The sequence below is a fragment of the Paramormyrops kingsleyae genome, chromosome 24, assembly GCF_048594095.1.
Source record: "Paramormyrops kingsleyae isolate MSU_618 chromosome 24, PKINGS_0.4, whole genome shotgun sequence".
In the NCBI taxonomy this organism is placed as follows: Eukaryota; Metazoa; Chordata; class Actinopteri; order Osteoglossiformes; family Mormyridae; genus Paramormyrops; species Paramormyrops kingsleyae.
The window spans coordinates 14,784,006-14,913,063 of record NC_132820.1 but is presented as its reverse complement, the minus strand read 5'-3'; the positions used below and the strand labels follow the sequence as shown (position 1 = coordinate 14,913,063).

Below are 129,058 nucleotides of genomic sequence, written 5' to 3'. Positions count from 1 at the left end.
TAATTGTACATTGTATTCTTACATTTTATCACTAAAACTATGTGCCATTCTTAATTTTATACCAAAAATAGAAATAGACCATCATGCCACGGAGTTATAAAAGGAAGACAGGCAGGGCTCCCACTCCTCTAGACGATATGGACAGAGCAGTGAAAGAGGTGGAGAAGGGGAAGTAATGAGGTCTGTGGATGGAAAGCCCATCTTCACCTTCAAAGAAAACGATGAAGGACTCATCCCTATAGAAGATGTGCATAAGAAACTACCCACACCACAAAAACTTGGTGGTACAGCCAGAAGGGAGCAGAAATTTATATTCCCCTATAGCTTCAACAAGTGAGATATCATGTAGTAGGCCAGACCTGTGAAGAGAACTGCAGTCAATTTGGTCTTCAATTTCATTTTATTCTGAACATGTGCTCATGTGGCGCAATAGGCTTGTAGAAAATTGACCTTTGATGTTGTAAAATAACTTTAAATAAACCTTAAATGATCAATTTTGTTTTGAATTTGTCTAGCTTTTATATAGAATTACAGTTTCTGAGATCAAAATATACTGTTTTACTTAAATAATCAATGGCACAATTTACCCCAATGTATTCTCTCCAAAGGCACAACTTACCCCACACCGGGGGCAAGTTGTGCCATGGGACCACTTTTTTTCAGAAACCTATATTTCTTAAATACTGTATTTCAGATCCAAAGTGATTGTTTCCAGGGATGCACCACACCCTGAAATACACTCACCTAAAGGATTATTAGGAACACCTGTTCAATTTCTCATTAATGCAATTATCTAATCAAGCAATCACATGGCAGTTGCTTCAATGCATTTAGGGGTGTGGTCCTGGTCAAGACAATCTCCTGAACTTCAAAATGAATGTCATAATGGGAAAGAAAGGTGATTTAAGCAATTTTGAGCGTGGCATGCTTGTTGGTGCCAGACGGGCTGGTCTGAGTATTTCACAATCTGCTCAGTTACTGGGATTTTCATGCACAACCATTTCTAGGGTTTACAAAGAATGGTGTGCAAAGGGAAAAACATCCAGTATGCGGCAGTCCTGTGGGCGAAAATGCCTTGTAGATGGGCCGACTGATTCAAGCTGATAGAAGAGCAACTTTGACTGAAATAACCACTCGTTACAACCGAGGTATGCAGCAAAGCATTTGTGAAGCCACAACACGCACAACCTTGAGGCGGATGGGCTACAACAGCAGAAGACCCCACCGGGTACCACTCATCTCCACTACAAATAGGAAAAAGAGGCTACAATTTACACGAGCTCACCAAAATTGGACAGTTGAAGACTGGAAAAATGTTGCCTGGTCTGATGAGTCTCGATTTCTGTTGAGACATTCAAATGGTAGAGTCAGAATTTGGCGTAAACAGAATGAGAACATGGATCCATCATGTCTTGTTACCACTGTGCAGGCTGGTGGTGGTGGTGTAATGGTGTGGGGGATGTTTTCTTGGCACACTTTAGGCCCCTTAGTGCCAATTGGGCATCGTTTAAATGCCACGGCCTACCTGAGCATTGTTTCTGACCATGGCCATCCCTTTATGACCACCATGTACCCATCCTCTGATGGCTACTTCCAGCAGAATAATGCACCATGTCACAAAGCTCGAATCATTTCAAATTGGTTTCTTGAACATGACAATGAGTTCACTGTACTACAATGGCCCCCACAGTCACCAGATCTCAACCCAATAGAGCATCTTTGGGATGTGGTGGAACGGGAGCTTCGTGCCCTGGATGTGCATCCCACAAATCTCCATCAACTGCAAGATGCAATCCTATCAATATGGGCCAACATTTCTAAAGAATGCTTTCAGCACCTTGTTGAATCAATGCCACGTAGAATTAAGGCAGTTCTGAAGGCGAAAGGGGGTCAAACACCGTATTAGTATGGTGTTCCTAATAATCCTTTAGGTGAGTGTATATGTACATATTTTAGTTGGAAGTATTACTGTCATGGCCTCGCTTTAAAGTCACTTTAAGTAAAAACTGGCACAACTCACCCCACTCTCCCCTATTTGGTAAGGTGAAATCGATCATGGTCATTTTCCAAGGAGATGAACTCCCTATGTTTTCATTCTCATTTTATCATGAATAAATTGTGTCTTTCTGAAATTAATTCACCACTTAGCCTGTGTGGTTTGTTATTAGGCTAATGTTAATGCACAAGAAGGTGTAACGTCATACTCTGAAAAAACTATAAGGGAAACCTATAGGGCAACGTAAAAAAACTAGCTAGCAAATAATAAGCCATATTATTTGAATTTTAGTAGTATTTATTCTGCATTCCACAATTTCATATTTATAGACATTTTTAGAAGCTTCATCCGATAGCCCAGATACTGTTTTGTTAAATATAGATTCGATTTTATTCACAGACACACTATGAGTAAAAGGAAAGATGGAGACATCAGACACTTTTTTGGTGGTAAAAGAAGAGTAAGTAGGAAATATTAGTGTTAAGAGCTACAGAACATTACACTAAAAGTATAGTGCAGTTTTGCAAACTGTTAATGTGCATGAAGGAAAGTGGTGGTCAGTAGGCTTTCCACGATAGACGGTGTTGACGGTGTTACCGGTTTTAAGACGCAACACCGGTGACATCACTTTTCCACCGTGATACCGTCCCCACATTTTTTTTTTTTTTTTTTAAGTATTCGTTTTTTTATTAAATATTTATTTGAATTAAATGGAAAATATAATTCTAAATAATTTACTTAAGACGAGAGCATGCACTATAATTAAAAACTGAACATAGCTACAATGCGTCATATTTCATTTATTACGTGAGGAGAACGAGAGGAGTCGAATTTACAGAAAGAGAATGGCGGACGATTTAGTGTCAAAACGCAATGCAAAAGCGCCTGTTTGGCAATATTTTGGGTTCAAACCAAATGCAAAAAGGGAACCTGAAAACGTTAATGAGGCAATCTGCAAACTTTGCCTGACAAAGGTGGCAGCTTCTGGAGGAAACACAACTAATTTATACACGCACCTTCAAGCGCGCCACAAGAATGAGGCTGCCAAAATGGGCAATGCTGTAAAAAATCGACCGCAGAAGCCAGACGAACAGGTGCAGCCATCAATTACTGATGCATTTAAGCGATGCACAAAATATAAGAGGGACTGTGTGAGGTGGAACAAATGCACTGATGCAGTGACCAAGTATCTCTGCAAAGAAATGGTGTCTTTCAACACGGTTGAAAAACAGTCTTTCAAAGACCTCGTAACCACACTCAACAGCCAGTATGAATTGCCTGGACGTACATATTTCTCCAAAACAGCTATTCCACGTGCCTACAACCGTATCCGTGGTGAGCTGCAACAGGCCATTTCTACCACAGTGGAGTATTTTTCACTTACAACAGATATGTGGTCGAGTACAAAAATGACACCTTACATGTCGCTGACTTTCCATTTCATTGACACGGAATGGACACTGGTGTCAAAATGCCTCCAAACAAGTTTTTTGCCACAGGACCACACTACTGCTAACTCGGCCGATGCTTTGGATGAGGCTCTGCATGACTGGGGATTAAAAGAGGATAATGTGTCTTGTGTCACGACTGACAGTGGAAGCAACATTAAAGCAGCTGTTTGTAATTTAGGCTGGCCCTGGTTAAGCTGCTTTGGGCACAACCTGAACCTAGCTGTGTCCAACACAATTGAGAAGACGGAGAAAGCCCGCACGGACCGTGCCCTTTCTGTTTGTCGCACAATAAACGGCATGTTCTCTCACAGCTGGAAAAGGAGAAGGGAGCTGCAGAAAGCCCAAGTCCAGCTTGGCCTCCCAGAGCACTCGCTCGTCATGGTAAGTTTACTCTTAGTTCTTATAAAAAGTCTTTAGTATAGTAAATAAAATATTATAAAACATATTGTAAATAAAGTAAAATAAAATAAAAAAAGATTATAATTAAACTGCTTTAAAGTAGTTTACTTTAAAGGATATTCGGCAGAAAACCGTTATGCTTTGTAGAACAGCTTAAGAGAAAGTTTGAGATTTGTTCGTGCATTTTTTCGAAAATTCCGGGTTTAATACCACATCTTATGTTTTTTTTAATTATCATTGGTGGTAATAATAATAATAATAATAATAATAATAATAACAACAATAATAATAATGGATTTATTTTCTCCTTGAGGAGTGTGCAACTCACTGGGGCTCTAAGCAAAAAATGATTGATAGGATGCCAGAGCAGAGGACGGCCATCAATCGAGTTCTTGCTGAAGATCGTAAAGTCAATGTGAGCATCACATGGCAAGAAGAGGATGTGTTGCAATCGCTGAACAAAACGTTAAAGCCAGTAAGTGAGTTTACCGACATTCTGTCTGGAGAGAATTACGTAACCGCGTCATCTCTTCTCCCTGTGCTGCGTCTCATTAAAGAGGACACGTTGGCCCCATCGGATGATGACAGCCAACTGACAGCCAACCTGAAAGCCGGCATCATGTCTATTTTAGACGAGAAATATGAAGCTCTGCCAGAAGCAAGCCAGCAGCTTATGCGCAAGACAACATTCCTGGACCCGCGCTACAGAGGTGACTACGACCCGAATGTCAAAGAGATCAAGAAGATGATAGAGGAAGAATCGGTCATCCTGGGTAGGAAAGCGCAGTCAGTGCACTCCATGAGAGAAGAGGGAGAACAAAATGAGGAGGAAGCCGACATCGTGGTCGACCCACAGCACAAAAGAAAAAAAACGTTGGCCTGTTTATTAAAAAGAAAAGCAGACACTATGACCGCAAATTTGACTATTCCAGAAAAGGTGGTGTCGGAAATCTCCACCTATGCTCAGGAATCCCCCATTCACGCAGAGCAGGATCCTCTGGCCTGGTGGAAAGACAACCAAAGTAGGTTCCCCCTGTTGGCAAAGGTAGCCAAAAAGTATCTTTGCGTGTGCGCAACAAGCTGCGCATCCGAGAGAGTGTTCAGCACGATGGGGAACATAGTGAGCCCCACAAGATCCCATCTTAAGCCAGAGATGGTCAACATGTTGGGTTTCCTGGCAAAGAACATGCATGTAGACTGCACTGTTAATAAATGCCAATTTATAGTGTTTTTGTTTATTTATTTATTTATTTTAAAGACTGCTGACTTGTCATTTTTGTAGCCTAATGTCATTTTGGAAGTTTTTCTTTTATATTCGTTTCTTGTTCATTCGTTTAATCTTATTTAAACGGTATTTATTTATCTTTCTATTTTATTTTCTTATTCGTTTTAAAAATGTTCTAACATAGGCTACGTAATAAACGTTCTATGGTTGTTATTTGTTTGGTTCCAACTTCCACAGTTTTTTCAGCCTGTAGCATTGTTGTGTTTTTTGTTGTGTTATGTTAATAAAAGTTCTGTTTAATATCAGTGATTTTTTTTTGTAGTTTCGTTGTCGTCCATTCAAACAATTGATGCGGAATTGCCAATTCCCGCAAAACTAAAAGTGAAAGTATAATACACATGCATTTATAAGCTATTTAAAAGCAGGAAAAAAAGAGGAAACCCCCACCCCCACGGTGATATCGGTATTACCGGTGTTGTCACATGTCCATTAACCGGTGGGGAAATTTCCTCATCGTCACAACCCTAGTGGTCAGCAGAAGGCAGGAGAGGCACAGGAGCAGGGAGATGGCAGGATGAGGACAGTGTGCAGGACAGTGAGCAGGCAGCAGGGAGATGGCAGGATGAGGACAGTGTGCAGGACAGTGAGCAGGCAGCAGGAAGATGGCAGGATGAGGACAGTGTGCAGGACAGTGAGCAGGCAGCAGGAAGATGGCAGGATGAGGACAGTGTGCAGGCAGCAGGAAGATGGCAGGATGAGGACAGTGTGCAGGCAGCAGGGAGATGGTAGGATCAGGACAGTGAGCAGGCAGCAGGACGATGGCAGGATGAGGACAGTGTGCAGGACAGTGAGCAGGCAGCAGGAAGATGGCAGGATCAGGACAGTGTGCAGGACAGTGAGCAGGCAGCAGGAAGATGGCAGGATGAGGACAGCGCACAGGACCAAGAGGTGAGTTAGAAATTAAGCTGTACTTTAAGATCTACTGTATCATCAAGGCAGATATTAGCCTAAAAGGCAAATATTTATTTCTGAAGGCTGTTGGAGCTGGGGGGACTGAGAGGGCAGGAATAACACCAGACTGCTGGACCAGACCAGGCTGTTTGTAACTGTATAGGCTTATTACTTTTACTAGTAAAAAAAATATATATATATATTTTGGATAGGGATAAGGATAATGAGATCTTCTGTATTGATTCTCATTGTGTCGCATGTCCAGACCATGACTGTGTGTTACATACATGTCAGTAAACACCCCTAGCGCATCTTGCACTCTTAACATTGATCCTGGTGGCGACTATTCGTATTGACGCGGTAGCGGACCATAATGGTCATAGAAGTGTTATGAAGGCAGTACCCCCCAATTATGGAGGGAAAATTCGCACTCTGCTCAACACCGCTTCTCACTCCACTAAAATTTCCTCCCACTCCAGTCAAATTGCTCCATGCTCGCTCCAATTTAAAAGAAGGACAAATAATCTGCATGCCTAACAAATGTCACCTTAAACCGAAGCCTCATATCATCAACAAATATGACCAACGGCAACATTATCACTCAGAACAGAAAATATTTATCTTTAAACAACATATATATAGGCAACAACGGACAGGTTTGGCAATGGCATTCCACACAAAAATAGGCTTAAAAATAAAGGAATCAGTGGGCTTAATAGCCTAAAGAATATACAGGCTAAGCATCCATCCACGTTTTAAATTCCTCATTTTTTTTCTGTTGATGCTGCTGCTGCGTCTCTCTATAAAATAAAATTTCACGCACAGCAAATTTGCCAGTGTTAAATTAACACTGCATGGTGTTTATATAATTCTCACCAAATGAGTGTTACATTTAACACTGCAATTAGTGTTTTTGTATAGTATTACATTTTATTAGCTCTTATAGTGTTCTGTTGACACCATAGAGCACAGGTGTCAAACTCCAGTCCTGGAGGGCCGGAGCCCTGCACATTTTTGGGTTTCCCCTCATTTAACACACCTGATTCAACTCCTTGTGCTAATTACCACACAGTTCTTGAGCTGAATCATTTATGGTGGAACAGGGAAGGGACTAAGCTACACAGGGCTCTGACCCTCCAGGACTGCAGTTTGACACCCTTGCCATAGAGTGTTAAGACAATGTGTCTTAACCTCTTCCTAAATTGCAATCCAAAAATGGGTGGCCCATATCTGCCCCATTTTAATGTGCACTCATTAGAACTTATTTGGGCATTCAGCTGCTGTGTTTTACTAATCCACCATAATAAGAAAGACTCAGACCAACATATCCTTTTCTCATTTAAGCATAACGGAAAAGGTGTTTTCAATCAGGTTAAGAACCAGTCATGCTCACCTGAGAGCTGCATGTGGTGTACTAGTGAGTTGAATCTATGGCACCAAGCAAGGATTACAAAGCTAAACTTTGTTAGACTGCGTATCATAATTATTTAGCAGTACTGAGAAAAGGTGAGAGCTTAATGGTGGAAGGAGTGTGTTTCTGCTAAAGCAGAAATAATGGTTGGTGGCCTTATTGCTTTTAGACCACAACTTGGGATAGAAGAACAAATCAAATCACTTTGCTCATTTAATATTCAGAGTTTCATTTAGAAACCCACCACGATTTAGGATAGTATGGCACTGATATTAGTATTTACCACCTGTTGCTCTCACTTTTTCCGGGTTGCCTGTGTTGGTATATGTTAATTGGTCTGAGTAGTGCATTTTGTTCCTATGTATGTGTATCCACAAAGAAATCTTCTCAATTGTACAGGTCTGGATGCTTCTCCTAGAGAGCCCAAGCTTGGAGAAAGAACAAAAAAAAATGATTTTCCTCTCAGCCGAATTCTATCCTACTTAAACCATAGAAGATAACACACAAGAACCATTTCTGTAGTTTTTGTTTTTTTGCCCTATTCATCACAATCGCGGTAGATAAAAAAAAAAAAAAAAAAAAAAAAAAATCTGTTAAGTCAAAAACAGTACTGTGTCATGCTATGCAAATATACATCCAGCACCATTGGTCTACAGGGGAGTGGGTGGTACCAGGAGCTGCTCAGAAAAGGGTATCACTATTGTCCTAACACCTTTCCGCATATATTAATCATCCAAGGGCAGGACTGGCAATCAAACACAACCCCCACACCATTAAAATATATACCAATCAGGAGAGTCATCCAATATGTTTCCAAGAGTTCTTCTGCCAATTGTTTGATACCAACATACTATAAAAATCAAATGTCAGCAGAAAAACCACCAGGGCTACAGCTCTCGAATTATCAAGATCAGTCAGAATAGCAAAACTTCAAAATAAAATAATAAAAAGCTGTAAGGTCCTTTTTGGTCAGAGTCTTTCTCATGATGGTGGGTAAATCTGGGATGGCTCTTCTGATCTTCATAACTTCTTGTGCGCATATTACAATGGGGCAGATATGTGGAGGTGGAGACTCATTGACTTAACACCCTATGGCAAGGGTGTCAAACTGCAGTCCTGGAGGGTCAGAGCCCTGTGTAGCTTAGTCCCTTCCCTGTTCCACCATAAATGATTCAGCTCAAGAACTGTGTGGTAATTAGCACAAGGAGTTGAATCAGGTGTGTTAAATGAGGGGAAACCCAAAAATGTGCAGGGCTCCGGCCCTCCAGGACTGGAGTTTGACACCTGTGTTAGATCACTGAAACTCCACCTCTTCCCAGATTCCAAGCCCATATAGGTGGCACCCAGGTAAATAATGGGTGGCTTATGTCTGGGGCAGCCAGCCTACTGTGTTTGATTAACCCACCATCATAAGAAAGACTATGACCAACAAGGCCTTGTCACCTGTTATGTAAACTTTACATGTTCAGCTTTGATTTTTCTGAAGACCAGCCTATTGTGTTTTTGCAAGCTGAACACGGTTTTTCTTTCTGACTCTTACTTTGCTTATGCATTAAAGTTGGGATTAAGTTAGAGGAATAATTTTTTCAATTTTCGTTATTTGTTTTTTTTAACATTTAAAATAGTTTTATTGTACCAGTACAAAAGTAAACCAATTGAGCTCTCTCTCGAAATCGCCTGTGGTATGAAACTGAATAAAATGTATGGTACCAGTCTGTGGGAAAACCAGTGAGAGTCCACTGTGAAACAGCACTGTGCAAGTTGTCATGTGTTCCTAATGACAAGGCCATGACGGGCAATCAAACTAGCCTCTCAGCAGGAGTGTTACTGTAAAAGCAGTGCTTATTGACACAGATAATAAAACTTGTTAGAATGCATAATATAATTATTTAGCAGGGCTCAGAGAAGTTGAGCTCCCCTAGTGGCTACAGGAGTGCATTTTCCCTAAAGCAGATATAATGGGTGGTGGCCTTATACTGTAGCTTTTAGACCACGACTTGGGATAGAACAAATCAAATTATTTTGCTCATTTAATATTCATATTTTAATTGGGCTTACATTTTAGAACACACCGTGTTCTAGGATGGTATGTCATGGATATTAGTCTCTATCACATTTTAAAATTATGAATCCAGGCCTTTGCCTATGCTTTAGTTGATATATGCCAGGTGGTTAGTATAGTGACTATGGTAGGTGTGAGATTTGTTTGTTTCTATTTTAAATACAAATGTGACATTTTTCCTGGAAAATAATTTAGCTTTATAGTTTTAGATTCCCCATCTCTTAATATTTGCCTTATCATGGCATTTCTGCACCGGAAGCTGCACCGGAAAGCACCAATCACTCTCAAACAGGCTCCAGGAAGCTACACCGGAAAGCACCAATCACTCTCAAACAGGCTCCAGAAAATTCTATTTCTCTGATTGTTTCGATTCTTAGAGTTTACTAAGGTTTCTTACACTTGCCTTATTCAACACCATCATGGTGAATAAAAAAAACCCAGAAATCTCTTAAAAGGCTGTACAATATCATGGTATGCAAATAAACATCCAATATTATTGGTTTACAGGGAAGTGGGCGGTACCAGGAGCTGCATAGTAGCACATAACACATTTCCATATATAAAACCCATAGAACGGGTAACCAAAATCAGCTTACATCAACAAATATACCACACCCACCATTATAATATACACAAACACAGCTTTTATCTAACTCAAAAATCATATGCAAGAAAAAGCCATGAAAAGCAAAGCTTTGTCTAACAGCGCAACATACAGCTCTTTGATCTTCAAAAAGAAATCAACACTGAACCAAGAAAAAATTTAGCATATAATAAGAAAGGCTGGGTGGTCCTTCTTGGTCAGAGTCTTTCTCATGATGGTTGGTAAATCAGGGTGGCTCTTATGAGTCTCATATGAGTTCTTGTGTGCACATTAAAATTGGGCAGATAGGGGCCACCCATTATGCACCTGTGTGCCACCTATATGGGCTTGGAATCTGGGAAGTGGTGGAGTTTCAGTGATCTAACACTCTATGGTGTCAACTGAACATTATAAGAGCTAATTAAATTTAATACTATACAAAAACACTAATTGCAGTGTTAAATGTAACACTCATTTGGTGAGAATTATATAAACACCATGCAGTGTTAATTTAACACTGGCAAATTTGCTGTGCGTGAAATTTTATTTTATAGAGAGACGCAGCAGCAGCATCAACAGAAAAAACTTTAATTTAAGAATTTAAAACGTGGATGGATGCTTGGCCTGTATATTCTTTAGGCTATTAAGCCCACTGATTCCTTTATTTTTAAGCCTATTTTGTGTGGAATGCCATTGCCAAACCTGTCCGTTGTTGTCTATATGTTGCTTAAAAATAAATATTTTCTGAGTGGCAATGTTGCCGTTGCTCATATTTCTTTATGATATAAGGCTTCGGTTTAAGGTGACATTTGTTAGGCATGCAGAATATTTGTCCCTCTTTTAAATTGAAGCGAGCGTGAAGCGATATGACTGGAGCGGGAGGAAATTTTAGTGGAGTGAGGAGCGGTGTTGAGCGGAGGGGCTTAGTGGGAATTAGAACGGAGAAGCGGGCGGAGCCAACAGCCTCGTGAGCTCCACTCCGCTCACATGCTCTGATACAAAGCCTCATTAATAATTTAGCCATACTAAGCTGCTTATATTGTGGGCGTAAATAAATGTCCATATAGCACAGAAAAGCTGGCGCACTGCCAAATGTTGCGCCTGTCATCTGAAGCCCTAGTGATTATTGCGCATGCGCGACATAATACCGATATGATATCGCCCAGCCCTATTTTATAGGTTTCTACAAAACGTTTTTGGTATGTTTTCACAATACTAATGATCCCTGCACCATTTTCATATACATTGATGAGGCTGGCTTCAACTTGGCCAAAGTAAGGAGATAATCTGATTGGACAGAGAGCTGCTGTTGACATGCCAGGCCAGCATGGTGGGAATATCACAATGGGGTCCACACTCGCATCCCTCTTGTGGGTCCATACAACACCTAATATCTGCTTACCTTCTTGAACACCCTCTACAGGGATCTCATTCCTGAAGAGTAGATTGGTCAAGAAAATGTACCAAAGTATGTGATCATTTGTGATAATGTGAGTTTCCATCATTCCAACCCAATAAGGCAATGGTTTGCCAACCACCCCAGGATGCTAATGGAATTCCTACCACCATTTTCCCCATTCCTCAACCCAATTGAGGAGTTCTTCTCAACTTGGAGGTGGAAGGTATGTGACCGTAACCCACATACACAAATGACACTGCTTGCTGCCATGGAAGCTGTGTGTGGGGATATAGCAGCAGGCACCCGCAGAGGCTGGATAAGACATTCTAGGAGGTTCTTTCCACGCTGCATTGCAAAGGAAGATATCCGTTGTGATGTGGATGAGAACATGTGGCCCAATATACAGGATTGGCTGCAACTGTAGAAAGCATTGAGAGTTTCAGTATGTACAGTATATATTGTTCCCCTTTATGATTTTGAAATTGTTTTTTGTTTCATTTCATATGTTATGCATAAAGCATTGAAGTGCATTTTTTTTGCTAGACTGCAATCGCAGTGCCTGGTATGTCACCATATACCTGTGCAATCAATAAAATATTCTTCTTGAATCAATCTCCTGCAGTCAGTGATTTTTATTTTTGTGTTTCTTGCCCTTGTCATTCAGATGTTTTGTGCATCAGAAAATGTTTAGATTGCGCCAATTTTATATTGATAAGATGACTTTACTGTAATGTCCGTGGACGATGATTCATGGACTTGAGATTTTGATGGCACTGGCATATTCAGTGATGTAAATACTTGCTTTTGAGGCATGGACTAAGGAATTTGAAGAGGTTACCTGCTTTTGTCGGTCATTCATGATGTTTTGCCATTTGCACTTAGTGTTTTGAGAAATGCACTCGCTGTAATGCTGATGTTAAGTCTGTTGTGAGAAATGCACCAAAGCAACCGAGAAAAACTGTAATTTGAAGTGCAGCATATGAATAAGTGGGAGTGTCTTTGATCCCGATACTCTGAGTTACATAGTTGCTACATAGAAAGGAGGCAGCATGTTATGCAGTGTGCTGTGGCCTCATACTGATGAGCTGTTAGTGGGGACAAATCAGTCTGAAGTGCTGAAAGATCTGCAGTCACAGGCTCCCCCTGCTGATACAGACATTGCAGCATATCATGTGTGTCATTCCACTGTATCTCAGCTTCCATAATTAGCTTCATTAAAAGCCAACCCATTTGTTCTTTGGCTTCAGTCACTCCTTCAATATAGTGCTTGTTTTGAAATAACTAACAATTTTCCTTGTTTTTTTTCTAACAGCATTGAGTCCAGGAATATTATGAATTGATTTTTTTTACAGTGAGATTTAGAACATGAGCAATGCAGACAGCATGCCTTTCAATTTATTTGCAGCAGCTATCATATTACACACGCTGATGTCTAAGTTATTGGTAATGGTACATTCTCAGGGTACCAACTCACAATATTCTCACACTTTCGATCGTTTTCTTGACTGGGCCATGAGTGTAACTTTGATGTTCACAAACACACACTGTATCGGCAATATGGGCTGAAAAATGAATCCCATCATCTGGAGTCTCTTTCCCTCATATGATCCCACCAAAATTCAAAGCAAAGCCCCACCTGTTGAAAACAAGCCAAGCCAGTTGAGTAGCTCCCTACCCGACTGAACCTCCTCCCATCAGACTGAACCACTTTGGTGATTCACTGACTGACTGAAACAAACTTCTTCAAATATCGTAGATCACGTGTTTTATTTCCCCGAATGAACCAAGCATTGAAGCAGTCCTTCATTACCAGAACCTAGTGAGTTCGACACACAAAGTCTCGGTATCAGATGTATCGACACTACTCTCTGTTTCTTCTTCATTTCCTCGTATTTGGTTTATTTTTGGCCTAGTTCTTGTTTGCTTTCCTGCCTGTGTTTGGACCCCTCATGGTCATTTTTTCCCCCTGAGTTTAGTTTGTAATAAAAATCCCCTTGTTTTCTGTAAACTGCTCAGAGGATTGTCATTGACCATGCTGAAGCATTACATTCCCCCTCCCCTATTTTCCCCTTGCCCCCTGCCCCCCCCCCCCCAATCACCCCCCAATGCCCCTTCAGAGAAAGTTTTTTTAAATAAACTTGTCAGCAGTTGCCTGCCCTATTTTAACTTTCTCTTTTACTCTCTGCTCTCTATGCACTTCTGAAATCATGGTTTTAGTTTCAGTTTCATTTTGGATTCAGAATTAGAGAAAGCCATTGACCGCATATGTTATTTACATGACAGATCTGCACACCGGAGGATCAAAGCACTTTTGCTTTAGGGGTTGGGGAGGTGGACAAGGGTTGGGGGGGAGCATGCACACATGGTCCCAGGTGGAAACTCTGATGGATTCTCACAGACACGTAAATAATCCATAATGTACTAATAGTGTACATTGTATATTTCACCAGGATCATTCACACCCCACCCCACCCCACCCCCACACTTGTGTACATATCTCTGTACATTTTGTACATATCTCTGTACATCTTTATTTATTTCTAAAACTTTGGTTGTGTGTATAGACAACTGACCTACCTGCTCTTGTTGTTCTACATTACTTTTGTATAAGAGCTTTGTTATACCTAAATTTCTCATTTGTGGGATAATAAAGGTTTATTCTATTCTATTCTATTCTATTCTATAACCACCCCCATGTTTGTCAGCCACAAACTCGATGCCCCTGCAAGGCCCTGCTGCTCCTGCGCTGCTTCACTGTTCTGCTGTGGGGGGGAATTGGATAAAAATGCACTTCGTCTTTGGTTCCGAGAATTGCTGATCGTCTAGTGCCTGATGATTATGGGAAGTCACATGATTTTGCAAAAGGGACGGCATCTCAGCTCAGTATTACTGTGCCTATTACTGTCTGTACCGATATTCTTAAGTGTTTTATGTAAAAATATTCAGCCTTTAGTTCAACAGTGGACTCCAGCCAAAAGTCCATTTATAGGGTTACATGCATTTAGGGCTGCTGTAATCACGATTATTTGGCGCATGCGCAACAATCACCAGGGCTTTAGATGACGGGTGAAACATTTGTCCAGAAGCAAGCTTTTTGGTAGTATATGGACATTTACTTACATCCACAGTTTCATAAGCAAATTAGTAATGTGCCTAAAATATTTAAGAGATGTGTATGTGATACCTAAAAATTAGTAATCTGTATAATTTTGCCGTATCCTGATGGCAACAGGTAGGAAGGACCCATGTATTGCTTTTTAGCTCAGAGGAAATTAAGCTGTACTTTAAGATCTACTGTATCATCAAGGCAGATATTAGCCTAATAGGCAAATATTTATTTCTGAAGGCTGTTGGAGCTGGGGGGACTGAGAGGGCAGGAATAACAGCAGACTGCTGGACCAGACCAGGCTGTTTGTAAATGTATAGGCTTATTACTTTTACTAGTAAAAATATATATATATATATTTTGGATAGGGATAAGGATAATGAGATCTTCTGTATTGATTCTCATTTTGTCGCATGTCCAGACCATGACCGTGTGTTACATACATGTTAGTAAACACCCCTAGTGCATCTTGCACTCTTAACATTGATCCTGGTGACGACTATTCGTATTGACGCGGTAGCGGACCATAATGGTCATAGAAGTGTTATGAAGGCAGTACCCCCCCAATTATGGAGGGAAAATTCGCACTCTGATCTAGACCTAGTTTTAAGTCTAGTGCGAGGAACTGATAGAAGGTGCAGATTGAGAAATGTCACATTTATTGGGCTGAAGATGAAGTGAATTTATTCACACTAACAGAAAAACTCCTGTTATATAGAATTAATGGACGAGGCACAGGTATACAGAGTGGAGTTCTCTGCCGAGTTCATAGCTGTCCAGAGTTATATAGAATTAATGGACGAGGCACAGGTATACAGAGTGGAGTTCTCTGCCGAGTTCATAGCTGTCCAGAGTTATATAGAATTAATAGTCATCTACCAGCCAATCCGAAAATACCATTTGTGGATAATGGTAAATTTCCAAAATGGCTCCAAGTGGGAAGACCACAATGGCCCTTTTGCGATACGCACATCAGGGCAACACTGGCCCCCAAAAAACTGGCCCAATGTGGGTAAACAGGCAGCTGGCCAAAACCTGGTCAGGAAGCACTTCAAGGCCAGTATATACATTTTATTTTCATTTATTTTTTATTTTTAGCTCATTTAAAGATTTGTTAATAAAACATTAAGTTTTCATAACTTCTAAATAAAAATACTAAACTGCCCTTAAAATCATTTATTCTTAAAATTGCAAAACATCATTTATTTAATGGTACTACAGTAAAATCCCATTATAGTGCACTCATAACGGAATATTGTCTATAACGGATGTGGTCCGCTGGTCCCGGCCGTGCACCTTTCAGAACATGCAGAAAAAGCATTGGATATAGTGGACTGGCATATAACGGAATTTCACTTATAAAAGACAAACAATTTGGTCCCCAGGGCCGCCCGCTTTTAGCTGTAGTTTTGTTCGGCTATAATGACATGCAGGCTCTGCCTACAAGGTGCTTGGCGTGCCAGTGATATCCAGCGCAGATACGTAGTCGGTATTATTAATAGTCACGTACTGTATCTGGTCAGGTAAAGTTGGATTACTACATGTACAATATAATAATCCATACAGGGTTCTCGCGGGGTCTTAAAGAGTCTAAAATTCAGAAAGTTAAATTTAAGGCCTTAAAATGTCTTAAAAATGCCCAGATTTTCATCCTAGGTCTTAAATTTAATTTACCCAAGTCTTAAAATTCTTACTTCCGTTCATTCCCAATAAGCGTTGTCCGCAGAAAATAAAATAGTAAAACGCTGTAAAACTAATCCATTGGTTGTGTTTTCTGGTCTGCACCGGTGTCTGCGTGGTAATAAAACTACAAATCCCATTGCGTCATCACTGCAGCTAGGCAAGCAAACAGTTTGAGAGAGAAGGGTCTGGCTGCAGAACATGCACTCTCAGCCACTGACGTCAGGTGCACGCTCAGCCACAACAGGAAGTGCAGGGGAATCAAGCGCTAACTTAGTTCTTGAGGCCAATGTGAACGGTATGTTGTTTTATTATTTGTATTACTGAATGATAGGCGATAGGCGGAGGATCACTATATATTTTAAGGCTTAAACTATAAAAAAGTTTATTTATATGGTCTTTCTATATCGCGGATTTTCACCTATGGCTGATGGGTCTGGATCCCCCGCCTATCGCGGAAGTTACGTTCCAGACCCATCAGCGATAGGTGAAAATTCGCGAGCGCAAAAGTGAAACTCGCGAGCACAGGACGAAGAGCTGCGTTCATCATAATATCACCTTCTCTAATGTATTTTTCTCCTCCCGACATCATGGTTGCGCTCGCGCGCAAAGCGCACTTCCTTCGGCCGCTCTCTGAACTCGAGGAAAATTTCTGCGCTCGCGTTCTGCCGGGGATAGGTTTTGACAGTTTGGGGGCGGAGTCATGCCATTTCTGACAGTGGATGCAGTATGGTTTATCTATGTTATAAGTATAATTTCACCGATTCTCATTGTCCCCTTGCCTGTTTCCCCATCAATATAAAACAGATACAGTTACAGAATGCAGTGACACATGTCATTGGGATGCTGAGGCAGGCATTAGGTTCGGCATTTCCATACAGTAAAGTAACGTTATCATGTGTCATGAGTTTCCATAGACTATACATAATTTCTACACCTCGTTATGCAACCACTTACGATAAGTATTACTAACGTAGTTGTATCATTTTGTATCGAAGCTTTCAGTAGCTATTTGAATGTTGTGGGTTAGTTAAACTACTCTGTTCTATAGTACTTGAATCTGCAATGCCGCCCCCCACGTAGCCTCCCATGTAGCATAGAATTAAAGAAATTAAAGAAATATGTTCATTGTCACCCCTGTTCCTATAATCATTTGGGAAGCTGTGATTGTTCGGCCCCGTTACTCACAGTTTGGCCGAGTACCTCCAACCAACCCCCCAGTAGACATAGATAAGAGGTGATTAAGATATGTATTGATTCTGATCATGTATGGACTAATCATGCCGAGATTCAAATATGTCGTCCATAATTCACCCATAATATTATTGTGCCTTGGTCGAACTGCACAAACATATTTTTTGAGAAGTATTACTTCCTTTTCCAATTGATGCTCACTTATGCGTTTTGTTTACAAGGAAGCAGCATCAAATTGTATAACATATTTCACCATTGAAATTCACGGAATCGATATTCCTGTTATCGACAGTCTGTGCTTTTCTCACATGGAGACTGGGGAGGAGCCAAACAAAGTACTACTTAAAGTTCTTTCATTAATTCGAAGGGTTTCGGGAAACGCATGTAGACTTTACTCGTTCTTTACCTACGTTGTTATTTGCTAAGATCAATCACTTTTGGGAAAGCTATCCCACTTTGACACCTTTCAAAATGCGATGTGCAAAATCATCAGGATTTTGTCTTTACTTGTAAATAAATGTTAAGTATGTGTAAATAACAAACAAATTACTAGAACAAAATACCTTATATTACCTGTGTATAATTTAGTTATTGCCCGCCAATACTCCTCACAAACTCTTTAGAAACATTGTGAGAAAAATGACCATCTCTTATATTCTTAAAGGCACATGCGCGTATGGAAAACTACATTCAATTTAAAAATGTAATGAGTATATTTTAGTGTCAAATTTATTATAGTGTAAACAACTGAATTAAAATTAATTAATAAATTGTAAAATGCTAACCATTTAGAGGCCCATCATTACACTGGCGCAGCATGTCACACCCCCCCAATTCCTTTCCCCCCTCGTGCTCTCCCTCATGTGGCTCTAATGAGCCACACCAGTTGCTTGTTTAATCTTACCTCTCATTACAGCCCTTGCGCGGATCACCCCCAGGTGCCTCTCGTCTGCTCCCTCGTCAGTGGTGTATATAGTGCCTCCCTGTCCTGAGCTCTCCAGTTCAGTTATTGCTGTTACTGCCTGCCCACCCCGTCACCTCCATCCTTGCCTTTGATGTGACACAGCACTACTAATCCAAGACTGGGCCAATGAGGGAACTCCTGACTCTAGGCTGAATTTGCATATGCATAGACTGCCTGCAATTAACCCATTGTGTGCTGCTAGTAGCAGCTCCCATTGTGGGCCACTGCAGGATTTTAATTGGGTTTGTCCACATACAGACCAATTCTTGCTCTCTCTGGGTGTTTCATGTGATATACGACGATATACAGATTTGTGCGTATTTTTTGCGTGAGAACATTTTCACACAAAGTGTGGAATTTACCATCTTGTACTTATACTTAGAAATGTTCTTAAATATAAGAACAGCTCTGACCATGCATATGCACAGAATCTGGTGGTAGAACAGGGGAACTGCAATATTGAAAGTCTCAGTTATCCACGCGTGTTTTTCATTTCAAAATGATATATACTCAATAAGTAATTATGTTTGTTGAGAAACAGCTTTGTCACCTAATTGGTGTTAGAACCTATAAAAGAGACCTGTGACCAACGGGTATTTGAAAATGTAGTATGGCTGATCTGGCTTTATTAGAAGATTTGGCAAACCGTGCACTCTGGTGGAAATGCGTCTTCCGAGAAAAGAGATCCCGAAAAGAGATCCTTATCGGTTTATGTCGTGATTTGGGACCTTTTTTGGAGTGACAGACCAACTGCACAAATCCTATTCCAGTCCAAATTCAATTATCAATTCTGGGATTTTTTGCCACCGGCACTTTCCAACGTGAGATTGGAGACAGATCGGGCATTTCACAGCCAACGCTGAGCCGGATTTTGCCATCTGTGTTGGATGTCATCATTTCCCTGAGCCCAAAATACATACAGTGTCCTTGGACAAATCAACAACAAGCCATAATCAAACAAGAATTTTTCTCAATTGCGGGATTTCCAAATACCATAGAAGCACTGGATTGCACACACATTGCAATAAAAACTCCATCACAATACAAATTTAATTATGTCAGTAGATAAGGGTTTCATTCCATTAATGTACAGATAATTGCTGATGCTCATTTAAGCATTTCAAATTTTGTAGCCCGGTGGCCTGGAGGAATGCACGATTCATTTATTGTGCGAAACAGCTCTGTCGGAGTGCACCTCGAGAGAGGTGATGTTGAGGATGGATGGCTTATTGGTGAGTGTAACAGTTTTTAAAAATGCTATTGCTTGAGTAATTATATCCAACAGTTATTGTAACCTTACTTTTTAGGTGATCAAGGTTATGCATTGACTCCGATACAAAACCCAGCGACCGCTCAGGAGCAAAATTATAAGAGAGGAGATTGACAGTGGAGCACCTGAAAGGTCAGTGGCTGTGTTTGTCGAGCATCAGAGGTACCTTGCAATATCGACCTGAAAAGGTATGCCGCATAATCATGGCTTCTTGTGTACTCCACAACTTGGCCATCAGACAAGGCATCCCTTGTCTGATGCCTTGTCCTGATTCCTTTATTTTTAAGCCTATTTTGTGTGGAATGCCATTGCTAAACCTGTCCGTTGTTGCCTATATGCTGTTTAAAGATAAATATTTTCTGTTCTGAGTGATAATGTTGCCGTTGGTCATATTTGTTGATGATATGAGGCTTCGGTTTAAGGTGACATTTGTTAGGCATGCAGATTATTTGTCCTTCTTTTAAATTGGAGCGAGCGTGGAGCAATGTGACTGGAGCGGGAGGAAATTTTAGTGGAGTGAGAAGCGGTGTTGAGCAGAGTGCGAATTTTCCCTCCATAATTGGGGGGTACTGCCTTCATAACACTTCTATGACCATTATGGTCCGCTACCGCGTCAATACGAATAGTCGTCACCAGGATCAATGTTAAGAGTGCAAGATGCACTAGGGGTGTTTACTAACATGTATGCAACACACGGTCATGGTCTGGACATGCGACAAAATGAGAATCAATACAGAAGATCTCATTATCCTTATCCCTATCCAAAAGAATTTGGTTTTGATAACTCCCAGGAATTATCCTAGAAGAAGTATACTAGTAAAAGTAATAAGCCTATACATTTACACACAGCCTGGTCTGGTCCAGCAGTCTGGTGTTATTCCTGCCCTCTCAGTCCCCCCAGCTCTGACAGCCTTCAGAAATAAATATTTGCCTTTTAGGCTAATATCTGTCTTGATGATACAATAGATCTTAAAGTACAGCCTAATTTCTAACCCACTTCTTGGTCCTGCTCACTGTCCTCATCCTGCCATCTTCCTGCTGCCTGCTCACTGTCCTCATCCTGCCATCTCCCTGCTGCCTGCACACTGTCCTCATCCTGCCATCTTCCTGCTGCCTGCTCACTGTCCTGCACACTGTCCTCATCCTGCCATCTCCCTGCTCCTGTGCCTCTCCTGCCTTCTGCTGACCACTAGGGTTGTGACGATGAGGAAATTTCCCCACCGGTTAATGGACATGTGACAACACTGGTATCACCGTGGGGGTGGGGGTTTTCTCTTTTCTCTCATCCTGCCATCTTCCTGCTGCCTGCTCACTGTCCTGCACACTGTCCTCATCCTGCCATCTCCCTGCTGCCTGCTCACTGTCCTCATCCTGCCATCTCCCTGCTGCCTGCACACTGTCCTGATCCTGCCATCTTCCTGCTGCCTGCACACTGTCCTCATCCTGCCATCTCCCTGCTGCCTGCTCACTGTCCTGATCCTGCCATCTTCCTGCTGCCTGCTCACTGTCCTGCTCACTGTCCTCATCCTGCCATCGTCCTGCTGCCTGCTCACTGTCCTGATCCTGCCATCTTCCTGCTGCCTGCACACTGTCCTCATCCTGCCATCTCCCTGCTGCCTGCACACTGTCCTGATCCTGCCATCTTCCTGCTGCCTGCACACTGTCCTCATCCTGCCATCTCCCTGCTGCCTGCACACTGTCCTGATCCTGCCATCTCCCTGCTGCCTGCTCACTGTCCTGATCCTGCCATCTTCCTGCTGCCTGCTCACTGTCCTGCTCACTGTCCTCATCCTGCCATCGTCCTGCTGCCTGCTCACTGTCCTGATCCTGCCATCTTCCTGCTGCCTGCACACTGTCCTCATCCTGCCATCTTCCTGCTGCCTGCACACTGTCCTCATCCTGCCATCTCCCTGCTGCCTGCTCACTGTCCTCATCCTGCCATCTCCCTGCTGCCTGCACACTGTCCTGATCCTGCCATCTTCCTGCTGCCTGCACACTGTCCTCATCCTGCCATCTCCCTGCTGCCTGCACACTGTCCTGATCCTGCCATCTTCCTGCTGCCTGCTCACTGTCCTCATCCTGCCATCTTCCTGCTGCCTGCTCACTGTCCTCATCCTGCCATCTTCCTGCTGCCTGCTCACTGTCCTGCTCACTGTCCTCATCCTGCCATCTTCCTGCTGCCTGCTCACTGTCCTGCACACTGTCCTCATCCTGCCATCTCCCTGCTCCTGTGCCTCTCCTGCCTTCTGCTGACCACTAGGGTTGTGACGATGAGGAAATTTCCCCACCGGTTAATGGACATGTGACAACACCAGTAATACCGGTATCACCGTGGGGGTGGGGGTTTTCTCTTTTCTTCCTGCTTTTAAATAGCTTATAAATGCATCCGTATTATACTTTCACTTTTAGTTTTGCGGGAATTGACAATTCCGCATCAATTGTTTGAATGGACGACAACGAAACTACAAAAAAAAATCACTGATATTAAACAGAACTTTTATTAACATAACACAACAAAAAACACAACAATGCTACAGGCTGAAAAAACTGTGGAAGTTGGAACCAAACAAATAACAACCATAGAACGTTTATTACGTAGCCTATGTTAGAACGTTTTTAAAACGAATAAGAAAATAAAATAGAAAGATAAATAAATACCGTTTAAATAAGATTAAACGAATGAACAAGAAACAAATATAAAAGAAAAACTTCCAAAATGACATTAGGCTACAAAAATGACAAGTCAGCAGTCTTTAAAATAAATAAATAAATAAACAAAAACACTATAAATTGGCATTTATTAACAGTGCAGTCTACATGCATGTTCTTTGCCACACAGCAAATGTGCCAGTGTTAAATTAACACTGCATGGTGTCTATATGTGACCACAACATTCAGTGTTACCTTTAACACTTTTCAGTGTGCAGTGAGTGTTGTTTTTAAAGTGTTAATATTTATTAACTCTTGTAGTGTTCAATTTACAACCTATAGTGTTGTCAAAGAGTCTCCACATATCTGCCCCATTTTAATATGCGAACAAGACATCATGAGGATCTGAAGAGCCATCCCAGATTTACCCACCATCATGAGAAAGACTCTGACCAAAAAGGACCTTACAACTTTTTCTTTTGTATTAAAGTTTTGCTTTTTTGGTTCTGACAAATCTTGAAGATTAGCGAGCTGGGAGCATGTTGTTGTTGCATCACAGAAAAAACTCTTGAAGAATGTGTCTCCAGATTGGTGTATATATATTAATAGTGTGGGAGTATGTTTGACTGCCAGTCCTGCCTTTGGATGATTAACATATGTGGGAAAAGTGTCAGGACAGTTGTGATACCCTTTTCTGTGCAGCTCCTGGTACCACCCTGTAGACCAATGGTGCTGGATGTATATTTGCATAGCATAACAGTACTGTTTTTGACGTAATAGATTTTTTTTTTAATCCACCACGATTGTGATGAATAAGGCAAGAGAACAAAAACCACCAAAATGGCTCTTGCGTTCCAGCCAAGGACCAGGGGGGGAGATTTAACTAGAGAAGGTATTGGTTGGGAGTAAATTGCTATGGAAAGCCAATCATTTTGTTTCTTTTATAAGTCTGCTCTTTCCAGGAAGACCATTTGGCTCTTCTGTATCTTTACAAATGAGATTACTTCAGGTATGCAAGAAAACACTGCCCACATCATTTAACATACAACAGACACCTCAAAAATACAAGTGATGAAATGTGGTAAAGACTAATATCAGTGCCATACCAACCTCGATCGTGGTGGGATTCTAAAAATTAAGCTTAATGAAAATCTGAATATTGTGATTTGATTTGTTCTTCTATCTCAAGTTGTGGTCTAAACGCAATGAGGCCACCACCCATTATATCTGCTTTAGCAGAAATACACTCCTTCAGCCCTTCTAAATAATTATGTGATGCAGTTTAACAGAGCCTAGCTTTATAACCTGTGTTTGGTGCCATACAGTTCACGCACTTTCATACTACAGAGGATTCTCAGCACAGTTTTTTGATTATTATGAGCTGAATTGAAATAAAACTTGCATAAAAAGAAAAAAGGCTATATTGGTCTAAGTCTTTCTTATTATGGTGGGTTAGTAAAACACAGCAGTTGAATGCCCAAATGAGTTCAAATGAGAGTACATTAAAATAGGGCAGACATGGGCCACCCATTTTATACTTGTGTGCCACCCATATGGGCTTGCAATTTAGGAAGAGGTGGAGACACGTTGTCCTAACATTCTAGGTTGTAAATTGAACACTATAAGAGTTAATAAATATTAACACTGTAAAAACAACACTATGCGCTAGGGCCTACCAGGTCTGACCGGCTTCCTCCCCCGCCACCTGAGCCAACTCATCACCAGGTGGTGATCAGTTGACAGCTCTGCCCCTCTCTTTACCCGAGTGTCCAAGACGGAAGGCCGCAGATCAGATGATACGATTATAAAATCGATCATCGACCTGTAGCCCCGGGCATGTTCGTACCATGTCCACTTATGGACACCCTTATGCTCGAACATGGTGTTCGTTATGGACAAACCATGCATTGCACAGAAGTCCAATAACAGAACACCACTCGGATTCAGATCAGGGAGGCCGTTCCTCCCAATCACCCCCTTCCAGGTCACACTGTCATTGCCCACGTGAGCGTTGAAGTCCCCCAGCAAAACGATGGAATCCCCCCGCGGCACGCCAAATAGCATACCACTAAGGGAATCCAAGAAGGCCGGGTACTCCGATCTGACATTTGGCGCATAAGCGCAGATGACAGTCAGAGACCTATCCCCGACCCGAAGGCGCAGGGAAACAGCCCTCTCGTTCACCGGGGTAAACTCCGTTGTTAATGCACCGAGCTGTGGGGCCACCAATAGCCCCACCCCAGCCCGGCGTTGCTCACCCGCCGCAACTCCAGAGTAAAAGAGCGTCCAGCCCCTCTCCAGGAGATTGGTTCCGGAACCCAAGCTATGTGTTGAGGTGAGCTCGACTATATCTAGTCGATACCTCTCAACCTCACGCACAAGCTCAGGCTCCTTCCCCACCAGAGAGGTGACATTCCATGTCCCGAAAGCCAGTTTTGTCAGCCGGGGATCGGACCGCCAGGGCCTCCCTTGGCCGCCACCCGATCCACAATGCACCGAACCCCTGACATTCCCCTTGCGGGTGGTGGGCCCACCTGGGGACAGTCCCGCGTGCCTCTTTCGGGCTGTGCCCGGCCGGGCCCCACAGGCCAAGGCCCGGCCACCAGGCGCTCGCCAACGGGCCCCTCCCCCAGGCCTGGCTCCAGGGTGGGGCCCTGGTGACCCTAGTCCGGGCGAGGGAAACGGGACTTTGATTTTGTACTTTTTCATGAGGTTCTTTTGGATTGCTCTTTGTCTGGCCCCTCCCCTGGGACCTTTTTGCCTTGAGAGACCCTACCAGGGGCTATTGCCCCCGACAACATAGCCCCCAGGTTCACGGAGGCACGCAAACCCCTCCACCACTATAAGGTGGCAATCCAAGGACACAGTCTAAGTCATAAGATTTGAGTCACAACCGGGGAGCAGGGAGGTGATGACAAGCCAGTGCTGACACTCCTTCAGATCGCCGGGCAACCAGTAGTAAGGCAGCTGGGCATACATGGAGGATGACACAGGCAGAATGGCGAGCAGGGTGCAAGGACGTCATGGGTAGTGGAGATGTTGCATGTAGCTGGATGTGCAGGATATCTTGATAATTTGGGGTCTCCAGGCAGCATACCCCAGTAGGAGAAGGGGAAATATAATGTGCAATTAGTCAAAGTAGGGGAGACTATAGGCAGTGCTAATAGTTAGGTGAGTGCAATATGAAGTGCAATGTGCAAGCTCCGGCAGATATGGTTATGGCAGCATAAGTGGGAATGCAGGCATGGGAAGTCCCTGAAATGTGAAGCTAGAGCGACAGCACTGTCAAATCAGTTTATCCAAAGCCAATGGCACTGATCCCCACCCAGCTCTACACCTCACACTATATGTCTAACTGGGAGTGAACAATTAGCTAAAGCTAGAACTAGAGTCCCTATAAGCTAAACTAAACAGGTGTGATTTTAGTCTAGACTTGAATATTCAGAGTGAGTCTGAATCCCGCACATCCGGTGGAAGACCATTCCACAGCTGAGGAGCTCTATAGGAGAAAGCTCTGCAGCCTGCTGTATACTCTTTCTACCTTACATTAGGTACTAAAAGATATCCCGCGCCTTGAGAACGAAGCAAGCGTGGAGGGTTGTATGAGGTCAGCAGATCAGTAAGGTATTCTGGTGCAAGGCTATTCAGTGCTTTATAGGTTAATAGCAGTATTTTATAGTCAATCTGAGACTTAACTGGTAACCAATGAAGGGAGGATAAGACTGGTGTAATGTGATCAAATTTTTTAGTGTTTGTGAGAACTCTGGCTACCGCATTCTGCACCAGCTGAAGTTTATGTAAATATCCAGGCGGGCAACCAGAAAGGAGGGCATTACAGTAGTCCAGTCTGGAAGTTATAAAGGCATGTATTAATTTTTCTGCATCATGAAGGGAGACATCTTCCAAAGTTTCAAAAGCTTGGCTATGTTCCATAGATGATAAAACGCAGTTCTAATAATACTTCTTATGTGAGCATCAAAACATAAATCTGAATCAACTACTGTAGAAGACCAAGATTTCTAACCACTGTGTTAGGTTGTGTAGGAAGGCCACCGATGTTGAGGTGGTTAAACTTTATTTCGTGGAGCCTTGGGACCAATTACCAGTACTTCTGTTTTTTCTGTGTTTAACATACTGTAAGGACATTTTTTGCCATCCAGCACCGGATATCAAATAGACAGTATGCTGCCGTCGCACTGCGTTGCCAACCAGTCAGCAGGACTAGACAGCTAGCTAACACTTGAATGGGTGGTTGAAATCCCAATAACTCCGCAAGGCATCCTTTTCCTGTGTGATTTTTCAACATCATTATCACCCTCATCATTTTGTAAAACTGCAATACAATACAAAGGTACATAAATTTAACATAAAATACGTAGTACAGGATTAATACATCTGTTACGTATATCTTTGCCATTATCTTTAGCCTACAAACACAATCACGCAAGCTAGCATAACTTAACTGCTAAGAATATAAATCTCAGATATCCTTCAAAAAAAAAAAAGACTACGGAATTTAACGTAATTCAACTAAGGAATAACAATCCAACATAAACGTCAATTTACAGACAAATAATGTCCGGAGCTTAAGCGCTTGAGATGGGAGTTTGCCAGTGTTCAGCTGCGTCCAAAACTTGTGATCAATGCCGTACGTTTCACTAGACTGGGAAGTACGGAGAAATTACATCCACGCAAATGTCCAGAAGGTGGCATTCCCTCCCAAGCCAAGCCAAACTAAATAAAAATCAAACCCAATCCAAAGCTTCCCTAAGAAAGGCAAAATAGACAGTCTGTGAACAGATATATATAACTGTGAAACTGTGTTCGTCCTTTGTTCCCAGAAGGCATGCTTCAGGAGGGGGGGAACTGTCACGTCCGGCCTCTCACGTCTACCTGACCATCCCATCTCCTCCATGATGTGGCCTTAACAAGCCACACCTGTCACTCATTTGTCTTACCTCTCATTTCTACCCTTATGTTAATCACTCCAGCTGCCTCATCAGTTTTGTATAAATGTGCTTCTCAGTCTTGTGTTTCTCAGACCAGTCATTGTTGTCATACCTTATTGTTGCCTGGGTCTTCCTGTTTTTATCCACCGTGATCCCTGTAATTCCCAGTTTGTTCATCCAGTTCAATAAACATTTTGTATCCCCAACCACACCTGCTCCCTGAATCTTTCATCTCGGTGGTCATGACAGTGTAGCTATTTTAAGATTTATTGATTATGTGGTTTCATTTGCAAATGGCAAATGAGACCTAAAGGAAGCTGTTGTAACATATTATTGGGTATGGGATTGTTTATATTCCTAATGAATTTTGACTAATTCCCATTTCCAAGCCCAATGTCTGTTCATTTAGCACACAAACCTGTCAGGGTCAGCCCCTGTTGTCTCACTCTGTGTCCCTTCCCCGTTTGACCAGCAGGCATTGCTGGTCATCCTGTCCTTCATGTTAGTCTTTGTGTTTTCCCCTGTTCTCTGTTGGCCTCATGGCTCAACAAATTTGAGCATCCAATTGTCTGTGTGCCTTTCTGTCCTGTGTTTGAATTCCACCTCCTTTGTTTTTGTATTTTGCTCCCTATTGTTTCATTTGAGTTTCTCTAGTTCTTGTGTCTGATTTTGTAGTTGGTTTTTGTTTTGTTCCTTGTGCCCCTGCTTGTGGCTTTACCTGTTTGTAATTCCCTAGTGCTGGTCATCCTGTCCTTCATGTTAGTCTTTGTGTTTTCCCCTGTTCTCTGTTGGCCTCATGGCTCAACAAATTTGAGCATCCAATTGTCTGTGTGCCTTTCTGTCCTGTGTTTGAATTCCACCTCCTTTGTTTTTGTATTTTGCTCCCTATTGTTTCATTTGAGTTTCTCTAGTTCTTGTGTCTGATTTTGTAGTTGGTTTTTGTTTTGTTCCTTGTGCCCCTGCTTGTGGCTTTACCTGTTTGTAATTCCCTAGTGTTGGTTTCTGTTTCCCTGTTTCCTTGGTTAGTTCTTAGTTTCCCTGTTTTGTTCCTTTGAGTTTATTAGTTTCATCTGAGCCCCGTTTCCCTGGTCTCTGTTAATTAGTCTCACCTGTCCTGTGTTAGTCTTATTACCCAGTTTGGTTTCTGTATTTAAGTCCCTGCTTCTGTTCTGTTCCCTAGTGGTTTGTTGATTGTCTTAAGTTTTGTGAGTTTAGATATGTATTCTGTTTACCTGCCCAGTTTTTGTTATTTAGTCTTTGTTTATCCCCTTTAGTTTTTGACCCCTCATGGTCCTTTTGGTTTTATTGTGTTGGTAGTGTTTTCTGTTTTGTTTAATAAATCCCTATCTATCTCTTTGAGCCGCAAGAGGGTCGTCCACTTTTTCTGTGTGCACTATGCCATGTTCTCGCACCCGAGCCGCCCGGATCCTTGACACAAACCAATCTCATGCGATACCTCCAAGTTAAAACCTCCTATTGATTCAGTGCCTTGGGGTCAGATTCTTCTAATTGGTGCAGTTAATGCTGGAAAATAGAGTTGATGAATTTGAAGAAGATCTATCTTCCGTGGTAACATAACAAGCCAAGCTGGAGCAGGATACTGGGACACCAGCCTGATCTTGAAGGTAATATGATTGTCTAACTCTTCATTTCTTGGTGTAAGACTTGTGTATCCAAATGCCTTTATATAATGTTCTTCCTTGAGAGGAGAGAGGAAATTCTGTTTTCGTGTTTGCTCTACATCACCTATTTTTAATTTCATTGTGTTTCAGTTGGTAGTTGTTGTTGTTTGTGCTTCAAGAAAGGACTGACTTTGCTGCATGATCTTTAGTTTAAACCTGTGGAAGACCCACACAACATGGCCAGGACATGCAATCTCCAAGCACACAGCAGAGTTCAAACCTCAACCTAGAGGTTGAAGATGCAGTGCCAGCCACTGAGCCACCCTCATGATGTTCTTATTGCCATTACCCACAGGACATTTGGGACTGAATTCATTTTCCGTGACATGAAATCACATTGCACCGATCAACCCCATAACCTGATTCTTGATTAGTGGGCTGGATCGAATAACCATTAAGTGATTGGTATCCATGGAAAATAAAAAATAATCAGCAGTCACACCAAGCTCAATGAATTCTCTCCCCACCCCCCTTTTATTATTTGCTGTTAAGTACATTATCCTTGTATTGTTTTAAACAAAAGTGGGCCACCTGAGCTGAAGACTTCCTCACCAGTAGCCATCAGGTTATATCAGTTTGAGATGCCTGCAGACCTGGATAAGCAGTTAGAAGATGAACGACATCATGTGTCTTACTTCCAGTATCGCACTTACCAGGTGAGGGTGGCTCGAGGTGGACACCCTCTCTCCTCCTGTTTGACACCATGGGATTGGAACACACAGCAAATGGAGGGGTGAACACCTGAAGATATTCAAAGCATCCTGAAGGGCTACATAAGAAAAACTGATGCTGGTGAAATCCATTAATGATAATGAACACAAACCAGTTAATTTAATATGCCAGATATGGTCGTCCCGTTTCTCCTCCCCACTTCTCACCCTGGTGTGTTTCTCCCTTCTCCCTGGACTGCTGCATAGTTTGTGTCTGTTTAAGGGGCTGAGAACCCTCTGGGCATGGAAATAAATATTTATGAACCTCAGCTTAGCCACCGTTATCCGTGTGACTAGGCGTATATAAATGCTTTGAACTCGTACTTTCATTTTCACAATCGCCTGGAAAACTGCAGCTTTTGAGGGTCGTTTGGAAAAGGTTAGTTTGTCTATGTGCATTTCAAAAGTATATGTAGGCTAGTAAAACCCATAACTCATTAATTTTGTCTTTCTATATATATATATATATATATTTAAAGGCATTTTTGGGTGGAACATTAAATTCCTGCTATTCTCAAATCACGTCATTCTTAGCGAACTCATGTAGATGTGTAGTTGGATTTCCACATCTGTATTGAAATAATGACTTATTCAACCAAGCAAATACCTTTTAAATCCCAAGTGTACCTATAATTTACCTTGAATACCGTTATCTGTGTAACTATATAAAATACTTTTGAATTCCTACTTTCACAGGAGTCTGTATAAACTGCAGTAGTGGAAGAGCCTTTGGAAAAGGTGAGTTTGTTCAAAAATATTTGTATATTTCAATTGCGCACAAAACGTAAGTAACTCATTTAGGGTTTTTTTGAAATTTGGGCTAAACGATGTTTTTTTTCAAAAGTCTTAATTGCCTGGAATTGGCAGCTACTGCTGTTCTCCAAACAATCTCATTCCTGGGGAACTCATGTAGATGTGTAGAAATATTTTAACATATGTATTAATGTAATAACTTGTTGTAGGATTTTTATAACTGTTACATAGGTACCAATGGTACTTGTATATATTTTGTATATATTTTTTCCTTGTAAAGAAGCAAAACTGATGTTGGCAAAATGCATTACACCGGAAAAAATTATAAGTAATGCAAATGAGTTTAATTAATAGGCAAATACCAGATATAAATATACAAGAATACATTTGACTAACCCTTTACTTTAAAGCAACTTCTAAGACAAGGTGTAAATACCTTTGTATTTAAATTAGGCTATTACACAGCACTTGATATCAACTGAAGTATACGGTAACTCTGGAATAAGAATTAATACAATAAGAATTTATGAACTGTGGAATTAAAAACATTTTGTCTGTGACTACACAAATTTAACTCCTATTTTGAAATATTGATTAACTGCATAGTGAAAAACATCCTGTCTGTAACTATAAAAACTTATTCTACTCCTACTTTCACTTTCACAATGATCTGCATTGCGACGGTCATAGTTTGTCCAACAAATAGAGGCCAACATATATATTTCATTAGCGTACAAAATGTAGCAAAATCCATATCTGGTTCAATTTATGGTTCTGTGAAAAGTCCAGTGTAATGATATTGAGGTGTTTTTGTGTGGAATTGAGTTTCCGTTGTTCTTAAACCGTGTCAACTCATGCAGATACTTAGAAATATACCAACATATATATTAATATTGTAGCGTGTTTAGGAATTGTGTTACAGATGTTTTCTGTGGGCATGCACCCATCGGGGGGAAAGAGTGTGGGATGAGTGGAAGGAGCTGGTGAGCCCATTGGAGGGGGGACCCACGTACCTTGTTCGGACTGTGCCCGACCAGGCCTCATGGGTGCAGACCTGGCCACCAGGCGCTCGCCATCGAGCCCCACCCCCAGTGGCTGTGGCCCACAACAGCCAAATAAAGTTTGTTTTCGGTCACTTCCTCATTCCCATAACAGGAACTTTACAGTGCTGTCAGAAGTAAAACTGCCATTGCAAGCAAGCTGGGTTTCGCTGCTGTAGTCCATATTAAGGTCGAGGAGGATGACCGCGGGTATGCCTATACTGCCGTGGCGCACCCATCTGCAGTGGTCAAGAGGGAGCCATGTTTGTGCACTGTCACTGGCTCTGAAGTTAGCTACCATTTCGTGCCTTGTCTGGGGGGCATGTCACCAGCCGGAGGGGAGATTCAATGCGTCAGTGAAGAAGCAAATAATGATGGCTGCGCCTGTGGAGTGCATAAGGTAGTTGGAGTAAAAACGGCGAAGTATTCCGGTAAATCAGACTGGGAAGCTTTCCATGCGCACTTAGAACTGTTAGCATAGGCGAGCGGCTGGACACTGGAACTGAAAGCTCTCCAGTTTGCCCTTTGTTTAAGCGATGATGTGCTGTCCTGCTTGCTGTTGCTGGACCCGAGTGACTACGGCGCGTTGGTCGGTGTGCTCAGGTGACATTTCGGGCAGTGCTACCACTCTGAGCTCCTTCGGTCTGAGCTGCTTAACCGTTGGAGATTCGCAGGGGAATCTCTGCGATCCCTGACTAATGATGTTGAAAGCTTAGCCAGGCAAGCTTACGCACACATGCCGCCGGATGTGCAGAAGGAACTAGCCTGCAACGAGTTCGTCAGGGCTCTTTCTCCGGTGGATCTTCGTTTCAACACGCAGCTCGCTCGCCCACGGACCCTGCCTGATGCCCTGGAGTTAACAATGGAGAGGGAGATGGCAGTGCGGGCAGCATTGCAGGGTGCTAATTCGCCACCTGCAGTTAGGGCAGCCAGGGATTGTGTGCAGATGCCTGCCTGAGTGGTGGAGATCATGTGGTAAAGATGAGGCCACCATGTGGCCAGTGAGTCAGTGAAGTGGCAGGGGGATCCCAGGCAGGCAGCCCGGGGGCATGTAAGCAATCATGCCAAACCAGCCCACATGGTACACCTCAGCATGAGCCCCTGGCATGCCCCACACAACCTACCTTGAGACTGTGCTGGGAGACACTGCAAACCTTCTGGCAATAGCATGTATTGATGCACCATCCTGGAGGAGTTGGACTACCTGTGCAACCTCTGTAGGGTCCAGGTATCATCTCATGCTACCAATAGTGACACTGACTGTAGCCAAATGCAAAACTAGTCAAAAAACAGTCAGAAAAGATGAGGACGGAAAAATGTCAGTGGCCCCCACCTGTTAAAACATTCCTGTTTTGGGGTCGTCTCATTGTTGCCCCTCTAGTGCACCTGTTGTTAATTTCATTAACACCAAAGCAGCTGAAACTGATTAACAACCCCCTCTGCTACTTAACTGACCAGATGAGTATCCAAGAAGTTTAGTTTACTTGATGCTATACTCTGATTAATAAGCGTTCCTTTAATTTTCTTGAGCAGTGTAGTTGTAAACTCAGCCTATAGAGCAATGCAGCAGTCTGGGGAGCTAGGAAAACACATTGAGGACTTTGACAATGGGGAGGGGAGGATGACCAGCAACATCTGCTGGCCAAACGGGGAGAAGACATGAAATGCTGGGACAGACAGGTGCAGACCCTGACACACCAGTTCATTCACGTGGTTTCAGCATGGGACTTAGTGAGCGGAAAATTCATGTCTTGCTTTTTGAAACTTTATTTATTTATTTTTGTGCTTGTTTATTTGTATGTTAATTTGAAAATTTTTAATCTGCGGATGCAGAGGGCAGAGTGTATACAAGAATCCATTTGACGAACCATTTACTTTAAAACAGCTTATAATATAATATAATTTGTGAATTCCTTCATTTTGAAATTAGGCCTATAGCAAGTCATTTTATCCCAGCTTATGTATGATAAACCTGAAATGAGAATTTCTGCAATATTACACCAAAATATTTATGAACTATGGAGCGAAAAATACATCTGTGACAAAACAAAATGTTTTAACCTCTACATTAGAGTATTTATGAATTACAAAGTGAAAAACATAATGTATAAAATGACTTGTAACTTGTTCACATAATGGTTCTGTTAGAAGTCCTGTTACACTATATCTTTTTTGAGACGTCTTTGGCTGGGATTGGCAGTTACCCTTGCTCAGAACAAATATTTATACAAAAACATATTCTAGAAATATGGACCATACTTTGGCCTGTATATATCCATTTTTTGTTTAAAAAAATCAAAACCGATGTCAATGACATCCATAAATATAGAACTGGGGTGGCCAATCTTATCCGCAAAGGGCCGGTGTGTATGCGGGTTTTCGCTGCACCTCCCTAATTAGATTGCTAATTAGAGGACTGATTGGTTGAATCCTCACACCTGGGTTTGAACAGCTGACCTACAGGTTATCCCAAAAACCTACATACACACTGGCCCTTTGCGGATAAGATTGGCTGCCCCTGTTATAGAATATAGAAAATCCTCTACTTACAAACCTTCAAGATGCCAATTTTAAAAGATGTGAAGGTGCATGTCCAATAAATTAAAAATCGTTTAAATAATTTCAAAATTTAGAATTGTGCTGGAATTTCAAATTTCGCAGCAGCGTATAAGTTAGTTCCTATCTCCCTCTTTCTTCAGCCGAAATGAGTGATGCATATAGGAAATTGTTACATTGTTAAGATAAGAATGCTTAATACCCATGCATCATTTGAGCCTAAATTGTCTCAAAAGAATATTTAAAGGGGAATGCATTATTTGGTGAGCCTGATTTTATAGCTGCCTATTTTTGTACTTTTGCGAGGGTTTGAGGCTGGCCTCAAAATATGTAGCATTTAACATTTATGTTTCTTGGTTTATTCCTGTGTAATGTATTGGTCTATTTCTGTACGGTTCCTTGTCTTGCTCCAAATCAACTGAGTATATTGAGTATGTATAAGGTATATTGTTAAAATGGCTGCTTCACATGAGCTATGGAATGGTGTGTGGCTCAGCCATTTAGAACTCTGTGTCATACGCTTTGTATTTTCCCTGTTGGATTTTTGATCAAGACCCCAGTTTCTCCAGCAGCAGGTGGACCCTGCTTTCTCAAATGTGTCACTTTAGATTAAAGAATCTGCTACATTCATTAATACAAATAAATAATCTGCTCTTGAGCATAAGGAGAACACATTTTTTTAAATTGGACAGGTCTGGAAGTTGGTGTTTGGAAAATGGGAATTGGAAGCAGTACCCCCTTACCAGAGGAGCGTAAACCCGAGGTCCTTAATGTCCCATGGAGGAATGTTACGTGGAGCAAAAGGTATGAAGCCTATTTTTATCAGATATAATTGACAGCTTTTTTCACTATCATCATATAATTTTATGCATATATTTTTAAAACAACCATGAGAATTGTAACTCCTCCATCCCGCAAGCACACACACACCTATAAACATTGGGCTGTGCGTGGCCGTGTGGGTTAGGTCACTAGCTGATATCTGTCTTTTACCATATTTAATCTGTCTGCTTATGCCATAATTGTTAATGGTCTGGTGTCATGGTGTTTCCACTTGTAGCAAGCTGTGCCAACACAAATTTCATGGTACAATAATGGTTCTGATTCTTAAGATTCAGGGGCTGGTTGGATAAAAATACCTTAAGATTCTCCTTAAATGTACCATTATCCCACTTATGAGTGCCAGCAAGTTTCACCCTGGGCACTGGCAATATTAGACAGAAGTACATCGGTTATGGAACTAAGTTTTCCTTTGCAGAAACATGCAAAAGTGCATCTAATGTAACTGAGATACAAGAATAATTTCATCTGCTCAATTTTTTCATCACCAACTACTTCTGTTTCCAGTACTTCCGCGTATCTTCCAAATTAGCGCCTGTACTTGTCAACCATTCAGCAAAGTTTATTGCCGTATGCCCCACTCACTTAGTTCAGCGAACAGTTCCTACTTGTAGTGAACACAATACACGAGGGGGAACAGTCCACGTTTTCATCAGATAAGGATGCAGTGGGGAAGAATGTATGATACTTCATTAACTGGTTTCAGTAACAATTAGCTAATGAGATAAAAGGAAGCTATAGTAATATGTTATTAGATATGGGATTGTTTATATTCCTTATGAATTTTGACTAATTCCCATTTTCAATTCCAATGTTTGTTCTTTTAGCACACGAACTGATCTCAAGCAATACCTGCATGATTACAAGCCCACTATTGATTCAGTGCCTCAGGCTCGGATTCTTCTAATTGGTCAGATCCAAGCTGGAAAATCGAGCTTCTTCAACTCCATCAACTCTATCTTCCGTGGTAACATGACAAGCCAAGCTAAAGTAGGATACAAGGACACCAGCCTGACTTTGACGGTAATGCGATTGTCTAACTCTTCATTTCCTGCACTGTAACAAATTGATGTAAATTTACAGGATTTTTTTTACAGTTTCCTACTGTTTTTTTGAAATACTGCACATTACTGTAAAAGAAACAGCATCACTGTGATTTACAATATGTAACTGTAAATATTGTATTTACAGTTTAATACACCACAGTATACAGTATTTAACTGTAAATCGCAAAGGCTTTTGGTATTTTCTCTACACTGAAAAAAATGAAACATTGGATCAACTTAAAATATTACTTCATTTTTTCACACTTAATTTTTTCAAGTCAGTTCAATTTAAAGTAGTCAATCTAATACACAGGTGTCAAACTCCAGTCCTGGAGGACCGGAGCCCTGCACATTTTTGGGTTTCCCCTCATTTAACACACCTGATTCAACTCCTTGTGCTAATTACCACACAGTTCTTGAGCTGAATCATTTATGGTGGAACAGGGAAGGGACTAAGCTACACAGGGCTCTGACCCTCCAGGACTGCAGTTTGACACCCTTGCCATAGAGTGTTAAGACAATGAGTCTCCACTTCCACATATCTGCCCCATTGTAATATGCACACAAGAAGTTATGAGGATCAGAAGAGCCATCCCAGATTTACTCACCATCATGAGAAAGACTCTGACCAAAAAGGACCTTACAACTTTTTATTATTTTATTTTGAAGTTTTGCTGTTCTGACTGATCTTGGTAGTTAGAGAGCTGTAGTCTTGGTGGTTTTTCTGCTGACATGTGATTTTATAGCATGTTGGTATCAAAAAATTGGTAGAGGAACTCTTGGAAACATATTGGATGACTCTCCTGATTGTTATATATTTTAATTCTTTGGGGGTGGTTTTTGATTGCCAGTCCTGCCCTTGGATGATTAATATATGCAGAAAGGTGTTAGGACAGTTGTGATACCCTTTTCTGTGCAGCTCCTGGTACCACCCACTCCCCTGTAGACCAATGGTGCTGGATGTATATTTGCATAGCATGAGACAGTACTGTTTTTGACTTAACAGATTTTTAATTTTTTTTTATCTACCGCGATTGTGATGAATAGGGCAAGAAAACAAACACCACAGAAATGGTTCTTGTGTGTTATCTTCTATGGTTTAAGTAGGATAGAATTTGGTTGAGAGGAAAATCAGTTTTTTTGTTCCTTCTCCAAGCTTGGGCTCTCTAGGAAAAGCATCCAGGCCTGTACAATTGAGAAGATTTCTTTGTGGATACACATATATAGGACTAAAATGCACTACTCAGACCAATTAACATACACCAACACAGGCAACCCGGAAAAAGTGAGAGCAACAGGTGGTAAATATTAATATCAGTGCCATACCATCCTCAATCGTGGTGGGTTTCTAAATGAAACTCTGAATATTAAATGAGCAAAGTGATTTGATTTGTTCTTCTATCCCAAGTTGTGGTCTAAAAGCAATAAGGCCACCAACCATTATATCTGCTTTAGCAGACACACACTCCTTCCACCATTAAGCTGTCACCTTTTCGCAGCACTGCTAAATAATTATGATATGCAGTCTAACACAGTCTAGCTTTATAATCCATGTTTGGTACCATACATTTAACTCACTTTTACACCACATGCAGTTCTCAGGTGAACATGACTGGTTCTTAACCTGATTGAAAACACATTTTCTATTATGCTTAAATGAGAAAAGGCTATGTTGGTCTGAGTCTTTCTTATTATGGTGGATTAGTAAAACACAGCAGCTGAATGCCCAAATAAGTTCAAATGAGTGCACATTAAAATGGGGCAGATATGGGCCACCCATTTTGAGCTTGCAATTTGGGAAGAGGTTGAGACACATTGTCTTAACACTCTATGGCAAGGGTGTCAAACTGCAGTCCTGGAGGGTCAGAGCCCTGTGTAGCTTAGTCCCTTCCCTGTTCCACCATAAATGATTCAGTTCAAGAGCTGTGTGGTAATTAGTACAAGGAGTTGAATCAGGTGTGTTAAATGAGGGTGAACCCAAAAATGTGCAGGGCTCCGGCCCTCCAGGACTGGAGTTTGACACCTGTGTATTAGATTGATTACTTTAAGTTGAACTGACTTGAAAAAATTAAGTGTGAAAAAATGAAGTAATATTTTAAGTTGATCCAATGTTTCATTTTTTTCAGTGTACTTAGGATATGGAATGCTATGCTGTTTTGTTCATCATCTATTTTTTGTGGAATCCACAATCATCAGGTATTGTAAACATTCTATTTATGCAGCATTCGCCTTTTTCAGATGTAAATTAGATAATCAACACACTTTTGAAAACAATTACTCACGCATTTTAAAACCGTTCTGTCGCACTTTATTGCGTTTGGTTAAAAAAAAAAATACAGTAAACAGTACAAAATCACAGTAATAAACTGTATATCAAAATACAGCAATGTACTGTAGTCTATTTCTACAGTACAAATACTGTAATAAAACAGCATTTTACTGGCAAAACTGCTGCCAGTAATTTACTGTAATTTTACATGACAAAATTTTACAGTGTGGTGTAAGACTTGTATAACCAAATGTATTTATATAATGTTAATATTTGGGTTTGGTGTTTGCTCTACGTTACCTATTTTTAGTTTCAGTCAATTTCAGTTGCTATTTGTTATGTTGTTTGTGCTTTAAGAAGGGATTGAATCTGCTGCATGATCTTTAGTTTGAACCTATTCAAAACCCATATAATGGAACAAGAACATGCAATCTTCATGCACAGAACCCTCAACCCTAGAGGGGTGAAGTTGCAGTTCCACCCACTGAGCCACCCACATCATGTTCTTATTGCTATTATTTGGTGCTGAAATTTGGTGCTGGAATTTATTTTCTATTATATGAAATCACATTGCACCGGTCGAGCCCATGATGTGATTTTTAATGATCATTAAATCCAGCCCACCAATCAAGTGATAGGTCTCCATGAAAAATAGATAACTAATCAGCATTAAGCTTGGTGATACCCCCCCCACCCCCCCATTTTAATGCTGGCTGTTAAGAGGATTATCCTTGTATTGTTTTTTTTTAAATGGGCCACCTCAGCTGAAGATCTCCTCACCAGTGGCCACCAAGTTATATCAGTTTGAGATGCCTGCTGAACTGTATTAGCAGGTAGAAGATGAATGACATCATGTGTCTTCGTCCAGTATCACACTTACCAGGTGAAGGCGGGCCGAGGTGGACCACCTCTGGCATTCCTACTGTGTGACACCATGGGACTGGAAGCAGGGGAGGGTGGAGGGGTGAAAATTGAAGATATTGTGAGCATCCTGAAGGGCTACGTACCAGACAAGTACCAGGTAAGAACTGTGTATCTAACCAGGCCTCAAAAACAACTGCTATTTGAATACAGGAAATTAAATCTCACTCACTGTTTTTTTTTCCATAGATAATGTACTGTTGTTACATAAATGTCATATGAATGGACTCACATTACATTTTGTTTGAGTTTATTATCTCAATGCATGTCTCTGTCATTCACACCATTTTGTTATTTAGTTCAACCCTGTGATGCCAATGAAAGCTGATGACTGTCAGGCGTGCAGCACAATGGCTCTTAAGGACAGGATCCACTGTGTGGTGTATGTGATTGATGCCAACACAGTTGCAATTCTGAACCCAGGAATGAAGAATAAAATTGATGAAATCAGAAAGAGAACTGACTTGGCAGGTCAGTGAGTGTGGAGAACAGGGAGGGAGGCGGCATCTGTGACTGAGTGTGTGTTGTGGGGCGATTCGGTCTGGAGGTCAAAATTCATAAACAACTATTTTGTTTTAGTGTTCTAATGTGTTTTATCACCTGCATTTCCTGAACCAATAATAATGCTGAATAATCATTCAGTATAAGAGTAAGCTCACCCCTGTGAAGTAATGACTTCATAATAATGTATTTGGATATTCAACTTCAACCTTTACTGTACAAGTTCACTTTCCTGGAATGGAACTTAGCAAACAATGTTTTCCATAGCTTTTGCAGAAACAGTTCTCATGCTGTAACTGAAGGAGCTCCTGGATGCTCCTCCACACAGAGTTGCTCCATCTGTAATAAACTCGAGGGCTTTGTTTCACATAGAGCCGACTTAAGGGTTGGGACTGAATTTTGGGACACAGACATGAGCTGAGTTGAGCACATGTGGATTCAGGAAGGGCAGAGTGATGCTGGCAGGTGCTCCTGAGTAAGACAAACATCAGTGTGGTGACTACTAGGAGTTTGTTCAAGAAATTCTTCACCTGATGACGGCTTATTCCATAAAACATAAATGTGACTAGTGAGACATTTCTGTTGATGTTTTTAGATGTTCCTCTAATGGTGCTACTGACCCATGTGGACGAAGCATGCCCACATGTGGAAAAGGATTTGAAGAATGTGTACCGCAGCTGTTACATAAAGAGTTTGGTGAGTATCAGGGTCTAACACTGGAATCAGTCCTAAAAGTTGCACTGACATATCAGGACAGTATTGGTGGAAACCTGCAGCAGGACTCTTGACTGGGAAAGGAACCTGAATTTCTGCAGCAAAAATATGCAGCAGAATAAATGGGTGAACCTCTCCTGGAGTCGACACCTTATCGTGGTGGAGGGGTTTGCGTGTTCCAATGATCCGAGGAGCTAAGTTGCCCGGGGCTTTATGCCCCTGGTAGGGTCACCCAAGGCAAACAGGTCCGGGGCGATGAACCAGACGAAGTGTGGCTCAAAAGATCCCTAATGATGTATAAAATGATGGAATCACGGTTTCCCTTGCCCGGACGCGGGTCACTGGGTCAACTTCTACCTCCGGCAGAACTTCTCCCATGTCCCGGGGGAGGCAGGGGACATTGAGTCCGAATGGGCTATGTTCCGCGCCTCCATTGTGGAAGTGGCTGACCGGAGCTGTGGCCGTAAGGTGGTCGGTGCCTGTTGCGGCGGCAATCCCCGAACCCGCTGGTGGTCACCAGTGGTGAGGGATGCCATCAAGCTGAAGAAGGAGTCCTATCGGGCCTTTTTAGCCTGTGGGACTCAAGAGGCAGCTGACAGGTACCGGCAGGCCAAGCGGGGTGTAGCTTCGGCGGTCGCTGAGGCAAAAACTCGGGTATGGGAGGAGTTTGGCGAGGCCATGGAAAACTACTTTGAGGCGATTCTGATCCACCATCCGGCGGCTCCGGGCGGGAAAGCGGTGCAACATCAACACTGTTTATGGTGGGAATAGGGTGCTGCTGACCTCAACATTTTGGGTCGGTGGAAGGAATACTTTGAAGACCTCAATCCCACCGACACGCCTTCCAATGCAGAAGCAAAGCATGGGGACTTGGGGGTGGACTCCCCTATCTCTGGAGCGGAGGTCGCTGAGGTAGTTAAAAAGCTCGTCAGTGGCCGGGCCCCAGGGGTGGATGAGATCCGCCCGGAGTTCCTTAACTCTCTGGGACCGGCGGTCCCGCCGGCGGGACCTGACAGAAATTTCGCCAAACCGTTTAAATAACTTTTTTTTTGTCATATACACATTTAAAAAACACCCTCAGAAACCTTAGATGGTCTACTTATCAAACATATATAGTTAGAAACTAAATATATTTTTACAGCTTCGTGATACGAATAGAAAGAACAAGAGTGACTGACTTAAGCGTCTGCGTCTCGATGCAGCTCTGATCGCCTTCCCACTTGCAAATCGCGCTATTCGCATGATAATAACATGATAATCCGACAGTTAGTATTGGGTGAAGAAATATGTGAATACGCCCATTGTGACCGAAATAAACAAGAGCACATGTCTGGGTAGTGTTTACACTGATTGGCTACATTATGGCACACGGATACGTCTCTGGTGCTGAAGCTTTACGCCAATGTTGCCATTTTCATCTCATACAGTACCTGTGTCCATGGCTCAGTGTGCTAAGCCTGTGTGCCTGTAATTACACGATCGTCGGTTCAAACCCAGCGTATTTAGAATGTGAACAGCGATCTTCAGCTGAAACCAGTACTACACACCCCTGATGCAAGTAAAACAAAGAAAGGTGGCACAGTTTGCTTTTTTACCTATTTAACCTAATTTTAAAAACTTTAATACTTCCGACAATTGAAGTTTTGAAAAGAAGACCGATTACGGATTTAGTCAGTGTTCATGATTCTACAGTGAGATTTCAGCGAGATATAAACTGAAATACACAAGAAAGATATGCGGTCGACGATGCCCTCGTCCCCAGAACGTTAATAATAGTCACTGCATCATATTTATCGCTTTCTATATTTATATGGTCACAGTTTTTCATTTTTCATTCCATCTACCAATAAACTGTGAAAGGGATTTTATTGTTGCTACTTTTCTTGTGTTTCAAACTGCCTTTCCAAAGTGATGGGTGTGGGGTCAGTGACATTCCAGACTGATGGGCCATTGACAGTATGCAAACTACTACAGGTGTGGGGACACCTATCCCATCAATATTCATTGTGCAGGCCACTGACTTTGAGAAAAAGAGTCACTCCAAAGTTCTAACACTTTAGTAATCAAACCACATAAAATTTCAGAATGTCTCTTTCACCTATGTGTAGCCAATCCCTGTGTCTATAAGCTTCAGAGCTCAAAAGTCTTAGCTAGAAATGTCTATAATGTGATTTTTTACAATTTCTCAGCATGTCTGAAAATAGGTTTTTGAAAAGTATATGTTTAAAGTTGATTTTAACAAAAAATAGAATAATAACATTTTAAGTGGTCTCAGATTATTGGTGCTGAGTTTGTGCTGAATAAAAGCACATGTAACACTTTGGGATAAATGTTTTTTAGATAGGTGAAATATTTTAAAATGTCAAGGCATGTCAGACTACCCCGAAAGTGGAAAAGAGGTCTCAGGTCCCAGAGCGTTAAGGCTCTGGATGCTGTGGGGATGTCCTGGTTGACACGCAACTGTAGCATCGCGTGGACATCGGGGGCAGTGTCTCTGGACTGGCAGACCAGGGTGGTGGTCCCCCTCTTTAAGAAGGGAGACCGGAGGGTGTGTTCCAACTCTTGGGGGATCACACTTCTCAGCCTCCCTGGTAAGGTCTATTCGTGGGTTCTGGAGAGGAGGGTCCGCCGGATTGTCGAACCTCGGATTCAGGAGGAGCAGTGTGGTTTTCGCCCCGGCCATGGAACAGTGGACCAGCTCTATACTCTCCGCAGAGAACTAATGACTACACTGAACTAATGACGGTGACCGGAAACAACTGATGAACACGGGGAATCCACATGGGGTTAATGAGGGGGCGTGGCACACGAGAGGAGCGGATGAACGGGGCATGACATAAACCCGGACAAACACGATGACCAATTGAGAGACAGTAGCTCACCTGGCTGGATGTTTGTGGTCTGTTGGAAGAAACAGAGTGAACAAGCAAACATCAACAAATGGAGTTAGAGGCAGGGATTGGGTCCACAGTCCTGGAGGTGTGAGCCTTTGGTTTGTTGGATTCAACTTGGAGCACAAACTTTTATCTTCAATACTTGTTTTCTAAAGCAACATATTTCCCAGCAGCAAAATCACTCTGTGCTTTGTGTGCAGTCTGCATGTTCTCACCATGATCCTGTTCTGGATATGTAGTTGACAATGAGTAGATCAAATATTTGTATTTGACATTTCATTGTACTCAAGAGCTTTACAACTTTCACTGTACATCTGCATATAGCAGCATCTGCTAAAGACAGATATATACCTTTTCATTTGGTACTTATTACAACCCTGTTTGACATTAATCTCTTGATACAGCTATTGAAAATATGCTTGAGGAGGAATGTATATGTGAACTGCATGTCTTTCTGCAGATTGAAAGAACAAGTAGATGTCTGGGCATTCCAATGTTACATGTGCTTCCTGTGAAGAATTACTCCAGTGAGATTGAGCTGAATGACACCTGTGACATCCTGCTCCTCAGTGCTATGAAGCAGATGCTCAACTTTGCTGACAATTACTTTGACGACTGTGAGGAAAACACAGAGTAGATGAGTTTCATATTTGGGGGCAATGTCATTGCCTCACTCTGTCCATGTTCCTGTGTTCTACACCACACATTAGGTCCTTCCTTCCAGTATACCTGCATTAGCCTATTTCTTTACCTTTCCGCACACACAAGTCTTTTCATAACCTGGACTTATAACTGTATTTTCACTTGGCTTTGAAAGATGCTTGCATAAATCCAGATATATAATATATAATCAAATACACCCTGTATCCCTACATTGGATTAGAAGTAAAAATGACTTGACGATTCCAGGATGGGCCAGTGTCTGTCTCAGTCTTAACCCTGGTTTGATTCAGTGTTTTATCTTTAGATTTCAAGTTTGTTTCAAAGTCTCTGTCAGTTTGATTACAGTTTTTCACAGTTGCTAAAACATTAAAACCTATTTTCTGAACCAAATTCTCTGTGGCCTGAACTCATTTTTCGAATCAAACACTCTTTTGGCCAAACTTCAAACACTGTTTGATTAGTAAAACTCATCTGCTCTTTTTTGCAAAACCTTTTACATATCCCCAGTCACTAAATACATTCCACACTGTGATACAATTGTGTTGCAAAATGGTAAACACTGGTAGCAATTTGTGAACACAAATCCAACACAGCTGTCATCTCTTGCACACAGTTGAACACACATGTTTCTAATGACCAATTAGGCAGAATAAAAGTCAGTTCACAGTGCATCGGTGGCACATTTCCATCCATCTACAATGGACAGAAACATACAGAGAGGCAGAGGGGGAAGAGCTCGTGTGAGAGGTGGTGGACGAGGAGGAAGGGGACAAGGATGTCCAAGAACAATCATTACTGATGAAATTCGGGCAACTGCTGTACTCTACACCATGACCTTATTCATGGGATGACAATAAAGGAAGCTGGACAAAGAGTCCAACCCAATTTCAGCGGGTTCTCTGTGGCTGGCATCATCCGGTTTTACTTGGCTCCTCCTTTGTCTACATCACCACCATTCTCACCAGAATCTCCATCGTCTCTACCATGATCACCACCTCTGTCATCATCAAAATCAGAATTTTGTCCTCAGCATTAGAAGAGTAATTACTGTCTGATAAATAGAGAAGTGAAATCATATGTCAGATTTTGTGGTAAATGTGGAATTATGTGACTTCTGTTTGGATGGATGGACCCACATGATCCCCTTCTGTGGTCCTGTGGCATTACAGTATTTTTCAATAGATATATTCTACAATAGGGAGGTTGCTTTCTCAAAACCCTTTACACAGTTGCCATGACATCAGGTAATGTGGGCTAAACTGAATAATTTCTCATTGCTTTCGTACAAAATGCAGTCAATAACTAAATGCCTCCAAATCATCCTCTCTCACTCAAAATCATGTTTTTTGAGGTCACACATTAACAAAAAAGGCACAGAAGAAATGAAAAAATAAAAATGCCCTCTAATCTCTGCGATCTTCAGGGTTAGGCCACATGTTCAACATCACATCTGATGTCATCTAAAGCAAAACACTGGGGATAAAAGCATCAAAGAGGGACATCTGGTCATGTGGCTGATGATCATAGACTTTCCACCTCCACGCAGAATAGAAGTTCTCTATGGGATTGAGGAAAGGCGAGTAGGGGGGGAGGAAAAGAGGTACAGCACCATTCTTGGAAGGGCTTCAAACCACGTGCTGATGGCTGGCGAATGGTGGAAAGCAACATTGTCCCAAGTGATCACAAAGGTCCTCATGTTTCCTCCTACCTGGTCCCTTTGTCCCTCCGGTACCAGTCATTGGTGGAGGTCATGCAGAAACACAAGGAGGTGCTCAGTATTGTAGGGCCCAACTTGGCATCTTTGAAGGACCAATCCAGTGTTTGAAATTGCAGAACATTGTGATGCTTGCTCCTCTCTGACCTGACACCTCGACTGTGGCCCTTTTTCCAATTATATTTCATCCGCGTCAACGCCTTTTGGCCAAATTGAATCCTGCCTCATCTACATACATGAATTCATGTGGGGTCTCATTAGCGTCCAACTCCATAGCTCTCTGAAAGAAAAACAAACACAGATTATGTAAATTCACTTCATTATACCCTACTGTACTGTAACCTATACAGTATGTATACTTGCAAAGTGTAAAGCTCACATAACTGGACATTGAATATACATCATACCTGGACATACTGTTGCCAGAGTTCCTTGACCTGCTCACCGTTCCTTTCAAAGGGAACAGTTTAGAGTTGCTTCATTCAAACTCTGTGTTTGGACAGAGTCCAAGCAATGGTCGTCAGGCTAATGCTGTCCACATTGTCAAATATTTCATAGTCTTTCACAGTTCTGGTCTAAATTTCACATAGTTTGATAGCATTATTAGATATGACCATTCCAACAATGGCAAGTTCTTGATCAATATTGAGTAGCTTTCCCTTCCCCCAGAGGGCGGAAGACGGTGCATCCCATGCAGGGACAAAAATTCAACATATGCACTAGCAGTAGGACTGGTGGCCTTACTGTGAGACGTAAGAACATAATTGGCGCAGACCTGTTTCAGATAGGCACCAAGAGTTACCTGATAATCGTTGACTATTTTTCAAGGTACTTTGAAGTGGCCAAACTGACATCCACGACATTAGAGGCAGTAATTGAGCATTTCAAGTCTATCCTTGCGCGACATGGCATACCAGATGTTGTGTGCTCTGATAATGGGCCACAGTTTGCATCTGTGCACTTCATGTGACGTCCAGTCCCTATTTCCCAAGAAGCAATGCGGAGGCTGAATGGGCGGTTAGGACAGTCAAAGCTCTTCTAAAAAAATCCAGTGTCTCCTTCCTCACTCTTATGGTCTACCGTGCTGCTCCTCTGGCGAATTGCCACAGTCCCTCAGAGCTACTTATGGGGAGACGGATCAGGACAACCGTTCCTATCATTCCCTCCCAGCTTAACCCCAGATGTGTGGACATGGAGAGCCTGAGGAAAACCAAACAAAAGTATAGATTGAAACAACAACAAAATTATGATCACAGGCACAAAGCGAAGGACATGCCACACCTGCACCCTGGAGATAGGGTATGGATCAGGGATGTGAATGAACGAGGCACAGTCGTGTCTGCAGCCGGCACGTCTAGATCCTACATCATCGAAACACCTGGGGGCACCCTACGAAGAAACCGGTACCATCTCTCACAGTCCCCCGGGTCATCCGAGATGTCTGCTGACGGGCTTGACGGGGCACCAGAAAGTACTACTCCCAATGTAGTGACTCCACCGATTACACCTGAGGTTCAGCAGGACTCCAGTCAACAGACTCTGGTTCGTGAGAGATGTTGTCCTGCCAGAATCAGTAAGCCACCAGCGTACCTGAAGGACTACATTTGTTCATAGACTTAGGAACCAAGTGAACAATGGGGCAGAATAATCCCCACACTCAGGTAAAGGACTTGGGTAGTCCACCCCATCCCATACACAGCAAATGTGCCGGTGTTAAATTAACACTGCATGGTGTCTATATGTGTCCACACCATTCAGTGTTACTTTTAACACTTTACAGTGTGCAGTGAGTGTTGTTTTTACAATGTTAATGTTTATTAACTCTTATAGTGTTCAATTTACACTCACCTAAAAGATTATTAGGAACACCATACTAATACGGTGTTTGACCCCCTTTCGCCTTCAGAACTGCCTTAATTCTACGTGGCATTGATTCAACAAGGTGCTGAAAGCATTCTTTAGAAATGTTAGCCCATATTGATAGGATAGCATCTTGCAGTTGACGGAGATTTGTGGGATGCACATCCAGGGCACGAAGCTCCCGTTCCACCACATCCCAAAGATGCTCTATTGGGTTGAGATCTGGTGACTGTGGGGGCCATTTTAGTACAGTGAACTCATTGTCATGTTCAAGAAACCAATTTGAAATGATTCGAGCTTTGTGACATGGTGCATTATCCTGCTGGAAGTAGCCATCAGAGGATGGGTACATGGTGGTCATAAAGGGATGGACATGGTCAGAAACAATGCTCAGGTAGGCCGTGGCATTTAAATGATGCCCAATTGGCACTAAGGGGCCTAAAGTGTGCCAAGAAAACATCCCCCACACCATTACACCACCACCACCAGCCTGCACAGTGGTAACAAGGCATGATGGATCCATGTTCTTATTCTGTTTACGCCAAATTCTGAGTCTACCATTTAAATGTCTCAACAGAAATCGAGACTCATCAGACCAGGCAACATTTTTCCAGTCTTCAACTGTCCAATTTTGGTGAGCTCGTGCAAATTGTAGCCTCTTTTTCCTATTTGTAGTGGAGATGAGTGGTACCCGGTGGGGTCTTCTGCTGTTGTAGCTCAGGTAATTTTTAATATCTCCACCAATATGTTTGAAATTAATTAAAGTTTAATTAATTATTATTTAATGCTGATTATTAACCAATCTTTATGCCAAATGGTCGGCTCCTCCAAACTCAATTGCGGTATCCCTGTGAGTCTGTTAATGTGAGACTTAAATGGGATTCACTAATTACCAGTATCGCTTAGTAACCTGGGTTAGAAGGCTCGTCCAGCGAGCTGCATCACCAGGTAATGTAAACGATTGGTAGCGAAGCTCCCCTCACGGCCGATGAGAGAGAGTCTCGCGATGTTTCAGGCGAGTTTGAGGTTCAGAGCGTGTAGCAAGATCGCACAGAGGCAGGGACTTAGTGTGAGTACTCAATGACGGAGGCTGAAGTTGTGTAAAAGACATGCATTTATTCCTAGCTAACACTACAACTAACATAAGACAGACATTACACCTAACACAAACAACAAACACGAAATAACGGAATAAAACAAACGATGAAATTATGAAAATGCAATGACCGGATTTTAAATGAGTAACCTGAAATGGGAAATACTGTTCTGCAAAGCAAGCACAGTTTGTGGAAACACGACCCTAAAGTCTTATAGCAGGTTAACAGAACAGCTTAAGTTGTTAGAATGAAAGGAAGTTGGTTTACTTGGTTGAAGAGTGGGGGGGGGGGGGTCTTGGCAGTTGATGGCAGAGCTGCTGAGCTGATGGCACTCAGGAAGGCGCGGCGTTTGGAGCAGTGGAGTGGAGCACCTTTGGATTCTCTCTCCTGGTGAAGCTTTGTCTTGGGTGCTGTTCTCTGTTCAGCTGGGCCTTCACCGGAGGGTTCTTGTGGGCTTCTCGTCTCCCGGGCTGATGTTCTCCTTCGGGCTGGCGGTTATTCTCTGCGCTGCTTTGTTCTGAGGTCCAGGTTTTTATGGTCTAAAGTTCATGAATAGGGATGACCAGGAATTCGAATCCTGGCCCAATGGCTGGCCATCCATTTGGTGGGCTTTCGGAAGGGGGTCTGTATCAGTCCTTTTGGGATTTATGGCCCGACTGATGATTATCTCCCTTTACTGATGATTTTCATTAAGCTGTTATAACTTTTGATATAACAAAAGTTACCACTGTTATGGTAATCACTGACCAGATTTGGAATCAGGGGTGATTAACAATCAGTTTGACACCAAACATGCCATACCAGCTTCACAGGTACATACCTCATACCATCTGTATTAATTGATTAAACAATTAATTATTGTATCTATGTGACTGATTCAGATCAGTATAGGATACAGGGGTTTTGGGTTGCACCTCAACAGATGTTACACTTTGTGCAGATATTACATCAAATATTCATATTACAAACAGCACATCTTATCCATAGATAGGCGTGGCCATTAGTTTGTGGTAATATCAATATAAGTTGCACATCTGGAAACAACATATTTTGTTATAATCCTTTAGGTGAGTGTGTATATATATATATATATATATATATATATATATATATATATATATATAAATTCAGAATATACTAATATACATCCTCGAACAGGTAAAGCTGCCAGGACAAAGTAACCGATTTTGTTGTTAGGTTTTGCTCCTCATGAATTAAACTACCATGAACCCGATTATCATTTGGTCACAGATGCAACTTCATGGAGATGTCAGGGTGGAACTGGAAAGGATAAATCTCCCTAAGAATCAAATCAATCAAAACCATGACATAATCCTCAGAGAGTGAAATGGAAGATGCTCTTCTTGTAGAAAAGTGTAAAGCACTTCATTTGAGGATGAAAATCTTGTGACGTAATACCAGTTGGTCTGAAGTCCTTAAGGGAGCTGAAATACCTTTTCTTTGGAAGTGTCAAGGAATCCTCCATTACTGCCTATCCTACAGGGTGGTGGTGAGCCTGGTGAATATCCCAAATAGCGCAGTGCAGGGGACACAATGAACAGGATACTAGTTTACAGCGGAGCATACACTCACACTCACTTGTGTTAGATCTTGTGATGTTTTGCATGGCTAACTTTATTGTTACCGTTAAGTTTCAGTATCAGTTTCACTGTAAGAGACATACCAGACAAGTCTTGACAGCACATTTCCACAATTTATTCAGATATGTGTTTCGCTTTGCATGGTTAATTAACTGCCTATAGAGTTACTCTGCACTAGACTGGATTACACCTGCTTGTCAGACGCAAAGAAATTTCAACAGAAACCAGACGTTATCTTTCCACCCAAGTTTCATACATGCAGCAGAATATGTAACCCGTGTCTCTTTGACCATCTCCTCCCTTGTTTTTGGGCAAAACTTCCACTTTTAGCTTGACCCTCCCATGAATACATATGCATGAGTAGGAAAAGCGTAACTTATCATTCAGCGCTCCTCTGGCATGCAGATTGTGGTTTTAGGCATGTGCGGTATGTTCGTACATACCATGCCATGGTTTTATACGCATGATTAAATGAAATTACGTCTGAGACGTACGTAATCATATTACGGCATTCCTGCAGGGGTGCTGCACGTTAGCTGATCTTGCACTGTGATCTCCAAGTTATAGAGAGCAGGATGGTGTCAGTGAAGAGAAGAATTCCAATGTACCTGCCAATGGCAAATAAACCGTGTTTGTTTTTAGTACATCTATCCTGCATAGTCAAGGCAACTCGAGAGCTTTATTGCCAAACCTACCAGAAACAGATATACAGTCACATGAAATAATAACGTTCCCCCAAGACCACAGTGTGACACACAGAAAGAAAGTGGCAAGGGGAGGGTTTCTACAGTGAGGAATAGGGGGGCTGGACACACAGCTTCATATATATAGTGCAATTTGAATGTAAACAAATACAGCACAATTAAGGGAAGCAATAAGAATTGTTAGAACTAGATGATCAGTGTTGACACACCACAGTGCACAACAATGAAATGTATCCTCTGCATTTAACCAATAAGTGATATAACAGGGGACAGCTAGTTCAGCACCTAGTTGGTCAGGGACTTGAACCAGCAATCTTTTAATTACAAGTGTGCTTCCCTAACCATTAGGCCACCACTGCCCCTAATTATGCTACATTGAATAAATAGATAAACAGTGCCTATTGGGGGGGATGTAAGATGGCCAGCAGAGTATTTAATGTCCTGACCACTTCGGGACTGATTTCTGAACCTGCCAGAACTGCATCAGATGCTCCTGTTTTGCATTGTTTTTTGTGAAGTTGCAGGTCTGATTCACAGTATGAGGCCAGATACATAAGCCAGGATTGGACAGCTTTTGGTTTCATTTTCAAGAACTATGGTGACATTTATAGTCACTTAACTTACAGGATTTACCTGTTTCTGCTCCCCTAAGATTAGATGATATCACAGCATTCGTCCATCAGAGCAGAGCACGGACTCACACACACCATCCCCAAACAGCCCTGTCGCCTGTTACACCCATCTACAATAATCCGTACTCACCGGATGGATAAACTGAAAGTGAAAGTCAATAAATGTCTTTTTATCTGAGCACGTCTGAGTCCCTGTTGTGACATATAACTCTGAAACTACACCTATTCATCTACTGTTCATTTCACTTACATGCCAGTTTTCAAAATCTTTCCCCACCAATTATGTGGTTTCCTGTATTTCTTTGTGTGCTTTAAGGACCATGTCTTAAATGTCATTTATATTATTCATATTTTCATATGTTTAAATATATTAGTCTATTGTAGCTATTCTGCTATACCTGGCATTTGTATAGACAAAGCTTCGAGCAGTTCTATTGTAGAAATTAGGCATTATGCTTATCAACTTCTCAATACTGCACATCTTTTTTAGTGGGCAAAAAACTCTATTTTTCTGTGCATGTGCTGTGGTTTTTCCCTTGCGAGTCAAAAGTCAGACAAGTGAAACATACTAATTGAGGTGGATGAATGTCAAAAAAAATCATAGAACACAATTTTATAAATATACATTTCTTTAGTTCAATTTGCATTTATTCAAAAGCTTAACTCAAATGCATTTTAAGTTTAATTTATTGGGTGTAGCGTTTGAGGTGGTGGAGCGTCCCTGAGAGGTGCCGGAGCGAGGACTACTCTGAGCCAGAGTTCCCAGAGCTGAGCTCCAGCACAAATTAAACACTGCATATACATGTAGGCAGAGAAAATGCTAGGTTCTGTGTGCATCAGTAAGTGCCTTGACACAGGTAAGCAAGATGTTTTTTGTTTGCCTGCCTAAGAGCAAACAAAAAACTCCTATGGGCTCATCATGCAGCACTATAATCAGACTGAGTCAGCACCTTCTCCATTGTTGGAATCCCTCTCAGGGAAAACAGTGATGTCCTTATTGCTGGGGTAGCTAGGCAACAAGCAGAATAAACACCACCATCACTACGATGAAAACCATTTACATAGGCCCTGAAGGCATTATCGGTCAGCTGCTACATGAGACTAAAATGTCCAAGAAATAGTCTATAGTGAGGTCTGTTGAAAGGGGAGGGAAGTGTTTTTATATAACAGTTAGTTACAGCCAAGAAATTATTGAACAAGAGGTGTTCTATGAGTGCGGTCATCAGAGTATAACCACACTTGGACATTTCACGTTAGATGTATCACTCTCATGGTGATTAGCGCTGCTCACAGTAAGAAGGTCCTGGGTTTGGTCTTTGTGGAGTTTGCATGTTGTTCATGTGGATTTCTGCTGGGAGCTCCAGTTTCCTCCCAGAGTCCAAAAGTGTGCAAAGTAAGCTGATTGGTCACTCTAAGTTGGCCTTGTGAGTGTCTGTGTGCTGTGCAGTGTGTTGGCAACTGCCCAGGTTTGGTTCCTGCCTGTGCCCATTGTTCCTGGGTTAGGCTCTGGTCCCCTACATGACCCCAGTTGGGATTAAGCGGTGATGGGTGTATCACTCTTTACAGGTGTATCTAAAAATCCTCTGAGTTGATGATTCTCCTGTGGGATCAAACAGAATATTAGAAGTCCCATAAAGCAAGGAACCTGACTGCAATTTGCAGAAAAATATATTATTCACAGAAGCACAACCACAAATGCAAAAATGAGTGAAACAAAAAATTGTGCTGTGGTCTCTTAATTTTTTCCACAGCTGTATATAGAAAGAAAGTAAATATATTTTTAGAGCTTTGTAAGGAGAATAAAAAGATCAAGAGTCACTGACTTGAGCATCTGAGTCACAAAGCAGTCCTGATTGCCCACGCATTTGCAAATAACGCTATTCATATGATAACAATATGATAATCCCACGGTTATTACTGGGTCAAGAAAACATGTGAAAACTCCCATAAACAAGAGCACATGTATAGGTTTTGTTTACACTGATTGAGGAGCTGCAAATTCAATCTTCTCTGTTTGTTCATAAATGGAAGATGTGAAGTTAGGCTTATATTATATTAGACTTAATAAAGATTAGCAATGTAAAAACAACACTCACTGCACACTGTAAAGTGTTAAAGGCAACACTAAATGGTGTGGACCCATATAGACACCATGCAGTTTAACACATTTGCTGTGTACATATGACAATAAACGTTGAGCCATTTTCTACGCGTGATCACTTAGAGTATTATTTGATAGCGTAATGTTACGTTAAGCGCGTGTGATTTGACCGTAGTCCTTAAGGTGTAACTACTTGTATGCTTAAATTAGGGTATATAACAACATTTTACATTAACAACAGCACTGTTAACCCTGAAATGAGAATTGCTGCAATATTACATATTCATGAACTGTGGTGTGGCCACCATTATCTGTGCGACTATATAAAACGCTTTGAACTCCTATACTTCCATTTTCACAATTGTCTGTAAAACTGCTGCTTTCCAGGGTCGTTCGGAAAAGGTGAGCTTGTTAAAGAAATGGGCTTATACAATGTACAAACTGTAGGCTACTAAACCCTATAACTCATTAGTTTTGTCATTCTGTATTTTTTTCCCCTAATATTTTAGGCTTTTTTGTGGAACTGTTAGTGTTGTTCTCTAATAATGTTATACCTGCAGGAAACTCATGCAGACGTGTAGAAGGATTTAAAAATCTGTATTAATAATAGAACTTATTCTAGCAATTGTATAATTGTTAAATTCCAAATGTACTTATATTTTACCTTTAACCAGTATGCTTTTGAACTATACTTTTACTTTCACTTCTGTTTGTAAAATGGCGGTCGAATGTGGTTTGGAGAAGGTGTTTTTTATACAAATATTTGTATTTTTCAATAGCGTGCAAAATGTAAGAAATCCAATATAACTCGTTCATTTAGTGGTTTTGTGAAAAGTCCACAAAGTTTGGCTGGAATTGGTCATTTCTCTTGTTCACCGACCACGACATTCCTGGGGAATCCATAAAGATGTGTAGAAAGATTTCAACATCTTTATAATATATTAACTCATTCTAGCAATTCTGTAACGGTTACATGCCAACTGTACTTATATGTTTTCTTTGTAAAGTAGGAAAACTGACGTTGGCAAAATCCATTACCCCGGAGCCCTGTTATAATTCACGCAAATCAGTTTATTTTAAAAGATCAGATACAAAATAGAAGAATCTATTTGACGGTAGTTTTACTTTTAAGCAACTTATACGATAAGGTGTAATTGTTCTACTGTATGTTTATGTGCTATAGCACAGCATGCTAAGGAGCGTGGTAAAGTTGGTTTTAAATTCGATATTCGTTTGATATTCGGATTTGCCTCCGCTATATCTTTGAAACAACACCACCAAAAATCACAAAAGTCACACTTTCTGTTTAAGGAGAAAATACAGATTGTACTACAACATTGTTTACAACATTGAACAACTGATATGTTCATTAATTATTGTAGTGATGAGGCATTTTGCGTCGGAAGAGCAGCCTTTTGCTAGGGACCGTCTACAAAGTGCATGCAGGGGGACCATTATGGAGTTAATTTTGTGCCAAAAGTATTAATCAAAATTTTGAAAACCGCAAGCAAATTATTAAGTATCAAAATGAAAATATGTATTACAAATATCAAAAAAGTCCAATAAAATATTTTTTTCCTTCTTCTTCTCTAATTTGTTTTGCTTCTGGAATGTTTTTCTTTGCTTTTGAATTTTTTTTGGTTTTTGGAATGCTTTTTTGCTTCTGACTTTTGGCACTGTTTTAACGGGTGGGCGGGCCTTATCAGCTTACACGTCTATTGGTCAGCTGGAATTTGGAGTGAACACGCCTTTAACCATCTGTGCACGCCCACTCCGTGATGCTTCAGAACGTTGCAACATGGCGGGTAACTCCGGAGCCAGTTTACAGCAAGGAATTGCATCTTTGCAATTCTATAATAGTGTACTTTTATTAGGAATCAATGTATGCAACACATATTTCGCGTTCATAACATGTCACCAACCGATCCATTGGTGGAATAACTTTTGTTACAGTATTTCACCAATGCGCTGACCAGGGAAGTTTCTAGCTATTGAAAAGATGAGGGGCTAAGTCAAGTTTACGTGGGGCACCACGGTTAAGTTAGCTTCATATTCGATATTCAGTTTTCTGGCTTTAATAACATTTAAAGGAAGTAAGGTGGGACGTTTTTAATAACAGAATTGTGATGTCCAATACACAGACGACGATGCACACCGATTATTTTTGCGCTTCAAACCATTTTGTGATTTGTGTAAAATAGTCTTAATAGCTAATATAATAGGTCCTGTCAGCTGTAATGACATGGTGGTTTAGCATTTTGAGCTCATGGTGACTGTTGCACACCCCTTTGTATCCCAGATTGCTTTACGTACGATTTTTAATCAATTTTTGAATGTTCGAAGGTATCCATATAATGTGCAATGGGACAATACATGAATGGTTTACATCTGCCCTATTTTAATATGCGCACAAGTCATGAGGATCAGAAGAGCCAGCCCAGATTTACCCACCATCATGAGAAAGACTCTGACCAAAAAGGACCTTACAGCTTTTTCTTATTTTAAATGGATGCTTTGGATCAGTTCTGACTGATCTTGGAGATTAGACAGTTGTGGTCCTAGTAGCTTTTTTCTCGTATGCAATTCTATTGCATGTTGAAATCAAATCAGAGAAAAAACTCTTGAGGGCTTTTATGTTTTAAACTTATGTACTATTACAGTCTAGGTTTATTTAGGGAGGCATATGTGTATATATATATATATATATATGAACTACACTGCTCAGACAAATTAACTAACAGTAAAATGTGGGAAAGACTAATATCAGTGCCATAGCATCCTTGCTCATGGGGGGTTTCTAAAAATTAAGCTTAATGAAAATCTGAGTATTAAATGAGCAAAGTGATTTGATTTGTTCTTCTATCCCAAGTTGTGGTCTAAAAACAAAAGGTACTGTTTCTGGCCGCTGTATCTTGTTTATAGCTATTTATGCAAGGATGCAACAATGCGTTGTAATAAAGTGGACTGTTGCAGTAAACTGGCTTTTGGGTTATCTAGTTGTTTCAAATGATATTCATTAGTTGAGCATGAGCAGTCATGACAAAAATCTAATGTATTAGATTGTCTACTTTAAGTTGAACTGACTTGAAAAAATTATATTAACCAAACTTGAAAAAATTAAGTGTGAAAAAATGAAGTAATATTTTAAGTTTATCCAGTGTTTAATTTTCTACAGTGCAGTATATCACCTCATCGACTAGACTGAGGTACGCCCAGGGGCGTTTCTAGGATTTTCATTTAAGGGGGGGCTCAGCACCCATAGATGTTTAACACATATTTGGCTTGTTCAGAATCAGTACTCAAATGAGTCTTCCCTACCCTAAATGTTTTTCACGATCTGGGACATTATTTAATACAATACAATATTTATTACAAAAAAAACAGGATTTTTCTATCTCTGTAAATCACACTGCTATGCAGTTAACTTAGTCTGTCACTGTTTTTAATCATTTATGTGCATAACTCTATAGCAGTTAATGCCATGCACTGTGTAATGTTTTATATAGACAGTAAGGTTTTCCAATTAAAACAGCAACAGCATCATTGTTTTATAAAGTAGACTATAGATTAATATGGTATGTATTAAGGGCTTCATTTTCGCTAGAGGAAACAGCTGGTGTGATGACGTAACACAGCGAGAATTTTGACATTTTTGGAAACTGTATTTATGAAAAAGGACTGCACTGATGCAGATATACTGTAACAATTTATCGAAAAACACACACATTGGCTTAATCCTCGCTCTGTGCTGCCGCAGTCTGTGATGCTTCAGTTGAAGACCGCGCTGAAAGACGGGGCGGAGCCGAAGTCTGCCGCCGTTTTCATATGAAATTTAAAGGGGACGTGGGCGATCACCAATTTGTGTAAAGTTTATGGAGAATTTTTAGGGGGGCTGAGTACAAATGTTAGGGGGGCTAAAGCATGGATGTGCAGTGTTGGGAAGATTACTTTGTAAATGTAATTTGTTACAATTACAAGTTACTCTATTTAAAATGTAATAGTAGTGTAACTATTTCAATTACTATATGAAAGTAATGTAAAAAATTACATTTGATTACTTTTTGATTGATTGATTGATTGCTTTTCTAAATTATGAATGAATATTCTCAACCGTTAACCATTTTGAAATTTTGTAACCTGGCAGTGTTTACCTTACTGCAGTACCAAAACACTATTGTCAAACTCCTTTCAATACATGAATTAACATGATTATAGTTGATCAATTTGATAAAGATAACAGCTGGCAGAAGGTTAGATTTCAGACCTCGTTTTACTGTAAGATCATACAGTTATAAAGTCATTACTTTTTTATAAAATCAACAATACTGCTAAATGAAATATTAAACATTCAACAGCATTGAATAAGTGGCTGTCTATTCTTGTGAGATTGTCTGCCAATAATTGAAACAGAACTGTGGACACTGTAGCTTAGTGTCAAGACAAAGAAATTTAATGAAAGATTTGCATCTGCAGCAGTCAATGCAATTTGGGCATAGAACTGTGGACACTGTGCTCCAGCTGAAAAGCTTTGTACAAAGACAAAGAAAAACCTTAAAACATTTGTATCTAAAATTTCACAACCAAAAAATTAAATCAGTGTTCAGACTGCTCCATTTCAGTCAAAAATCAAACTGTACGATCGAGCGATGGATAAAGGTACTAGGTGTCCAACACCATGCATCAGTCATTGTGGATTAGATCGGGGATAGTGCTTACATTATGATACAAACATTTTATATACTTGCGAAAATAAATGGTTCCATTTTACTTCTGATCTGAACAGTTCTTGCATCAGACAGGATATGAAATTTCAGCTGATTGTGTAATCACTTACTCTGTATAAATCAGTTTTTCAATGACAAATCACGGAGTAGCCTAAAACAGTGTCTTCGCAGCACTGTAAAATAAAATGGGTTAGCAGAGTGGTAAGGCTGCATCGCCCAGGGCTGAGCTAGTTAGTGAATTTTCAAAACTCAATGCGACATATCATGTCAGGAGTGCTAATATCAGACCTAACATAAATTAGCAATAACCTTAGCATATTGAAGGAGGACGGCACATTTTCTGTCAACGGGATCAGAAGTGCCAGTGTGGCTTTAAAGCACGGTACACACTTCGCGATTCATTGTGGTGTTTACGCATGGTAAGTGTTTACGTTTTGTTTTGTTGTCACAGGCGCCGTATCTTATGATTGAGTGGGTGTCGTCGTCATACAGTCTGCATACCTGTCATAGCCAAGATTATTAGATCCGTATCGCAGAGTGTGATCGGTAATGATTTTATAAGATTGCTGAAATCACACAGTGTGTACCGGGCATTACACTTTAGAAACATGGTGTGGCATGCTGAAGGTAGGCATGTCTTCCCTGCCTTGTTTAATATGACTGTTTGCAGTCACAGTAAGCTGCACTTACCTCTAGATGTTTCCTTAGGTTGGACATGGACTGTTTAAATATCGACAACATCTTTACAGCCGGTAAACACGCACTGCATTGCACACTTAAATTTGTGCCTTTTTCCGTAATATATCGGAAATGTTTTTTTTATATATATATTTCAAGCAATGGAATGCATTCCTTTCCTTGTCTTTCCTTGTCTGCCATTGCCTGCAACAGAATCTCAGACCACCCAGGCAAGTTAATTAGCAGAATTGGCGCTGCAAATGTAGACGCGACAGGATAACCAATCAGAAGCATCGAATAGTTTCTTTCAGCTGTGGAGGGAAATAGCAAAGGAGGATGTTTTGCATAAGAAAAACATGAAAACAATAAAAAATACTGTTATTAAAGATATTAGCAAGGTTTTGCATACAATCTTATAATGTAACTAAAATTGTAATCATGAATATGTCCATGGGTAACTGTAATTTAATTACATTTTTTTCTGTAGTAACTAACGGATTACAATTACATTTTTTTTGTAATTAAATTATGTAACGCGTTACATGTAACTCGTCACTCCCCAACACTGGGGATGTGACACTTATTGTCATTCTTAATATTGTATAATAATTATTATTATTTGCATAATAACTTCCTTAAATTAAACTTCCTTGATGATATGGGATTCTGAAAACCTTTTCTGTCTCCAGGTCATTTCTTTTTCTTTACACTACTTTTCCCTAATTTATCCATTTAGGACATTGATTTCATTTGCCACCAGTCTTCACCCTTATTGTTTTGCTTTTAGGCCCACTATTCTCACCTTGAACAACCATTTGAAGTCTCCCCAAATCAGTAATTTTTCCATTCAATGCCTTCTCTGTTACAATTAAGACAACTGATTAGATATTTTATCCTGTCCTACTTCATTTGCAGAGTTCATCATCTGGTCACATATATACTTAAGATCATTTCAGTATTGAATTACTGTTCACTTGACATGAGAGATTTCTGTAAAATTCCACTTGTAGTAAGTCAGTCATCACCTCTGCCAACTACTACAACCTTTGAAGTGGGAGAAATTCATTTGTATCGTTTACAGCAATTTTTCAAAAAAATGTATTGAATTACTGTAACCTCATGGTTGGATATTTCTGAGACATTCCACCTGTAGTAATTCAGTCATCACCTCTGGCAACTACTACAACCTTTGTAGTCAGAGAAATTCATTTCTGTAGTTTACAGTAAGTTTTCAAAAAACATATTGAATTACTGTAACTTCATGTTTAGATATTTCTGTAAAATTCCACTTGTAGTAAGTCATTCATCACCTCTGGCAATTACTACAACCGTTGTAGTCAGATAAATTCATTTGTGTGGTTTTCAATAATTTTTCCAAAAAATTTTTGTGTATGTGTAATTATTGTATCTCCTTTAGGATTTCATTTATTATACTTTAAAAGGCAAATTAAATAGTTTGTTCTTCTTCCTAGTGTCTTTTTGGAAGAACTACTTTTTTTTTGTTAGAAAATCTTAGCAGAAATGCTCTAGTAGTAATGTTTGGTTCCCCTGTCCATACTGAATGCACTTTGTAGACGGTCCCTAGCAAAAGGCCGCGCTGCCAACGCTGGCTTATTTGTTTCGCGTATAATGCCTCATCACTACAATAATTAATGAATATATCAGTCAGTATACAATGTTGTAGTACAATCTGTATATTCTTCCGAAACAGAAAATTTGTGACTTTTGGTGGTGTCGTTTCAAAGATATAGGGGGGAGGCAAATCCGAATATCAAACGAATATCGAATATAAATATAAATATAAAACCAACTTTACCACAGCATTTTAGCTCAACAACTACATGTACGGTAACCCTGAAATGAGAATTGCTGTCATTTTAAATATTCATGAACACAGGGGCGTCAGAAGCATTTTGAATGTGAGGGGGGACAGCGCAAAAGAAACAGCGCTGGGTGAACAAATATTTTATGTTACATGTTTGGGGGGTCCAAACGACTAATTATGAAATGTGAGGGGGACACGTCCCCCTCAGATTTAATGGCGGCGACGCCCATGCATGAACAGTTGCGTGGCCGCCATTACCTGTGCGACTATATAAAATGCTTTGAACTCCTGCTTTCATTTTCGCTATTGTCTGCAAAACCAGCTTTCGAGGGTCGTTTGGAAAAGGTAAATTTCTTAAAGAAATAGACCTATATACCGTGCAAACTGTAGCTAATACACCCCAGAATTCGTAATTTTTTCTTTTTTTTTTTTTTTTTTTTTGAGGTGTTTTTTGGTAGAACTGTTTGTTTCTGTTGTTGTTGTCATTTAGAGTGCGTAGAAGGATTTCAAAATCTGTATTAATATAAGAGCTTATTATACTAATTATACAACTAGTAAATCCCAAACGTACTTCAATTTTCTGTTTTACTGTCGTGATCTGTGTGGCTGTATAAAATGCTTTTGAAATTCTACTTTCACTTTCACAATCATAAATGGAGGCGGTCGAAGGAAGTTTGGAAAAAGTTTGTCCAACAAATTTATGTAAGCTACATTTCAATAGCGTGCAAAAAGAAACCCCAATAACTTGTTAATTTATTGGTTTTGTGAGAAGTCCTGCTAAACAAAGTTTTTTGACATGCATTTGGCTGGAACAGTTTCCAGCAATTTAAAGATCCGGGGCTAACTGAAATATACCTGGGGCTTGATTTTTTTAAGGAACATTTGCATCAGGGCTGAAATACTCGGGGCTTGGGGTTCCTGGGATTCATGTAAATGTGCAGACAGATTTCAGCATCCATATACATATAACAACTTAGGCCTTATTCTAGAAATTCTTTAACTATTAAAAATCAACCATATTTATATATTTTCCTCGTAAATAAGCAAAACTGACGACGTGAAAATCCATTACCCCAGAGTGCAATTATAATTAACACAAGCCACACGGCGCTACACTGCCCCCCATCTCTGGGGTTAACTGTCCCGGAACCCCCACAAAGTCCCTGAAACGCTTCGGGCAGAGACGAGTCTTCTGCAGCCATGGGATCCTGAGTCCCCTACTGTCCTGTTCAGTCCCTGCTGCCGGGGTACTCACCACTGGTCTTGGTAATGGCTGCTCCAAGTGGATCAGGGGTTGGTATAGAGTCAGGCGGTCATGGTGCAACACGACAGTCCTGCGCTGCTCCAGCAACCATACCATGTACACGATTTCAGAGATCTGCTCTAGGACCTCCCCAGGGCCCCTCCAGTGCCTGTCGAGCTTGAGTGACCAGCTCTTCTTCCTGATGGGGCAGTACATCTAAACAGTGTCCCTGGGCTGGAAGTCCTGTCCCTGGCAGCGGATGTCATATGCCTTCTTTTGCCTGGCCGTGGCCGCATCATGATAGTCCCTGGCCAGCTGGTGCAGGGTGCGTACACACTCCCAGAGCTGGTGCAGGTAGTCCAGTCCTAATGTCACTGGCAGCTCTGGCTCAGGAGGTGAGCTGAACACCAGCTCCACCGGGGTTCACAGCTCATGGCCCAACATGAGGGCAGTGGGGGTGCAGCCGGTGCTTTCCTGCACCACTGCGTGATACGCCCACAAGTCCAGGGGAAGGTGGGCGTCCCAGTCATGCTGGTGCTTGTCCTCGAGGATCGCCATTCGTGCGGCTAGGGTATGGTGAAACCACTCTGCCAGCCCATCACTCTGAGGGTGAAAGGGGGTGGTGCGGGTCCTCATGATCCCCAGTCGCCGGCAGACCTTGTCAAACACCTATGCCTTCAAAGTTCCTCCCCTAGTCACTGTGCAGCTCCTTGGGGGCCCTGAACCTGCTGGAACCAGTTTGACCTGCCAGTAACCAGTCGGGAGGTCCGGGGTGAACCACGTTGATCCAGCAATGTCATCAAGTGTGTTGTTGATGAGTGGCATTGGATAGGCATCTTTCATCGTCACTGCGTTCAGCTGTCGGTAGTCAACACAAAACCACCACGACCCGGGCTTTTTGGTGACGAGGACTGCTGGAGCCTTCCAGACGGTTCTATGATTGCTACCACTGCCATCTCTCTAATCCTCTGTTTTACCACTTGATGCTTTGCCAAAAGAAGTCTGTGCAGACACAGGCAGATGGGCAGGGCATCCCCTGTATCAAAGCAGTGCTGGATCAGGAAAGTGGGTCGGCAAACCTCGTCCCAGGCGCCGAAGAGGTCCTGGAACTGGCTCAACAGAGCTTTGAGAACAGAGCTTTTGAGTTGCTACACTGTGGCACCTTCTGTACAGCTCACACTGTCTCAGGAGACCCCCCTGCTGCGATGTCACTGTGCTCTGCAATCAGGGCCGGGTTGGAGCTGTGTCCCTGGTGTTCTTTCCCTGGGTGCTGCAAGCTGCTCCCTTGAGTGGACTTCTTCGTGCTCTGAAGAGCTACCATGTCTACGCTGAGGTGGAGGGCTACTCCCAGTCAAATCAGTAGGTCCAGACCGATGATGCAGGGGTTGGTGATATCAGCAAACCAGACTTCCTGCACAACCGTGTGTCCGGCCAGCTGGAGTGGGACTAATTTTCAGCCCGGGAAATAGGCCTGCCTATTTTGTCTTCGTTCTGGGGGAACTTTGATAAACGCCACAGTGCAAGTCTTATTATCCTGGTAAGTTACATTTCAAGAGAAAATAAAAAAAAAATACCATACCAAAATAAATAATGGCATATTGACAGTTTAAGCAGCCTGACTTATTCAGCCCCGCATGGTCTCTTCCTAATATCCATCGTTTGAGAAACTTCCAGAGATTAGCAATAGTAAGCGATCACCTGTGGTGCCTCCACACCAATGCACTGCACTCATTCAGTGCTAAATGATAAGCAATCACACTGACACGCGTGCCACGTATTTGTGCTTCACTAAGCAGAGCAATTGTGGTTTATTGAGTGTGTGTGTGTGTGTGTGTCCATGACAGAACTTGCTGGTTAACATTTTGAGATGTTCTAGAATTTCACAGTTGTAAAATATTTTTTTGAACCATCTGTTTCAACTTTGCACAGTAATTCTTATTTTGTTTCTGAAAGGTGTTACAGGAAATTCAGTTCCTCCACGCTCTCCCATCGCATGCTGATTGAAATCATGATGTCATCCGCTACTTTATAGTTAGATGGTTTCTAACTAGACCGTGGCATCGCGAGTACGGCGAAGGATGAGGGGACTTGCTTGCTAGGACAGAATCACGCTTTTTATTTGAGTCCTGAAAAAGACTGTAACAGGCACCCTACGAGTAACCCCACTAAATACACAAAACGGAAACACAAGGTGGTCAGACGCCAAATTGTAAGGTGAACTTAAGGTGGGGAGTAGTGTTGAGGGGGGTCAGCTTTTTTTAACACCCGCCCCAAAATGACCCGTCAGGAGATCCAAACCGCCCCGCCCAACCCACAAAAATGACCCAAAACCCGACCCGATCTGAGGAAAAAAAAAACACCAATGAGCCTGTATTGCCATGGAACCTACCAATGAAGTGTCATTTGTGACATTGTAACTCATAGATGACATAGATTTTTGCTAGATTCGCATTGAAGATGATGACACAATTTTATGCAAGATTAACTGTGTACCAAACAACAACAAAGAAACCGAAAGATCGATTTTTACGTTGGGGTTGCGTTAGGGTTGCGGTAAATTGCACGAAAGACATCTCTCACACACACACAAACACACACAAGCGCGCATGTATGCAAAACACACTAGTTGTCAAAACTGTAACATCAGATCTGAGAACTCTATTAGATTATCTACGCATAGCTTTATTTTCTTTTATTTCCCTGATTGTGATTGCAAGTGGAACTAGGAGATCCTCGTGGTAATTCGAACCCCGTTTACAACACGTTTTGATCGATAATGAAATGCGATTTGTAACTTTTTGACCCGCCCGCCCACGATATTTTTAAAATGTCTGCCCTAAAACCGCCCGCACCGGTGGGTCACGGGTCGACCCGCGCATCACTAATGGGGAGTTATACAAATTAAAAACACGCGAGGATCGGACAGGGTACACACAAGATACGGGCAAACATACACACCGCAATCAAGAAGGCAGCTATAGCCATAACAACAACAACAACAACAATACAAGGCACAGACACAAGGTTATGTACTGTACACGAGCGCGTGCAAGGCATGCCAGGATGTGCAGATCTCACCAAAGTACATGTTATGTGTGACGATCAATGTGATATTGCTTAGTCTAATTATAGCTTTATTGTACCAACTTACATTTATCATCTACTGCTGAAAGTCTTTGTAAGCATTCCGACATAATCCATTTCTATTAAATCATTCTATTAAAACGTTGTGATGCATGGTTTTCTATGCTATGAAATAGGGCTGGGCGATATCATACCGGTATTATATCACGCATGCGCATTAATCACTAGGGCTTCAGATGACAGGCGCAACATTTGGCCGTGCGCCAGCTTTTCTGTGCTATGCGTAAGGGATAATGTACAGGCAGCCGGTAGTTATCGCAGAAATAAGCCCCGACAGTGTGATCAGGACCCGACGCGAAGCGGAGGAGTGCCACAATATTGCAGCAGAAAAATCTATCTGAATTAATTTTTAGATCCTATGAGAATCTACTGCTGTGACAGAAATTGTTTTGTACCGTGGCTGGGGAATTACAATACTGTTGCCCTATTCGACACCATCAGGGTAAAAATTTAAACAAAGCCCCCCCCTGTCATGCTATGCAAATATACATCAGGACTATTGGTCAAATAAATTCGTTTTGTCATTCAAAGTAGGTCTAATAGGATTTTTTAAATTTCACGTAACGCTGTCAGTGAAATTTTATTTTATAGAGACGCAGCAGCAGCATCAACAGAAAAAAATTGAGGAATTTAAAACGTGGATGCTTAGCCTGTATATTCTTTAGGCTATTAAGCCCACTGATTCCTTAATTTTTAAGCCTATTTTTGTGTGGAATGCCATTGCCAAACCTGTCCGTTGTTGCTTATATGTTGCTTAAAAATAATTATTTTCTGAGTGGCAATGTTGCCGTTACTCATATTTCTTTTTGATATAAGGCTTCGGTTTAAGGTGACATTTGTTAGGCATGCAGATTATTTGTCCCTCTTTTAAATTGGAGCGAGCGTGGAGCGATTTGACTGAAGCGGGAGGAAATTTTAGTGGAGTGAGGAGCGGTGTTGAGCGGAGCATCTTAGTGCGAATTAGAGCGGAGAAGCGGGCGGAGCCAACAGCCTCGTGAGCGAGGAGCGGAAATTCTCACTGCTCCACTGCGCTCACATGCTCTGATACAAAGCCTCATTAATAATTTAGCCATACTAAGCTGCTTAAATTGTGGGCGTAAATAAATGTCCGTATAGCACAGAAAAGCTGGCGCACGGCCAAATGTTGCGCCTGTCATCTGAAGCCCTAGTGATTACTGCGCATGCGTGACATAATACCGGTATGATATCGCCCAGCCCTACTATGAAATCAATTTTTCAGCGATCAAAAGTACATTTGTGCATGTATTTGAAGAGGGAACATTATTACCTTAAGCCTAAAATATAGGTTCCCCTTGCTAAAACAAGCACACACTGTTTGCAATGCTGTGTTTTACTAAGCTACCATAACTCTGGACCTCAGTACAAATAACAGTAGTTTATTCACATGTAATTTATTTATCTGAATGTCTTTCTGCCATCTCACATACTTCTCTGACCAAATATGAGGGGGGAAACATTATTTCCTGAACTGCAGGATATTTGGTGCCCCTTCCTAAAACAGACATGCAGCAATTCTGGTCACAGAAACATTGAAAAGGCATGCAGTGTTTTCACATACTGTATATGGATTGTTTACTTCTTTTGTAGAAAGACATTAAAATGACAGAGAAACCGATTAACTCTGAAGTAGTGGATAATGTCATGATTTCAAATCAGTGTCTGATAGGGGGAACATGGGGGAACTGAATTTCCTGTAAGACCGGCACAACAGCTTAGTGGCCCACAAGGAATTCTCTCGAGCCTCCCGACTGGCCACACCAGACCTGAATATATGTATATTTCAATGACATGCAAAATCTAGTAAACCCGTTAACCTGTTCATGTTTAATGGCTTTGTGAAAAGTTGGATGATGGTTTTGTGGCCTGTGTATTTGGAAATGGGATTTATTGTTTTTCTCAAACCACTGGAGTTGGAAGTACTATGTTGTAAGTAGCCCAAAGAAAGAAGATGTTGCTACAAATAGAATGAAAAATTATGTAACATCATTCAACTAATCTGCGTCGGCAATTTCTGCGAGTTTCACCGCTGGCTGGCAGAAATGGGCCAGTACTAATTGGTATATGGTACTGGCACCTCATGAACATTTGTAAGTTACACTATACTGTTAAAATGGTCGATGTCAATCCATAATAGGGCTGTGTGTGGCTCAGCCAGTTAGGATTCTGTGCCCATAATTGGTAGGTTGTCAATCCTGTTATCAGTCGAGTATTTTTGCCCTTGAGCAATGCCTATAACCACAATATCTCCAGGGCCTGGCTGATCATGATTTCTGAATTGTGTTGCTTTGGATTAAACAGGTCCAGAAGTTGGTGTTTGGAAAATGGGAGGCAGCAGCAGTAAGCCTACTGAACCATCCAGGAGATTGGTGCCTTTGCGGGGTGCCTGGTTTAAGCCTGTGGTGGAACAGGAGAGGAAACCAGAGCTCCTTAAAGACCCATGGAGGAATGCTAAGTGGGATGAGAGGCAGGAACTCCGTTTTTATCAAATATAATTAACATTTCTTTTACTAATAGTACATAATTTTATCCATTTATTTTTCAAATATGCACGAGTACTATAACCTTCTCCTCCCAGAGACAGACACATACACACACATGCACACACACAAACACACACACTTCGTATCATTATAGGCACTCTCCATTTATTTTTAAGGGTATAACCGTAATCACAACTATGACAACCATAACCCCTAGTCCCCTACCCAGCCCTACACATCAAATGTACCAGTGTTAAATTAACATTGCATGGTGTTTATATGGGTCCACACCTTTCAGTGTTACCTTTAACACTTTGCAGTTTGCAGTGAGTGTTGTTTTTACAGTGTTAATATTTATTAACTCTTATAGTGTTTAATTTACAACGTAGGCTGGGTTGCACCAATGAGGATTAAATTAATCCTGGTTTAGACTTAATCTAGAGTTAGTAAATCTAGGTTTAAACTGGTTTTTAATTAATCTGAGATGTGTTGCACCTCTTAAATTTAACCCTGGATTAGCTAAACCAGTTTAAACTATGATTAAAATCTGATTAATTTTGCTTTAGTGTCTGCCATGACGGATTCCGAGGAAATGTAAACAAATTCATGATGCATCCTAGGCTAAATAAATATGGTCCTAAATAAAGTTGATGCAAATGTCTCATATTTTTAATATGAGAGGGACATGCAGCTGAGCAATGTGATACGATTGAAAAGTTTTAGACAGTGGGAGGAACGCTGGTCAGTGTGGTGGGAGGGGTTGAATGGTGCCGGTTGCGGTCAGTAGGATCGCCACCGGTGAAGATAGTGGAGGAAATATAGGTAGACACCTTATGAATTCATTAGTGCGACACTGTTATCGGCATGTTGGATTATTTTTATTGTGGGAAGGATTTGGTTCACTGCCGTGCTTTGTGGACTATGGCCAAACTCTCCCTCTGAGTTAGCTGACCAGACCCCGTGGGTGGGTCTCATGGAAGATAGGGAAGTGCTCTTTTTAAAGTTCTTTGTGTGTGTGTGTTTTTAGGACAGTTAGTTGGGCTCGTGCAATATGGCGTGCTAAGGGAATGGAATTGTATATGGTGCCGCTTAGGAGGGGGTGTTTTGCATACAACAGTGTGAATTAGGATTATTCCTGGCTTGCTGCACTTTTGTGATAGTTGGTTGCTGGTGATTATTTACTGAGTTGCTGTGTTGCACACTCCAGCGACGGGGTTTTGGCCCGTGTTCTCTTGCTGGTTGTATTGTGCTGAGGGTTGGCTAAGCGGAGATGAATTAAAGTATTTGATCCCTCAATTGGTGGCGTGTATCCATTGGGCTTGCTGGGTGGGTAACCTGTAGGAAAGGGGGCTAGGATAGCTATAGGATACACCTTTAAAGCCCACAGAGGTTCATTACAATATTTTACTTATATGGCCCGCACCATGTTCATGATTCAAATTAGATTTGCCCATCAAACTTTTGTTTTCCAGAGAATAAAAAATGGTGTAACATTATCCTGCTAATAGGCACTGACAAATTACATTGCTGGCCGGCGCCGGCGATATTAGATAAAACAATATAGTTAGCAACTGAATTATCCAATGCAGACACGAGCAAAAAACGTATTCATTTGTATATTAAATATAATTGGGGTAAAAAAATAATTCCGTCTGCTCTTGCACTTAAGCGTAACTTGCATGTTAGCACCAGTGCTTGCGGTCAACCAATCAGTAAGCTATGGCGGTGCGAAAGCACCTATTTCTGCAGAACTCCAAAAAGATCCCCGTCAACAATCTGATAATTCCCTATAGCATAAAAATGCAAAGTTACTAGGAGCTGGATAAGTCATGGTACAGCGGAGTTCCTCTCACTTCTATGCATGATAGCTGGACCTTTCCACTGAGAGGTATATGATACACTCATTTTTAAATCGATACCACATGGACAACTCACTATTGCTTTAAAAAAACCAATTGTGTTTATCCTGTCTTGAATTTTCCTACATGGGATTCTTTCCTCTGATCCCACCCAACAAAGAAATTCAGTCATGTTTTAAATAAAAGTAAAACAGACCTAACATAAACCTCCTCGAAGGGTGGTTTAAATATGACTGCTAATCTAGCTTTATACTTGATTTAAATTCACTGGTGCAACAGACTTGAATTTAATCTAGGTTTAAGTGGAAATTAAACTAAGATTGACAAAGGTTTAGATTTAACCAAGATAGATTGTAAAGTAAATTTAAACTAGGTTTTGGTGCAACAGGATTTGTAGATAAATCTTGATTTAATCTAGTTTTAAAGTTAAACTGTTGGTGCAACCCGGCCATAGAGTGTTAAGACAATGTGTCGCCACCTCTTTCCAAATTGCAAGCTCATATGGGTGGCCCATATCTGCCCCATTTTAATGTACTCTCATTTGAACTCATTTAGGCATTCAGCTGCTCTGTTTTACTAACCCATCATAATAAGAAAGACTCAGACCAACATAACCTTTTCTGTTTTTTTGCAAGTTTTGTTGCATCTTAGCTTTTGATAACCAAAGAACTGTACTCATGTAAGTTGATGAACTTTAGAAAACTGTTATTGTAGATATATTTCTTTGAGCATGAATAACATAAGTTTCTTCAATAAGGGTAGGAAAGACCCAGTGAAGCTCTCCTGAAAACCACGTGTGGTATAAAAGTGCGTGCAACATATGGCACCAGTCACCAAACAAAGATTATGAAGCTAAACTGTGTTAGACTGCATACCATAATTATTTATCAGAGCTGAGAAAAAGTGAGAGCTACAGTATCTTAATGGTTGAAGGAGTGCATTTCCGCTAAAGCAGATATAATGGCTGGTGGCCTTATTGCTTTTAGACCACATCTTGGGATAGAAGAACAAATCAAATCACTTTGCTCATTTAATATGCAGATTTTTTAAAACCCACCATGATCAAGGATGGTATGGTACTGATATTGTCTTTACCACATTTTACTTGTTCTTCTGGGTTGGTGTATGCTAATTGTTTTGAGTAGTTTAGCTGTTCTTATGTTGGGCATTTTTAGTTTTTTGATGAAATTGGTGTCATACTTTTGAGGACTGAAAAAATTTTCTCACAAGGTAAGAAGTTACACATTTTTGTCATAGTGTGGGGAAATCTGGTCACCACAATGTAATAAATACAAAAATGCAGAGACATAAACGCACATAAATGGGGTGGTGTGTGGCTCTGCAGATATTACAAGATGATATCTGTATATATCATCTACCTTGTGTTTATGCATCACTGTTTTGTATCTTCTGCCTTATACTTTGTCTGTTAATGCCCAAACTGTTAATTGTCTTTTGTCGTGGTATATCCATTCTGAACATGATCTGATTCTGAAGATTCTGATCTCATGGTTATTTCACCATGGGCCCCTTCAGCAAGGCCCTTAACCCTAATTGCTCCAGGGACTGGCCAATCTTGCTTCTCAAATTTTTGTAGCTTTGGCTAAAAGCATATGCTATAGATATAAAAAGAGTATATAACCACTGTAGGAATTATTAGCTCAGGTAATTTTTAATATCTCCACCAATATGTTTGAAATTAATTAAAGTTTAATTAATTATTATTTAATGCTGATTATTAACAAATCTTTATGCCGAATGGTCGGCTCCTCCAAACTCAATTGCGGTATCCCTGTGAGTCTGTTAATGTGAGACTTAAACGGGATTCACTAATTACCAGTATCGCTTAGTAACCTGGGTTAGAAGGCTCGTCCAGCGAGCTGCATCACCAGGTAATGTAAACGATTGGTACAGTAGCAAAGCTCCCCTCACGGCCGATGAGAGAGAGTCTCGCGATGTTTCAGGCGAGTTTGAGGTTCAGAGCGTGTAGCAAGATCGCACAGAGGCAGGAACTTAGTGTGAGTACTCAATGACGGAGGCTGAAGTTGTGTAAAAGACATGCATTTATTCCTAGCTAACACTACAACTAACATAAGACAGACATTACACCTAACACAAACAACAAACACGAAATAACGGAATAAAACAAACGATGTAATTATGAAAATGCAATGACCGGATTTTAAATGAGTAACCTTAAATGGGAAATACTGTTCTGCAAAGCAAGCACAGTTTGTGGAAACACGACCCTAAAGTCTTATAGCAGGTTAACAGAACAGCTTAAGTTGTTAGAATGAAAGGAAGTTGGTTTACTTGGTTGAAGAGTGAGGGGGGGGGGGGTCTTGGCAGTTGATGGCAGAGCTGCTGAGTTGATGGCACTCAGGAAGGCGCGGCGTTTTGAGCAGTGGAGTGGAGCCCCTCTGGATTCTCTCTCCTGGTGAAGCTTTGTCTTGGGTGCTGTTCTCTGTTCAGCTGGGCCTTCACTGGAGGGCTTCTTGTGGGCTTCTCTCCTCCCGGGCTGATGTTCCCCTTCAGGCTGATGGTTATTCTCTGCGCTGCTTTGTTCTGAGGTGCTAGATTTTTATGGTCTAAAGTTCATGAATAGGGATGACCAGGAATTCGACTCCTGGCCCAATGGCTGGCCATCCATTTGGCGGGCTTTCGGAAGGGGGTCTGTATCAGTCCTTTTGGGATTTATGGCCCGACTGATTCTCCCTTTACTGATGATTTTCATTAAGCTGTTATAACTTTTGATACATCCACTTTTATGGTAATCACTGACCAGATTTGGAATCAGGGGTGATTAACAATCAGTTTGACATCAAACATGCCATACCAGCTTCACAGGTACATACCTCATACCATCTGTATTAATTGATTAAACAATTAATTATTTTATCTATGTGACTGATTCACATCAGTATAGGATAGAGGTGTTTTGGGTTGCACCTCAACAGATGTTACACTTTGTGTGGATATTACATCAAATATTCATATTACAAACAGCACAACTTATCCATAGATAGGCGTGGCCGTTAGTTTGTGGTAATATCAATATAAGTTGCACATCTGGAAACAACATATTTTGTTTGGTGTGGCTTATGCCAATTCATCTTTTCCAGAATGGATAAGATACACCTTAATTCAGTTCTTTTAACATAGCATGGTAGGAACAAAGAAACTTGGTGACTGTCCACCAAGATCAGATAAGGACCACAAAGGAATGTTGGAAGAGAAGGGGGGGTTTTAACAAAGAAGACTCTCTAAAAGTTAGGACACATTGGTTACACTCACTTTCCAGATTCTTCTGGTATACCATGAGAACATATATACAATGGTAGCTATGCCTATCTATTTATTTAAATTTATATGTGTTCAAGTACAAAGGGGTAAAATAGGTGATACTTCATGAACATGGTTATAAGGGTGGCACACAAAACACTAAGATTGTCTAAGGACACATACAAACATAACCTATCTGTATATTGAGACTAGTAGTCGTGAGTAAATCAATATACAGGGTATACAAAAGCCAAACTTAAATGAAATTTCCTTTAGGGTGTTCGTCTGTTGGGTGAGTGAGATGTAAGGCAGAGTGTATGTGGAGGGGGGTTGTGTGCCAAGTCAAGGGCAATAAAAGTTGGAGTGCTGGCCTCCCTTGTTATCTGTGTGTGTGTGTTTATGTGTGTAACCCCCCTTTGGTGCCTCTCGTACCAGGCTCGGCCTTGTCTCAGGCCACCTGGAATTTAGGCCCTGTGATATGTGCATGTGTGGTCCTACACCACATTTTGAGACCAATTTGAGATATGTCATTAAATGGTTTCAGTAGCACATGGCTAATGAGATGTAATATCAGATATGGGATTTTTTTGTATCTCATAGGAATTTTGACTAATTCTCAACTCCATTTCCAATGTCTGTTCCTTTAGTGCACGAACCAAACTCATGCAATCCCTGAAAGAGTACAAGCCCCCTGTTGATTCAGTACCTCAGGCTCGGATTCTTCTAATTGGTTTAGTTGGCGCTGGAAAATCGAGCTTCTTCAACTCCATCAACTCGATCTTCCGTGGCAACATAACAAGTCAAGCAGAAGCAGGAGACATGGGAACCAGCCTGACCTTAAAGGTAATCTGCACAAGCGGTGTTGCTACTCATACTTGTATGCATAGTTTACCTAAACCTGGGCAGATTGATAGTTATGTCTACCTGCAGGAAGTGAAACCATCTTGCTCACCTCCTTCATTTCCGGCCTTTCATGTTTGTATGAGGATGTGGTATGAAATATCGCACATTTGCTGCATCCGCAGCAAATTGCTGATTTTGTAATACTCTTGCAGCAGTCTCTATATTCTGCCCACTGCTCCAATTGTGATAAATATTGCAATTTATAAAGCAAAAAAAGAGTTAAAAATAAATCAGTTTCTCACAAACATGTCTATGAGTGATTTAAACAACAAGGATGAAGGTGAGTATGATTGTATGCAGAGCTCATGTAAAGGTGGTGGCAGTACACTTTAAACTAATTTCAAAAGTTGTACTATAAGTACATATTACTATAATGTAATATAAGTTTTTGTTTCCTATAACAGAATACAAATGTTCTACCAAAACCTAACCACCTGCTCTCAGTGAATTTTGGCACCATGATTAGTAACTTGAGAGCACAAATTATTAACTTGAGCATATGGATTAGTAACTCAAGAGCACAAATTAGTAACTCAAGCACACAGATTAGTAACTCGAGAGCACGGATTAGTAACTCGAGTGCACGGATTAGTAACTCAAGACCACAAATTAGTAACTTGAGCGCATTAATTAGTAACTTGAGTTGACAAATTAGTAACTCAAGAGCACAGATTAGTAACTCGAGAGCACGGATTAGTAACTCGAGTGCACGGATTAGTAACTCAAGACCACAAATTAGTAACTCGAGTGCATTAATTAGTAACTTGAGTTGACAAATTAGTAAATCAAGAGCACAAATTAGTATCTAGAGTGCACAGATTAGTAACTTGAGTGCACAAATTAGTAACTAGATGTGCTACAAGATAATATTTTTCCTACCATGATACCTAAGGGGCTCTGTAGATACATATGATGAATCTACTAATGTAATACTATATGATTCACCCCTATTGCGATGCAGTGTGATTCAATGCGATACGATGCAATGCAAAAAAAAGATACTGTGAATCTTATTTTGTACAGTTACATTTCGTTCATTCTTCTTAAGCATACAGCAAATCATATATGAACTTAAAGTATGCCATTTTTCCTTCACATATTTGTGTCTCCAGTATCTCTAGATGTTAGAGAGGATGCATCCCAAGTTCATCACAATTTGTATCCATTACACACTTTTTTAATCGGGACAATCACATGATGAACTTTCATGCTGGTGCATCGATGCAAGTCTTATCATCCATAGCTGGTGTGTGTGTTGCTCTGCAGTCGCACCACCAGAACCAAGCAGACCAATTACAATTGTTGCGGTCACCATCACTGCAATGTGTAGTTACATTTATGGGGAGCTGCGACACAGAAGTAAAAAATCATCCTTTATACCAGGGTTCTTCAAATCTGGACCTCAATTCCAAATCCAGGCCTTGTTTTCAGCTCTCCCAGTTAATTAGTTTAATAATTACTGATTCTGATTGGTCAGAGGCTTCACACCTGACTGACAGGTAAAGGAAGGCTGGAAAACCAGCAGTGCTCGGACCTCGAGGACCGTGGTTTGAATAACTCTGCTTTATACTAGCTAGGGAAAGTTCCACACACTGGCACTGTGTTAACACAGGAAGTCAGGAAAATCACAACCTACAGTATGTGAGAAACAATCCTAGCCAAATGGCCACGGAAACTTATTAGCAAATCCATTGTTAGGTGTCACTGATAAAACAGACTGACAAAATGTCACCAGACTGGATTGCATTAATATCTCATTAAGCACCTACTAGGTAGGGCTGGGCGATATCGTATCGATATTATATCGCGCATGCGCAATAATCACTAGGGCTTCAGATGACAGGCGCAACATTTGGCAGTGCGCCAGCTTTTCTGTGATATACAGACATTTATTTACGCCCACAATTTAAGCAGCTTAGTATGGCTAAATTATTAATGAGGCTTTGTATCAGAGCATGTGAGCCAGTGGAGCAGTGAGAATTTCCGCTCCTCGCCACAAGGCTGTTGGCTCCGCCCGCTTCTCCGCTGTAATTCACAGTAAACCGCTCCGCTCAACAGCGCTCCTCACTCCAATAAAATTTCCTCCCGCTCCAGTCAAATCGCTCCACGCTCGCTCCAATTTAAAAGAGGGACAAATAATCTGCATGCCTAACAAATGTCACCTTAAACCGAAGCCTTATATCATAAAGAAATATGAGCAACGGCAACATTGCCAAGCAACATATAGGCAACAATGGACAAGTTTGGCAATGGCATTCCACACAAAAATAGGCTTAAAAATAAAGGAATCAGTGGGCTTAATAGCCTAAAGAATATACAGGCTAAACATCCACGTTTTAAATTCCTCAATTTTTTTCTGCTGATGCTGCTGCTGCGTCTCTATAAAATAAAATTTCACTGACAGCGTTACGTGAAATTTAAACAGTCGTATTAGACCTACTTTGAATGACAAAACGAATTTATTTGATTACCAACATTTACTTAATAGGATTTTATACTTTAAATTACTTTATAGACTTGATATGCTACAACCATATAAAACTTGCACACGTTTTGCTTGCTTCCGCCTGTTCGCGTACACTCTAAAAAATCTATTGTAAAATGTCAGTCAAAAGTCTGGCAGGTCCTGAAGACCAATAGTGCTGATGTATATTTGCATAGCATGACAGGGTGCTGCCTTTATTTAAACTTTTTTACCATGATGGTGTTGTATAGGGCAACAGTATAAATTCCCCAGCCACGGTACAAAACTTCTCCTGCCACAGCAGTGTATTCTTGTAGGATCTTGTTTAGTGGCAGACATAAAAATAGATTCCGATAAGTTTTTCTGCTGCTCTTCTCACGTAGGGAACTGTTTCAGGCACATGAGCTATACCCCAAAAGAGCAGTGAGTTTATGTCTAGTGTTGGACTTAACCTTTGCGCCCACTTATGTTTAAATTTCCAAAGCAGGCTAGATGGAGATTGACATCACACGCAAAACAGAGTAGGATTACTCCTGGTATTCACCGGCAATAGAATTGTCAGATTGCTGACACTGAACCCTAGATTTATAAATATGGGTTTCCAAAAATCAAGCCTAATAAAAAATTTAAATATTACATGAGCAAATTGATTTCATTTGTTCTTCTGTCCCAACTTGTGATCTAAATGCAATGAGGCTGCCACACCGCAAAAATCTACTGTAAAATAACAGTTAAAAGTCTGGCAGCAGGAGTGCTAGACAAAACCTGTTAACGGTGAAAAACATTTTCACCAAATGTACATCAGCACTATTGGTCTTTATGAGAATGGGCAGGTTCAGAAGCTGCAGAGAATAACAGACTTCATAACCTGCATCAAAATAAGCATTGAGAAGATTTTACCAATAATTGCTGTCTTTACAAGTCTGCTGCTGTGGCAGAAATTGTTTTGTATCGTGGCTGGGGAATTTATTAGGGCTGGGCGATATCAAATCGCGATTAAATCGCGCATGCGCAATAATCACTAGGGCTTCAGATGACAGGCGCAACATTTGGTGGTGCGCCAGCTTTTCTGTGCTATACGGACATTTATTTACGGCCACAGTATAAGCAGCTTAGTATGGCTAAATTATTAATGAGGCTTTGTATCAGAGGATGTGGGCGGAGTGGAGCTCACGAGGCTGTTGGCTCCGCCCGCTTCTCCGCTCTAATTCGCACTTAGCCGCTATATGAGTAACGGCAACATTGCCACTCAGAAAATTATTTTTAAGCAACATATAAGCAACAACGGACTGCTGCCAAACACTGAAAAAAATCTACTGTAAAGTAACAGTCGAAAGTCTGGGAGCAGGTGTGCTAGACAAAACCTGTTAATGGTGAAAAACATTTTCACCAAATGTATATCAGCACTATACTATCTTCAAGACAATGGGTAAGTCCAGAAGCTGCAGAGAACAACAAACTGCATAGCCTGCATCAAAACAAGCATTAAAGACTTTCCCACTAATGACCTATTTTGTCATTCAAAGTAGGTCTAATAGGATTTTTTAAATTTCACGTAACGCTGCCTATTTTTGTGTGGAATGCCATTGCCAAACCTGTCCATTGTTGCCTATATATGTTGCTTAAAAATAAATATTTTCTGAGTGGCAATGTTGCCGTTGCTCATATTTCTTTATGATATAAGGCTTCGGTTTAAGGTGACATTTGTTAGGCATGCAGATTATTTGTCCCTCTTTTAAATTGGAGCAAGCGTGGAGCGGACTGGAGCAGGAGGAAATTTTAGTGGAGTGAGGAGCGGTGTTGAGCGGAGAGGCTTAGTGCGAATTAGAGCGGAGAAGCGGGCGGAGCCAACAGCCTCGTGAGCTCCACTCCGCTCACATGCTCTGATACAAAGCCTCATTAATAATTTAGCCATACTAAGCTGCTTATATTGTGGGCGTAAATAAATGTCCGTATAGCACAGAAAAGCTGGCGCACCACCAAATGTTGCGCCTGTCATCTGAAGCCCTAGTGATTATTGCGCATGCGCGATTTAATCGCGATTTGATATCGCCCAGCCCTATGTGGCAGTCCTGTGGGCGAAAATGCCTTGTTGATGCTAGAGGTCAGAGGAGAATGGGCTGACTGATTCAAACTGATAGAAGAGCAACTTTGACTGAAATAACCACTCGTTACAACTGAGGTATGCAGCAAAGCATTTGTGAAGCCACAACACGCACAACCTTGAGGCGGATGGGCTACAACAGCAGAAGACCCCACCGGGTACCACTCATCTCCACTACAAATAGGAAAAAGAGGCTACAATTTGCACGAGCTCACCAAAATTGGACTGTTGAAGACTGGACAAATGTTGCCTGGTCTGATGAGTCTCGATTTCTGTTGAGACATTCAAATGGTAGAGTCAGAATTTGGCGTAAACAGAATGAGAACATGGATCCATCATGCCTTGTTACCACTGTGCAGGCTGGTGGTGGTGGTGTAATGGTGTGGGGGATGTTTTCTTGGCACACTTTAGGCCCCTTAGTGCCAATTGGGCATCGTTTAAATGCCACGGCCTACCTGAGCATTGTTTCTGACCATGTCCATCCCTTTATGACCACCATGTACCCATCCTCTGATGGCTACTTCCAGCAGGATAATGCACCATGTCACAAAGCTCAAATCATTTCAAATTGGTTTCTTGAACATGACAATGAGTTCACTGTACTAAAATGGCCCCCACAGTCACCAGATCTCAACCCAATAGAGCATCTTTGGGATGTGGTGGAACGGGAGCTTCGTGCCCTGGATGTGCATCCCACAAATCTCCATCAGCTGCAAGATGCTATCCTATCAATATGGGCCAACATTTCTAAAGAATGCTTTCAGCACCTTGTTGAATCAATGCCACGTAGAATTAAGGCAGTTCTGAAGGCGAAAGGGGGTCAAACACCGTATTACACTGTAAAAAAAAATGTTCAGCCAACTCAAAAATTCAAGGCAACATGTTGCGATAACATTTTTGAGTTAAGCTAGCCAACTCAATTACAAAAGTTTAACAAACCTATAGACAGAGGTTCAGCTAACTTTGACTTCAGAGTTAAGGCAACACTGTAATACAAGTTAGATTAACTTAGGTACAAAGTTTCAATAAACTTGGATTGTTAAATTGTCAACACTATTTTGCAAGTTTGATTAACATAGGTACAGAGGTTTAGTCAACTTTGTTTGAGGAGTCAAATTAAATACCTCCTGAGACCCAAGGAAATGTGTCCTTCAATTGTAGGTTATTTGTCTTTCGAGGAAATAAGACATCTTACAATTTAGATTTTTTCAAATTTATTCTTATTTTAATTTCACAGCATGTCCTCTTTAGTGCACAACAAGAATAAATACGTTTCCCAACATCAGTGAAAAAATAAATGCAAAAATACAAATGTCCACTACAATGGACATAAATGATTAGGTCGGGTCTCAGGAGGTTAAATAAACCTGCCTTGTTTAGATGACATTTTAAGAGTTACTGTTTTCATTAACTTTTTAAAATAGCAAGATTCATAATATTTCAAGTTGCCTTGTTTAGAGTACTAAAAAAACATATTACTATTAGAACCTACAGGCTAAAAAGGAAACATTGGATCAACTTAAAATATTACTTAATTTTTTCAAGTTTGGTTAATATAATTTTTTCAAGTCAGTTCAACTTAAAGTAGTCAATCTAATACATTAGATTTTTGCACTTAAAACCAATAAAACTGCTCATTCTCAACTAATAAATATAATTTGAAAGAACTAAATAACCCAAAAGCCACTTTACTGCAACAGTCCACTTTATTACAACACATTGTTGCATCCTTGCATAAATAGCTATAAACAAGATACAGTGGCCAGAAACAGTACCTTTTGTCTTTAGACCACAACTCGGATTGAAAACCAATGAAATCATTCTGCTCATTTAATATTCAGATTTTCATTAAGCTTAATTTTTAGAAACCCACCACAATTGAGGATGGTATGGCACTGATATTAGTCTTTGCCACATTTAATAGCTGCTGCTTTTGGTTTGATGTATGCTAATTGGTCTAAGTGCTGTTGTTCTTACGTGTATGCATCCCCCAAGAAATTTTGTTATGCTTTGCAACACATTCTTTCAAAGTATATCAATTATGGAGATACATATGGTCTGGATGTATTTCCTAGAGGGTCTTGGCTGTGAATCAAAGCAATTCATTTTCCATATCATTTTATCTGAACCATAGAGGATACTCCATCTGAACTACTCACTGGCAAGCAGACTAAAGCCATTTATGTGGTTTTTGTTCTCTTGCCCTATTCATCACAATCATGGTGGATTAAAAAAATCTTAAGTCAAAGACAGTACTGTATCATACTATGCAAATATACTGTACATCCAGCACCATTGGTCTAAAGGGGAGTGGGTGGTACCAGGAGCTGCACAGAAACCGTCCTGAAACCTTTCCAAATATGTTAATCATCGAAGGGCGGGACCAGCAATCAAATACACCACTACAACATTAAAATAAAAATCACTCTGGTGACACACCCAGTACATTTCCTAGAGTTTTTCATCTGTCTTGATATCAACATACTATAAAACCACCAAGACCACAGCTCTCTAGTCTCTAAGATCAGTCAGAACTGAGCCAGCAAAACTTCAATATAAGAAAAGAAAAAAAAAAAAAAAGCTGTAAGGTCCTTTTTGGTCAGAGTCTTTCTCATGATGGTGGGTAAATCTGGGATGGCTCTTCTGATCCTCATGACTTCTTGTGCGCATATTAAAATGGGGCAACTAAAAAATTAAAGTTGAACACATTAAAGAAAATTATACATCAATCCTACGTGAAACTTGTGACACTTTTTTCAGTGGGTTCTAATGGTAATATAAGTTTTTATTACGCTAAACAAGGCAACTTGAAATATTACAGCTGAATCTTGCTATTTAAAAAAGTTAATGAAAACATTAACTCTTAAAATGTCACCTAAACAAGGCAGGTTTATTTAACCTCCTGAGACCCGACCTAATCATTTATGTCCATTGTAGTGGACATTTGTATTTTTGCATTTATTTTTTCACTGATGTTGGGAAACGTATTTATTCTTGTTGTGCACTAAAGAGGACATGCTGTGAAATTAAAATAAGAATAAATTTGAAAAAATCTAAATTGTAAGATGTCTTATTTCCTCGAAAGACAAATAACCTACAATTGAAGGACACTTATTTCCTTGGGTCTCAGGAAGTATTTAATTTGACTCCTCAAACAAAGTTGACTAAACCTCTGTACCTATGTTAATCGAACTTGCAAAATAGTGTTGACAATTTAACAATCCAAGTTTATTGAAACTTTGTACCTAAGTTAATCTAACTTGTATTACAGTGTTGCCTTAACTCTGAAGTCAAATTTAGCTGAACCTCTGTCTATAGGTTTGTTAAACTTTTGTAATTGAGTTGGCTAGCTTAACTCAAAAATGTTATCGCAACATGTTGCCTTGAATTTTTGAGTTGGCTGAACATTTTTTTTTTACAGTGTAGTATGGTGTTCCTAATAATCCTTTAGGTGAGTGTATTTAAACAATTAAAACCGTACTTACCATTCTACTTCTCTTCGCCAATGTCATGGTCAACACCACAGAATCAGTGATTAAACAATGAACGCGCTGCCACCGCTCGTGAGTATTGTCTTGGAGTCCAGCAAACTTTGGCCCATTCCCAAACCAGTCCCTACACACTCCGCCTCACCACTATGCCTTAGTTTGCGCGTTCCCGAGACCCGTCGCCATATTGAAGTGTGTCTCAAAGCAGCAAGGGCTAAGGGAGAGTGGTCGATTATGCCCTACTGAAGTGAGTCAGCAACAATGGTGGCTCACGCGATTCCACTACCACTTCCATATCCCACAATTCCTAGCACACAGGAAACAGAACAGCGTGAAAAAAGACATTTAGGACAGGTACAGGGTGATTAAGCTTGGTGTATGACATCTGTTTTTTTTCCTGAAATAAAAAAAAAAACACAATGTCATGTTCTTGATAATGCAATAATTGGATTCTAACAGCACTGTGAAATACACATATTAAGTCTGTGTTACATGTTATAATTGATTGTTGCAGAAAAAAAATAGGAAAGCAGCTATTTGTAGCTGGTCAGTACAGACCAGAGTTGGAGACCCCTGCAGTACACATACTGCTTATTGCAGAAACAGACAGACAGACATTAAATCGACTTGCGGTTCTGGTGACAAAGCCAGAAGGGTCAGGTACCAGGGTAATCTGTCCTATACAGACATGGGAGACATGAGGTGAGAACAGCAATACAGTCCAAGGGAGAAAGGTACAAGGCAGGACTGGGATCGCAAAGGCAGGTCAGGTCTAGATAAAGAACACAAGAAAACTGCTCAATAAGTAACATATATATCAACTAAACCTCATGCAGAGTATAAGGGCGAGCATGGGTTTAATGGGAACTGGCCAGGTGTCCCCAATCAAGGGTTAATAACACTGTGTGGACACATGGAGCATGACATTTGCTCTGAAACACAATATCTCACAAACTCATTACCATAAAATATCAATTTCCTTCATTTTTAAAATTAGTTTTATGACAGAGATTCACGTATTATTGTCAAAAATGTTGATTTTGCCTTAGTTCTGTTACGATTGCGGTCCGACAAGCAGGCAGGACGCGGGGAAATGATCACGCAGGCAAGCGAAGATCAACGATGACGGGTTTATTCCAGACGGGCAGGACAACACAGTAACTAACATTAATGACGGATCTAGGGATACTGACACAGACGCGGAATAATTACACAAGAAAAGCCAGAAATAACAGGACACAGGTGATCACAAGCAGGAATTGACACAAGGTAATGAGGGGGCGTGGCACACACAAGGATCAGACGGAGCTGGGTGTGATTAGTTGTACTTGATGAGGGAGGCAGCAGTGAGCTGAACAAACAGCGTTTTTTTTGGATTGGGACACGAACAAACATGAAATAAAGGAGCACGAGAGGTATAAAACAGAGACCAAGAAGGAACAACGAGGCAGGAGTGGGGCATACCAGAACAGGGGGAGCAGCGAAGGGAAGGGAGACACTGAAATTTTTTTTAATCATTATTGAATCTGGCCCCAGGCTACCCAATAACCTCAACTACAGGGGTCACAAAGTACCAGCTCTATCTGGCCTGCAACAAGATTTTTAATCATTACTAAATCTGGCCCACAGATTGATCAATTGGTCTCTACACAAAATAAAATCTAATCGCCTTGGTGAACTTTAACATGCTGACTGTTTAGTGGATTATCTGCATTTGTGTGTGTGTTTGGGGGGGGGGATCAGCTTTTGCACCTCAATTTTATACAAATCTGTAACTGCAATCAAAACAGTAAAAACACAGAATGGTTTCTTATGGTTAAGGTTAGGGCTGGGTAGAGATTAAGGTTTTTCCCCAAGTTATATGACTTTGAGGCACCTGCTGCGCTGGATAAGCTGTCGGAAGATGAATGACATCATGTGTCTTCTTCCAGTATCGCACTTACCAGGTGAAGGCGGGCCGAGGTGGACAGCCTCTCTCATTCCTACTGTGTGACACCATGGGACTGGAAGCAACTGACGATGGAGGGGTGAAAACTGAAGATATAGTGAGCATCCTGAAGGGCTATGTACCGGACAAGTACCAGGTAAGAACTGTATCTAACCAGGCCTCAAAAACAACAGTTATATGAATACATGCTGGTCTGATCCCTCTAATGACTTACACATGTTTATAATTACTGGTATTTTTCTCCCTACACTCTCTTTGGCAGAAATTTTATCTCATTCACTGGTTTGTTCTTAGGTTAAATAATGTCACCTGAATGGGCTTAGATTGAATTTTGCTTGAGTTTTATGATCTTAAAGTTAGTGAATGTTTTTATGTGTCATTAACAGCTTCTTGTCTGTTTAGTTCAACCCTGTGCAGGCAAAGGTTACTGATGACTGTCAGACGGGCAGCCGATTGCCACTTCAGGACAGGATCCACTGTGTGGTGTATGTCATAGATGCCACCAAACTTGCAATTATGCCTGAAGGAATGAAGAACAAAATTGATGAAATCCGAAAGAAAACAAAGTATCATGGTTAGTGAGTGGGGAGAACAGGGAAGGAGGTGGCATCTGTGATGTGAGTGTTGTGTCGGGGTTGGCTTTGAAGGTCAAAATTCATAAACTCTCATTAGCTGTTTTGTATGAAAATTCTAATGTGTTGTATCGCCTGCCTTCCATGAAACATAAATATTAGTGAAAATCTACACAGTGACATGAAAAACTAAGCTCACCTCTGAGAAGTAATGACTTTAACGATATTTAGAAAATGGTATGCATCCTGCTTGGACGCGAAAAATTTTGCTTGGTATACAACCTTTGTTTGGAATACGACTCGCGTGCTAGAACTTGTATGGGTCAAAATGAGTCACGACATCGTGCGTTACCCTTGAGGGCTTTCTGTCACATAAAGCCCACTTAAGGGGATGGGACTGATTTTTGGGACAGGAACACAAGCTCAGGTCAACACATTTGCATCCAGGCAAAACACAATGATGCTGGCAGGTGATTTTGAGTATGTCGGACATCAATGCTATGAATGCTATGCATTTGATGGCTCATTTCATACAACATTTTGTTCTAAATGTAGCTAGTGAGTTTTTTCTGTTGATGTTTGTAGAAGTCCCTCTAATGGTGCTACTGACCAAAGTGGACAAAGCATGCCCACTTGTGGAAAAGGATTTGAAGAACGTGTACCGCAGCTGCTACATAAAGGGTCTGGTGAGTTTCAGGGTCTAACACTGAAATCAGTCCTTGGGGGTGTGAACCTTTGGTTTGTGATATTCAGCTGGCTCACAGGCCCTGTCTTGAATATTTTTTTTCTTAAAGCAACATATTTCCAAGCAGCCAAATCGCTCTGTGGTGTCTGTGCAGTTTGCAGATTCTCCCTGTAATTCTGTGTGTTTCCTCCCCTTGTTCGAAAACATGCATTTGGAGGAAATGGTGTCTCTAAATTGCCTACAATGTGTGACTGTGTAACCTGCAATGAGGCGGCATCCCGGCCTGGGTGCCTCAGTCCTTGGGTCTTGTGTTTCCTGTGATAGACTCTCCATGTCCCTGTACTGGATAGGTAGTTATCTATGGAGAGATGCAATATTTGTGTGAGACATTTCATTGTCCTCAAGAGCTTTACAACTTTCACTGTGCATCTGCATGTAGCAGCATCTGCTAAAGTCAGATTTATACCATTTCAATTGTGATTATTATTACAACACTGTCTGACCACAATGTCTCAATACAGCAGCTGATAAAAATATATTTGAAGAGGAACGTATATGTGTACTGCATGTCTCTCTGCAGATCGATAAAGTGCATCAAAGTCTGGGCATCCCGGCGTTATATGTGCTACCAGTGAAGAATTACTCCCATGAGCTTGATCTGAATGACACCTGTGACATCCTGCTCCTCACCGCCATGCAGAAGATGCTCAACTTTGCTGACGGTTACTTTGACAACTGGGAGGAAGACACAGAGTAGATGAATTGGCAGTGCCATTGCCTCACTCTGATGCTGTCAAGTACTGCTGTCCATGTTCTTGCGTATCTTGTGTTCTGCACCACACATTACATCCATGTAACCTACATTAGCCTATTTCTTTACCTTTCCTTACACACAAACCTTTTCATACCTTGGACTTAAAATTGTTTTTTCGCTTTGGTATGAATGAGAAATACTGAAATACTATCAGATATATAATACATACTGAAGTATACACTGTGGAAGTTAAAAAAATTGGATGGACAAAAAAATGGAATACAGGCACCTTAGAGTAGGAGAGGTATCCTGCTTATTGCATCTGTTTGAACACGGCTTCCCCCACAGACAAAGCAAAGAAGCCCCTGACTGACAAATCAACATACTTTTTAAACTTTTTCTGCTAGTGACACCCTGCACATGATCACCAGCTGTTCCCTGCTGTTTTCTTGCGAGTTCATCTCCAGTTCACATGATCTTCCAAGGCCTTTCGCTCCCTATCCTCCCTAATCTTGCCTTTCCTTGTAAGTCTTGTGCAGAGGTCTTGCTCGCTCTCATCATTTCTGACAACCTCTAAACACTTGATTAAAAGTAAAATAAAAATTTTATATATTTATACATAAATTTTGAGAGTATATGTATCACATGTTCTTAACCTACACTGATTCAGTTATATGATTCAATCCCACTGAATCCCATTGGTTGAATGGTTCATTCCCACTGAAGTATTCCATATTGCACATGTTCTGTAATCCAGCAAAGCAAGAGTTAATTTCACAAAGTGACAGCCAGGGTAGGTTCTACACAAACTAAGAGCTGTGTTCCCTCCCAGATGGGAGAGTAATTATGGGTCATGGGGGCACACTCTGAAACCAGGCACAAACCTCTTAGTCACATTTGTAGTGAATAACCATATTTGCAGTGAAAAAGGCCCAAGGTATTGACAGCAATCCCAGCAGCCCTCAACTCTCTTACCTACTAATTTTCTTAGGGGTACCAGACTTAGGTTAATTTCGCTCACACAACGCTGTAACCCTACACTGGATTAGATGCTAAGCTAATAAAATGACTTGATTCCAATATGGGTCAGTGTCTGTCTCAGTCTTAAACATGGCTTGGTTCAGTGTTTTGCATGTGTATTTCAAGTTTACTTCAGTGTCTCTGTGAATTTGATTACTAGATTGTGGGTTTGGAAAATATCAGTTAAAATGATCTCAGATTCAAGTTCTTCATCACTGGAGTCCTTAAAGCAGGGGTGTCAAACTCATTTTAGTTCAGGGGCCGCATACAGCCTAATTTGATGCCAAGTGGGCCGGACCATCAAAATCATAGCACAGCACATCATAGCTATAAATAACAATAAATTCATGTTTTCCCCTTAGTTTTAGTGGAAAGAAGTATAATTACATTAGGATATTTTTTAATTTAATGAACTATCCTTTTACAAAACATGTTATGAACAACTTCAGATTTCTCAAGAAAAACGTGGAATTTGCTTCAGTTTATCATTTACATGTGTGCATTACAACTGATCACAGTGTTTGTACAAAGGCACAAAACTTTAAGTCACATGTATTTAGAACTGAAAAATATGGTAGCCTAAATCAACTTATCAAGATATAGGAATTATTTTTACTCCAATTTCCACATGTGTAATAATTCTCAAAATTTAAATTGAATCCCCACATCTTACAAACCAAAGTGGTGGCCATTTTAAATGTATAACAGAGAAAGTAATCACGTACTGGGCTATAAAATCAAGATTTATACATGAAACATACATAAAAAATGCATACATAAAATTTCTGACCAAACTCTTTCGTAGTGAAGCTGGTGACTAACAAATTGCGCAATTTTTAGCTATTATTACAGCAAAGATTAATTTTCACAGAACTATATTTTTTGAGTGCAAAATGTTTCTGATGCAGCATTTTACAACAATTAGTCTAGTTTAGACTACTTTGTTTTTGCTCCTGAAACTTGGCATCTTTTAGCCTGCACAAGTGCATCAGTGTCAGGCGTCAGGTCCTGAGTAGCAGCCAGTTTCAGAATGTCATTTAAGTGTTGGTGTGTGTTGCATACACACCAAGCATACAGGTTTCCCATTCACATCTGTGAATAAATAGGAAGCTGTCCATTTTTCTTGGAAAACTCTACACTCAGTATCCACTTTTCTCCTTTTTGACAAAGACATTTTGGCTAATGAGGGTGTAAAGGCGAGTACAAAAGTAAGTAGATGTATCGTAGTAATCACTGAACATTAGCTGTGTCTGTCTCAGCATTGTTTTGACTTTTGCTTCTTCTTTCACCTGATCCATGTCTAAAACAGTGCGCCCCTAGCTGACAATTTAGGAATAGCAGTTTATTAAAAAAATTCTAGTTCATGTCTCATTGAAATTTTTCACTTTCAGATTTATCCTGCGGGCCGTACGTTTGACACCCCTGCCTTAAAGGGTCAAAAATGAAAAAGATTTGATTTAGAGGGGCTTTAGTGCTATCAATCCATCAAGGTTATTCTGCTAGTAGTTGATAAAATTTTCGAGATAAGCCATAGAAATATTGGTCTTCTTTCAAATATAATGGGACTGAATGGCATTATTTCTGTAGTGATTAAAGCGCCAGAAATATGCATTTAAAAAATTCAACAGGAATGTCCCTTATCAGGAATCATGACCCGGTTACTCAAGATAATCCACGGACTTTGTAGTGAACAGTTTAACGCAGGAACTATGTTTATCTACCAAACTCCATTCACCAATGGTATCACTGAGCAGAAGATATCACCGGGGTGCATGTGCTCATATCTTCTGAGCAGTGATAAGATCGATGTGTGGAGTTTGGTTGATAAAAATAGATCCTACATTAATCTATAACATTTTTCAACCAAACCAAGTTCACATACGTTCTATATATACACCAGAGAATCAAAGTAATGAAAGAATACATTTTCTGGCACCTTTAAATTTCCTTGTACCTAAGTTTTTTTCCACCACTTTTTATCTATTAATGTCAGCAAAAGACACAAAAGACTCATATTAGTTATACAGGAGGGAGACGGTATTTGTTATAGGTCACTGAGGAGTAGCTGGTACGATATGCTATGCTCATCAACACAAGTTCTTCAGGTTATTAAACTGCAGTGTTACTCATTCATACAGTGCCCGACCAAAAAAAAAAATCGCCATTTGAATTTATATCAGCAAATACTTAAGAGCCAATGACTGGATCATTATTACAGCTCAGCAACGTTTAGCTGAGTTCCTGAACCTACTGAATGGCCAGGTTACATGTCCATCCATCATCAATGGATGTTTTTCTTCCTGGTTGGCATGGGCACATTCCAGGACAAGAATGCCAAAATTCTTTGGGTTTGAATTGTCAAATAGTGGTTCAGGGAGCAGGAGGAATAATTTTCATGCATTATTTGGTCACCAAAGAGTTGTGACCTTAACCTCATTGAAGGTTTTTGGGATGTGCTGAAGGAGGCTTTATGGAGGTTCAGTACAGGATCTCGGTGAGAAATGAATGCAAATCTGGATGAAAATAAAGGGTGAGATGTTGCATAAGCTTGTGGAAACAATGCCATGACAAATGTGCGCCATAATCAAAGCTAAAGGGGGTGCAAGGAAAAATTAAAAATGGCGATTTTGTTTTTGGCCGGGCAGTGTATTTTTCCTGTAGTACTTGTAGAATTTTTCAGGGTGTCTTGAACACACTACAGTTCAGTTAGGTCTCATCCCCCTCTATCTGCCTGGCTCCTGATGGTGAAGGCGGTCTCTATACTGGCAAATATGTGGTCAGCTACATGACAGTGCAGCAGACAGCTCCCAGGATTCTTTGCTACCATGGCTGTACTCTGGAACATTCCATGGAAGAGTTCATAGACATCGCTCCGGTGAACCCCATCCATCTGCAGATCCAAGAAGCTGCTGGTTTCATCCCAAGGGACTCTTCCTGCTTATTCTTCCCTATATAGTGTCTCTTCATTGTGTGCATGTAATGGAGCTTTGCTTGCAAAGCCTGTATCTTTTACTGTGATTTATATTAGAACATTAGTACATACATCAAAGTTCTCTGATGTGCACAATCAGATTTCCACACATTACATTATATGTAGAATATGGAAAATGTTCACTTTCCAAACAATGCGTCTAATCTTTCGACATCCTTATGTACCACTAGAGGGCACTCAAACACAAGAACTAAACAGGGAGCAGCACAGGAACAAACACAGCAAAGTAGAGAGCAAACACAAAGCAACACATACAACAACAGGAGCAAATACAATGACTTACTAACGATAACTATATATATATATATTTTTTTTTTTTGAGCAGTGTATATATATATATATATACACTGCTCAAAAATTAAAGGAAAGCTTATTAATCAGAGTATAGCATCAAGTAAACTAAGCTTCTTGGATATTAATCTGGTCAGTTAAGTAGCAGAGGGGGTTGTTAATCAGTTTCAGCTGCTTTGGTGTTAATGAAATTAACAACAGGTGCACAAGAGGGGCAACAATGAGACGACCCTCAAAACAGGAATGGTTTAACAGGTGGGGGCCACTGACATTTTTCTGTCCTAATGTCTTCTGACTGTTTTTTCACTAGTTTTGCATTTGGCTACAGTCAGTGTCACTTTTGGTAGCATGAGGAGATATCTGGACCCTACAGAGGATGCACAGGTAGTCCAACTCCTCCAGGATGGCGCATCAATATGTGTCATTGCCAGAAGTTTTACTGTCTCCCAGCACAGTCTCAAGGGCATAGAGGAGATTCAAGGAGACAGGCAGTTACTCTAGGAGAGCTGGACAGGGCTGTAGAAGGTCTTTAACCCATCAGCAGGACCTGTATCTTCCAGTATTGTACAAGGAGGAACAGGATGAGCACTGCCAGAGCCCTGCAAAATCACCTCCAGTTGGCCACTGGTGTGAATGTCTTTGACCAAACAATCAGAAACAGACTTCATGAGGGTGGCCTGAGGGCCCGACGTCCTCTACTGGGCCCTGTGTTCACTGTCCGGCACCGTGGAGCTCAATTGGCATTTGCCATAGAATACCAGAATTGGCAGGTCTGCCACTGGCACCCTGTGCATTTCACAGATGAGAGCAGGTTCACCCTGATCACATGTGACAGATGTGAAAGGGTATGGAGAAGCTGTGGAGAATGTTATGCTGCCTGTAACATTGTTCAGCATGACCGGTTTGGTGGTGGGTCAGTGATGGTCTGGGGAGGCATATCCATGGAGGGACGCACAGACCTCTACAGGCTAGACAGCAGCACCATGACTGCCATTAGGTAGCAGGATGAAATCCTTGGACCCATTGTCAGACCCTACACCGGTGCAGTGGGTCCTGGGTCCATCCTGGAGGATGAAGGAATTGATACCATTGATTGACCCCCATAGTCGCCTGACCTAAATCCAATAGGACACCTCTGGGACATTATGTTTCGGTCCATCTGACACCTCCAGGTTTCACCTCAGACTGTCCAGGAGCTCAGTGATGCCCTGGTCCAGATCTGGGAGGAGATCCCCCAGGACACCATCCGTGGTCTTATTAGGAGCAGCCCCGATGTTGTCAGACATGCAAACAAGCACGTGGGGGCCAAACAAACTACTGAGTACAATTTTGAGTTGCTGCAATGAAATTTCGGCAAAATGGACAAGCCTGCTTTCACTTTGATTTTCGGGGTGTCTTTGAATTCAGCCCTCTGTAGGTTGATAATTTTCATTTCCATCAAACGATGTGGCATTTTTTTGTTCCTAACACATTACCCAGTCCATATCAGTATAGATATCTTGCATGACTTTTTTCCCCATTGAGGTCTGATGTGTTTCCAAAGTGTTCCTTTAATTTTTTTGAGCAGTGTATACAGGTATATATATATATATACAACATTAGGCTGCACATTAGGCACCACTGGATATTTCAGCATGACAACGACCCAAAACGCACAGCAAAAGTGGTGAAGAAATGGTTAGTGGACAAAAACATTAACATTTTGCAGTAGCCTAGCCAAAGTCCTGACTTGAATCCCATTGGGAATCTGTGGAGGGAGCTAAAGATCAGGGTGATGGCAAGGAGACCCTCCAAACTGAAAGAGCTGGAGCTCATCGCTAAAGATGAATGGGCAAAAATACCAGTGGAGACATGCAAAAAGCTGGTCAACAATTATAGGAAGTGTTTGTTTGCTGTAATAGCCAATAAAGGCTTTTCTATTGATTATTGAGAAGGGTATGAATAATTTTGGACATGCCAGTTTTTGTTCAAATGTAAATAAAAGCTGAGAAATATTTTTTTCCACAATCTTCTGGGAGATACCTGTGTCATTTCCAATCAATAAGAAACTTGCTGGTTGAAATTTTGAGAAAATTGCAAACATATTCCTTATTTGGTTTCTGTACACCCTTTCAGATTTATTACATATATATTTTTATTGACAGACCAACAAACAAGTTTGCACCAAACTTGCAATTGAAAGAAGTCTATGCTCTCCTTACTATCCTCAAACAAATGGCTTGGTGGAGCGGATGAATGGCACTATCCAGAGGTAGGGAAAATGCATCTTAGTTGTTTTTACCTTTGCCTATTTATGGTGGGCATATTGTAAATGTATATCAGCAAAATCCCTGCACTCTGTGCACTAGGTCATAGAATTCTGTGAAAAAGTTAGATTTGGCGTCCATACAAATACTGTATCGGTTCCAAAAGTAATGGAATTTGTTTTTGAAAACTGTTTGTCAGGGGTGGGTAACTGATCGTGGAGGGACAGATTCCTACACAGACTGGAGTCTCCTCTGCTCAGACATGCCTGATTCAACACAGCAGGTAATTACCTAATTCACTAGATCAGAGCTGTCAGAGCTGGGAAATCACCGAAATTGACTGGACTCTAGCCCTCCAGGACCAAAGATCTCTCCCCATGACTCATGTATGAAGTATTTTTACAAATTAAGCAACATAAGACGGCCTATCAGAGGGGACATTTTCACAGTCACCAGCATTGGTAGTAATACATTTGAAACAATTTATGTTTTTTTTATCCTCTCTACTTGAGAGTGTTGCCTAAACAACTTAATGTTAGAGTATGTTTCCCCAGTCTGATCATTAACGTCATTGCGTGGTTTATGCCTGTTCTTTGCCTGTTTCGTGGTCCTGCTTGTCTTCGCCCTGAATTAAACCCTGTGTTCCCTGATTTCTCGAGTCCTGCCTCTGCTGACCGAACTCCCCAAAAAGACACCTCGCCTCACTGAAGAGGAGTATCTCGACATGGTTGACGAGGTGATCTACTGGCTCAGGCAGCCAGAAGCAAAGGAGGACCCAGCTACCAGTGCCCTTCTTAACAGTGGAGGAGGTGCTGAAAAACTTGACCCATCTGAGATGATGATCCAGCAGGTGAGCATGGACTGTGGTCTTCCTCCTCCCTTGCCATGCGAGCTGCCACGCCTCGCAAAAGCCTCCGCAGCACTAGCACGCAGGAGGAGAAAGAAGCACAGAGACAGACAGGAGGACATGCCAGGTGTCTTACTGGGGTCCATCTTGGTCTCTGCTGCCTCCCCTGCAGCGCGTATGAAGGAGCCCCTTCTGATTCTCGACCCGGCAGTGTTTGCGTCACGGGAATTCCCTGTCACTTCGCTGTCTGCGCCCGAAGCTCATCTGCCTGCTGCTTCACTGTCTGCGCCCGAAGCTTGTCCCTTTCAGGGAACACGCCTGGCTTTAACGGGTGCCAGGTCTGTAGGGGATGCCATTCTGTGGATCCTCAAGAAGGGGGGGGGGGTCTGCTCCAGCCCCTGTCGTTCCAGTCCTGGATCCACCCCTCTGGCTCCTGCTCCGGTCTCTGCTCCTGTCACCGTGGCTCCTGATTCCCTGGTCCCTGCTCCTGTCCCAGGTCCCATGCCCCCTATCCCCGAGGAGGTCCTGGACTCCTGGACCACCGCTCCTTCTCCCTTGGTGGAGATGGAGGAGCTCAAGTGGGACCCCTCAGGGATTTCCCTGATGTCTGCCCTGAGGAGCCCATCCAGTGGGTCACCCCAAACGCCAGCTCAGCATGGCAGATCCTGGCCAGGCCCCCGTCTCTCAGAGTCCCGCAGAGAGAGAGGACACCTGAGCCGGGGTCGGTTCCCGCCCACCCTGCCCCTTGGCTCACCTACGGTTCCCCTGGCTCCTGCTCTGCGGTTGCCTGCAGTCCCACTGGCTCCTGCTCGGCCATCACCTGCGGTCCCCCTGGCTCTGGCTCAATGGTCAACTGTAGTGGCCCCTGTGGCGACTCGTCAGTCGTCTACGGTTCCGCCTCCAATGCCTCATCGGCTGCCTGCGGCTGTGGCTGTGCCTTCACCTGCCGTGGCTTCAGCTCCCTCCTTGCCTGCTCTGGTGTCTCCTTCGCTTCCCTCCTTACCTCCTCTGGCATCTGGCAGTCCCTCTGCCTTCTTCCTCGCCCCCTTCAGTGTCCCCTCCGACTCCGGCCTTGCGGTCACCAAGGGTCCTTCCGGCTCCAGCCTCGCGGTCGCCTATGGCCCCTGCAGCTCCCGCCTTCTGCCCACTGGGGTTCCCTCCGGCTCCCTTGGCTCCCCCCACCCTCCTTGCCCCGTGTTTGCTCCTCTTCCCTCTGTTCCACCTTTGTTCCCTCCAGGACCCTTTACTCCTCCTTTTGTCGGCGTGCCCCCTGCTGTTTCTCTGTTGTTTCCATCTCTGGTGCCTTTGTGTCTGTCTGCGTTCCCTGTGGTGTGTCTGTTGTTGTCCTGGTTGCCGTCCTTGTGTCTGTTCTGCGTATTGGTCCTTTTCCCAGTGCTTCGTTTTTTGCTTTTTTTCTTGTTTTGTTTTTTGCATTTGTTTCCCCAGGTCCTATCCTGTGCTGTCCCCAGTTTTGTCCCTCCGGTCCACACCCAGAGTGCGCGCCTTTGGGAGGGGGGTTATGTCATGCCCTGCTCATCCGATCCTCCCGTGTGCCATGCCCCCCTCGCTACGTCGTGTAGAATCCCCATGTTATCAGCTGTTTTTCGTTGTTGTTAATTAGTCTGATGTATTTAAGTCCGCATTAGAGTAGGTTTCCCCAGTCCGGTCATTAACGTCATTGTGTGGTTTATGCCTGTTCTCTGCCTGTTTCGTGGTCCAACTTACGTAGCTCTGTTAGCTCGGTAATTTAGACAATAGGCCATTGACAGAGTAACGTTAACGTTCGGTTAAAAAGGTTAAAACAATGCTTGTGTAGTTGTGTTGAATTGTATGCACTTGTGGGAGTTATATGGTACGTTTAATAGAATAGAATAGAATAGAATAGCCTTTATTGTCATTGTACCAGGTACAACGAAATTGGATTGCCACTCCCTTGGTGCAAAATACAACACAATGATAATATTAATGTAAATATAAAAACGTACAATTTAAATACTATAGAATAATATTTACAAATGTAAAACCGAAAAAATAGCAGCATTTATATAAATACAGTGTATGGTTTCAGTGCAAGAGAAGGATTAAAGATCCCATATATGCTTAATTATTTAACATAAGGGTGTCTATGTAATCGAGATGAACAAATTTCTTTATCTGAATTTGTGTTTATTTAATTCAGTTATAGCTCTGGGGAAGAAGCTCTTCCTGAATCTGTCTGTCCTGGTTTTATGTGACCTATATCGTCGGCCTGACGGTAACAGTTTAAACAACTGATTGCTGGGGTGAGAATCGTCCTTGATGATATTTGTAGCTCTGCTGAGGAAGCGAGAGTTGGCAATGTCCTCCAGTCTGGGCAGAGAACTGCCAGTAATCTTCTGGGCTGTGTTGATGATCCCTTGCAGTGCTTTCCTATCTGCAACTGAGCACCCTGCATACCATGATGTTATGCCGTACGCTAGGATGCTCTCAATGGTGGCTCTGTAAAAACTCACCAGCAGCCTCTCCTCCATGTTGTTCCTTCTGAGCACTCTCAGAAAGTGAAGGCGCTGCTGAGTCTTTTTTACCACCGCCGTGGTATTTGCAGTCCAGGAGAGATCATCAGAAATCAGGACCCCCAGAAACCTCATGGAGTGAACCCTCTCCACCAGGTTCCCGAGAATATAAATTGGGGCCTGTTCTTCTCTGCTTTTCCTGAAGTCTAAAACAAGTTCTTTAGTTTTTGTGGTGTTCAGTTGGAGGTTATTTACTGAACACCACTCCGTCAGTCGAATTACCTCATCTCTGTAGTTCGACTCATCACCCCTTGAGATGAGTCCAACCACGGTGGTGTCATCCGCAAACTTTATGATGGTGTTTGAGAGGTGAGTCGTTGAACAGTCCGATGTGTAGAGTGTGAACAAGAGGGGACTCAATACACATCCTTGTGGAGACCCGGTGCTAAGTGTGATGGTCCGTGACATATGGGGGCCAAGTCTAACAGACTGTGGTCTATCTGTCAGGAAGTCCTTAATCCAGAGACACATGGGAGTAGAAAGTCCCAGGTGTAACAATTTCTGAAACAGGATCTCCGGAATGATGTGAAGTTACTCTGACTACTCTGCCAATTGCATATCCATAATTATTATAATGGATATAATTAAAGAATACTTACACTATAACGTAAATTCGAAGTGTAACGCAAAAAAAATGGATTTTTACGCCTATTTTGAATTTTACTCGAATACAAATACAAATACAGATACAAATACCGGCTACTTTGCACACCCCTAGTGGATGGGTGAATGTGAGGTATAAATTATACCTCCATATATCAGTTACACATAAAACTAAAAATCAAGCACATCTGGGCATAATATTTATAACCTCTGTTTCTAATCTTCCCCTCTTCACCTAGATCTTAAACAGATCTAAATCCTGATCCTGACACTAGCAGATGACTCCCTGTTCCTGCAGTCACTCTTGTTCAATGAAGTCAGCACACACAGAACAGAACACTTTAACAGGAGGATGGTGAATGGAGGTGGAGACACATGTAGTAAGATGACACAAGACACAAACAGGGTTTCTGCAGGTTTTCTAAGAGTAAATTTTAAGACTTTTTTAAGATCTTTTTAAGACCAAATAAAGAAAATTTAAGGAAAAAAAAATATCGTTGGGAAATTCATATGAATATATTATAATCATAAGAATTATGATATTATAATCATAAGAATCATAAGAATATACGTATTCTTCGGCCTTCCAATCGCACTACATGTCTAAATAGCGCGCTTTAGAAGAAAGGGTTCATCTGCGCATGCTTGTCAAGTTCTTCTTCGGGTTACTGACAGATGAAGCAGCACATAACGCCATCTACCGTTCAATGAATATTGAGCGATCTAAGCCATGTAGCACAGAAATTACGCTTTCGCTTCTCTTTAAAATCAAAACACACGAGGAAACAATCCCTCACAAAAATTTATGCCATGATCATATGAATTTAAGACTTGCTGGTCTGATTTAAGACCTTTTCAAGGCCTTAATTCACGGAAAAGTGATTTAAGACTTTTTAAGACTTTTTTAAGACCCGCGGAAACCCTGACAAATTTCTGTAATAAATTGAGAGAGAGAAAAGAGGCAAGAAAAAAGAGAAATCAATTCTGTGTTATGTAATGACGTCACACAATCTTAGTAAGGGATTTACCTAAAATATGTACACTGCACCTAACACAAGAGGCAAAGCACATCAACCAGGAACTATGAATTCTTTACCATAAGTATTCATAGTTCCTGGTTCATGTACTTTGCCTCTTGTGTTAGGTGCATTGTACATATTTTGATATTGTATGGTTGTGTGCAGTGTTTGCCTAATTAATCCTTTGATTTCGCAGTTACTTTAGTTGTGGGGCATGGTCTTTCCTAGTCAGTGTAAAGGTGTGGCTGAGGGCGGAGGACTCTTAAAAGGACAATCCCTGGATCAGGAGTGAACCATATGCTAACATGGCAAGAGGGGGGAGTTGGGGTTTAGCTGTATTTTGCTTTGTTAAGTTCACTGAAAAATAAGAATTGTTGGACCAACTTAAAAAAAATTCTTCAATTGGTAACACACAAATGAATTAAGTTTTTTCAAATCAAGTTAACAAGTTCAATTAACCCATTTGCTTTAAGTTAGGTGTACTGAGTAATCTGATTACATTCAAATCAATAGTTTTTATTAATGCAACTGAAATTTTAGACAAGTCAACTTAAAGTCTGCAGTTCTTACAACACAGTTATTTGCTTTATAAAAAAGTAAAATACTACACCGTAACAACCTATAGTATGATTTCAAGAAGTCTTTTTCGTATACGTGCATTTACTATATTAAATGTATTTAAAATACCCATGAAATGCATTTACTAAAAAAATTAATACAATCTTTTGTTTTCAGATTTTATGTACAACCATATAAATGACTCCTTTGTCCATTTCTCTAAATGAAACATGCACTAAATGGATATTTAGAATAGATATGACAAGAAATGTTCATAACTATGTTGATTTGTCAAATTGTCAAAATTCCACTGAGTAACAGCTAGCACATTTTAAAAAGTGCATAACAGTTGGGCTATAAACAAAATTCTTTCAAAAATCCTTTCAAACAAAAATATATGTTTTTACAGCAGGAGAATATTTTACAACTAAACAGTATAACTGAATATTGGATGGATTTTTTCTTTGCCATCATTACAATTTAGAGCAGCAAAACAACTCTCCCATCTTCCTGGCAGCCAATGGTTTTAGTTCCAGACAATATAGTTGATTTATTTTCAATTTCTAAACCCAAATGAATACAAAATGATCAATGAAGAAAATAACTGACAAAATCCAAGTTACGTTTTTTCTGCATAATATTTTCATTAATTATGCGATATTATTGTAATTCAGATGTGTTCACAACATTTTGATATTTTATGTACACAGCAAATGTGCCAGTGTTAAATTACCACTGCATGGTGTCCATATGGGTCTGCACCATTTAGTATTACCTTTAACACTTTACAGTGTGCAGTGAGTGTTGTTTTTACAGTATTAATATGACTCATAGTGTTCAATTTACAACCTAGAGTGTTAGGACAATGTGTCTCCACCTCTTCCCAAATTGCAAGCCCATATGGGTGGCACACAAGTACAAAATGGGTGGCCCATATCTGCCCTATTTTAATGTACTCTCATTCAAACTCATTTGGGCATTCAGCTGCTGTGTTTTACTAACCCACCATAATAAGAAAGACTCAGACCAACATAGCCTTTTCTCTTTTTATGCAAGTTTTCAGTTCAGTTTTTGAGACTTGAAGAACTATTCTCTTGTAAGTTGGAAAACATAAAAAAACTGTTGTTATGAATGTGTTCATTTAAGCATAAATACAGTTTCTTTAGTTAGGGTATGAAAGAACCAGCCCAGCTCTCTTGAGATCTGCCAGTGGTATAGAAGTGATACTAAAGGGCTGAGTAAAGGTGAGAGCTATATTAATGGTTGAATGGGTGAATTTCCGCTAAAGCAGATATAATGGGTGGTGGCCTTATTGCTTTTAGACCACAACTTGGGATAGAAGAACAAATCAAATCACTTTGCTCATTTAATATTCAGATTAAGCTTATATTTCATTAAGCTTATATTTTAGAAACCCACCACGATCATGGATGGTATGGCACTGACATTAGTCTTTACCTCATTTTATTAGTTTTTACGGATTGGTACATGCTAGATGTTTTAAGTGGTGTAGTTCTGACATATGCGCTTCTTCTAACTTTTTAGCCTAGTCACTAGCTAACACACGAGAGTTTTTTCTGTGGGTTTTTGTAGTCTTTGTTACAATCATGGTGGATAAAACTAGCCGAAGGCAGTACTGTATCATACTATGCAAATTTACACATGTATTGGTCTACACCGGAGTGCGTGGTACCAGGAACTACACAGAAAAAGGTATCACAGCTGTCCAAACCCTATGTATATGGTTCTTCGTGTCTCCTTACAGAAAGGTCAGTTTGTTTTAGTTATCATTTATTGATAATTACATCCGAGGGCTATAACCCTTCCTAGGAGACAATTCAGGGCAATAGAAGGCGACACCTTCCACGTGTACCCAGCAAAGCATGCAATCACACTCGACACAATGTGCAATCTGCAATATACACTCCAAGTGAGGAAATAAGCACTACACTCCGTGTTAAAAAGAATCGCCTTCCGTCACTCGCTTTCAGCAAACCCTGCTGCAAGCCACGGCTAAAACTGCATCGGCAAACATTCATACACACACGCACAGGTAATTGTTAAAAAGGACGGTTATTCCCCTGGAGTGAGGCAATGCCAGCCTCCCCGTCCTCCTCCAGAGAAGGCAGAAGTTCTGTGCCGTGGTACAGCTGCACAGTCACAGCTCTCAATACCCGATACACTCCGCGGCTCCCTATGGACAGCACAAGACTAACTTCCCCACAAACTTAGCGAGGTGTGTACAGGGGAGCGGGTACCTTCACTCGAGGCCGACCTAACATACTGTATCGGCGACGGGCACACCGCGTTCCCCAAACCACATTAGCCGCGAGTAAGCGGAGTGATCCCCCCCCTCACCCAAATACACTCCAGCGCCCCCGTATCTGTATTTACTGTAAAAAGAAGACATCCCTCCACCCCTTTCCAGATGCAACTCATCAGTATCAAATAGCAGATACACTGCACGCCCCTCACTACAGTATGAAGTAGAGCGGAATCCATGTTTTTATACCCCGGTATATAACCTGATCAAATACAGTATGACACCCCCCTTTCTCTCTCACTGGTTTTTCAGTAGTACAAGCGAAATGGTAACACATAATGGAAAACGCCATAGACGGGCGAAAACAATTAGCAATTGCGGTAATTTAAACTCAGAAAAACAATCGTTTATCTTAACATGCTTAACATAAAACAACATGTGTAGTTGTACTTACAGGCATATATGTACTAATCTCCGAGGAAACGAAGTTAAACTGATAACGTTTCATTGCTTTATGTCCACTGCTGCTTCAGCGCTCACACTGACTACAGACTTTTTACAGGGAAGTGACAGCAGACGGGACAAATACGTATTTTACGGATAAAACAGAAGTTGACGAACAACGTCAGCCGTGAAAATCCGCAGCGAGCGGTTTAATGACATTCATTTATTACATGAAATTTATCATCGACAAAATTTTTAAACGTGGCGCAGCATTTTTTTTTCTTCAATTTGTTACGTAACCGCCTCCCCTACCCTCCAGCCACCACTTCACGACGTTGGGAACCGTAAGAGCGAGTCTCCAGTAACACCAGAAAAAGTCACTAGAATTGTCGCTGTAGCCGCTTTTTTGAATAAGAGTCGCTGGAGGGGTCTGAAAACCCGTTAAATATTTCGACAAGTTGGCAACACCGATCGAGTGTGTGGATGCACATGGTGACAGTGAGATATATAATGCACTCTAATAAAATACCTGGTAATGATATAAATAATCAAAAAAAGAGGTAAATTACTAACTGTTAATTGATAACATATCTGCATCTGTAATGTTCTGTTCGATGGATGATAAATGAACATTCCATCCTCCACAGGTACGTGATGGTTGCTTTTTGTCAGGGACACACCGTTGACCATGGCCAGACTGATAAATATAAAATAATGAGGGGCACTAATAATTCGCACATTACTGCTACTGCAGTTATATGAGGAAGTGATTTTCAAACGAAACCCATTAAAATGATGTTGTGTTAACATAAATGATTGTACTAAATTTTAAGTTGTTGCATGTTGTGCTAAAACTACATGATTTAAAACTCTTCAGCTACAAAACATGATTTTATGTAATAGAAGCTACATGTTAGACTTAGGATAATATAACAGACATCCAGTCTGTTTTTTTTTAGTGTAACACTGAAATGAGAATCACTGCAGTATTAAATATTCATGAACCATGGTGTGGTCAACGATCCTTGGATAACTATATAAAATGCCTTTGATCTCCTTTACTTTCATTTTCACAACCGTCTGTAAAAACTGTGGCGTCGAAGACCGTTTGGAAAAGGTGAGTTTGACAAATAAATATGTATATTTCAATAGCGTACAACATGTAAGAAACCCCGTAAATCGTCCATTTAGTGATTTTGGGATAACTCCAGCTACACGATGTTCTTCTGAGAAGTCTTTGGCTGGAACGGCAGTTACCATTGCTCTCAAACCGAGTCATTACTTTGTAACTAATATTGATTTCATAACCAATATGAATACAAAAACGTCTTCTAATAATTAGTAAAAGTTATATAAGAACCTTACTTGTATTTTTCCTTGAATAAAATGGCGTAGTATTTACATATAACCTACGCACATTGGCACTCCCGCTAACGGAAAAAACTCACACTGGTCCATTCGGACTAGTGCGCTGCTGAGGCATCACCCACTGCACGGCTGCACTCAGGTTCTCATCCCTGAGGTGGTTTGTCGCATGGCGGGTGCAGCAACGCGTTGTAATCAGCGTGTGCTTCTTCTTGGTGACCTCTATACGCACATCCTCTCTTATACTTTAAATTAACTCTACATTAGTTATAAGACCTAATGCAATGTAAACGGCATGGAAATAGCGGTTATAGGCCTAAGGCATTGTTTGTTGAATTATGACAAGAAAAAACAGCCTGTACATGTTCAGTGCAGACGAGGTCATTGTAGTAGGCTACATATAGAAAATTTAACATATTTTCTCTTTAATTATTTCTCCCTCTGTACCTACACATCACCTTATTCGCATGGATACAACGAAATTAAAGTTTTGCTTTTTGGAACTTTCGGTTTTATTTGTTCATTTAATTTATTCTTTCGGTCGTTTATTTGTTTGTTTATTTTCGGTCCACAACTTCTTGAATCCGCAGGTACGGAACCCGCGGACACCAAGGAATGTCTGCATACAAGAATCCATTTGAGGAACGATTTACTTTAAATCTACTTATAAGATAATTTGTAATTAAGTTTAAATTATAGCCAAGAATCTTTTGTCAGCTTACGTATAGGATAGCCCTGAAATGAGACTAGTACCAATTGTAGTACGACCTGAGGCCTATAGGACACAGCAACTTTCATTTGATTTTAACCCTTTGTGTACTTGATATGATTTTTTTCTCTAAAATTAGGCCTTTTCTTTCAATAGCTTCTAGGCCATAGGAGCCTGTCACCCAAAACCTAGTAGCAATTGTAGTACGACCTGAGGCCTATAGGACAAAGCAACTTTCATTCGATTTTATCCCTTTGTTTAATTGATATGATTTTTTTTCTCTAAAATTAGGCCTTTTTTTGTCAATAGCTCCTAGGCTGTGGGAGCCTGTTACCCAAAACCTAGCACCAATTGTAGTATGACCTGAGGCCTATAGGACACAGCAACTTTCATTCGATTTTAACCCTTTGTGTACTTGAAATGATTTTTTTTCTCTAAAATTAGCCTTTTTTTGTCAATAGCTCCTAGGCCGTGGGAGCCTACGACCCAAAACGCATGCAGTTTTTGGACGTTTGAGTTGCAATGCATCATGGGACAAATATTTGCGGTCCGGACTTAATTCTTATGTATTTGTATCTCTATACACATACATAAGAATACATATACAGTGCTCGAAAGGATACAAGCAAAAGTTGCTGTGTCTTACAGGGCTGAGGTAGTACTACAATTGGCACCAGGTTTTGATGAGTAGTGTACAAGGTTCAAAACCTTTCATTAACATGTTGTTTATGTTGTTAGCAGACAGATAGCTTACAGTGGTACCTCACCCACTGCACGGCTGCACATCAGACTCAAATTGCTGTCTGATGGCTGAACAAAAATCTAATCCTGTATGGCAGCATAGAGGGGAAAACACAGTTGCCCTGTATAGGAAGGGCCAAAGTCGCCTCCACCTGTTGAGGAGACTGAGGTCCTTCGGGGTGTGCAGAGAACTCCTACGGACTTTTTATGACACAGTAGTGGCCTCAGTAGTTCTCTACGCTGTTGTGTGCTGGGCAGGGAGTAGCTCGGACAGAGACAGGAAAAAACTTAACAAGCTTGTTAAGAAAGCTGGCTCTGTCCTGGGCTGCACACTGGACACCATCGAGGAGGTGGCGAACAGAAGGATGCTATTAAAACTGTCATCCATTATGGATAACCCCTCCCACCCCCTGCACCACACTGTGGAGGCTCTGAGCAGCTCCTTCAGCACAAGACTGTTACACCCTCAGTGCAAGAAGGAGCGCTTCCGTCGATCATTCCTCCCCACAGCTATTAGACTTTACAACACATCACTGCAGTGACCACATAATCAATCAATATATATATAATCCCTGTATATGTACATATGTGTGTATGTATATGTGTGTGTGTGTGTGTGTGTATATATGTATGTATGTATATATATATATATATATATTTCAGCAGCTGCTATCCATATACCTAGCATTGTGTATATGTCTCTTTTTTTCTTACATTTTTACTTATATATTTTTACAGTTTTAGAAATAGTTTTTCTATTGTTTTTATTATCTGTATTGTTATTTTTTTGCTGATCCTATGGATCCTGTCCTTTTTTTGTACTGTCTTTTTTTCATTATTGCTGCTGTTTTCTCAAAGAATTTCCCCATTGTGGGATTAATAAAGTCTAATCTAATCTAAAACATCCAATTTTCGGCCGCATATATCAGCAGCATATATCGGCCATCGGCTGACGCTGACTCCTAAATATTGGCATCAGCTATTGAAAAACCCATATCGATCGACCTCTACTAGGCAGAGCCGGGGCCTCGGGCGGAACAGGAGCTAGGGCGGTGCAGCAGCGACCGCCAACTCTCGGCCAACAGGGGGCGCCGACGAGACGGGCAGGATGGGCAGGGCAGACGAGACAGGTGAGGCAGGCAGGACGGGCAAGGCATCAGGCAGGTTCGCGGGCATGGTGGCAGCATCAGGCAGGGCCACGGGCGCGGCAGCAGGCAGGAGGACTGTGTGCGCGGCGGCGGAGGCAGGCCGCGTGCAGAGCGGTGGCAGCAGGTGAGGCCGCAGGCAGAGCGGCTGCAGCCGGCGGGAGGTCGAGCACCTCGGTCAGCGCGTCCAGGGTTGGTGCTTCCCGGTAATACATTGTCCCTTTAAGGGATCATGGGACCCGCGGGATGGCATCCAAAATGGCCCTGACTCTCTCATACTCCAGGTGGCCACCCTGGAATATGGAGGCTGCTGGTGACGGCGGCTGCGCGGCTACGGTGATTCCCGCTGAAGTCTGTATCGGGAGGGGCTCCTCCCGATATTCAGCGGGGAGAGAGACTGCAGGGAGAGAGCAAGCCCTCAGGCACACGGTCGGGACTTCCTCCGCTTTAGTTTCCCTGCGCTTCTTCTTTCTGCTGTGTTTTTGAGCTGGTTGAATTGGGGCTGCCCTGGAGAGAATGAGCGGCTGGAGCCGCTTCTCTGTTAGTCCTTCCCCTAGCTGCCGGAGGTTTTCGGCTATGACGTGCGTGCCCGTGAGCGGGGTCATTTCCTGAAGGAGGGTCCCGCTCTTGCTGGCTTGTCATTAGTCCTCTGTAATAATGGTGCGTTCGATTATTTCTCTCCAAGTCGGAACTCGGATCAAAACGTCACAAAACGTCACGAAAAACGTCACTTCCCGTCGGAAACACGCCTCTTTTATGACGTTGAAGTCGGACAAGATTTTGTTGTCCGAGTTGCCCCTGTGACGTAATTTCAACATGGCGACTTGGTTTATTTGTAGTTTGTTTACCGTTCGAAAAAAGAATATCGCTATGAATGTATTAAAATATTTTATAAAGCTTTTAATGTGGTTTGACTAGTTCGAGTTTCTTGTTTGTCTCTCGGAAAAATCTCAATTTCTCCATTTTCTCCATTTGGAAAACTCCAAATCTGCTAAAATATAAAGCAACACACAGCAACGTGTTCATGGAGGCAGCCATGTTTGTTCCGAGATGTGGGTAGCTCGAACGGGAGATTGTCGGACGTGATGTCACTCAACTCGGAATTTCCAAGTTCCGAGAGAAAAACGAACACACCATAAGTCCGCGTTTTTCAGTTTGTTTCCCCAGTCCGGTCATTGGGTTCGTTCGACTTGCTTACAGCGCTGGCTTAAAGCAACGCATTCTGATCCTGACGCAATGCATTACGGTTAGATGCATTGCGACCTCTCACCCGGTGATTTAAAAACAATTGATTGTGCAGCACCACCCCTATTATATGAAAATGTTACAAATTACTTATTGCATTAGGCAGACAAATTTAATCAATATTAAACAATGAACAATAGGGATGGGTATCGATCAGTATGCACTGGACCGTATTGAAGTGCAGATTTTGTTGCCTTATTTTAGTGTCACTTAAATGCCTTAAAGCTGTTGATTGAAATATTTGCCCACTTTTGCTCAGGCAACAGAAGCAGAACTGCACCTAAAGTTCCATCTCTGGTTCATGTTTCACTTGCTCTGATGTCAGCAGACGCTAGCGTTAGCCAGTAGCTACCTCAAGCCCAGTTAAAAAGCCTAAAGCTGAACAGTCTGCAAGTGTGGCTGCATTTCATTCAAAAAGATTACGACACCAGGATGTGTTTAAAAACAATTGAGTGGAAAGGGGGGGCATCAAATTTAATGACGCATCTGGCGCTGCATGGATACACTTAAAAGCAGGTGGATGCATCATGTTGTGTAAATTTGTTAAAAGTTCTGTATTTATATATATATTTATACATTTAAGTTCATTTATTGTTCAATTTGATGTTCAAATTTGTCATAGAAATAAAATAGGCCATTCTTTAATGATCTGGATTGGTTGTTTAGTCACAATTTCTTCACTCTTATTGTTTATGCATTTATTTTGGAGTTGGTGGTGGGAAGGGGGGGCGCTGCTGGTAATGCCTGCCCAGGTTGCCACATGGGTGAGGACCAGCCCTGAATGTACTGGCACCTGATCGACCCAGTATTTTTCCTGTTGGGCACTTGAACAAGGCCCTTAACCCCAATTTCTCCAGGGACTGGTGGACCTATAATGAAAACACAATGCTTTCATTGAACAGGTCTGGAAGTTGGCGTTTGGAAAATGGGAAGTGCGAGCAGTACCCCAGTGACAGTGGAGAAAAAACCAGAGCTCCTTGATAAAGCTTGGAGGAATGTTATGTGGGACCATAGGTATGAAGCCTGTTTTTGTCAAATATTATCAACAACTTGTTTATTTTTTATTTTTTACTAGCATCATGTATTTTTATGCATATATTTTTAAAATATGCATTAGTTCCATAAACTCCTCCCCCCACACAAGCACACATATAAACACTGGCCAGTGTGTGGCCCTGCAGGTTAGTTCACCAGCTGATCACTGTATTTATCACATACGTTGCATTTATGTATCTCTGTTGTGTATCCTTTGCCTTATATTAAATGTCTGCTTATGCCCTAATTGTTAATTGTCTATTGTCATGGTGTCTCCAATTGTAGCAAGCTGTACCAATGCACATTTTATGTTGCAATAAAGATTCTGAAGATTCTGTTCTTATGTTCGGCAGAGTGACGTCACCACTGGGCCCTTGAACAAGACCCTTAACTCTTGCTTTCTCAAATTTGTATAGCTTTGGTGAAAAGCAGCTGTAAATGAAATATTAATAAATAAATAAACACTTTCTAATAAGAATGTATGATACTTCATTAAGTGGTTTCAGTTGCAGATGACTAATGAGATGTGAAGGAAGCTATAGTAATATGTTATTAGATGTGGGATTGTTAATATTCCTTATGAATTTTGACTAATTCCCATTTCCAATTCCAATGTCTGTTCTTTTAGCACACGTACGGATCTCATGCAATACCTGCATGACTACAAGCCCACTATTGATTCAGTGCCTCAAGCTCGGATTCTTCTAATTGGTCAGATTAAAGCTGGAAAATCGAGCTTCTTCAACTCCATCAACTCTATCTTCCATGGCAACATTACAAGCCAAGCTGGAGCAGGAGAAATGAAAACCAGTCTGACTTTGAAGGTAATGTGATTGTGTAACTCTTCATATCCTGGTATAACATTCGTGTATCCAAATGTCTATATATAATGTTCTTGCTTGAGAGGAAGGACGATATTCTGGTTTGGTGTTTGCTCTACATCTGTTATTTTTAGTTTCACTCTGTTTCAGTTGCTGTTTGTTATCCTCATTGTGCTTTGGGAAGGGACTGACTCTGCTGCAGGATATTTAGTTTGAAGCTATGGAAACCCCACATAACACAGCAAGAACAGGCAACCTCCTCACACACAGAGCCAGAGGCATGATTCGAACTCCCAGCCCTAGAAGTGTGAAGTTGCAGCACCATCCACTGAGCCACTGTCATCATGTTCTTATTGTCATTACCTACTACACTCACCTAAAGGATTATTAGGAACACCTGTTCAATTTCTCATGGCAATCACATGGCAGTTGCTTCAATGCAATTAGGGGCGTGGTCCTGGTCAAGACAATCTCCTGAACTCCAAACTGAATGTCAGAATGGGAAAGAAAGGTGATTTAAGCAATTTTGAGCGTGGCATGGTTGTTGGTGCCAGACGGGCCGGTCTGAGTATTTCACAATCTGCTCAGTTACTGGGATTTTCACGCACAACCACTTCTAGTGTTTACAAAGAATGGTGTGCAAAGGGAAAAACATCCAGTATGCGGCAGTCCTGTGGGCGAAAATGCCTTGTTGATGCTAGAGGTCAGAGGAGAATGGGCTGACTGATTCAAGCTGATAGAAGAGCAACTTTGACTGAAATAACCACTCGTTACAACCGAGGTATGCAGCAAAGCATTTGTGAAGCCACAACACGCACAACCTTGAGGCAGATGGGCTACAACAGCAGAAGACCCCACCGGGTACCACTCATCTCCACTACAAATAGGAAAAAGAGGCTACAATTTGCACGAGCTCACCAAAATTGGACAGTTGAAGACTGGAAAAATGTTGCCTGGTCTGATGAGTCTCCATTTCTGTTGAGACATTCAAATGGTAGAGTCAGAATTTGGCGTAAACAGAATGAGAACATGGATCCATCATGCCTTGTTACCACTGTGCAGGCTGGTGGTGGTGGTGTAATGGTGTGGGGGATGTTTTCTTGGCACACTTTAGGCCCCTTAGTGCCAATTGGGCATCGTTTAAATGAAACAGCCTACCTGAGCATTGTTTCTGACCATGTCCATCCCTTTATGACCACCATGTACCCATCCTCTGATGGCTACTTCCAGCAGGATAATGCACCATGTCACAAAGCTCGAATCATTTCAAATTGGTTTCTTGAACATGACAATGAGTTCACTGTACTACAATGGCCCCCACAGTCACCAGATCTCAACCCAATAGAGCATCTTTGGGATGTGGTGGAACAGGAGCTTGGTGCCCTGGATGTGCATCCCACAAATCTCCATCAACTGCAAGATGCTATCCTATCAATATGGGCCAACATTTCTAAAGAATGCTTTCAGCACCTTGTTGAATCAATGCCACGTAGAATTAAGGCAGTTCTGAAGGCGAAAGGGGGTCAAACACCGTATTAGTATGGTGTTCCTAATAATCCTTTAGGTGAGTGTATGTCCCCATATTCAGCATCAACATCAGATAGGAAAGCCTGAAATTCTCTGTGGTAGAGTCCTCATGTTCAAAATATATTTACAATTTTCACAACAGTGTTCATCACATCACCAAGCTGCACTGTACTGGCACAGAGAGTTTCTTGCTGGATTATACAGTACATTTTAACAGCCTCACACTGAAAAAAATGAAACATTGGATCAACTTAAAATATTATGCATATATTGCTTATATTCTTCATTTTATTTAATATTAATTGGGGCTCTCCGTCTCTCCCCTATATTCTATATTCTTAACTAACCTCCCTGTTGACGATGACTTTTGCGTTACGGAAAAGCTGCTTGATCGTAGGAGTCTAATGGGCACAACAACAGGTAAAGACATGTTTGAAGCTGTGTCAGAAGCAATTGACAAGATGGGATTTGAATGGGGCAAGCTGTGTGGAGTTACGACGGACGGGGCTCCAGATATATGACAGGCGAGCGCAAAAGAATGGCCGCTATGGTATGTGACAAGGTGCAAGATAGCGGAGGTGCACTGAAAAAAATGAAACATTGGATCAACTTAAAATATTACTTCATTTTTTCACTTATTTTTTCAAGTCAGTTCAACTTAAAGTAGTCAATCTAATACACAGGTGTCAAACTCCAGTCCTGGAGGGCCGGAGCCCTGCACATTTTTGGGTTTCCCCTCATTTAACACACCTGATTCAACTCCTTGTGCTAATTACCACACAGTTCTTGAGCTTAATCATTTATGGTGGAACAGGGAAGGGACTAAGCTACACAGGGCTCTGACCCTCCAGGACTGCAGTTTGACACCCTTGCCATAGGGTGTTAAGTCAATGAGTCTCAACCTCTTCCCAAATTGCAAGTCCAAAATGGGTGGCCCATATCTGCCCCATTTTAATGTGCACTCATTTGAACTTATTTTGGCATTCAGCTGCTGTGTTTTACTAATCCACCATAATAAGAAAGACTCAGACCAACATAGCCTTTTCTCATTTAAGCATAACGGGAAAGGTGTTTCCAATCAGGTCTAGAACCAGTCATGCTCACCTGAGAGCTGCATGTGGTGTAAAAGAGAGTTAAACGTATGGCACCAAGCACGAATTATAAAGTTAGACTGCATATCATAATTATTTACTGAGAAAAGGTGAGAGCTTAATGGTGGAAGGAGTGCATTTCCGCTAAAGCAGATATAATGGTTGGTGGCCTTATTGCTTTTAGACCACAACTTGGGATAGAAGAACAAATCAAATCACTTTGCTCATTTAATATTCAGAGTTTCATTTAGAAACCCACCACGATTGAGGATGGTATGGCACTGATATTAGTATTTACCACCTGATGCTCTCACTTTTTCCGGGTTGCCTGTGTTGGTATACGTTAATTAGTCTGAGTAGTGCATTTTGTTCCTATATATGTGTATCCACAAAAAAATCTTCTCAATTGTACAGGTCTGGATGCTTTTCCTAGAGAGCCCAAGCTTGGAGAAGGAGCAAAAAAATAGATTTTCCTCTCAGCCAAATTCTCTCCTTCTTAAACCATAAAAAATAACACACAAGAACCATTTCTGTGGTTTTTGTTTTCTTGCCCTATTCATCACAATCGCGGTAGATTAAAAAAAAAAAAAAAAAGATTTGTTAAGTCAAAAACAGTACTGTGTCATGCTATGCAAATATATATCAAGCACCATTGGTCTACAGGGGAGTGGGTGGTACCAGGAGCTGCTCAGAAAACACCTAACACCTTTCTGCATATATTAATCATCCAAGGGCAGGACTGGCAATCAAATACAACCCCCACACCATTAAAATATATACCAATCCGGAGAATCATCCAATATATTTCCAAGAGCTCTTCTGCTAATTTTTTGATACCAACATGCTATAAAAATCACATGTCAGCAGAAAAACCACCAGGACTACAGCACTCTAATTATCAAGATCAGTCAGAACAGCAAACCTTCAAATTAAAATAATAAAAAGTTGTAAGGTCCTTTTTGGTCAGAGTCTTTCTCATGATGGTGGGTAAATCTGGGCTGGCTCTTCTGATCCTCATAACTTCTTGTGCGCATATTACAATGGGGCAGATATGTGGAAGTGGAGACTCATTGACTTAACACCCTATGGCAAGGGTGTCAAACTGCAGTCCTGGAGGGTCAGAGCCCTGTGTAGCTTAGTCCCTTCCCTGTTCCACCATAAATGATTCAGCTCAAGAACTGTGTGGTAATTAGCACAAGGAGTTGAATCAGGTGTGTTAAATGAGGGGAAACCCAAAAATGTGCAGGGCTCCGGCCCTCCAGGACTGGAGTTTGACACCTGTGTATTAGATTGATTACTTTAAGTTGAACTGACTTGAAAAAATAAGTGAAAAAATGAAGTAATATTTTAAGTTGATCCAATGTTTCATTTTTTTCAGTGCACCTCCGCTCTCTTGCACCTTGGCACACACCATAGCGGCCATTCCTTTGCGCTCACCTGTCATAGCTGGAGCCCCATCCATTGTAACTCCACACATGCCCCATTCAAATCCCATCTTGTCTATTGCATCTGACACAGCTTCAAACATGTCTTTACCTGTTGTTGTGCCCTTTAGACTCCTACGATCAAGCAGCTTTTCCGTAACGCAAAAGTCATCGTCAACAGGGAGGTTAGTTAAGAATATAGAATATAGGGGAGAGACGGAGAGCCCCAATTAATATTAAATAAAATGAAGAATATAAGCAATATATGCATAGAAGAATATAATATGGATGGTTACACGTTCTTCCACAGAGAACTGATAGGCAAGAGGTGGTGTTGCAGTATACGTAAAAGAAAACTTGCAGGCAAGGGAGCTCACAGATAAAAATATAAGTACAGAAGCTGTATGGGTAAAACTAGATGCTAAAAACTCAAATGGCCTAATTGTCGGGGTTTGTTGTAGAGCACCTAATGTAGCTGCAGAGGAAAGCAGAATGTTATATGACGATATCAGGATTATGAGTAATAAAAATGATGTGGTGGTTATGGGTGATTTTAAGTTACCTGGGATACAGTAGGACATAGTTTCTGGCTCTTCTGTAAATGAACTTGAGATGGTGGAATTAGTACAGAATTGTTTTTTTACTCAGTTTGTTAATACCCCTTACAGGGGGGAAGCCCTTCTTGATCTTGTTTTCTCTAATAACTATAGAACCACTGGACGGTAGTGATCATAACATGGTTAAATTTGAGGTTAATTTTTGTGGTGTATGTGTACACACACACACAAGATTAAAATAAAAGGAGGGGGGATTTTTAAATAGAAAAAACTGTTAATTTGTTGACCTCTGACCTGTTTGGTAATTGGTTGAAATGGGGTGATATATAGGTTTGCCCGCCAACAGAAAAGACAAGAATAACGGGGTGCCGAGAAGAGAGAACTAGTTTAATTGTTAACTCTGTTTAGCGTATTGCTAAACTAATAAAAGGATCCTGTTTCACTGAAAAAAAGAGAATTGTTGGACCAACTTTAAAAAATTGCTTCGATTGGTAACACACAAATTAATAAAGTTTTTTCAAATCAAGTTAACAACTTTAATTAACCCATTTGTTTTAAGTTAGGTGTACTGAATAATCTGATTACATTCAAATCAATAGTTTTTATTAATGCAACTGAAATTTTAGACAAGTCAACTTAAAGTTTGCAGTTCTTACAAAAAAGTTATTTGCTTTATAGAAAAGTAAAATACTGCACCGTAACAACCTATAGTATGATTTCAAGGTCTTTTTCTGTGTACTTGCATTTACTATATTAAATATATTTAAAATACAGTACCAATGAAATGCATTTACTAAAAAAAATTTATACAATCTTTTGTTTTCAGATTTTATTATGTACAACCATATAAATGACTTCTTTGTCCATTTCTCTAAATGAAACATGCACTAAATGCATATTTAGAATAGATATGACAAGAAATGATCATAACTATGTTGATTTAACAAGTTGTCAAAATTCCACTGAGCAACAGCTAGCACAATTTTAAAAAGTGCATAACAATTGGCCTATAAACAAAATTCTTTCAAAAATCCTTTCAAACAAAAATACAGTACCTGTTTATACAGCAGGTGAATATTATACAACTAAACAATATAACTGAATATTGGATGGAATTTTTCTTTCCCATCATTACAATGTAGAGCAGCAAAACAACTCTCCCATTTTCCTGGCAGCCAAAGGAGTTCTAAAGTCTGAAATCACTAATTTGCAGGATAGTAAGGGCCTTATAATTGAAGATGAAATTGATATAGTCAATGAGTTTAATGATTATTTTACACTGGTGTTTACAGTAGAGAACACAAGTAACTTACCACCATTTAGTACAAAACTGAGGCTGATGTGGTAGAAAACCTAGCTAAGCTCAAAATAAATAAATCACCGGGCCCTGATGGCATCTTACCTATAGTTTTAAAAGAGATGAGGGATATTATTAGCCAACCTTTAACTTTGCTATTCCAGAAATCGTTATCTGCTGGTGTGGTATCTTCGGATTGGAAGCATGCTAATATAATGCCCATATTCAAAAAAGGGGATAGAAGTAATTAAGGAAACTATAGGCTAGTCAGTTTCATTTGCATAACTGGAAAAGTAATGGAAGCTATAATCCAAGTGAAAATGGTAGATTACCTGGATTTAGTAGAGGTAGTGTCACGTTTGGCGAAGGAGGCGAGCAGGGAAGTAGGAGAGCAAGCCAGGACTTCAGGTAAACTGGGTTTAATTAACCAAAAACGGACAAGCACGGACAATGCACGACAATACAATGACAGATCTGGGGTACACTGACTTAGACACGGACTAAATACAAGAGACAGGCTAAGGGTAACGAATCAGGTAAGAACAATCAGGGAATCACACGAGGTAACGAGGTGGGCGTGGCACAAATCGGGAGCGGACGGAGCGGGGCGTGACAGGTAGATCCTGTTTAACTAATTTACTTGAGTTCTTTGAGGAAGCTACAAGAGAAATTGATCACAAAAAGGCCTATGATCTACTTAGATTTCCAGAAGGCCTTTGATGTTGTCCCCCACAAACGGCTCTTGCTTAAGCTCAAAGCTGCAGGGATTTTAGGAACTGTGGCAGCTTGGATCAAAAACTGGTTAACAGACAGGAAGCAACGAGTAGTTATTAGGCACAATGTCACAGTGGGCCAGCGTTCATAGTGGGGTACCACAGGGATCAATTTTAGGACCACTATTGTTCCTAATTTACATTAATGATACTGACACCAATACATACAGTAAACTGGTTAAATTTGTGGGCTACAACGGGATCTTGATTTAATTAGTGACTGGGCTGATACCTGGCAGATGCCTCGCCAGTGTGGGGAAGCAATTAAATAGGCCAGTAGGATGTTGGGTTACTTCTCTAGGTGTGTGGAGTTTAAGTCAAGAGAGGTGATGCTACGATTATACAATTCCTTGGTAAGACCCCACCTACAATATTGTGTGCAGGTTTGGTCACCATACCTTGAAAATGACATTGCTGCCTTAGAAAGGGTGCAAGAATGGCCTACAAGAATGACTCCTGGTCTTAGAGGAATGTCTTATGAGGAGAGGTTATCTGAGCTGAATCTGTTTAGCCTCAAGCAAAGGAGACTAAGGGGGGACATGATCCAGGTATATAGGATTCTAACAGGTCTGGATGCTGTTCAGCCAAATGGCTATTTCAATATTAGTTTAAATACTATAACTCGTGGCCTTAGGTGAAAATTAGCGGGAGAACATTTTAAAACGAATTTGAGAAAGCACTTCTTTACACAGCGTGTAGTTAGAGTATGGAATAGTCTTCCTGTTAGTGTAGCGCAAGCTAAAACCCTGGGTTCCTTCAAATCAGAGCTAAATAAGATTTTAACAACTCTGAGGTGTTAGTTAAGTTTTCCCCAAACGAGCTTGATGGGCCGAATGGCCTCCTCTCGTTTGTAAATTTCTTATGTTCTTAAAATCAAAAGCACAGGCTTTATTTGACACTTGGTAGTTTAAGTTTGTTGACAAGTCTTTGATTTACAGCACAACTGTGTTTCTTTACATGCTAACGTTGTTGAAGTCCTGCATTTTTTCCAGGCACATTATTCCTGCAACTTTAGTGAGGCGCTGTTTTATAAAGTTCCCATCCGAGAAAGATGCACATAAGAGCATATAAGATAAGTACGCATTTGCACTTTTACAAACAATCGATTGTTGCACGTATCGTTCTTAAAGGTGAATGCGTACTTGCGCACCAGTTATGTGCACCCCTGATTATACTCTTTCATCACTGCGAGTTTCCCTGCAAATGAAACACACATTTCCCCTTGACTTCAGTGAAGAAGTATTAATTTTCCCATCGTGTTTGCATTTCTTTGGTTCGGCCTGAGCTGAAGAATTCCTTGCCAGTGGCCACCAAATTATATCAGTTTGAGATGCCTGCTAAACTGTATAAGCAGCAAGAAGATGAATGACATCATGTGTCTTCTTCCAGTATCGCACTTACCAGGTGAGGGCGGGCCGAGGTGGACAGCCACTGGCATTCTTACTGTGTGACACCATGGGATTGGAGGCAACTGATGATGGAGGTGTGAAAATTGAAGATATTGAGAACATCCTGAAGGGCTACGTACCGGACAAGTACCAGGTAAGAACTGTGTATCTAACCATACCTCAAAAACAACTGCTATATGAATACAGGAAATTAAATCTCATTCACTGTTTTAGCATAATGTACTGTTGCTACATAAATGTCATACGAAAGGACACACACTGAAAAAAATGAAACATTGGATCAACTTAAAATATTACTTCATTTTTTCACACTTATTTTTTCAAGTCAGTTCAACTTAAAGTAGTCAATCTAATACACAGGTGTCAAACTCCAGTCCTGGAGGGCCGGAGCCCTGCACATTTTTGGGTTCACCTTCATTTAACACACCTGATTCAACTCCTTGTGCTAATTACCACACAGTTCTTGAGCTGAATCATAGCATCTAAAAGCAATAAGGCCACCAACCATTATATCTGCTTTAGCGGAAATGCACTCCTTCCACCATTAAGCTCTCACCTTTTCTCAGTAAATAATTATGATATGCAGTCTAACACAGTCTAGCTTTATAATTTGTGCTTGGTGCCATACATTTAACTCTCTTTTACACCACATGCAGCTCTCAGGTGAGCATGACTGGTTCTAGACCTGATTGGAAACACCTTTTCCGTTACGCTTAAATGAGAAAAGGCTATGTTGGTCTGAGTCTTTCTTATTATGGTGGATTAGTAAAACACAGCAGCTGAATGCCAAAATAAGTTCAAATGAGTGCACATTAAAATGGGGCAGATATGGGCCACCCATTTTGGACTTGCAATTTGGGAAGAGGTTGAGACTCATTGACTTAACACCCTATGGCAAGGGTGTCAAACTGCAGTCCTGGAGGGTCAGGGCCCTGTGTAGCTTAGTCCCTTCCCTGTTCCACCATAAATGATTCAGCTCAAGAACTGTGTGGTAATTAGCACAAGGAGTTGAATCGGGTGTGTTAAATGAGGGGAAACCCAAAAATGTGCAGGGCTCCGGCCCTCCAGGACTGGAGTTTAACACCTGTGTATTAGATTGACTACTTTAAGTTGAACTGACTTGAAAAAATAAGTGTGAAAAAATGAAGTAATATTTTAAGTTGATCCAATGTTTCATTTTTTTCAGTGCACATTGCATTTTGCTTGATTTTCCTATGATCTCAGAGTCAATGCATGTCTGTATGTGTCATTCACACCTTCTTGTTTAGTTCAACCCTGCACAGCCAATGAAAGCTGATGACTGTCAGGCGTGCAGCACATTGGCTCTTAAGGACAGGATCCACTGTGTGGTGTATGTGATAGACGTCTCCACAATTGGAATTCTGGATCAAGGAATGAACATGAAAATTGATGAAATCAGAAAGAGAACTAACTTGGCAGGTCAGTGAGTGTGGAGAACAGGGAGGGAGGTGGCATCTGTGACTGTGGGGGAGGGAGGTTGGATCTGGGGAGGTCAAAATTCATAAGCAACTATTTATATTGATGTTATAATATGCTTTTACACCTGCTTTTCCTGAACCATGAATAATACTGAATAATCATACGGGAAAGTGAAAATGTAAGTTCACCCCTGAGATGACTTTAATAATGTATTTGGATATTCAGTATGAACACAGAGAAGTTCAGTTTACTGGACTGGAAAATGGCAAACTGAATGTTTTCCGTAGCTTTGTCAGAAACAGTACTCATGTCATAACTGATGGAGCTTCTGGACGCTCCTCCACACAGAGCTGCTCCATCTGTGAGAAACTGTAGGGCTTTTTTTTAACATAGGGACCACTTAAGGGGATGGGAATGAATATTGGGGCATGATCATGAGCTGAGCTGAACACATGTGGATACAGGAAGGGCAGAGTGATGCTGGCAGGTGCCTCTGAGTAAGACATCAGTGTGCTGATTGCTATGAGTTTGCTTAAGAAACTGTCACCCGATGACGGCTTATTCCATAGAACATGTAATATGTCACTATTGAGACATTTCTGTTGCTGTTTTTAGATGTGCCTCTAGTGGTGCTACTGACCAAAGTGGACAAAGCATGTCCTCATGTGGACAAGGACTTGACGAAGGTCTACCATAGCTGCTACATAAAGGATCTGGTGAGTTTCAGGGTCTAACACTGTAATCAGTACTAAAGCCTGCACCGACGTATCAGTAAAGTATTGGTGGAAACTTGCAGCAGATGCCCTGGGGTGTCTGAACCTTTGGCTTATTATATTCCAATGGCTCACAAAACTTTATCTCAATTTTATTTTCTAAAACATATTTTCAGGTAGAAAAATGACCCTGTGGCCTCACATCTCCATAACCCAGCATCCTGGCCTGGGTGTCTCCTTCCTCAGGTCCTCTGTTACCTCGGATAGGTTCACCATGTACTGAATGGGGGTTATGGATGGATGGATAACAAATTTGTGTCCAAAATTTACATTTACATTTACAGCATTTGGGTTAAGAATACTATCACATTATATCACTATAAAAAACACTGTTAGCAAGTAGTACAATTTTTTGACATTTAATTGCCCTCAGGAGCTTTAGAACTTTAGTTATACAGTGGTACCTTGAAACATGAACTTACTTCATTCCAGAAGGCTGGTCGAGTTAAGATTTGGTTCCAAGTCAAATTTCTCCATAAGAAATAATGTAATTGAATTTAATCCATTCCAAACCTCCAATTGATTACCCATTTAAACCTATCAACCTAGCTAACTAATGATACAATCAATCAACAATCAATAAAAAACTAATACAGACGTGAAAAACCACACATACAAAAGCAATAAACATGAAATAAATGACAATTTATTATCATTTTGTTGAAACAATGTTGGTGAGAGACTTTGCAGTTGTATTCCTTTTACATATATATATGTATACATTCAGGGTACATAAAAAATACATAACCAAAATGCATTATGTTATATGGCGAAACAAAAATGTCTGTCATTTCATGTTACGCTGTATCAGTTTGTTTCGTGGTGGCACAAAATATACTGTTTTTGACAACATTTTTTTTATTATTTGGATGACGGTTTGCAATGTTACACGCTATCACATGGGATGTGGCACTTATATGGAAGTTTTTATTGGATTTTATTACTTGTAACCCACAGAAGACAATCTACAAATGTGTACCATGATCCACAAATATGTATTTTTTTTAACTTGTGTTGTGTAAAATCGTATCCAGAAATAAACAGAGGAATTTGTACATATGGAACGTGTTTTGCACATTCGTGGATCACGTCCTGCCTATTTGCAGATTGTTACATTTGTGGCTTCTCTGGCAAGCAGTTTTAACATTTAATCAAGTCACACTCCTATCCGTAATTACATTTTAGATATTCACAATAGCTTTTCTCCTAGTCAAAACTGTAGTCTTACTAGTCAAAAAGAGCATTTCAGATATCCACAATGGCATTTTTCCTATCCACAATTGTCATTTCAGATATCCACATCGTCATTTTTCCTAGGAGAAATTACGTCACTTTTGCCATTCATGTCTCTTAGGATTTTAATTTTGGATACCCACAATTATATTTCAGATATCCAGAATATTCATTCTGGATATCTGTATTTGAATTCTTACTAGGAAAAACTCCCATTTCAGATATCTGCAATCCAATTATTAATAGTCATAATTTTAAGAGATATCTGCAATACATATCCAATCTAGCGATTAAATGTTAAAATGGCTTGCCATAGGCTTCCCTCCTGTTTATTTGCAAATTTTTGTACAATTTATACCACAAAAGTGCCCCAAAGAGGTCGGCGTGGGAAAATATTTCTTAAATAGTTCTGCGTTACCTTGCAATAGATTTGTGATCCCGCTGCATTTGCCTACTGGTTATTAGCTGCAATGTGACCGCATGGATAACCCTAAATAATACATGTGTCCTGTTAAGTGTGCTTTAAGCTTTAAACAATGTTTATATGCGGCTTCCACCATAAACAGTAAAGCACACTTAACTGTACATGGAGTTATATGGTTGTCTTTAGAGGTAAAAATATAACGTATGTAGCCCTGAAATAATGCGGCCTCTTGGTGAAAAATTTAAGACGTTTTGGTCCTAAAGGCCTTCCATAAGAAGTTGCAGTGAGCGCATTTTCTGCTTGCAGGCAAATATGCACATGGCTCATATTTTGAAACTAATAATTTAACGCTGAGCAAGCGGGCGAGTGTTGTGCAGACGCAAACACGTAGTGAGGATGGTTTTTCTGCTGGCGAGTGCATATGTACCCATGGTTTTTATGTGCGCAAGTTTTGAGACTAATTAAACGCCATAGACCCCTTCAAGGTCTGAACTGATACAGTTGAACGCTTCTCAACCCATACAAGTTTTAGCAGGAATGGTTGAGTTCCAACATTTTGCTTGAGGCACAAGTTGAAAAAGATTCGACAGACCCGTTTGATATCAGAGTTGGTTGAGTTAAGAGGTGTTCGAGTTCCGAGGTTCTACTGTACATTCACAATTGGCAGCATCTGCTAAAGGCAGATTTATACCATTTCAGTTGTGACTTATTACAACCTTGCTTGACACTAATCTTGCGATACAGCAGCTGGAAAAAAATACATGAATGTATTTGTCTCACTGCAGATCTACAGAGCTGGCAGTTCTCTGGGCATCCCACCGTCAAATGTGATTCCAGTGAAGAATTACTATGACGAGATTGAGCTGAATGACACCTGTGACATCCTGCTCCTCATGGCTATAAAGCAGATGCTCAACTTTGCTGACAATTACTTTGAAAACTGTGAGGAAAACACAGAGTAGATGAGTTTATCATATTGAGGAGTTGTGCCATTGCCTCACTCTGTCCATGTCCTTATATTCTACGCCACAATTTAGGTCCCTGTAAACCTGCATTAGGCTGTTTCTGTATCTTTCCTGACATACAAACCTTTTTATAACCTGGATTGGATGAATTCTCTTTTCACGTGAATATGAATGATGCTCAAATATAATCCAATATATAAGATAACCAAGTACACACTCAAATCCTGCACTAGATTAGATGCTATGCTAATGATTCCAGAATAGCTCACTGTCTGTCTCAGTCTTAACCATGATTTGGTTCAGTGTTCTGCATCTATATTTTGAGTTTGCCTCAGTGTCTCTGTCAATTTGATTACTAGAGTATAGGTTTCAGGTGTTCAGTTGCCTTGTGTACACCAACTATTATTCATGATTTTCTGAGATAGCCCATTAAATACTTATTGGTTTAATTGCCATAAATGTATGTAATGGACATGTTAGTTTGACTTGTGTAAACCAAAAAATAAAATATATAATATGGTGACATTGTCTTATTTTTTGTGATTTCACAAATATTTCCATGTACATAAAACCGGTGAAATATATGTGATATAAATTGACAACAAATGGAAACTCTATGAGAATTCAATTGGGGGAATATAAGTGCTTGTGCAGCTGAGAGGGGCTGTGGACCTGTATGTGAAGGGGGTGGACTTATTGATTTTTATTAAATCTCTTGAGAAACTTTCAACACAAATTTTGGCACCAACATGCTAAATCACTCGGAGTCTTTTCCTTATATGTAGAACATACACCTCAGCTCTGTAACTGACACGTCATCTGTGTCATCCATCCATTTTCTGAAATTGCTTATCCTGATCATGGTTGGGGAGGGTCCAGAGTATCCCAGAGGCTATGGGCGCAAGGCAGGCAACAACCCAAGATGAGGTGCAGGCAGCAGTTCTCGAACTCATTAGAACTTGAATTTCTTAAAAGTCGAACCAACCAGTTTGAAAAAAAATTACCTAGAGCTCGATCTGAATCTCAGAAGTCAAACCGTGAACGCCGACCTAAGATAACTGGTACGTGCGGGGAAAAGAGTCACGCGGCATGTCTCTCAGCGGAAACAAAGGGTAAAGCTTCAGTCTCAGCCTCGCATTAGCTGTGATAGCAACGTGCATGTTTACACTAATTGAATACATACACTGCTCAAAAAAATTAAAGAAACACATCAGATCTCAATGGGAAAAAAATCATGCTGATATCTATACTGATATGGACTAGGTAATGTGTTAGGAATGAAAGGATGCCACATTGTTTGATGGAAATGAAAATTATCAACCTACAAAGGCTGAATTCAAAGAGACCCCAAAAAATCAAAGTGAAAAGATGATGCGGCAGACTAGTCCATTTTGCTGAAATTTCATTGCAGCAACTCAAAATCGTACTCAGTAGTTTGTATGGTCCCCACGTGCTTGTAGGCATGCCTGATAATGTCGGGGCATGCTCCTAATGAGATGACGGATGGTGTCCTGGGGGATCTCCTCCCAGTTCTGGACCAGGGCATCACTGAGCTCCTGGACGGTCTGAGGTGCAACCTGGCGGTGTCAGATGGGTCAAAACATAATGTCCAAGAGGTGTTCTATTGGATTTAGGTCAGGCAAGCGTGGGGGCCAGTTAGTGTTATCAATTCCGTCATCATCCAGGAACTGCCTGCATGCTCTCACCACATGAGGCCGGGCATTGTCGTACACCAGGAAGAACCCAGGACCCACTGCACCAGCATGGGGTCTGACAATGGGTCCAATTATTTCATTCCGATACCTCAAGGTGCTGTTGTCTAGCCTGTAGAGGTCTGTGTGTCCCCCCATGGATATGCCTCCCCAGACCATCACTGACCCACCACCAAACTGGTCATGTTGAACAATGTTACAGGCAGCATTACATTCTCCACAGCTACTCCAGACCCTTTTACGTCTGTCACATGTGCTCAGGGTAAACCTGCTCTCATCTTTGAAAAGCACAGGGCACCAGTGGCAAACCTGCCAATTCTGGTATTCTATGGCAAATGCCAATCAAGGTCCACAGTGCTGGGCAGTGAGCACAGGACCCACTAGAGGATGTCAGGCCCTCAGGCCACCCTCAGGAAGTCTGTTTCTGATTGTTTGGTCAGAGACATTCACACCAGTGGCCTGCTGGAGGTCATTTTGTAGGGTTCTGGCAGTGCTCATCCTGTTCCTCCTTGCACAAAGGAGTAGATACCGGTCCTGCTGATGGGTTAAGGACCTTCTACAGCCCTGTATAGCTCTCCTAGAGTAACTGCCTGTCTCCTGGAATCTCCTTCATGCCCTTGAGACTGTGCTAGGAGACACAGCAAACCTTCTGGCAATGGCATGTATTGATGCACCATCCTGGAGGAGTTGGACTACCTGTGCAACCTCTGTAGGGTCCAGGTATCGCTTCATGCTACCAGTAGTGACACTGACCGTAGCTAAATGCATAAATAATGAAAACACAGTAAGAAAAGATGAGGAGGGAAAAATGTCAGTGGCCTCCACCTGTTAAGCCATTCCTGTTTTGGGGGTCTTCTTATTGTTGCCCCTCTAGTGCACCTTTCATTAACACCAAAGCAGCTTAACTGATCATGTCAAGATCTCAGAAGTTTAATTGACTTGATGCTATACTCTGATTAAAAAGTGTTCCTTTAATTTTTTTAAGCAGTGTATATTTAAACAGTAAAAATACATTTAGACAATGATAGACTGTAACAGTAATTATTATATAATAAAATACATTTAAAAATAAAGATTTCTTATTCATTATTTTAATATTAATAATAAACCATTAATATGTTTAATTATAATAATATTGTCGTGCCGAGCTGGGACGGGACGGAGACAAAGGCGCAGACGTCGCAGTGTATCGAGGAATATGGGGTTTAATTACAGGTAAGGCAGGCAAAATGCAGACGGACAATACAATGACCGGACGGGGAAAACAAACTGAAACGCGGATAAAATACAGAGGACTAATGACAACAACCATAAACAGCTGGGGGATTCCACACGGAGTTTAATGAGGGGGCGTGGCACACGGAAGGAGCGGACCATCGGGGCAGGACACATTGTTTGGATACATTTATTTTCTTACTTTAAAAATTACTGTTTTGATAAATGTGCTTAGATGTGTTTATTACAGTATTTGCGTTTCTTGTTTTATGCAGTTCATTTTGTGTTTAAATGCTAAAAAAAAAACATATTTAGGTGTAATTTTTGGGGCCGGGAACCATTTAATTGGTTTTCCATTATTTCTTATGGGGAAAATTCGATCACAACTTGAACTTTTTAGGATTCGATCCGGAGTTCTGAATGGATTAAATTCGAGTTCTGAGGTACCACTGTACATTGGCTTTTCCCCTCTTCATTCAGAACAATTCTGTAACCAAGCATCTATGCCTAACCAAGATACAGTGTAAATGTTAGTGTTAGTAGCATGGACTGAAAGTTCAGTATGCATTGCTAATAAAATAATAATGAAATGTGTGCATTAATAATAAAAATGCTATACATTCAAAACATAAAATATCTTCAGAGACAAGAGAAAATATATTTCAAACATTATTGTGTGCCTCTGTATACAACGAATAAACGGTCTTTAGAATTTAATGCCAGGTTAAGTTTCTTCTGCTTCCAAATTCAATCTGAGCTAAGAAAATAGTATCATACGTGTAAAGTACAGTGTACAAAGTACAATGAAATTCTTACATATATGCCTTCTCCACAGACCATAGACAATTAACAAGACAGAACAACATTACAGTACAAATAAATACTAAGTAGGCCTGGGTGATGTTACAGTATGCACATGCAACTCTTACATCGCAGCCGAGTAGCGATCAGGCTTTTGCAAACCTTCTCACTATACATACATTATACCATGGTATAAGATATTTTTATAAGCAACATTATTTTTTAATCCAATTCCAGAATTTAGAAATTATTGCGGCAATATTCTCTGAGATGGAGGGGTTTAGGTTTTGCGGAACATTTATATTATGTTACAGGAAACAAAAACTTTGCAATTTTAATGATTGTTAATTTTCAAAATGATCTAGTATATATTTGCATGAGCTCTGCAAACAATCATACTCACCTTCATCCTTGTTTAAATCACTCATAGACATGTTTGTGAGAAATTTATTTTTAACTCTATTTTGCTTTATAAATTACAATATTTTCACAATTGGAGCAGTGGACAGAATATAGAGAATGCTCCTGTCACGCCCCGCTCCGTCTGCTCCTGATGTGTGCCACGCCCACCTCGTTACCTCGTGTTCAGCCCTGATTGTGATCACCTGTGTCCTGTTACATCTAGCTTGTCTTTTGTATTTAGTCCTCGTCTGAGTCAGTCTTCCCCAGATCTGTCATTGTAGTGTCATGCGTTGGTCCTGTTTCCTCGTCTGTCAGCCTACAATAAACCCCTTCTGTCCGCATTTATGGCTCCGATTGCCTGCTTCCCGGCTCGCCTATTCCTGAAACGTGACAGCTCCCAGAGTATTACAAAATTAGCAATCTGTTACGGAGGCAGCAAGTGTGCAATATTTCATACCACAACGTCATACAAACAAGTAAGACCAGAAACCAAGGAGCTGAGCAAGACGGTTTCACTTCCTGCTGGTGGACATAACTTTCAGTCTTCCAGATTTTGGTAAACTATGCATGCAAGTATGAGCAGCAACACCGCTTGTGCAGATTACCTTCAAGGAAAGGCTGGTTTCCATCTCTCCTGCTTCAGCTTGGCTTGTTATGTTGCCACGGAAGATCGAGTTGATGGAGTTGAAGAAGCTCGATTTTCCAGCACTAACTAAACCAATTAGAAGATCCCGAGGCACGAAATCAACAGGGGGCTTGTACTCTTTCAGGGATTGCACGAGTTTGGTCTTTGTGCTAAAGGAACAGACATTGGAATTGGAAATACAAATCAGTCAAAATTCCTGTGAGATAAAAAAAAAATCCTATATCTGAAAACATATCTTCCTTTACATCTCATTAACCACGTGCTACTGAAACCATTTAATGACGCATCTCACATTGGTCTCAAAGTGTGTTTATTCTTTTTATATTTATAACATATGCTTTTAGCTAAAGCTACACAAATTTGAGAAAGTAGGGTCAGCCAGTCCGTGGGGCAATCAGGGTTAATGGCCTTGCTCAAGGGCCCAATGGTGAAATAACCATGAGATCATTGTGTGACAATCTTTTTTGCCACACAAATTTGTATTGGCACAGCTAGCTACTATTGGATACACCATGACAAAAGACAGTTAATTAACAGTTTGGGCATAAACAGACAGAAAATAGATATGCAACAGTGATGCATAAATGCAAATTATATGATAAATACAGATATCATCTTGTGAGATAACCCACAGGGCCACATATTACCCTGTGTTTATGTATGTCTATGTGTGTCTATGTCTTTGCATTTTTGTAATTACCACATCGTTTGGACCATATTTCCCCATAATGTTATAAAAACCTGTAACTTTTCACCTTGTGGGGACATTTTTCAGTCCCCACAAGGAAAACCTCAATTTTATAAAATTTGTGGAGGAGGGGGTTATAGTACTCGTGCACATGTGAAAAATATATGGATAAAATTATGTGACACAAGTAAAAGAAATGTTAATTATATTTAATAAAAATTGGCTTCATACCTCTCGTCCCACGTAACATCCCTCCATGGTTTATGAAGGATCGTTGGTTTCCTCTCCTGTTCCACGACTTGCTGCGCGGTCTCCACTCTCCTGGGGGGTTCAGTGCTGCTGCTGCCTCCCATTTTCCAAACACCAACTTCTGGGCCTGTTCAATGAATGCATTGTATTTTCCTTATAAGTTAAGCTCCACTGTGTTTCCCGAAACATTCTTAGTTAAGTATATCTTCCGTAAGATATTCTTTCATAAGGTTGGTCTAAGCCTCTCTTAGCTGTCTCTTATCGCTGTTATCGGCTCATACTGCTCATTTAAAATAAGACTAAAATCATTAAGGGTACATTTTCATAACCAATCATCATTTAGCTAAAAGATTATTTTGTCTGATACAATCTTCGTAAGGTTTCGTCCTAGTGCTCTGTGCAGCGAATTGGCCTTAGTAATGTGCAGAGTCATAATGAACGATAAGGATAAATATGTATTTATTTATTAATTGGGAAGGAAGGGGGGATCTGCCGATACTGGGGTGGATGCTTTCCCCCAATTTCCGACACCCCTGGAATGCATACACCTCTCTAAATGTGCCACCTGTCACAATATATTAAATCTTTGGTTCATAAGGTTAATAAGAGTCGACACTGCAGGTCCATTTACATGTAAGCACCCTGGAATAGTCCTTGGAAGTCAATAATAAAGCACATAAAACATTCTTTTATGTTGAGACAGTCACGCAATAATAACTTTTCTTTCGATTATTGTGCCATTGCTCGTCCCAATATGAAGGACATACACATAGGCCTATATTGGTGCACGCAAGAGTTTCATAGAACAAATAATTATAAACTGGTGATGCTACAATCTGGGGAGGTGGGTTCATGCACCCAGTCGGCAAAAATCATATTCACGGTTAGATGATTCAATTAGTTAATTTTGTATTTTATTTTTATAATGAGTTTATAATGAGTGTTTTTCAATATTCTTCAATTCACATAAGTACAGTTCTTTGGTTATTAAGAGCTGAACTAAAATAAAGCTTATACAAAAGGAGAAAACTCTGAGTCTTTATTATTATGGTGGGTTAGTAAAACAGCAGCTGAATGCCCAAATGAGTTCAAATGAGAGTACATTAAAATGGGGCAGATATGGGCCACCCATTTTGTACTTGTGTGCCAACCATATTGGCTTCGAAGTTGGGAAGAGGTGGAGACACATTGTCCTAACACTCTAGGTTGTAAATTGAACACTATAAGAGTTAATAAATATTAACACTGTAAAAACAACACTCACTGCACACTGAAAAGTGTTAAAGGTAACACTGAATGGTGTGGACACATATAGACACCATGCAGTGTTAATTTAACACCCACTACAATTAGCATACCGTCATAATGGTTCCACTGATAATTCTATATCTGCTACACTCTGTCCTGAGTCATCTGGATACTAGGAATGGGAAATATGTGAAAATGCTGTTAGTTGACTACAGCTCAGCATTTAATACCATAATTCCATCAAAATTCACAAGGAAGTTGGAGGATCTGGTTCTCAGCCCATCACTGTGCCAGTGGATCTACAACTTCCTGACTGAGAGACCACAAGCTGTATGGGTGGGCAGACATGTCTCATCCTCTCTCACCTTCAGTATCGGAGCCCCCAGGGTTGAGCCCTCTGCTCCACTCACTGTACACCTACAATTGTGTGGCCACTTCCAACTCTACCACCATGGACAAGTTTACTGATGACACTGATGTTGTGGGCTTAATCTCTGATAATGAGGAGATAGGCCTACCTGGAGGAGATTAAGTGAACTAGTGCCAGAAGAACAACCTCCTCCTGAACAACAGTAAGACTAAGGAGTTAAATAAGGACAAAGCAGGAGAGGAGCCACCATCAGGTCATAATCAACGGAGCCTTAATGAAGAGAGTGAACAGATTCTGGTACCTAGGTGTCAGCAATATGCAGGATCTGTTCTGGTCTGGTCATGCCAACACCCTGGTGAAGAAGACCTGCCAACGTTTATACCACCTCAAACGTCTCAGTGACCTCAAACTGCCCACAAGGATAGTTATGAACTTTCACTCCAGCACCATTCAGAGCATCCTAACAAGGAACATCACAGCCTGGTTTGGGAAATGCATCATGCAGTGAGTTCTGCAGAGGTTTTTGCGATCAGCGGAGTGCACCATTCCCACCAAGCTCCCTGACCTGCAGTCCATCTACACCAAGCGGTGCTGCACCAAGGACAGGAACATAATGAAGGACCCCAGTCATCCAAACAATGGACCGTTTTATTGCCCCCTCTTCGGAGGACAACTTTATTTTACATTAAATTCAAGAGCAAAGAGTGTGGCTGCTCCGAACTCACCCGTCCCGTGGAAAAAAACAAAAAACAAAAAAAAATGGGGGGGGGGGATACAGAAACAACAATGGTAACGATAACAGACATTAATCACCATGGGGAGAGGGGGAGAAAAAAAAACAAAAAACAAAGTTATACAGAAATAATAATACTAATAATGTAGGTGGGATGGAGAAAATTAAGTGTAGGGGAATACAGAATACAAACAACCATAAGAAACATAGCACTCATTACTTAAGGACATCAAACAACAAAAAATATAACAACATCAGTAATAATAATAATAATAAATAATGTGACAAATCGGTATTATATATATGTAGCATACACACACGTGATCCTATCCTTATACATGTATATTTCAATTCCTATATCTATAACATATGCTAAAAAATAATAATAATAATGATATTCATCGCTCAACCATTCTTGTATGTA

General features: G+C 41.0%; 3 protein-coding genes across 9 annotated transcripts; all 3 read left to right on the top strand.

Moving 5' to 3' along the window:
* Positions 1-30,005: 30,005 nt before the first annotated feature.
* On the top strand, positions 30,006-86,843 carry LOC111857288 (interferon-induced protein 44-like). Of its 5 annotated transcripts, XM_072706662.1 has the most exons (8): positions 30,006-30,060; positions 30,378-30,419; positions 34,723-34,834; positions 35,698-35,893; positions 39,054-39,206; positions 84,153-84,324; positions 84,908-85,008; positions 85,588-86,843. In XM_072706662.1, exons 3-8 carry the CDS (start codon positions 34,746-34,748, stop codon positions 85,762-85,764), a joined length of 888 nt encoding a protein of 295 aa, XP_072562763.1. In that variant the 5' UTR covers positions 30,006-30,060; positions 30,378-30,419; positions 34,723-34,745; the 3' UTR covers positions 85,765-86,843. The 5 variants fall into 5 exon arrangements, with proteins under 5 accessions (XP_072562763.1, XP_072562764.1, XP_072562761.1 ...); XM_072706663.1 differs by lacking the exons at positions 30,006-30,060; positions 30,378-30,419 and adding an exon at positions 31,660-31,874; XM_072706660.1 differs by lacking the exons at positions 30,006-30,060; positions 30,378-30,419; positions 34,723-34,834; positions 35,698-35,893; positions 39,054-39,206 and adding exons at positions 53,890-53,989; positions 67,521-67,686; positions 73,491-73,686; positions 83,734-83,886.
* Positions 39,410-44,268, top strand: LOC140582316 (interferon-induced protein 44-like). Its single transcript, XM_072706665.1, has 3 exons — positions 39,410-39,577; positions 40,203-40,303; positions 43,676-44,268. Exons 1-3 carry the CDS (start codon positions 39,418-39,420, stop codon positions 43,850-43,852), a joined length of 438 nt encoding a protein of 145 aa, XP_072562766.1. The 5' UTR covers positions 39,410-39,417; the 3' UTR covers positions 43,853-44,268.
* A 14,071-nt stretch (positions 86,844-100,914) lies between the features above and the next one.
* LOC140582321 (interferon-induced protein 44-like) lies at positions 100,915-121,093 on the top strand. 3 transcript variants are annotated; one of them, XM_072706677.1, is made up of 8 exons: positions 100,915-101,156; positions 101,700-101,713; positions 106,704-106,815; positions 107,465-107,660; positions 115,716-115,868; positions 117,004-117,175; positions 117,791-117,891; positions 120,391-121,093. In XM_072706677.1, exons 1-8 carry the CDS (start codon positions 101,080-101,082, stop codon positions 120,565-120,567), a joined length of 1,002 nt encoding a protein of 333 aa, XP_072562778.1. In that variant the 5' UTR covers positions 100,915-101,079; the 3' UTR covers positions 120,568-121,093. The 3 variants fall into 3 exon arrangements, with proteins under 3 accessions (XP_072562778.1, XP_072562779.1, XP_072562780.1); XM_072706678.1 differs by having other exon boundaries at positions 100,915-101,243; XM_072706679.1 differs by lacking the exon at positions 101,700-101,713 and having other exon boundaries at positions 100,915-101,243.
* Positions 121,094-129,058: the final 7,965 nt, after the last annotated feature.

Coding starts and splice junctions, on each gene's coding strand:
- LOC140582316 (XM_072706665.1), top strand. CDS start 39,418: ATGCCAATGAAAGCTGATGACTGTCAGGCGTGCAGCACAATGGCTCTT. Junction 39,578..40,202: donor AAAGAGAACTGACTTGGCAG/GTCAGTGAGTGT, acceptor TGATGTTTTTAG/ATGTTCCTCTAATGGTGCTA. Junction 40,304..43,675: donor GCTGTTACATAAAGAGTTTG/GTGAGTATCAGG, acceptor GTCTTTCTGCAG/ATTGAAAGAACAAGTAGATG.
- LOC111857288 (XM_072706660.1), top strand. CDS start 67,544: ATGGGAGGCAGCAGCAGTAAGCCTACTGAACCATCCAGGAGATTGGTG. Junction 73,687..83,733: donor GAACCAGCCTGACCTTAAAG/GTAATCTGCACA, acceptor GTCTTCTTCCAG/TATCGCACTTACCAGGTGAA. Junction 84,325..84,907: donor AAAGAAAACAAAGTATCATG/GTTAGTGAGTGG, acceptor TGATGTTTGTAG/AAGTCCCTCTAATGGTGCTA.
- LOC140582321 (XM_072706677.1), top strand. CDS start 101,080: ATGCACATGGTGACAGTGAGATATATAATGCACTCTAATAAAATACCT. Junction 106,816..107,464: donor AATGTTATGTGGGACCATAG/GTATGAAGCCTG, acceptor CTGTTCTTTTAG/CACACGTACGGATCTCATGC. Junction 107,661..115,715: donor AAACCAGTCTGACTTTGAAG/GTAATGTGATTG, acceptor GTCTTCTTCCAG/TATCGCACTTACCAGGTGAG.